Here is a 144,179-nt window from a genome sequence, read left to right on the forward strand (position 1 = left end):
CTCAAAAGGGAGCATAGATAGAAGAAAGCTTTGATTGACATCAAAGAGATTTTATTAGATGCATTTAGTCTATCAACTCCAGATGAAAACAAATCCATCATTGAATAATTAACCAATATAGTGGAAAGGATTAGTGACACAGACTTGGATACTAATGTAAAACTACTAGAATGATCTGTAAGGAAGTTTCAAAATAAGGTGAATGAAAGATATCAAGTGTTATTGCACTAACATAGATTGAGCTAGCAACCAAGATATAGAGTGTGAAGAAGGTACTATTTGCTGAGTGAAACCATTGAAGGCACAATTAGTGCCAAGCACAGGGACTTCAGATCTCGAGTAACACAGTTTCAACATAGTTCTTTATATTGGCACAAATTATCATCTAAACCATTTTAAAGCCGACTTAAGGATTGATTTGAAATCTTTTGTTGATAAGGACAAATCTTAAATACAAATCCATATGTATTTCATGCATCTAATTAGGAAAAGGGAAGATTTAAGTGGAAATATGGATGAATCACACCTGTTGATTTATACCTAATCCTAAGTCACCTAGGTTTTCTTAAGGAGGACAAACCATAAATGTTCTATAGAGTGAGAGAAGAGTAGAGAAGGAGAGTTTGCATGCACAAATGGGACATTCATGGTGATCAAGGTATTATGATTTGAGTTACATTGCAAAATTAGTTAAAGGACAACAAAGGAAAGGAAATAGTAGACAATAGAGAGACATCTTATCAGAAAGGATCAAGTACATATTAGTATAGAGGTGATCTAACACCAAGTAGCAAAGTGCTAATCACAAGATCATTGTTGATACATTCTAATAGGTGAATTAGTTAAATCTGTTAATAGGGTAGTCCTAATAGGCTATATTGAAATCCTCTAACAAGGTGCTTACTTAATTGTGAGGTAAAGTCCTTTAATCAAGCACACTTCTATCAGGGTGTTGAAATCTTTTAATAGGGTAAAACCTAATAGTCTTTGTAATCTTTTAATAGGGTAGACCTTTCATAGGGTAGATCATGTTTCATGATCAAACATTATAACCTTCATTAGATACTCTTTATTACTCTAATAGTAAAGATTTGTGGGTGTCATCCCCACCCCAGTTTTACCTTCTCATTAGAGGGTTTTTAGGTAATCATATGTTGTGTCATACATGTGTGAATGCTTACTTGTTTACATACTTTAAATGTATATGTTTTATATGGTATTTTAGTTTAGTAGTTAAATTGTAAGATGGATGTATGGTGAATGTTTTTATGGGTAAAAGTTTGAAACACCGATTCACTCACCCCCCCTCCTTACCTTTCCTATTGTAATTCCAACATGCTCTACAAGGTGCACACCTCTGAGGGTGTGCACGTGCAAATGTATGCATCCTCACTTAGAGTTAAGTGCACACAATGGACATTCAAGACACATGTGCATATGTGCTAGTGCACAACTACGAAAATTTTGCACTTTGAAGAAAAAATTGCCTTTCCAAACCACTTAAATTTAGTCAAACTTGCCTGATTGGGTATCGAGGATTGACTTACACTTAGAGGAAGTTCCTGATCAATGGAGGCACCTCACTGGGTGCTTTGAGAGGGATCTTTGGCTTGAAAAGAAGGGGGGCTCACTTTGGAGTAAAAATGGGGCATGTCTTGTGAAAACATAATACCATAAACTCCACAAACTTCCTGCCACCTCGAAGACGTGGTTGGAAATTGCAGAGGTTACATGCTCGTTATTAATAATGAAAAGGGGGAGATTGAAAGTAAAAAATGATATGAAGAAAATAATTAGATGAGCAATGAAGAGGGAGATGAAGTGTAAGGGGGGAGACGAACAATGAATAGTGTAAAGGGGGAGATGAACAATGAGGAGGGAGATGAAGGAAATAATGAAAGGAGGAGATGACAAGAAAAAGATGAAGATCAAAGATAGGGGGAGTTGATCACTATAAATAGGAAAAGGGAAGATACATAATCCATAGAGAATACAATGAAAAGGAAACCCGAAATTGAAGTCAAATGGGAAGAAGAAAGAACATCACAAAGGGATCACAACACAATAACTTGCAAAAGAGGCACAAGAAAATGGTTAAGTTAGATCATCGGTAAAAATTCTTTTTGTATCCAACTCACCAAGGTATATGTTTTTTCATTAATGACAAAGGGGGATATTATTAACCAATTGGTCATATTGGCATTGTGAAGTATAGTTGGCATAACTATGTTGTCATTGATTGGAAATCAGTTGAGGAATGTTCACTTCTTAAATACCATAGATATCTTCACCAGTCTCTGTGGGAGAATAAGACTAGGCTAAAGACTAATCCAATCAGGATGAGGAGTCATCATGATGACATGGTAGAACATGTTTGATATAAATTCAAATTAAGTTTTTATCTTGACAAGAACGAATAAACCTAAAAAGGATAGATGAATCAAGATGAGACCCACACTAGACTGATTATGTTACCAGTCTAGATTCTACAACATAGGAGTCACGAGTCACTCGTGAACTACTCAACAATTCAAATTCAAAATTTGAACTCTCTATTTTGAGCAAGATATTATTCATAGGATTTGAAGCCCACAAATAAAACGGTGACTTCACACATTAAAAATGTGTGGTGTGAAGTAGAGTATATGAGACAAAAGAAGTGTGTGTCAAAGTAACTAAGGAAGAAAGGGTTATGTGTAAGTGAGATCTAGAGTTGAGGAGTGAAGACCCATACTTTACCAGAGATAGCTAAGTATATTTTGAAGGAAAACATATGAGAGAAAGGAAAAGTGATACATAGGAGATCAATGAGGATGCTTATCAGACAAAGGGAGATCATGACATCTCAAAGGTATTCATTAGAGATCTACTAAGCAAAAAAAGTGATACATGTTTAGATCACATTTGATTTCTCTTTAAACATTGTAATCAAGTTGTAAACTCCTAATAGAGCATGCTTCATTTGTAAGAATATATTAAATTCTTTAACCAGGCACCTCTCAAAAATAATGTTAAATCCTTTAACAAGGTAACCTTATTGTAAATCTAATAATTTGCAGACATTCTTAATAAGATTTGTTCTCAAAATGAACAAGTTTTAGCTCTTAATCGGGAAACCTTTTATCTACACTAGAAGGCTAGTGGGTATATTATCTCCACTATGGTTTTCATCCTCTCATTGAGGGTTTCCATGTACAAAATTTGGTGTGTTCATTGATGAATGCTTCAGTGTATGAGTTTGTATGCTTTTACTTTGTTACATTCATAATTGTGTTTGCTCTCAAGTGGCTATTAATTAGTATATTTAAAGTGGTGAGGACTTTGACCGCTTTAGGCGATGGTACTAATTCAACCCCCCTCTCAATACCAATAGGGACCAATAGTGACAAATCATCTTTCAAACCCACCTGAATGATTTTTGGAGACCCAATTTCATGTGTGTCCCTATTTTCTTCTATCGATTCAGAAGAATCGATAGAGTCACCATTCATCTTCCTCGCTCTAGCTCCCTACAACACCCCTCAATTGTAATTCAAATATCCACGACCATTGCTCCCACCCAAAATCTCCATTCAAAATCTTCCACTTACTTTCCTTAATAATAGTTGCTTATTAACATTTTCCCTTATATTTAGCTTTATATTTTAAAACATATTAAATATTTCAAAAATAGACAAGCCCAACATTAATCTAATATAAAACTAAATATTTCTGAATTCTACTCCAACACAATTATACGGTGTGTATATAAACCATTTGTTAAACCCATATGATTATTATTTGAAGCCAAGTATCATGATGCAATCAAGTGAAGAGTCCTCCTTATAGAGTAAAGAGAATATTCAAACACCTATATCATACCAATGCGCGCACAAGCAAGGAAATTGCTTTATAAGGATCGATACATTTTTTTTCTACAAGTAGGTTGCCCATCAGATGGCTTTTAAATAGCATGCCAACTCAAACATACAAAAGCTCATTCAGTAAATGAGCCTTTCAAACACAAATGTGGAAATACTCTAAAAAAAGAGAGGCCCTCAATCATTTATAATTATATTATTATCCATATGTACATTTGCTTGGTTTTCAATCACAATCTTTGCATAGAAGTGATGAATCAGCAAAGTAATGATATTCATTATTCACCGAAATTTTGTTATTTTGGTGAACAAAAGTAGGCCATCAACAATATATGAATGAACAACTTCATAACCGAAAGTGAATATAAAGTTATTTGTAGATAAAGATTCCAAAATAAATCAAAGGTTTTATGTCACTGTCAATGAGAAGGGGTAAAATTAGGATTGATCATAAAGCTAAATGAATTATCAAAGGTTTTAGACATCTTGGAAGAATTATCATAATTAGATGAGAACAGATTTCATTGACATCACCATTTAAAACTAAATGTCCAATTGCCTATTTTTAGCTCATACTTCTCTTTTATTGGTCTTTATAAGATTTATTTACAATTTGTAGTTATTCTAATTAAAATTTTCTCTAAAATATATTCAGTACTCATATATAGAATTTTGTAGTAAGTTTTTTTTTTTTTTCATTTATAAAATTATATTTTAAACTATTATTTAATTAGTGTTATAAACATTTAATTTAAGATTAATTTTTTATATCATTTATTAGAATTTACTAATACTTATTATGTTATTAAAAATTTCTTGAAATGCTATTATGTATTATTTTATTTTAATAAGTTGGTTATTGCTTAACAATGAGATTTGTGTATTATAATAAGATTTGATTGGTCATTATAATTTTGGATGCAACTACCATGTTTATCTTGTAATATCTTATGTATGTTGAAAGCTAATTAAATTATTTTTAGCTAGTTTTTAAGTTTCGTATTGTAAATTTTCTTAAATTTTAGTTCAATTTATTCAAGTGTGTGTGGTTGTGTGTTTAAACCTTTTCAATAATTGTGTTTCATTCACTTCTTTCAATCTTTTCTCTTAGCTAAAATAAGGATTTATTTTGAGTTTAAATTATTATTTTTTTAAATATCTTAGTTAGTATGCATGTCACATTTTGCCCTACAAGTATCTTAAATTACAAGCCTTTAATTTTCTATGAGCAAAAACTATCCAAAAAAATATTATAAATATTGTGAACAATAAGTAAATATATAATTTGGTTAGGCTTTTAGGTTTTTGTAATGTGAAGCTACTGTATCTAATTTGTAGAACACATTTTGACCACATATTCTATTATTTATTGAAATAAAATGTGTATAACAAAATTTGAACAATAATGTTTGTCAATAATAGATTAAGAAATAAAAGGTTGCTAGGAAATTTGTGGTATAAATGATATCTTGAATGAATTTGTCAAACTTTGACTTGGATGATGTATTGATAGGTAATCTTTTAATAATAATAATGATCTTCGTTATTAAAGATGACCAAGTGTCCTTTTGTACATGAAGATGACACATTTTTAGGACACCATAACAATAACATCATATAATATCTACTTTAATATCATAAATACCAATGGATTTCCAAAAGCATCATGGAAAGATTTGTTAGCCACCCCCATTCTAAAAGATCAAAAATCAATCTTACAAAGATTCTTTAGTAGAGACCTATTCATTTAAAGGACTCCTTGGATCAACTTATATGTACCTCTTTCTCCCTCAAGGACAAACTTAATTAAAAAGGGTTATCATGTTATTCCAAGAAATAATCTTAGACCTTTCTAAAAGATTTAGACTTAGCTTGGATCTAGGATTTTTCCCCAACATGAGATCATTTTTATGGCTAGCACTTTCTCAAAGAATTTTGACTATTAATAGCTTAGTTTGCCTTGATATAATTGTTTCTTTTGATTGTATTCTATGTGGTACACATGCTAAAATAAGTAATCATATTTTACTCCATTGCCCTTTTGCCACATCCTATTGGGAGTGGCTTAAAGGGAAACTTCACTGGTTTACTCCCCTTGGTAGTGATGTAGGTGAGTTGTGTGATGCATGGCCATGTTTGTTCCAAGATTATGTTGTTTGGGTAGTTTCTCTATCAATATTAGTGTGGAACATTTGGCAGGAGAGAAAGTGAAGAAAGTTTCAGAATGAGTATTATCCCATTGAGGTGGGCATTCAAAAGATTGAAGAATCAATTTCTAAACTAGTTAATGCATATTATCTCAATTCTAAAAGTATTCAGTCATGTTTCAACTATGAGGGCTCTCTCATTCTATCTAAATGGGACCAGATTAAGTTACCGTTCAAAGAAAATATTATTTCAATAATGCAAAAATAAACAATAGAAGGAAAATTAGGTGGAAACTCCCACCTCTCAATACGACCTGATGGTGTATCCAAAGGCATATCGTGTGTTTCACGTTGTGGTGTGGTCCTTAGGGATTCAAGAGACATTATTTTGGTGGCTACAAAATTTATGATTATAGATACCACAAACAATTTTGTTAAGGTTAGGGCTCTCCTCAAGGCTATCAAGCTTGCAATTGCACATAACATCTCATTCATAGTCATTGAGGGTGATACTCAGAATACTACACTACCCTCAAAAAAGTGAAGTCACCTAGTTGGAAAATAGGATATGCCATCAACGAAGTTTGGGGAGTCCTTCCCCTTTTTGAACTGTACCAAGTTCTTCATTGCTTCAGGGAGGCAAATGGTGTTGCGGATTCATTAGCTTACAAAAGTTGTCTCCTACAACGTGTTGATTCAATTTCTTGGATTTCAAAAGTGATGGTGGACCCTCTAATTAATTTGTGTTATCTTGTATTTTTTCCATCTTGAAGTGCTCAACACGAATCACGATTTTTTCCTTTTTTTCCCAGTCTTCTTTAGCAATGTGTAGTCCTTTTCTATTAGTCATAGTTAGATGGTGGAGGTTGAATTTTCTACTCAATTTTTATGACTTGAGTGCCTTTGTTTTTGGACCACTTGTTGTTGGTTTAGTGGTATATTTTGGTTTTTGATGTCTACGAAAGCTCATTGCTATTATTATATTTCTAAGTTCTAATCCTTTTATTAGCTATCATGTGTCCTATTTGATAACTTAATACTTCTAGGTGCATTTATCTCTATTATATTTTTGGGGATCGTGGCTAATGTTTTGTCAGTATGGGGTCCTTGTGCTATATTGATGTGGTTTGTCTTGCTTTGTTTCAGAACAACTGGTGATTCCCTTTTTAGGTACATTCCCTTATGCACTCTTTGTCCTTGGTTGAAGTGTGATTTGACACGTGGTTGTTTTGTGTAGCTCTCATTTGGTTGCCCTTACTAATGAGTTGTTTGAATGACGTGTTTGTATTTTATTTATGATTTTTTAATATGACTATGAATGTATCTATTGTTTCTGCTATTGGATAAACAATATGCTAGACTATTTTAAGTGTTCATGTGGAGTTGAAGCAAACAACTTACTATCTCCTTCAACTCATGCCTCCACTATCTAGTTGTTGTTTTTGTGAGGAGCAACCCTTGATATTGGGGTGGTAGCAACATTTTTGTGATGAGTGGGTTGGTGGTGAACTGGGTGCTAGTTTGTGTTTTGGCACTCTTTGCGCCCATATGATTTGACGACCTGTCTTTGTTTTGTTTTGGACATGTTATTTTTCTTGTTCCTTACATAATTCTTTACATGCTAATGCCCAATTTAGTTTTTGTCTAAATAATTGGATGAAACAACAATTTGTATATTTTTTGATGCTAGGATTTTTTACTCCTTTATGCAATGTTTCTCCTTCATTGCATTTATAGTGATTCGAAGATTATCTCCCACAAACTCAAACTCCTTATATAAGTTTGAAATTAGATTTCTCTTTCTTTTTACTTGAATGAACTATTTTATTTAATTAATATATTACACTATACAAAAACTCCTATAATATGAAGCACCATTTAATCATTAGACAATTCACTAATGGTAATAAATGACCTCTAAAAAGGTACACATTCAAAATAGAAAACAGAAAATATTTGAAAGAAGTATTGATTAGAGATATTACAAGTGCATTCTCAATAGTAGCATTAAGAATATTACTACTATGTTGACGTTATTTTGGCCTCCACTCACCGACGTTTTGACACAAGTTCGAATTGTATTTCCCTTTCAATGACAAGGCTCAAATTTTCCTCTTTTAGAAGCACCACGAGTTTTGGTGGTTAACCACTTGTTTTTCCAATGCAAACTCTTAAAAATGTGGCATTAGTTTTGCTTTTGTTTTTTATTATTCTTCCAAGGAAGGCCGTCATAGAAGACGTCATCCTTCTTCACATTATGTTAAAAATGAGAGGAGGAGCAAGAAATTGACATTTTTGCATCAAAAAATGACATCTATTAGTAAAGAGTGGGAAGGAATTATTGGCTTGGTACATCCAACAATTTTTGAATTATTAGTAAAGATTAGCAATCCATTCTCTTTTTGGGTTTTTTAATGCATTCATCTATAAATAGTAATATAAATTTTCTCAATATAAAATTATTTTTTAATTTTTATATACATGCATGGTAAACAATTGATATTTTAATAATCAGTATTTCAACAGAATTAATTATAATATTATTATCTTTAAAGTTTCCATTTGCTTGTGTAGAATTGATTCAAATTAATAAACATTCTATTACAATTTTAAAAAAAAAATTATCTTCAAAGATCAGTTTTAACATAATATATTTCCACATATTCAAAATCAATATAATTAAATACATATATAATTATTTTTTAAAGAATATTATATACCTTTTAATATTAATTTTAAAAACATATATATGGTTTTATGTATTTAAAATATTTATTTTATTTTTATAATATTTCTAAATATTTTGGAAAAAGAAAGTAATTATATAAATTTAAAATAATTTTTTTAAACGAATTGTCATATTATAAACACGTGAGTTTTGTTAATTTAAAAAATAAATAAAAAATAGAACCCTATTCTTGTAACATTATTAAATCAAGATGCATCTTAAAAATAATCGAAATATTTTTAAAACGGTAGTAAACGTGGGGTCTATGAGGACTCCAAAACTAAATTTATAAACTTTGTTTGCTTGTTTGTTATTTTGTTATTAATTATTTTCATTCGATTTCTTTATAAAGGATTAATAATTCGATTAAATAATATTGATCTATATTATAATTATAATATATGATGAAAAAGTTGTAAAGGATTACATAGATAGGATTGAAATTATTGTTCTATAATAAATATTTATTATTTTCTTTTGTTTTTTAATTTTAGAAACTATAAAGTGATAATATATTAGTAGAAGATAATTTTCTTTTATTAATGAATATTATAAATATTTGATATATTATTTATAATATTATATAGATATAAAGGTATTGTAAAATTATAAATAATTTGTTGGTTTCATGATATTACAAATTATTGTAATGACATTTATTAAAACATTATTTTATAAAATCAAACTTTTTATATCTTTCTCTATTTTTCTAATATTAAAATGTTTCTAAACGTCTTTTTGTGATAATATCTTTCTCTTTATATTATTTCATAGAAATATTATGTATTTTCATTCATTAATCCCATTGTATCGTTTTGATTAAGTAAAAGCAAGTTTTAAAGAACCTGAAACCTATACAACAACAGAGTTCTGGAAACAAGCAAGAGAAAAAAACTACAGAGAAAAGAAACCAAGAGCAAGCATGAAACAGACCTCAGACAACAAAAAGAGGTCATAGAGGACAATGCTGGAAAAAATAGCAAAAGTCTAGCAAAGGAATAGCAACTGACCAGCTAAGGAGTATTGATTAGATTCATAGCTTGGTCCACCAGAGAATGCATGGTTTTAGCAACAGCTTTGACCTCGTCTTTCCTACTGGTTTCCTCAATCTTCTTTAAATGGGCCTAGGTACACATACTTGGTCCATGAGAATCAACCACCAAGGGAGAATCCTGGTCTTTACCTACCTCATTCTTCTTTAGGAAGGTAGCAACATTTTCCACCATCTGCTTAAGCTCTTTGTCCATGTTAACAAGTTTGGATTCAAGTTTTGACACCTTCCCCTGGACACTGCTAATATGCTTGTCCATAACCTTCTGTTAAGCTTCCAACATAGGAATCTTATGCATCAAATTTTTAACTTCTTCAGCATTTCCTATGACCTCTGAGAGCTTGTTAATATACTATCCTAGGGTTCTTTCCCCTCTGGCTATTTCAAAAAATTGTTCCATTTCCTTATTTAGCAAAAGCATTTTATGCTTTAAGATGCCAATGTGTTGGCATAAAGTTATTTGCCATTAGTGACAACACCGAGTAACACAGTTCAAACCGAGCACTGGAGACACAGTTCAAACCGAGCAATAAAGACACAGTTCAAACCGAGCACTAAAGACACAGTTCAAATCGAGCATCAAAGACACAGTATCAACCGAGTAAAGTTGCACTTAGTGTCAACCGAGTAAAGTTGCACTTAGTGTCAACCGAGTAAAGATGCACTCAGTATTAACCGAGTGAAGTTGCACCTAGTGTCAATCGAGTAAAGTTGCACTTAGTATTAACCGAGTGAAGTTGCACTTAGTGTCAACCGAGTAAAGATGCACTCAGTATTAACCGAGTGAGGAAGCACTCAGTATTAACCGAGTGAGGAAGCACTCAGTGATAACCGAGCTCAGGAGGTTATCGAAGAAGTTAGTTTCTACTGAGTGACACTATATCTATCGAGTCACCAATGGTTACCAAGTTCCAGGCAACGTTGTATGACTAGTATGAACCGAGCCCCTACCTCTACCGAGTGCATGACGATGCCGAGTAACGTAGTGGATGCCACGTATCGGAAGGTCATCAAGTCTGTTTGAAGAACCCGAGTTTATTTTACTATTTGGCCGACTCAGTTATATTTTGTTTACTTGTTTTTGGCCGACCTTGCATGAATAATTATTGGAATGGTATATATATAATGTATTATATCATTCAAGAGATATATATACAATTGACACATTCAAGAATAGACAAGAGATAGAATATTGCAAAAAGGAGGGACATAAGATATGATATGCGAATTCATCAGCAGAAAAGAATACTCAGCAAGGTCTACCAGGAGCGAAAATGATTTCATCAATCACAGAAGGTGATCTACAATAAAGAACTTAGTCAAATTGTAAGTTGATCTGTTGGTTCATCCTAACAGGTGAATCATTTTTGTAAATCCTTTAACAGGGTAGACTTAACCGTCTTTATTCAAATCTCCTAATAGAGTGCATACTTGTAAAGTATGTTTGTAAATCCTCTAACCAGGTGGATCTAGCAATTGTATGTGCTCCTAACAGGGTAGATCACCATAAGTGATCATTGTAAGCCTTAACCGACCAACTTCATACTGCAGTAACGAAGCTTTGTGGGTATCATCCCCACCCCAGTTTTACTTTCTATTTTTGGAAGGTTTCTGGGTCACCAAATCTCTGTGCATATATGGTTTAAATGTTTAATAGTTTTTTATGCAGTAGGATAGATGAGTAAATGTTGTGTATAAGTTGACTTAAAAATTTTATTGTTACTGATTCACCCCTCCCCTCTCAGTAACCTATTATATCTCGAATATTTCCAACAATTGGTATCAAAGCTTTTTGGTTCTCAGGACAAAGTTTGACAGCTTGAGCAAAGATCTAAGTTATGGAGATATTCAGACTGGAGAAAGTTATTGAAAATGAAAAGCTAGATCTAGAAATGGCCATGGTTCAACTCAAAGAAGCAAAGGAGCATCTTTCTCAATCCCTAGAAAGAAGAAAGGAACTTGCAAGACAAGTGAATGAACCAGTAGACCCAAAGCAACCAGTCTTTGGAACTTATGATGAAGCTAAAGCCAGAATTGAGCTTTCAATCAAAATCCCTCAGGTCATTAGCAAAGGAAAGAGGAAGATTGCAAAGCTAAAAACAGAACTTGGTCCTCTGATGATTACTGAAGGGAAAGGAGAAGATGATGAAGAAGAAGAGGAAACCGAGTCAGAAAAAGAAGAGGAGCCTCAATGGAAGAAAGGTAAGATGATTATCACCAAACCTAAAAAGCAAGCTACTGCAGTCTTCTCTAGAAGAACAAGATAGGGGAAGAAGGAACCTGTATTTGTCAAGCCTCCACTCACATTTGAGGCAAGGTTGAAGCAATTAGAAGAAGGTACTAGCTTCACAAACTTCAAAGCATTGAAGTTTGAGACAAGAACAGAACAGGAGAAAATGCAAATTGAGGAGTTGGTATTAAATAAAATGGGAAGATGGAAATACTCTCCAAACGAGATTGCCTCTCATATCCCTAAAGAGCTATTGGAGAGGTTGCAACCAAGATGGGAAATTGCAACCAAAACTGTCAAAGATATCTTTGAACAAACCTTGAAAAATCTCCTGCCGAGTCTCACTGATGCAGAAGTAAAGAAATCACTGAAAGATCATGAAGGTAATATGATGATTAGATTTCACACTTGTTTGAGAATTATCAAAGACATTGAGCATGTTGTCAATGATGCAACAAACATGTGGAAACATATCTATCATCTACATAAATCCATTGAGGATATTGTTGAAATCAAAGACAATGACAACAGTGATGATGATGACATTGAAGATATTCCAAGGGATCTGCATTCAATGATGATAAATGTTGAGGAAGAATTCAAGGGAGATGAAATAGAGGAAGACGACAAGGAAATGGAGGAAGAAGAAGCTGATCAAGCTAAGGAGGAAGATGACCCTGTAAAAATTGCAGCCAAAGTCATTACATCTCTTCCTCACTCTCCACCTAAAGCAGCTACATCAACTGTGGAGATAGCCTCTACTAGTGAGATTGTGTGCACAACAACTTCATCAATTGCCCAATCTTCACCTGTCTCCTCTCAGCTCCGGGAACCACCTATGCAAGTGTCTACCACTTCATTAACCGAGCTGCAGCCATCTTCATTGACTGAGGCATCATCAGCTACAGTAGTAAGTTCATCAGGTATATCAACTTCTACTTCAGAGTGTACAGTAAGTGTACCCATTAGTACTTCAATTTTGACAACTACATCTACTCCAATTTTTGCATCTGTTAGTTCTCCCATACCAACCTGTACATCAATCTTGGGAAGAACATCAATTTTTGATATTGTTAGTACTTGTCTCAGTTTTCCTCTAGCTAGTCCTATTCTAGTTTTGTCAGCCAGTCCAACCTCATCAACTATTGTTTCAGATTCAAAAGGAAAAGGTGAAGTCACTACAGGAAAAGAAAAAAGATACATGATTTCTAGCAAGGTAGTAGATGAGGAAATAGACTTGGATAAGGACATTGTCATTCCTAAGATAGATCTGGATAATGCATCAGTTGGTGAAATGAGAATGACCAGTCAGCTATTAGATCAAAAGGCAAGGCAAAAACAACTAAGGCATGAGAGAGACCAGGAATATAGCATTATTGAAAGTGCTAAAAATATTCTAACAGAAGCTATTGGTGTTGAAGTAGATTCTACTCAAAACATTTTGATTCAGTTAGAAGAGGCTATATATAAATTCAATGAGGATACCCCCGACCAAGAAAAATTGATTGAAAAGGCAGAGAAGAAATTTGACAATAAGGTGCTTGAGCACATTGCTCACCATATTGCATTAAAACAGGTAGAACTATCTACAATTTTGAGTAATTTTGAACATTCCTTTAATAATGTAACTTCACTTTTCGGAAAACTATGTGATGTTACCGAGTATACTAAGTAAATCAAAGAAAAGTTGAATAAAATTGATGAGGATATGAAGGTTAGTGCACAAATGTTGCAGCTTGACCACAGTTCAAGTTCATCCCATCATCTCAGAATAAGATTTTTGTCAGAGAAACAAGCATAATTGTTGAGAGAGGAAGCAAGGATCAGGTGTACTCTGATTGACATCCAAAATATGATCCTTCCTATCATGGACACAATGCAGAAGCCTATTGCCCATTCCAAAACATTGATTCATGACAAAAACTTCTCAATTGCAGATCATATGATTGTACTCTCTGCAGAAGTTCAAATAGCACTCTCCACCAACAAACTTTTGCAAGAAAATTGGGATAAGACATTGGCTCTTATTCTCAAGGTACATTCTGAGTTTATCTCTCATTTTGGACTCTCTGTTTAAATATATATTGTTTAATTTGGCATTATTGTCAAAAAGGGGGAGATAGCACCCTCCAGGAGATAAAATATAAAATTGTGAAAATATGTGTAATGACTTGTAAATACTGTGCATATTGTATGGGGGAGATACATGTAAGGAAAATATGTGTAAATAAGACTTGCAAAGAGTAATTTTGAAAATTCAGAACTGTATGTCTATTTTTGCACATAAACTTTGAATCATAATTGTTTTTGTCACTAATGCCAAAGGGGGAGATTGTTGGCATAAAGTTATTTGCCATTAGTGACAACACCGAGTAACACAGTTCAAACCGAGCACTAGAGACACAGTTCAAACCGAGCACTGAAGACGCAGTTCAAACCGAGCATCAAAGACACAGTATCAACTAAGTAAAGTTCCACTTAGTGTCAACCAAGTAAGATGCACTCAGTATTAACCGAGTGAAGTTGCACCTAGTGTCAACCGAGTAAAGTTGCACTCAGTATTAACCGAGTGAAGTTGCACTTAGTGTCAACCGAGTAAAGATGCACTCAGTATTAACCGAGTGAGGAAGCACTCAGTGATAACCGAGCTCAGGAGGTTATCGAAGAAGTTAGTTTCTACCGAGTGACACTATATCTACCGAGTCACCAATGGTTACCGAGTTCCAGGCAATGTTGTATGACTAGTATGAACCGAGCCCCTACCTCTACCGAGTGCATGACGATGCTGAGTAACGTAGTGGATGCTGTGTATCAGAAGGTCATCAAGTCTGTCTGAAGAACTTGAGTTTATTTTACTATTTGGCCGACTCAGTTATATTTTGTTTACTTGTTTTTGGCCGACCTTGCATGAATAATTATTGGAATGGTATATATATAATCTATTATATCATTCAAGAGATATATATACAATTGACACATTCAAGAATACAAAAGAGATAGAATATTGCAAAAAGGAGGGACATAAGATATGATATGCGAATTCATCAGTAGAAAAGAATACTCAGCAAGGTCTACCAGGAGCGAAAATGATTTCATCAATCACAGAAGGTGATCTACAATAAAGAACTCAGTCAAATTGTAAGTTGATCTGTTGGTTCATCCTAACAGGTGAATCATTTTTGTAAATCCTTTAACAGGGTAGACTTAACCATCTTTATTCAAATCTCCTAACAGAGTGCATACTTGTAAAGTATGTTTGTAAATCCTTTAACCAGGTGGATCTAGCAATCGCCTGTGCTCCTAACAGGGCAGATCACTAGAAGTGATCATTGAAAGCCTTAACCGGCCAATCATATTGCAGTAACGAAGCTTTGTGGGTATCATCCCCACCCCGGTTTTACTTTCTATTTTTGGAAGGTTTCTGGGTCACCAAATCTCTGTGCATATATGGTTTAAATGTTTAATAGTTTTTTATGCAGCAGGATAGATGAGTAAATGTTGTGTATAAGTTGACTTAAAAATTTTTATTATTACTGATTCACCCCTCCCCTCTCAGTAACCTATTATATCTTGAATATTTCCAACACAATGTCCATCCAAATAGAGCCTGGGTTGCCAAACATACCTTTAGAAAACCCTAACCTACTATTAGCCCCTTCAGATTTAAATCCCTGCTCATCAATATTAGCATCCAAATCATATTTAACTTTCTTAGCATTTTTATTGACCTGACACTGCACAAGCTTCCTTTTCCTCTCTAGGCGTTGAGCCAAAGGCTCATCATCAAAATGTATAGAGACTCTCTCATCTAGACAACCCTTACCTTTACCTTTACTGCCTCCCCTATTTTTGATGTGCTCGTGAACAATTTCTTCAACAAAATTGCTTTCCCTCTCCCGGTTAGAATCCTCCTTCTTGGTATTCTTCTTCTTTTTCTTATTGCTGCCACCAGAACCAATTTTAGGGCTAGCCAGACCTCCTTCAGCCTCATCTTGTGTATCAGAGTCATAGGCTTTTTCTTGAATACTCCCTTCAGTATCTTGATCTTCCACTTTAAAATTCCTTGGTTTCTAAATTTTTTTAGATTTGAGCACATTCATGATCAAAACCATAAGCCCTTCATGGCATACATGTTCCTTTCCCCAGTTGGGTCATGCTGAATGGCTTGAGTAGAAATGGCAAGAGATTGCAATAGGTAGGAAGGAAAATTCACCCTAATATTATGTCAAAAATGGTTTGCAAGCACAAAGTGATAACCATAAAATTTGGTATATCTAGCATCCAAAGTTAAATATTCCATAATAACAAAGAAAATAAACCGCCATGGATGAGACACAGAAGCTAGGTTAAAGTAAGAAGTACCTATCTTAACCAGACAATTTCTTTCTTGTTCAGTCTCAACAAAATCATAAATTGCCTTGTTTGATATCTTCCTTTCCCTATAGAAATTCATCTTGTCCAAATCCAACCCAGTAGCCTCTGCAATGGTCTCAATTGTAACCTCCATCCTCTAATTTCCGACCAAAATTGAGCCATCCTTCTAAAATTTTACAAACTGGTGCATGATAGCAGGATTATTTCCTTTTAAGTCTCTCCATGTAGTTGGTAAAATTTCCACTCCTGAGGATATCCCAAACCTCTAGTTTATTCTTCCATTCCAAACAACTAGGCAGTTTGACCCATTTTTGCTTTCCTCTCATAATCTCTACAACAAACACCCTAATTTTCTCTGACTAAGAAACCCCAAACTCTCTACAAGAAGAATCTTTGGTTTCCTCACACTGATGAACCCCAATCACCCTGCAATCACCACAACCTAAACATTGATAGAAAGAAGTAACCCATAATCCGTGCGAGCTGCCCACATTTCCAAAAATAATTGCCCACTTCACTACGAAGAGGTAAAAATCATAATTCCCTGACAATGTCATTATTAAAAGATGTTTGTTGGGATTTCCATTTGTCATGCTTGAAAAACTCACAACCATCAGTAGGTAAAGTGGCATATGAATCCCATATGATTTTTTGATCATTATAACATGCCACATTGGAAGCCCAATCAGCTAAGCCATTTGCTTTCATATAATTATGGGAAATAATGCAATTTTGAAAAGAATTAATAATATCCCCAACCTTAGATATAATGTTACTAATGTTCCATGATGGTGGGTATATCTTCTTTAATAAATTTATAATGTTGAGGGAATCACCTTCAATCCAAATATTTACCAGATTCAAGTCTTTGGCATACATAAGACCATAAAGAGCAGTAGAGGCTTCCACAATGTGATTGGTTTGACACCCCAAAGGTATAGCCATACCACCAACAAAATCACCATTAGAATTCCTAATCACTACTCCACAACCAATAGTGCTCGGGTTCCCTTTTGAGGCCCCATCAAAGTTCAACTTAAACCAATTAGTCAGAGGACAATCCCATCTAGCACTTTCCCTTGGGTTAGGATCTTGTGTATCTAGAATTAGGCTCCTTATATTCCAATTATTCATCACCCCCATATCCCAATCATTAGAAGGTTGTTGTCCCTTACCACAAATTTTGATATTTTCATGCAGAAGGACCTTGATTTTATGGAAAACTTGAATAGAGTTGGATTCCACTCCTTTGAAGATCCTATCATTACATTCTTTCTAGACCCCCTAGCAAATATAAGGAAGTATAAAATCCCAAAATTTAATAATTAGAGGGTTCTTAGAAGGAGCTTTCCAAGAAAAAAAGAACATCTGGATAGTAGCATGAGGGACTTAGTCCATATTCATTAAGTCCCAATTTTATACCAGACCTCAGTAGTAAAGGGGCGATGGAGCATTAAATGATTCATCGATTCCTCATCATTCTTACAAAGAACACACCGATTAAAAATGAAGAATCCTCTCTTCTTGAGATTATCAAGGGTTAAAATTTTGTTTTGCAAAAGGATCCAAAAAAAGATATTAATTTTAGGAGTCATACCTTTTAGCCAAGCCATTGCCCAGCAAGGAACCTCATAATCTTTAAAATAATTAGCAAAAGCTGACGAAGTAGAGTACACACCACTAGGATCCTTTTTCCAAATAAGAACATCATCTTCATGGTTTAGACAATAAGCATTCAAGAATTTAGCGAGCTCAACAAGATTCAAATCCATGCTAAGAAGATTCACCCATGAGTCATTCTTCTAGTAATCACTAACCAGAGTGCCAAACTGAGTCTTGCACTGCTCCATAAACCCATTCCATCTTGGATCCTCACAGAGGGGGTAATCCAAAATCCAAATATCTTCCCCAAAAATTATCTTCAAACCATGTCCAACCTTCCATTTGACTCCTTTCCTTAAAATGTGTTTAAATTTCTAAGCATTCTTCCAAATTTGAGATCCTCCTTGATTAGAATCAGAAAGAAGGAAATGCTAAAAATCAAAGTTATTCCAATTATATTTATAATCCCAAATATTCCTCCATTCCCCCTCTTCTTTATGCCATCTCCAAAGAAGTTTAGCCAATAAAAGTTCATTCATAAAAGAAATCCTTCGAAGCCCAAGCCCTCCCTTCCCCTTGGGAATGCAAACATTCTCCTATGCAATAAGAGGAAGTCTCCTTTTAGCCTCCATACCTATCCACAAGAAAGTTTTTTGTATTTTTTCAATAGCAAGTGCAAACTTTCTCGGGATTTTAAAGACACTCAAAGCATAGAGTGACACACTTTGGAGGATAGATTTCAAAACAACAACCTTCCTAGCCTGACTAAGAAGGTATCTCTTCCAGCCAACAAGTTTCAAGTGAATCTTGTCAATCAGAGAGTTCCAAAAATTATCAGGGGAAGATAAACCCAAAGGTAGCCCCAAATAAGTTCTAGGCAAGGATCCATTTTCACACCCAATAATCCTTTTAATCTTTAATAGTCTAGCCTCACTAACATTAATAAAATAAATTACACTTTTATTCCAATTAATAGTTTGGCCAGAAACATCCCCATAGTCAATCAAAGCCTTCTTAATATTTCTAGCATTTCTCATTGAGGCTTCCCCCATGACAATAGAATCATCCACAAATTGCTGATGCGAACACACTAGAGCAGAGGAGGAAGGGCTAAGACCAACAAAGTCTCCTTTAGCAACCGTATTATTAATAAATCTTCCCAAGCATTCAACAAGGATAATAAAAAGAATAGGAGAGATTGGGTTTCCCTGTCTAAGGGCCCTAAAAGCCTTAAAAAAGGAGGAAGGGGAACCATTAAACAGAACAGAAAAGAAAGTTGAAGAGAAAAGCATAAAGATAATATCCCTAAATCTCTTATTAAATCCAAACACTTCCAAACACCTAAGGAGGAAGTTCTAGTCAACTCTATCATATGCTTTAGAGAGATCAAGCTTAAGTAGAAACCCTTCCTTCTTAGACACCACAAGAGAATGAATATTTTCATGAACCATAATTATGGAATCCAAGATCTACCTGCTAGGAACAAAGCCATTTTGCTAACCAAAAATAATAGTTGGAAGAATGGAAAGAATTCTGAGAGTCATAACTTTGGAAATAATCTTATAAAAAGAATTAAATAGACTGATAGGCCTAAATTGATCCAAACTGTTAGCACCCAACTTCTTAGGAATAAGGGCAATGAAGGTCCCATTTAACTCTCTAAGGATGTTTCTTGAACCAAAAAATTCCTTAACACCATTACAAACATTAGGACCAATGATATGCCAATATTTATGAAAGAACAAGAGGGGAAAACCATTAGGACTAGGGGCCTTATCACCCTCAAAAGGAAAAATAGCCTTAGAAATCTCATCCAAAGAGGGAATGGAAGTCAAGATTGAGTTCTAAGCTTCATAAATGTAGGAAGGAATATTGTCCAAGAATATTTGTTGCTTCTCTATATTCAAGTTTGGGTCACACTGTAGCAAGCTACCAAAGAACACCATGGCCTCCCTTTTAATGACATCTTCATTATCAGTCATACCATCAGCCATCATGAGTTTGGATATTCTATTAGCCATCCTATGCTTCAAGGTAGTCATATGAAAGAACTTGGTGTTTCTGTCACCTTCTTTAAGAAAAAATTTTTGAGAACGCTGTCTCCAAAAAGTCTCCTTCTTAGAAATGAGATCATGAAGTTCAACCAATTTATTGGTCTCCTCTTCCCTAGAGACCATCTCGTAACCATAAGCTTGAATCTTATTTTGAATGTCTTTAAGCTCCTCCAATATCTTGGTTTTTTTCTCAAAAAATTACCAAAAGTAGTTTTATTTCAGATTTTAATGTGTTTCTTGACATTTTTCAGTTTGGCCGCTACTTTAAACATTTTTGTACCCTCAACATCAATATTCCAACACTCCTGAAATAGTTTCTCCAAATTAGGATGAAGGGTCCACATTTTTTCAAATCTGAAAGGGAAATTCTTTTTAAAACTAAAAGGGTCAGCAGAAAAGAAAATTGGAAAGTGATTAGAGCCCACCTGAACCTAAGCATTAAGAGAGCATTTAAACTTCAAAATCCATTCATTGCTGATAAGGGCCCAGTCCAATCTAACCTGAATAAGATCCTTACCAGCTCTTCTATTTTTCCATGTGTACTCAACCCCATGTAAATCAAGATCATGAAGCATATGGGAGTCAATAAAGTGCATAAGATCTAATCTATTGTCCAAAATGGACTAATTACCTCCCCTTTTTTTAGATTCCTTTAGGGGGGTATTAAAATCCCCTATCACCAACCACTTATCCTCAGCAAAAAGCTTTCTTTGATTAGAAATTTCTTCCATAGAGCTTTCCTCCCCCATTTAGTATTAGGGGCATGAACATTAGTGAGAACCCAACTAAAATTGTCTTTAGAATTAACAAAACACACATTCATCATATTTCTACTTTGATTAATGAGTTCCCCTTGAATCCATTTGTTAATCTAGAACACTGCTAAGCCACCTAAAGCACCATTAGAGTCACTTCCAAAAATATTTCCTCCCTTAAAGATAGAAAGGTGTTCCACCTTATCTTTGATTATCTTAGTTTCTTGGATAACAAAAATATCAGGTCTATTATCCCTAATCATATTTTTCAAAATATCATGTTTGTGAGGATTATTTAACCCTCAAATATTCCACGATATGATCTTAATAGTTTAACAAAATGTTTTGAATCGAGGATAGTTCTCTGACAACCATCAGTTATGCTCTTAATAGCCTCAGCTGTTCTTTTATGCTGATTAGAAGGTCTACCAGTAGAAGATGGCGAAGATCCAACATCACCATTCTTGATGGCAGCACTACCATTCTTAAATAGACCAGACTTTCCCTTAGAAGGCTTGGGATCAACTTTGGTTCCCTTCTTGTTGTTATTCACTGGGGTAAAGTTATCTCCATCTTTAATCCTTCTGCCTCTATATTTCTTCCCTCCTGCTGTCCCATAGGTCCTAGAGCTATCCTTTTTCATAGCTACTTCCTCAACATGGGATATAGTGAGAATGTCCTCAACCACTCCACTAACAAAGGAATTATCCTTCACAATAGGGGCCTAGGGTAAAGTCACCTTGTGGGAACCATCAGAAACCTTAATCCTATCCTTTGTAAAAGGAATCTCCAAATCTAGAACCTTCAGAGGATCTAGGGAAGGGGTAGCCAAATCAGCCATCATTGTCAAAGGTAAAGTAGAACTAAGATGCTTTAAGGGACTTGACAAAACAATATCCTCCCCATGCTGATTTCTCAAGTCAGATATCTCCCCATTCTCCTTTGAAATATCATGCAATACTAGGGTATCTTGGTGGGAAACAACATCCACACCATCCACATCCACTACAACCTCTAGATTGCTGGAAAATTCCTTATGAGCTTGGTTCTTAGTAGGAGAAGGCACCTCAATATTTGCCACAACAAACTCTATAGGTAGAACATTCTTTTCCCCTACTAAAGCACTTCTTCTATCCATATGAGCAAGGTCCTTTGAAGGAACAGGCCCCACAACTTCCTTGTGACCTCCCTTGGTGGTTTCTAAATGAGCTTGGTTCTTAGTAGGAGAAATCACCTCAACTGTCACCAAAAAAAACTCTTTAGATAGATATTTCTTTTTCCCCACTGAAGAACTACTACTATCCAAATGGACAAGGTCCTTAGGAGGAACAAGCCCCTCGACTTCAGCCATTGTCTCTTTAGGTTGGGCTTTTTTGACCCAGATTTTCTTACTCTTCTTAGCAGTCTTTTTACCTTTTCCTTTCAATAAAGGACATTTCTTAGCCCAGTGACCCACTTTCTTGCAATGGAAGCATGCAAAAGGGATAGATTCATATTCAATCCTCTAGTCCCAAACCCCAAATTTAGATTTTAGAGCAATAGATTCTGAGAGGTCTATCCCATGGGATACTCCAACACAAAACTTGGCAAAGTTCAATCTCCTCCTACAAATTGTTACTGAATCTAAAGAGAGAATTTCCCCAAAGGTGTTGACTATGCCTATGAAAACTTCTTCCATCTAGAACTCAAGAGGGAGACCATGAAGTTTCACCCATACAAGAGCTTGAATAGCTAAATCATCTAGAGAGTAAAGATTGGGGGCCCATTTCTATAAAAGCATGGTATGCTTCCCCATAACCCAAGGACTACTACACAAAATATCTCTCTTATCCTCATCACAAGAGAAATAAAAAGAAAGACAACCTTTAGCCATAGCAAAAATATTCACTTGACCCTTCAAACACCATTTTCTCTGTACATAAGCCCAAACATCTTCAATATTAGGTCGTGCACCAATGAAATTCCCAACCAGAGTAGACTCCATACAAGAGATGTTTCTATCAATAATTAGATCAGGAATCTCAATAGAAAACTTACCTTTCTCCTTCACTGAAATGTCTTTAACTGCCGAAAAAGTAGATTTTCTCGTGGGAAAAATCCCAAACAAGCTAGACCATTTTTTATTCTATTTGTGCCCCCCCCCCCCCCCCCCCAACACCACCACCACCCCCCCTTCCACATCCACCAAGAACCTACCATCATTTGCATCCCCATATTCACCATCATCCCTAGATTAGATCGGGAGATTCCCAAACTGTTCTCTAGGTATAGGAGGATTCAAAATCCTATTCCCACCTGAACTCTCACCACTCCCACTCCCCATTCTTTCAAAATCCCTTTGTATCATTATTATTAATATTGATACTATTATATTTGTAAAATTTATATATATTATAATATTGTTATATATATATGAGAAAATGGTCGGACGAGCAGGGTTTGCAGGGCACACATGGTTTGCAGGGTGAATAGGTGCAATAGGGTGCACAAGGTTTGCAAAGAAAATAGATGGCTGGCATGTAGGGACAAACAAATGAGGTTCATGTTCATCGTTAAATCTAGGGCCTCAATAGGTGAGCATCTAGCAGTCTGCCATACTTAAGAAGAGATGCCTAGATGATGACATTTCCCATCTTTTCTCTTCCACACCTTTTATGCAGCTGGCTGCATAGCAATGCAATGAAAATATTTTTCGATGATGTCCTTTTGTGGAACGATTCCTATAGAAGCCTTTTGATGAGAAAACTAAATCTATCTTTCGAGGCAAGGTCGTGGTCCAACTTGCTAAACCTTTTTTGTTAAACCCTAGATTCCATATCTTGAGTAAATCCAAACCTTGGCCTTCCAATACAAGTCTTATTGCCAACTCGATGCCATACCAAGGGCAAGATTTATTTGAAATAGGAGAATCATTCAATTCTAGAGGTGCAAGATTTAAGCATCATGTGGCAAGGAAAATTCTATAGCATGGTCCAAATTTTGAAAATGGTAATGGGCAGGAAATACAAAACCCAAATCTACCTCCTCTTCAAATGTAGAGAAGGGTAATAAGTGGTAAATAGAGTCAGGGTAAAAGGAAAATGAAGACTGATCTTCAATGCCCACATCATATTAAATAGAAACAACCTATTTTTGACATCTACATGGGCACTCCATCGGGATCCCCGATTATACCCTCCTCACCACTTGCTCCACACATGAAGAAGTCTACATTGATTGATGATAGTGATTTCAGGTTTCATCTGCAAGCAGAAAAGTGTAATGATAGTTCTAAGGCATGTTTGCATCGGACAATTAGAGTCCCGCTAAAGCCAAGGAAAGCCACTCAAATTTGGAAATGTAAGCAGGTCCAGGCCTCAGATACAATGGAGAAAGACATGTCTATAAAACTCCCTGCTCATTTGCTTCAATAACCTATTGGCCTTCTTTGTCTTTTAGCTCTAATTGGTAAGTTTTATAGTTTTACTTTACCCTTTGGTAAGATTAAGGAATGGGTGTTGTTGCATTGGGAAGGAGTAAAAGACATTTTTTTATAGATAATGAAACTAAATATTTCTTTTCCACGTGTTTCGAAAGAGTATAGAGATGCAATTCATAAATTCAAATGATGGTTTTGTCAAGCATTAGGGCTTTTTACTATGATTTGGGTTCCAAACTTTATCCCCCTACTTTTATCAAATGTTCATTTTTTCCCTTTTTGGATTTCTTTCCCTTTCTTGCTGTTGGAATACAGAAATCTAGATATCATCAAAATTCTTGCTAATAAACTAGGGATTTTCCTCAACCATGATCTTATCACTTATGATTCTCTGCATTTGGAAGTTAGAGTTTGCTTACTTTCAGATATGCACAAACAAATCCCAAGGCAGATTACTATTAACTCTCAATGGGGATCCCGGGTTCAGTAGATAAAGGTTCAAGATGTAGATACTGTGCATAAATTTTAGCATAAATTTGGGCATTTCAATGTTTAGTGCCAAGATTCACTCCAAGAGGTAACAAAGATATGTCTGGAACACACCATGGACCCATCTGTATGCTCTCTTAAAACACAAATGAGTATGATAATAAAGGCATCTAATCTATTTGATATTTTTCTGGGAAGACCTAAGGTGGTAAACAATTTTAAGGTTCCACATGTGATGTGCTTCCCTCGTGGAAATCTTGATATTTGCTTCATGATTAGCTCTTCAATGAGACCAAATTTATTTTCTATTCTCCCATTGGTAAATGTTTCTCTCCTCATCTACCCATTATCATCCCTTCCCATTAGTGATGTGCCAAAGTCAAGCATGGTAATTTGTAAATCTAGAGAATCCAAATTGCATTCATTGGGGATGCAAATATTTTAGAAATAGCTTCAAAAATTATCTATGATATTTTTGATGAGGAAGGGGTTGGTGTGGGTTAATATAATTCTTCAAAGGCACTAGATGAACTACTTAAAGACTATCAATTATGACATAGGCTTCTCTCTTTTAATGATCTAGACCAGCTTCAGAATGTGGTTAATTTTGGTCAACATAATCAAGATATCTGTAGTCTCCCATGCTGGGCTCTCCTCAACAATTTGATCATTTTTTCCCATTAGTGGGTCTTGGAATCAATTACAAATGGATGCCTTTAAGAAGGTTAATTTGGATGATGATTCCTTGGGTTTGGATAAATGCATTTTTCAGCAGGCCAAATTGTTGATAGAGGACTTAGACTCAGGTAGTTCAACTTCACAGGGTTAGAATTTTGAGGATAACTCTTCTCAACCTTGGATGGGTGATGATGCTTTTATTTCAATTCAACTATATGATATCTACAACATTCTCTGTATTGCTCAATCACCATCACAATCTCATGTCCCTCCTAAGACTCCCAAGCCTAGAGGTCAACCAAAAGGCTCCAAGAAAAAGTTGGAAATTGCAATAGGCATTAAATATACCTTGGATGATACATTTTTTGTCAAAAAAAGAATGACAAGGAGTACTGTCAACTTCCCAATTAGATCAATAACTTGGTTTAGAAACACAACTCATGGATTGGACATCCAAAATGAGCAGTTATCTTTCTAATAGAGAAGGTTCATTTAAATTATCAACCTAAGGACGTATACTTGAAACAAGTTTGCAAAGTATATGCAATATAAAAATCTCTAAGTTATTCTATCATTTCAAAATGACAATGTTGGGAATAAATCTAATTACACAGTACTTGCTGTAGGAAACTACAAGAAAACTACATAGTAATGGCTGCAAGAATTGTATATTATCTAATATGTATATTATCTAATATGTCTATATCTCTAGGTATGTCTACATCAAATGCTTGATTACAATTTTGAATATATAAGATTATTGACTTTCTAACAATCATCTAACAAGTGTCTCATCATTCCTTTAAACAAGGAAGAGACTTATTACAAAACTAATGACTAAGTGTGTTGATTTTCTGTTCCACATTTAGCATTTCACTCAAGTGCATGGTTCTCTTTTATTATTTTGAATCTTATAAAACCCTTTTACCAGGTTATTCTCCTCCTTTTCATCTTTCCAAATCATTTTGAAGATATAAATTACATTAAGAAACATGGAAGTTATGATCATTTAATTGAAAGTGGTTTTTTGTTGCTTGAAAATGTACCACCTTTTACTCAGTCAACTTATGATCCGTGGTACTCATTAACTATTCTGAACCAACTCAAATGCTCAAAAGGGTTTGTGTACCAATTTTTTCATCTTTTTAAATCTGTAAGCCATTCTTAATTTCATTAAGAATTGAGTAAGATATGCCTATTTTTCTGAAATTGGCTTTTGACTTTTTTCTGCATTTCTTGCAATTGCTAATTATTGACAAGTGTCAACTTTCTTCTCCTTATTACCAACTACATGAATGACTCAAATACCTCACAAACAACATGTTAATCACCTCAAGATAATTATACTTTAATAATAACCACTTATCGTGATAAATCATCACAATCTAGCATTAACTAGCTACACATACAAATGCTAATCAATAAATCATTTATCATAGTTAATGCTTCATAAATAAAGTTCATATACGGAAATGGGTTTGAAATATATCAAAACCATGAGGTAAAGTTTTATAATAAAAGGATAAAAATATGACATTTTATAGGCTCATCAAGAACAACTAGTTCTCCTTGTCAGTAATGAAAATCACATCTTGGATTGTCAGAGGCATAAATGCCTCTAACAAGAGATGTAGAATCAAATATGTTTTTGATTCTATGGTGGTAGATCTTGTTTCTATTTAGGAAACTAAACTATCTCATGAAACTTTTCAAAAAACATTAGCAAAATGGTCAAACTAGGGCTTGGTTCACTCCCCTATAGATGGGGCTTCTGGTGGTTTGGCTATTCTTTAGAACCCAAGAACAATTCAAGGTCAACTTATTCAAGCACATTCTAATTGGTATATGATGAGTGTGTCCCACCTTAATACTATAATTATCTTGATAAATGTCTATGAACTCAATTTAACTTATGAGAAACTCAAGCTTTGGGACAGTCCAACACATATGATCCTAACACAAGACTAGCAAAATGTCATCCTTGGTGGAGATTTCAATGCGATACTAGATAATAAAGAAAATACACGGGTTATCATTCCACCAGTCAAAACAATGCAAGATTTTTCCAATTTTGTTGAAAACAACAATCTCTATGATGCTCAGCTGATTTCTGGGTCATTTACCTTGTCTAATAAAAGAGTTGGTTTTGCACAATTTGTTGTTAGACTGGATCGCTTCTTAATCTTGCAAGAATGTAAACTTTAGAACTTCTAGGTACAATTTGAGATTCTTACTCTACCAGGGCCTAATCATTTGCCAATTTCACTGACCTTGTCTTAGGTAGTCTCTAGTGATAATATTCAGGGTAGATAATCTTTTAAGTTTGAAAGAATGTGGCTTCATCATTCTCACTTTTTTGCAATTGATCAAGCAATGGTGGGTCATCGCACCTTTTGTGGCAGGCACCAAGATGCATCAATTTGCTATGAGATTGAAATATGTTAAGAAGCTTATTAAGAAATGGAATTAGCAAGTCTTTAAGAATGTTTAAAAAAAAAAAGAGGTTGTTTCAAAGTAGCTGAAAGAAGTTCTCAGCAAGAATATTTAGCATGGCATGGATAATGAAATGTATGAATTATAGAAATCCCTTCAACACAAATGGGATGAATTATGCAGTAGAAAAGAGGAATTTTGGAGACAAAAATGTGGTTACATGAAGGTGATAAGAACACAAAGTATTTTCTTGCTTCTGCAAAACAAAAGAGAGTAGCTAAAACAAATTTTTTCATCCAAGAATTAGATACTGGTCGCACTATCAATTCAGCCAACCAAATTTGTGAGGAAGGTGTTAATTTCTTCAAGAATTTACTTGCTCTTGTAGTATTTCCTTCACCTTTTGGCTCTCAAGTTAATGAGATTCTTGATGCAATTCCTCCAATGGTATCTCCCAGGGACAATGACATGCTTATGGCTCCTTTTTCTATTCAAGAAATTAGAAAGGTTGTTTTTTCATTTCCCTCAGAAAAAACTCCTAGGCCGGATGGTTTCACTACTCTTTTTTATCAAAGTTATTGGGATACTATTGGATGAGATATTTTAGTTGTAGTTGAGGAGTCTAGAAAATGTTGTTCCATGCTCAAATATTTCAATACTACTAATGTCACATTAATTCCAAAAATTAAGGAATCACTGACATTTGTAGATTTCCAATCAATTTCGTTATGTAACTTGACATACAAGATTATCACAAAAGTCATTTACTTAAGGGTGCAACATCTTATTCCTAAAATCATTTCTACTAAACAAGGTGGTTTTGTTCCAGGGAGAGAAACCATGGAGGGAGCTTTAGTAGCACATGAAGTTCTCCATTCCATTAATACAAACCAAACTTTGATATTTGTTATTAAATTGGATATGATGAAGGCTTATGATAGAGTTTGTTGGTCTTTCCTCTTCTAAGTTTTGTGAAAGATGGGTTTCTGAAAAAGTTGGTGTAAATGGATCGGAGCTTGCATTTTAGGAGCTTAGTTTTTGGTAATGATCAATTGGCAAGGTGCAAATTTTTTTCTCATCTACACAAGGGGTGAGACAAGGAGATCCTCTATCTCTTGTTTTTTTTATTATCATGGCATAAGCATTCAACCAAACCATCAAACTTAACAGTCTATTCGGTAAATGGAAAGAGGAAAAAGTTACTAGCACCTCTATCTCCATCACACATTCACTTTTTTCTAATGGCATCCTGCGATTTGGTTTTTCACAAGTTAAAGAGGAAAGAAAAAATAAATATATTTTTCAGCTTTACTCAGCTATCTTAGGGCAGATTATCAATGTACAGAAGTCAAAAATTTACCTTTTCAACACAAACATAGTTATCTTAGATAGGATTGTGCAGATTCTGGGATTTTTAGTGGATTTTTTTTACTGTCTATTTACCTGGGAATCCCCCTTTTCATGGGCTCCAATAAAACTTGTTATTGGACTTCAGTCAATGACCACATTAAGACCATAGTGGTGGCCTAGAAAGCTATATGGTTATCTTTGTCAGGGTGAATCCTTCTCATTAAATCAGTTCTTTCAGTCATCCTGAATTATTATCTTGCTATCCTTAAAGCTCCTCCCTCAATTTTAGCACAAATACAAAAGTTGATCAAAGGTTTCCTATGGAAAAGAAATTTGAATGATGAAAAGAAAATTCCTCACATTTTAATTCAAGACTTGGCACATATCTCAGCAGTTGATGGTGTGGGCATTCATGATTTAATGAAAAGAAATGAAGCTTTCGGGGTAAATTAGTTTGGCATATGTATAGCAGACCCCATAAGACCTACTATCAAATCTTTTAGCAAAAATATCTTGACAATAATGAGCCTTCAAGAATATTCTGAATTCTGAATCCACCAAAGGGATCAACAATTTGGGACTTCATGGCAGCGTCCAGATATATTGTCCTTAATTATGTCACATGGAAAGTTAATAGTGGGGATAAGATTAATTTTTGGAGGGATTCTTGGAATGAACAACCTACTTTAATCTCTATAAAAAAAACATAGGATGTTATTTTAGTGTTAGAAAATCTTTGAAGAACATAATTATGTAACTACATTCTTACTATTTGTATTCATTGACAGAAAGCCTATTGGAAGGATCTAGATCATCTTCCTTTACCTCAAAAGGATAGTGATATACTCCATGGAATCTTTAAAAATAAACATGTATATTTATCAAATAGAGAAGATAACTTCATTTGGGATCCAACAAAGGATGGAAATTATTCAATAAAAGAAGGGTATAAGCTCCTCCAATGCATTGGTTCAGATAAAATCTCATCTCGTGCATATTATTTTGGTTGGAACCATATTACTTTACCAAAAGTGGGTTGCTTTACTTGGCTCACAATCAAATATAGGATTTTGACAAGCAATAGATTGGAAAGATTGCACATTTCCCTTGCCTTTAAATGTGTGCTATGTGATGAAGTTAATGGAACAATCAACCACCTACTTGTAAATTGTCAATTTTCACAACAATGTTGGTTATTTTTCCTCAGAAATTTAAATTACAACACCCCTCTTTAGAATAAGATTTAGAACATTTTTCAAGAATGGTCAGTTCTATTTTCTAATTCCATCTCTTCCAATATCTGGAACTGTACTCCAACATTAGTGATTTGGGCCATCTAGTGGAAAAGAAATAAGCAAATCTTTCAAAAAGAATTTCTTATGATTAACAAGGTATTAGATGGTATTGAAAGATAAATTTCTAAGGTGACTAATGCAAGCATCATCAAAGATAGAAGAAATCTTGTTACTACCCCATGGGATAGTATGATTCTTCAAGAATGGAAGTCTTTATTCATACCAATAGGATGGTGTTTAAATAATAAAGTTCTTGATAGAATCGACCGGTCCACTGTTTAGTGGATTCCACCCAAAAAAGGTTATTACAAGCTCAATTTTGATGGAGCTTCTAGGGCAACCTAGGTAAGTCAAGTATTAGTGCATGTGTTAGAGATTGGAAGGGAATAGTTTTGGCTCTCACTACTGCTTCCCTCTTGGAAGGAACAAATAATATGGTAGAGGATCATGCTCTATTTGTAGGGTTAATCCTAGCTAAAAAGGGTGGCTTTCTATGATTGCATATAGAAGAAGATTCCCAGGTAATAATAATGCATGCATTAATTGACAAATTTTCTTGTGGAAGCTCAAGTATATTTTACTTTAGATATGGAAACTTCTTGATTATTTTGAAGATTAATGTTTTTCACACACATTACAAAAGGGTAATAAAGTGGTAGATCTTTTGTTAAATATTGGCTGTAAAGGTACAAAGATCTTAACTTTTAATCTGGAGCCTTTTATCACCCAGAATGAGTTACTTATTGATTTGATCACATATGATCTACAAACTAACCATTAGAATGATGAGTTGTTATGGGATGCAAGGTCATTTTAAGTTGTGTAATTAATGTCATTACAAAGTATAGATTATTCCTCTACTGGCATCAATCTCTTTTCTTAATGTAGTTTGTATGAGTTTGATATTCTTAATGGGACATGTGGTGTTGCTTAACTAATTTTTGGTATCTATGTCACATAGCCTAGCATGCAATTAACTGTGCTTTTCATTGGCTTGTTTATTTCACATCAGGTGGTATCAAAATGCATTAATTTCACTTAAGCTACCATATTTTTTATTATTTTTAAAGTACATGATGTCCCTTTAAATATGATGGCCTTAGCTACATAATACTACCTTGTTTTGAGATGACTTTTTCTATGGATTATTGTGTTAAGTGTGATTCTTGTAACAAATTCCATTGGGTGTTTATCTAAAAACTACAGATTTTGGATTTAGCCAAATCTAGATGAAAATGTATTGCTGCTAGGAGTTGATGATGTTGTCCTTGAGGAGATGTTTATTATCAATCCACCCTCTATATGATGTGCAATTAGGCATGTTTTGGGGGAAGAAATTCTTCTTCCTACTGTTAAGCACTTTTTATTTCTATCAAATTTGGTTTCTATCTTCCCATCTAACTCCATGGACCTCCTTCAATCTACATAGCTTCTTGAAGTTATTGCATTTAAAGTCCTTAAACAACAACTCTAGGCAAACAACAAGTTAAAGACTACAATGCAACATTATGACCTTTGGGTTGGTAATGTGCTTGTAGGGGGATTGTTTGAAAGGTCTCTGTTTCTCAGGTCTAGTTCTCTTGAAGGCCCTATATAAATCCTTCAAGAAATAGAGTTCCTACTACATGAAATCTACATTGCAAGTGTCTTCCCATGCTCTTGGTTTTCAACTAGAAGACAAAATTCGATAAACTAGGTATGCTATATTGGATTTTCTTTTCCTCTCCAACAATTTCCATCTACCTCACCTTGCATGTGGCTTACTGGTTCTGTCAACTTTGGCTCAGTATGTTAGTGGTCATGCTCAACAACATGCTGACTAGCAGGATGAAATCTTCCCTTTGATTCCCCAAATGCAACAGCTTGTGTGTAATGTCTCGCCCAGAGATCCTTGGAAATAAGGATTCAAATCAAGACAAGATATTTTTTATTTTTACAAGTATGAATGCACAAGACAACATTATACAGGGATCACAAAGATCGCAACGGAAGACTTCAACACAATCTCGGCAACCAATGAATCTCCAAACGCCACTACCAAAAGACAAACATGAACAAACACCAACAACCACCACAACAAGATGAGGATTCAAGAACAACCACTCATCAACAAAACACCGAGCTAGGGTAAAATGCAGAATCCTAAAATTTGGCTAAGCCTAAAATCCTGAAGCCCTAAAAATTGGTTAAGTCTGGATTTCTGAAGCCCTGAAATTTCTTAAAATCCATAACTTATCTCCGAGAGGTCTGAAACCTATCTCAAACAATTTTTCGCATATATTAAAATATATCTTAAGTATAAGGAATTAAATATATGTCAACTTATACTTGAACGATATATTTTAAACTCCTAGGAAAACTATTTTGAATCAGGAAGGTGAAAAAACCAAAAGGGTGTCCAATACCAACTTCTGAACTTTCATCTGACAAGCCTAGATAGCCCCTATTTCTTGCGCAAGAAAGAAAACTGGTCTTGAGTTTCGCGTGAGATCTTTCACTGCTTCGTGTGAGAAAGTGCGCACTTCGCGCAAGGACTACTAACCTTCGCGCAAGGATTCACATTCTCGTGCAAGGATTCCCTACGCACCGCATGAAGATTTACGTTCTCGCGGGGGAAGTGTATTCTTTTGCACGAGGAAGAAACAATCTTGTGTGAGGAAAATAAAATTTTGCGCGAGGAAACAAATCAACGCGATACAAAATGCAAAAAAAAAGTTAAACAAACAAGGAAACCTCCACATCGGGGAGTACCAGATCCATGTAAATAGAGGAATGAACACTCGAGAGCACTAACAACAAGGAAAGAGGAAAATCTAACCATCTAAAACATAAAAGAAAAACACATACTAAAATAAACATCTCAAAGAACAAAAACAACATCGCAATGTACATAAATACATCTCAAGAACAAAACAACCAAACTAAGTACGTGGTTCCTCCCAACCGTCAATAGCATCATAAGACCATCGTGGGTCCTAGCCATCCCCCGTGCATAACATCCCAAGCCACCGACTAGATCGTCAGTACTGTCATAATAGGGATGTCACTACTAAAACATGCAACAATATAAGCATAAGGAAATCTAACATGCTAGTAGTAAAGCATAAGATAATGCTACAGTAGATAACATCTCCTATTACATGCTAAACAACAATAAGCAACAGATGTACTACTAAATCAAATAACATCATCTAATCATATGCTAACCATCATGATAAGGGAATGCATCAAATAAACTAACATCATCTAAACATGGTATCCAAGAATTCCAATGAAAGCATAAATCACAAGAAAGCATACTCCAGAACCCGAAGTACCAAGTGAAAACATCCAGCAACGGTTGCACTAGGACAAAATCATCTCTGTACACCAGTCCCTAGCAGTGGCGAAGGTAGCTACGCCTCCCAACCACGTGGCACCCATAGGTCCACACCCATCATGCTGATGGAGATAATGATCCAACCACAAACACACATAAAGCACAACATCCAAGGCTAACACTCACACCAGACAGTATGATGGCTGAACCAAGAACCTAAGACAATGCAAGGAGTACAGGTCCTAGTTAGACACTCAAAAGGCTACTAAGTAGGGGCTGACATCATGGAGAGTCGCTTGGCATTGACAAGCCCAAGCTCGGATCTGTGTAGCTCAACTCCCTCAACGGAAGGCCAATACACCATGTAGCTCAACTCCCTCAACGGAAGGCCAATACACAAAATTACCATTTTATTATCTTAAGTTTTATTACCAGTCACACATTTTATTTAGTTATCACTTATTTAAAACTTCCTCTGCCAACCCTATGGGACTAAGGTCACCAGGCTGCGAGTTAGAAGCCCCCTCCATATGCTACCCTACCCTACCCATGCTCATCCTACGACAAGTGCCTGTGGGCATGCATACTCCCATCCCAACCCCAATGATCATAACTTTCGGAAAATCCATAGAAGATCGGGCCTCGCAAGTCACCCAACAAATGTATGCGTACGTACTTGTGTGTGGCGCACCACCATCACGAAGATCGTAACACAAGGACAGGAATGAGAACAAAATGCAAAGAAAACACCCAACTGAAAGCAACATGAGAAGGACAGATTCTACAGGAATCCCAAAGCCAATAAAATCATACATCATGAAATCACTCAACCGGCCTCAATCCGAGAGGATGGATTCTACACGAATCCCAATGATGTAACAAGACCAAACATCATGAACTCACTCAACTAGCCTCAATCCGAGAGTATGGATTCTACACGAATCCTAGCATTCATGAAACAAAAGCAAAGGTCCAACAAAAACCATAACAAGTGTAAAATCACTCAACCGAACACAACGTCGGGAGTATGGATGCAACACGCATCCCAATGCAACATAAAAGTGCAAAAGTGGTCTGACTGATATCCAAACAGATCATCAAGGTCCACAACCCACATTGTGCCAAGGAAACCCAAAAAAATAAGGCAGCACGCAAAATGAGGTAAAAACTCCAAAAATTTGGAAAACTTCAAAATTAAAACCCATTTGGCCTTTGGGTTCAAAAACCCCAAAAATCCAAAAATCAATGGAATCGGACACCGTATGCAAAAATGGCCAGCATAACGGCGTAAAATTCCAATCTCTCATCTCGAAAAATAAGGAAATGTTCATACCCGCCCAACCAGGTAGAACTAACATACAAAAACGAAGGGGAACACTAGTTCTCAGATCCCAAACAAACGGCTACCAAAAACAGAAGTAGAAACGAAGCAGAAACAATAAAATAGGAAAGCCCTACCTCATAGCCAAAAGGGCAAAATAAGAATCCGAACCATAAAATAAATATCTCGCAGAAGTAGCTGAAAATCGCGACAATCTAAGGTTTCCCTGAGTTGGATCCAACGAGCCCAACCTCGCGATGATCCCACGCCCGTAGCTCCCACAACGAACAAAACAGTAAATCCTCATGAAGAGGATTTTGGGTTTTACTCTCCAACTTTCCAATTTGAAAGTGAGAAGTGAGGGATTAAATTCCTTTTTGGATATTTATTCACTTTTCGAGTGAATAATCAATTAGGGCATTTAACCAGCCAATCTAGGTAAACCCCAAATCGACCCAAACGAAAACAGGCTATTCCTATAAATAGAAATTCATCTATGGCAAAGCTGCTAGAAATTAAAATAAATCAATTAAAAATCCTAAAAACCCAAAAACACATAAATCTCCTAAACAACTTTCGCGACAAAGCGAAACTCTAAATGCACAGACACGCTTACTGGTCTAATCACATAATGCAAATGAGTTCAAATTTAATAATCACTGAAAGGTTTAAATTAAACATTTAATTAAGGATACGTCGACCATACAAAGGTGACATTGGTAAAATATGAACGACTGAATCACTAACTCCATGTGCCACTGCCAGGGATATACATCCTGCACACTAAACAACACGATCAAGCACAATTGCATATAATAACATAGCCGAAGCAATAAATGCATCAAATCACCTAATTTAACCATTTATTTAATTATATTAAAATAATCTATTTACATCACTTATGTTTGCATAAAGCATAACAACGCAGGAATGAAGTAAATAACCATAGCATTAAATCCATCATATAGTGAAATCAGAGGTATGTCCAAATACCAGATAACTAGATAACCATATATCATCATAAAACACACTGTCATCTCAAAATGGCATCATCATGCAATATGATTAACTGAACAACATAGTAGTCTAATATCTATGATACTGGAATCAAAGAGTAACATTTGACCCTCAGGTCATCTCAAATGTAAAACATAACATGAGTCACAAATATCTCTCTAATTAGAAATATAACAAAGTAAATGTCCGCAGCACATAACCAAAGAATCCAACATGAAAAATCCATTCTAATTACTTAAGCATTTAATAATGGTTGATTACTCTACATTAAAATAGAATTTAAAACATATAAACAACCATAGTCATAAACATGACTAACCACTGCTACAGGAACCTAGTCCCATGTAGCATGGTAATAGTACACAGTGCAATCTCTGCACACATCTCAGGGTAATCACGAAACAACCTTATGATACCACATCGATCCTGGTAACCACTAGCACAAACCTCAGTGAACCAAAAATCACATCATAATCTCAAAGATCAGTCAAAAGCATAATCAAAGCAACTGATACAGAAACATAAATCTAAAAACCTCAACGGTGTAGACCACTCAGGGTCAAAATCATGATCCATCTCAACAAAAAATTAGCAAGGTTGCATCCATCAGGACGACTTACAAAAGTCAAATGGGAGAGGCACTACATTGTGGCCCTGCTATCGCCTCCAATTGGGATGTCCCCCACCATGAGAATAACATGTGAAATTGGGATTTGGGGGTGAGTTAAATAGATAGGTCAAAAGTATTCTCTTAGTGGTCGATGAACCCAAATTTGCTAAGATGGAGGAAGGTTAAGAAATATCATAAGAAGTTTTAAAATCTTTTTGACAATGACCATTAAGAGATATATGCTTTGGTCTGCATTGTAATTACGATATCTCTGTATCTCTTTAGAAGACACTTTATGTAAATTTTTATGGTAAAATTTTGTATCGAGCAATGATGTTGGGTTTTCTTGTTAGTTCTTTCTCGGTTGAGCTTTTGAGTCATGCTTATATATATATATATATATATATATATATATAGATATATATATATTAAGTGGCTTGTCCACTTTTACCAAAAAATAAAATAAAATAATTATATGTAATTATATTGATTTTTAAAATATTTTCATACTTATGTATCGTTGCAAATATGTAATTATATATAATAGATTATATTCTACTTTAATGTCATTATGTATTAATTAATTATATATTTTTTGAAATATTAAGTAGCCAAAACAAGGGGTTTGTCCCTTACAAATAGTCAAATTGGCCAAATATCAGTAGATTACCAAACAACCAGGTGGACAAAAAGTAACCCCTAACCCCGCTTAACTTACCAAAAACATAACCTGAATAACCTAAGATAAGCTTTCAAAACAATTGACAAAATATTAGAGTACATTAACCAACACCAGTTCAAACATAACAAGTTTTTAAATGAAGGCATCACTACCTTAAAACTAATCAAGTCAATGAACCACCAAAAAAACCAAGACCACATAAAGAAACTCGAGGAGGGGAGAAGGCACTAGTTATCCTTCCCATCGTCTTTCTCCTTAAGGAGAACATTCGCCTAGTCTTCCACTAGGAACCCGAATAGTAATTTGGAGTCCTCCTAGTTCATGCCATTATCCTGGTTACCTTGAAGAAATTGCAAGGTGGTAGCCACTGCATGGGTCACTTTGATGGTGAATTTGGACATCAGGGAAGTACTATATATACTTCATAATTCATTGGGGCTTAGGGCATCACCTTGAAATTTTTTTTGGCCCTATTTTATCGAGATTTTAGGATGAAATATAATAATTAATTATAACCCTAAAGCGGTAAAAATACTTCTATAAAAGAGCTTAGGGTTAAAGGTTTTCATAATGTGTGATGCAAAAATTACTTCTTGTAGTAAGATTGAGTTGTAAGGGATAACAGATTGTAATTAAATTGTACTCACTAGATCATAATAATATTGGACTTGTTGCTTGGTGGACGTAGCCCAGGGTTTGGGTGAACCACATTAAATCTTGGTGTCTTGTGTTCTCTTTTGTGTGATCTATTATTTTTTGATATTTTTTATATTTGTATGTATTTTTTATTTCTTTCTTAGGTCAATCCTAACACAAAAGGCCAAAGCTTTCCTCCAGGACCATCATTATCTCTCTTAGCCCCTTGACCTCTACATTCATAACTACCACTATTTCCTCCAGAGAGTAGCATGACTTACATTTCTCCACCTCCATGCTATTAACTTGTAGAACCAAGGAGTTAGAAATCATCTTCTTCCCTTTAGAATTTTCTCAAGTTGGGGAGGAGGGTGTCATGGGAGAGGGGACCCTATCATCCACCATTTTTGGGAATTGATCTCGCATGATATCCATCATATTTATTATGAGGGTCTTAGAAAGATGAGTCACATCTTTACTCTCTTTTTCCTCTTCTCCCAAGCCTAATGTCGAGGAATCCAAAATATCCACCTCCAATTCCATATCCTCATCCTTATCTGCTCTATATTTCATCGTCTTTTGTTTCATCCTTTGCTTGTGGGGGGGGGGGTGTACCTTTAGAATCTAACTCATCTTCTTCATGCAAGATAGTTGTTCTCAACCTCCTCTTAACCTTGATTTTTGTGAGTCTCCCATACCTTCTTCTACCACTTCTAAGGGTATGTGCAGGATCATGGTCAACCAAACTATGGCCTTAAGTGGCAATGAAAAACCAACAAATCAGGGTTATGTCAACTTGACACATAATTTTAAAGTGGTTATGGACTTTATATCAAAAAGTTGTAAGAAAATAATCTGTAGGAAACTGAATGTAGTTTCTAAACTACTAGGCCTTATCAGGAGAAAAAAATAATTGATGGATAAAAAGTTTGAATTTTAATGCAGTACTATAAAAAAAAAAGTCTCATGTTTGACCACCTTAACTAATAGAAAATTTTACCAAATTTAATTTAATTTTTTTTTTCTTATACTAGGTGAAGCATAGAATGTGACACAACTTTTAGATTTAAAAAATGTTATACCATTTGAAAGTTATAGCTACTTTTCAATCAGTATGTCAATCAGCACTTTACAATAATCTTCATTGATAATTAACTAATAAATACTTATCGAACTTAGAATTTGATAGAAATTATATCGATGGATTCTCGAGAGCAATATTAAAAAACCATTTTCATTTCAATTTCAATCAAAATAACATTGTCAGACGACTACTTGAAGTCTGAGTATCACTAAAACTCTCTTCAAACACATCTTTTGGGTTGACCCGGTAGGCTTGGTAAATACCAAGCCTAATCGGAGATCGAATTTCAAATTGGATATCAGATTTCAAATCAGATATCCAATTTGAAATCGGATATCTGATATGGCTTGGTGAAATTTGGTGAGAAATTTGAAATCCCAACCCATTTTGGAGGGAAAACCGGATTTAAGAGTTATAGCTTATGATTTATAAATTATTTTTGTTATATTACTATGTAAATATGTATTACAATATATTATATATATAATAACGTAATGTAAAGATATAACATATAATATATTAATATATAATAATATATTATGTTATTCTCATTATAATCTATAAATATAATTTATATTATTATTATTTTTACTAAATATAATAACGTAATATTTTATAGCTTATGATTTATAAATTATTTTTGTTATATTACTATGTATATATGTATTATAATATATATATATATATATATATATATATATATATATATATATATATATATATATATATATATAATAACGTAATGTAAAGATATAACATATAATATATTAGGTTATTCTCATTATAATCTATAAATATAATTTATATTATTTTTATTTTTATTAAATATAATAATGTAATATATATATAGAAGTATGTTATTAATATATATATATAATAACATAATATTTTTATTAAATATAATAACCTTATATGTATATATATATATATATGTTGTTATTAATATATATTATTATATTAATATGTATGTTATTAATATATATATGTATATTATTAATATATATGAGTCAAAGGGGGTCACAGATTGACCTATGACCCTTTTCGACCCATTACATAACAACATATGTCCTTAGGGGTCCTAGGACCCCTAGTGACATTAAAATCGTTCTTATGGGTCGAAGGGGGTCATAGGTCAACCTATGACCCCTTTCGACACATTACATGACGACATATGTCCCTAGGGGTCCTAAGACATATTAGAATCGTTCTTATGGGTCAAAGGGGGTCATAGGTCATTCAACCCATTAAATGATGACATATGTCACTAGGGGTCTACGACCCATGGGGACATATTAGAATCGTTCTTATAAGTCAAAGGGGGTCATAGGTTGATCTATGACCCCCTTTGACCCAATAAATGATGATATATGTCCCTAGGGGTCCTCGAAACCCTAGGGACATATTAGAATCGTTCATATGGGTCAAAGGGGATCATAGGTTGACTTATGACCCCCTTCGACCCATTACATGATGACATATGTCCATAGGGGTCCGAGCACCCCTAAGGACATATTAAAATCATTCATATGGGTCGAAGGGGGTCATAGGTTGACCTATGATCCCCTTCGACCCATTAAATAATAACATATGTCCCTAGAGGTCTTAGGACCCCTAGGGACATATTAGAATCATTCTTATGGGTCGAAGGGGGTGATAGGTTGACCTATGACCCCCTTCGACACATTATATGACAACAGATGTCCCTAGGGGTCCTGGGACCCCTAGGGACATAATAGAATCGTTCATATGGGTCAAAGGGGGTCATAGGTTGACCTATGACACCCTTGAACTATTACATGAAGACATTTGTCTCTAGGGGTCCTAGGACCCTTACGGACATATTAAAATCGTTCATATGAATCAAAGGGGGTCATAGGGTGACGTAAGACTCCCTTCGACCCATTAAATGATGACATATGTCCCTAGGGGTCCTAGGACCTATAGAGACATATTAGAATTGTTCATATGAGTCAAAGGAGATCATAGGTTGACCTATGACCCCTTTCGACCCATTAAATGATGACATATGTCCCTAGGGGTCCTAGGACTCCTAGAGACATATTAGAATTGTTCATATGGATCAAAAAAGGTCATAGGTTGACCTATGACCCCCTTCAACCCATTAAATGATGACATATGTCCTTAGGAGTCCTAAGATGCCTAGGGACATATTAGAATTGTTCATATGGGTCAAAGGGGGTCATAGGTTGACCTATTACCCCCTTTGACCCATTACATGATGACATATGTCTTGAGGACCTCTAGGGACATATGAGAATCATTCTTATGGGTCAAAGGGGGTCATAGGGTGACCTATGACCTCCTTCGACGCATTACATGACAACATATGTCCCTAGGGGTCCTAGGTCCCCAAGGGACATATTAGAATCGTTCACATGGGTCGAAGAGGGTCATAGGTTGACCTATGATCTCCTTCGATTCATTAAATGATGAAATATGTCCCTAGGGGTCTTTATGACTGCTAGGGACATATTAGAATTATTCATATCGGTTAAAGGGGGTCATAAGTTGACTTATGACACCCTTTGACCCATTACATGATGACATATGCCCCTACAACCCTTAGGAACATATGAGAATCATTCTTATGGGTCAAAGGGGGTCATAGGTTGACCTATGACTCCCTTCAATGCATTACATGATGACATATTATGACCTCTAGGAAAATATTAGAATCGTTCTTATGGGTCAAAGGTGGTCATAGGTTGACCTATGACCCGCTTCGACATATTAGATGATGACATATGTCCCTAGGGGTCCTCAAAACCCTAGGGACATATAAGAATCATTCTTATGGATCTAAGGGATTCATAGGTTGAACTATGACCCCCTTTGACCCATTACATGATTACATATGTCTTTAGCGGTCCTAGGACCCCTAGGGACATATTAGAATGCTTCTTATGGGTCAAAATATGTTCAAAGGGGTCAGGAACCCTAGAGACATATTAGGATCGTTCTTATGCGTCAAAGGGGGTCATAGGTTGACCTATGACCCCCTTTGACCCTTTACATGATGACATATGTCCCTAGGGATCCTAGGACCCCTAGGGACATATTAGAATTGTTCTTATGGGTCAAAGGGGGTCATAGGGTGACCTATGACACCCTTTAACCCATTACATGATGACATATGTCCCTAAGGGTCCTAGGACCCCTAGGGACATATTAGAATCATTCTTATGGGTCAAATGGGGTCATAGGTCAACCTATGACCCCCTTTGACCCATTACATGATGATATATGTCTGTACAGGTTGTAGGCCACCTAGGGACATATTAGAATTGTTCATATAGGTCAAAGGGGGTCATAGGCCATTCGACTAATTAAATGATGACCTATGTCCCTAGGGACATATTAGAATCATTCTTATGGCTCAAAGGGGGTCATAGGTTGATAATTGACCCAATTCGACACATTATATGATGACATATGTACCTAGGGGTCTTAGGAACCCTAGAGACATATAAGAATGTATCATATGGATCAAAGGGTGTCATAAGTTTACCTATGACCCCCTTCGACCCATTAAACAATGACATATGTACCTAGGGGTCCTAGGATAGCTAGGGACATATTGAAATTATTCTTATGGGTCAAAGGGGGTCATAGGTTGACCTATGATCCCCTTCAATCCATTAAATGATGACATATGTCCCTAGGGGTCCTAGGACACCTAGGGACATATTAAAATCTTTCTTATGGGTCAAAGGGGGTCATAGGCTGACCTATGACCCCTTTCGACCAATTATATGACCACATATGTACCTAAGGTTCTTAGGACCCTTAAGGACATATTATAATCGTTCTTATGGGTGAAAGGGGGTTATAGGGTGACCTATGACCCCATTTGGCCCATTAAATGATGATATATGTCCCTAGGGTTCCTAGGACCCCTACAAACATATTAGAATCATTCTTATGGGTCAAAGGGGGTCATAGGTTGACCTATGATCCCCTTTGATTCATTACATGACGACATATGTCCCTTGGGGTCTTAGGACCCCTAGGGACATTTTAGAATGCTTTATATGGGTCGACTCGTTAAATGACAACATATATCCCTACGGGTCCTAGGACCCCTAAGGACATATTAGAATCGTTCATATGGGTCAAACAGGATCATAGGTTGACCTATCAGCCCTTTTGACCAATTATATGATGACATATGTCCCTAGGGTTCCTAGGACCCCTAGGGACATATAAGAATCATTCTTATGGATCAAAGGTGGTCATAGGTTGACCTATGACCCGCTTCGAGACATTAAATGATGACATATGTCCCTAGGGATCCTAAGAACCTTAGGGACATATTATAATCATTCTTATGGGTCTAAGGGGGTCATAGGTTGAGCTATGGCCCCCTTTGACCCATTAAATGATGACATATGTCTCTAAGGGGTCCTAGGAACCCTAGAGACATATTAGAATCGTTCTTATGGGTCAAAGGGGTCCATAGGGTGACCTATTATCCCCTTCGACATATTAAATGATGAAATATGTTCATAGGGGTCCTAGGAACCCTAAGTAGATATTAGAATCGTTCTTATAAATGGGGTCATAAGTCAACCTATGAGCCACTTTGACCCATATGAATGATTCTAATATGTTCGTAGGGATCCTAGGACCCCTAGGGACATATATCATCATGTAATGGGTCGAAGGGGGTCATAGGTCAAACTATGACCCCATTTGACCCATATGAACAATTCTAATATGTCCCTAGGGGTCTTAGGACACCTAGGGACATATGCCATCATGTAATCGATCAAAAGGGGTCATAGGGGTCATAGTTCATCCTATGACTCCCTTGAACCCATAAGAATGATTCTAATAGATCTCTAGGGGTCCTAGGATCGCTAGGGACATATTTTGTCATTTAAAGGGTCAAAGGGGGTCATAGGACAACCTATGACCCCCTTTGACTCATAAGAATGATTCTAATATGTCCATAGGGGTCCTAGGATTGCTAGGTACATATGTCATCATTTAATGGGTTGAAAGGGGTCATAGGTCAACCTATGACAACCTTTGACCCATATGAAGCATTCTAATATGTCCCTACAAGTCTTAGGACTCCTAGGGAAATATGTCATCATGTAATGTGTCAAAGTGAGCCATAAGTCAACCTATGACCCTCTTACACCCATAAGAACGATTCTAATATATCCCTAGGCGTCCTAAGACCCCTAGGGACATATGTCATCATGTAATGGGTCAAAAGAGGTCATAGGTCACCCTATTAGCCCCTTTCACCCATAAGAACAATTCTAATATGTCCCTAGAGGTTCTAGGACCCCTAGGAACATATTTTGTCATGGAATGTGTTCAAGGGGTCCATAGATCAAGCTATGACCCCCTTTGACCTATAAGAATGATTCTACTAAGTCCCTAAGACCTCTAGGGACATATGTCATCATGTAATATGTCGAATGGGTTCATAAGTTAACCTATGACCCTTCTTGACTCATAAGAATGATTCTAATATGTTCCTAGGGGTCCTAGGACCCCTGGGGACATATGTTGTAATGTAATGGGTAGAAGAGTGTCATAGCTCAACCTATGATCCCTTTTGACGCATATGAACAATTTTAATATGTCCCTAGGCATCGTAGGACCCTTGGGGACATATGTCATTATGTAATGGATTGAATGATATCATAGGTCAATCTATGATCCCCTTTGACCCATATGAACAATTCTAATATGTCCCTAGGGATCCTAAGACCTCTAGGGACATATGTCATCATGTAGTGGGTCGAAGGGGGTCATAGGTCTTTGAACCCATACAAACGATTGTAATATGTCCCTAGGGGTCCTAGGGACATATGTCATCATGTAATGGCTCGAAGGGGGTCATAGGTCAACCTATGACCGTCTTTGACCTGTAAGAATGATTCTAATATGTCACTAGGGGTCCTAGGACCCTTAGAGACACATATTATCATGTAATGGGTCGAAGGGGGTCATAGGTCAACCTATAACCCCCTTTGACCCATAAGAACAATTCTAATATGTCACTAAGGTTCCTAGGAACTCTAGGGATATATGTCATCATGTAATGGGTTGAAGGGGGTCATGTCAACCTATGTCCCCCTTTGACCCATAAGAATGACTCTAATATGTTCGTAGGGATCTTAGGACCCCTATGAACATATGTCATCATGTAATGGGTCAAAGGGAGTCATAGGTCAAACTATGACCCCCTTAGACCCATAAAAATGATTCTAATGTCCCTAAGGTTCTTAGGACCCATAGGGACATATGTCATCATTTAATGAGTTGAAGCAGGTCATAGGTCAACCTATGACCACCTTTGACCCATATGAACAATTCTAATATGTCCCTAGGGGTCCTAGGACCTCGAGGGACATATGTCCTCATGTTGTTGGTAGAAGGGGGTCATAGGTCAACCTATGACCACCTTTGACCCATAAGAACAATTCTAATATAAGATCTCTAGGGATATATGTCATCATTTAATGGGTCGAAGGGGGCCATAGGTCAAACTATGACCCCCTTTGACCCATAAGAATGATTCTAATATGTCCTTAGGGGTCCTAGGAACCTTAAGGACATATTTCATCATTTAATGGGTCAAATGGGATCATACGTCACCCTATAACCCCCTTTGACCCATAAGAATGATTCTAATATGTCGTTAGGGGTCCTAGGATCCCTAGGGATATATGTTGTCATGTAATTGGTCGAAGAGGCTCATAGGTCAACCTATGACCTCTTTTGACTCATAAGAACAATTCTAATATGTCCCTAGGGGTCTTAGGACCCCAGGGGACATATGTCTTCATTTAATGAGTTGAAGGGGGTCATAGGTCAACCTATGACACCCTTTGACCCATATGAAGCATTCTAATATGTCCTTAGGTATACTAGGACTGCTAGGGACATATGTCATCATGTAATGTGTCAAAGTGAGTCACAAGTCAACCTATGACACCCTTTGCCCCATAAGAATGTTTCTAATATGACATATGTCATTATGTAATGGATCAAAAGGGGTCATACGTCAACCTATGACCCCCTTTGACCCATATGAATGAATCTAATATGTTCCTAGGGGTCCTAGGACCCCTAAGGATATATGTTGTCATGTAATATGTCAAAAGAGGCCATAGGTTAACCTATGACCTCCTTTGAATCATAAGAATGATTCTAATAATTCTCTAATTGTCGTAAGACCCCTAGGGAGATATGTCATCATTTAATGGGTCAAAGGGGGTCATAGGTCAACCTATGACCCCCTTTGACCCAAATGAAGTATTCTAATATGTCCATAGGGGTGCTAGGATCTCTAGGGACATATGTCATCATGTAATGGTTCAAACGGGGTCATAGGTCACCCTTTGACCCTCTTTGACCCATAATAACGATTTTAATATGTCCCCAAGGGTCTTGGGATATATGTCATCATTTAATGGGTCAAAGGGGGCCATAGATCAACCTATGACACCCTTTGACCCATATGAAGCATCCTAATATGTCCCTAGGTGTCTTAGGATAGAACACCTAGGGACATATGTCATCATGTAATGTGTCGAAGTGGGTCATAAGTCAACCTATGATTCTCCTTGACCCATAAGAATGATTCTAATATATCCCTAGAGGTCTTAGGACCCCTAGGGACATATGTCATCATGTAATAGGTCAAAGGGGGTAATAGGTCAACCTATGACCCCCTTTGACCTATATGAATGAATCTAATATGTTCCTAAGTGCCCTAGGACCCTTAGGGACATATGTTGTCATGTAATATGTTGAAGAAGGCCATAGGTTAACCTATGACCCCCTTTGAGTCATAAAAATGATTCTAATATGTCCCTAGGGGGAGATATGTCATCATTTAATGGGTCGAAGGAGGTCATAGATCGACCTATGACCCTCTTTGACCCATATGAAGCATTCTAATATGTCCCTTGGGGTCCTAGGACCCCTATGGACATATGTTGTTATGTAATGGGTCGAAGGAGGTCATAGGTCACCCTATGATCCCCTTTGACCCATTAGAATGATTCTAATATGTCCTTAGGGGTCTTAGGACCACTAAGAACATATGACATCATGTAATGGGTCAAAGGGGATTATAGGTCAACCTATGACCCCATTTGACCCATAAGAATGATTCTAATATGTCCCTATGGGTCCTAGGACCCCTAGAGATATATGTTATCACTTAATGGGTCGAAGGGGGTTATAGGTGAACTTATGACCCCTTTGACACATAAGAACGATTTTAATATGTCTCTACAAGGCCTATGACCCCCTTTGACGCATAAGAACGATTCTAATATATCCCTAAGTCTCCTAAGACCCCTAGTGACATATGTCATCATTTAATGAGTCATATGGGGTCATACGTCACCTTATGACCCCCTTTGACCAATAAAAATGATTCTAATATGTCCTTAGGGGTCCTAGGACCCCTAAGGACATATGTCATCATGTAATAGGTCGAAGGGGGTCATAGGTCAACCTATGACCCCCTTTGACCCATAAGAATGATTCTAATATGTCCTTAGGGGTCCTAGCACCCCTAGAGTCAAATGTCATTATTTAATAGGTTAAAGGGGGTCATAGGTCAACTTATGATCTCCGTTGATCCATAAGAATGATTCTAATGTGCTCCTAGGGGTCCTAGGACCTGTAAGGACATATGTTGTCATTTAATGGGTCAAAGGGGGTAATTAGTAAAACTATGACTCCCTTTGACCCATATGCATGATTCTAATATGTCTCTAGGGAGCCTATGACCCCCCGGGACATATGTCATCATGTAATGGGTCGAACGGGGTCAGAGGTCAACCTAAGACCCCCTTTAACCCATATGAATGATTCTAATATGTCCCTAGGGATCCTAGGACCCCTGGGGACATATGTTGTCATGTAATGGGTCAAAGATTCTAATATGTTCCTAGGGGTCCTAGGACCTTTCGGGATATATGTTGTCATTTCAATGGGTTGAACGTGGTCATAGGTCAACCTATGACCCCCTTGGACCTATATGAAGCATTCTAATATTTGCCTAGGGGTCCTAGGACCCCTAGGGACATATGTCATCATGTAATGGGTCAGAGGGGGTTATAGGTCAACTTATGACCCCCTTTGACCCATAAGGACGATTGTAATATGTCCCTAGGGTTCATAGGACCCCTAGCTATATATGTCATCATTTAATGGGTCAAAGGGGGTCATAGGTCAACCTATGACACCCTTTTACCCATATGAAGCATTCTAATATGTCCTTAGGTGTCCTAAGACTCCTAGGGACATATGTCGTCATGTAATGTGTTGAAGTGGGTCATAAGTCAACCTATGACCCCCTTTGATCCATAAGAATGATTCTAATATGTCTCTAGGGGTCCTAGGACCCCTAAGGACATATGTCATCATGTAATGGGTCGAAGGGGGTCATAAGTCAACCTATGACCCCTTTTGACCCATATGAATGAATCTAATATGTTCCTAGGGACATATGTCTTCATGTAATATGTCAAAGGGTGTCATAGGTTAACTTATGATCCCCTTTGAGCCGTAAAAATGATTCTAGTATGTCCCTAGGGGTCCTAGGACCTCTAGGGAGATATGTCATCATTTAATGGGTCGAAAGAGGTCATAGATCAACCTATGACCCCCTTTGACCCATATGAAGCATTCTAATATGTCCCTAGGGGTCTTAGATCCCCTATGGACATATGTCATTATGTAATGGGTCAAAGGGGGTCATAGGTCACCCTATAGAAGGATTATAATATGTCTCTAGTGGTCTTAGGATCTCTAGGGACATATGTCATCATGTAATGGGTTGAAGGGGATCATAGGTCAACCTATGACCCCCTTTGACCCATAATAATGATTCTAATATGTCCCTAGGGGTTCTAGGACCCCTAGGGATATATGTCATCATTGAATGGGTCGAAGAGGGTTATAGGTCAACCTATGACCCCCTTTGACCCATGAGAATGATTTTAATATGTCCCTAGGGGTCCTACGACCCCTAAGGACATATGTCATCATTTAATGGGTCAAATGTGGTCATACGTCACCTTACTACCCCCTTTGACCCATAAGAATGATTCTAATATGTCCCTAGGGGTCGTAGGACCCCTATTGACATATTTCATCATGTAATAGGTCAAGGGGGTCATAGGTCAACCTATGACCCCCTTTGACCCATAAGAATGATTCTAATATGTCCCTATGGTTCTTAGGACCCTTAGGGATATATGTCATCATTTAATGGGTCAAAGGGGGTCATAGGTCAACCTATGACACCCCTTGACTTATATGAAGCATTCTAATATGTCCTTAGGTGTTCTAGGGCCCCTAGGGACATATGTCATCATTTAATGGGTCGATGGAGGTCATACGTCACCCTATGACCCCCTTTGACCTATAAGAATGATTCTAATATCCCCCTAAGAATCTTAAGACCCCTAGGGACATATGTTGTCATGTAATTGGTCGAAGGGGGTCATAAGTGAACCTATGACCCCCTTTGACCCTTAAGAATGATTCTAATATGTCTTTAGGGGTCCTAGGACCCCTAGAGACATATGTCATCATTTAATATTTTGAAGGGGATCATAGGTCAAGCTATGATCCCCTTTGACCCATATGAAGCATTCTAATATGTCTGTAGGGGTCCTAAGATCCCTAGGGACATATGTTGTCATGTAATGGTTCGAAGGGGGTCATAGGTCGCCCTATGACCCCCTTTGACTTATAAGAATGATTCTAATATGTCCCTAGGGGTCCTAGGACCCCTAGGGACATATGTTGTCATTTAATGGGTAAAAGGGGGTCATAGGTCATCCTATGACCCCCTTTGACCCATATGAAGCATTCTAATATGTCCCTAGGGATCGTAGGACCCCTAGGGACATATGTCATCATGTAATTCATCGAAAGTTGTCATAGGTCAACTTATGACTTCCTTTGACCCATACGAACGATTCTAATATGTCCCTAGGGGTTCTAAGACCTCTAAGAACATATGTCATCATTTAATGGGTTGAATGGGGTCATAGGTCAACCTATGACCCCTTTTGATCCATATGAGCGATTCTAATATGTCCCTACGGGTCCTAGGACCCCTACAGACATATGTCGTCATGTAATGGGTCGAAAGAGGTCATAGGTCAAGCTATGACCTCCTTTGACCCATATGAATAATTCTAATACATCCCTAGGGGTCCTAGGACCCCTAGGGACATATGTCATCATGTAATGGGTCATGAATGATTCTAAGATGTCCTTAAGGGTCCTATGACCGCTAGAGACATATGTTGTCATGTAATTGGTCGAAGGGGGTCATAGGTCAACCTATGACCCCCTTTGACCCATAAGAATGATTCTAAGATGTCCCTAGGGGTCGTAGGACCCCTAGGGAGATATGCCATCATTTAATGGGTCGAAGGGGGTCATAGGTCAACCTATGACCCCCTTTGACCCATATAAATGAATCTAATATGTTCCTAGGGGTCCTAGGACCCCTAGCGACATATGTCATCATTTAATATGTCAAAGAGGGTCATAGGTTAACCTGTGACCCCCTTTGAGCCATAAAAATGATTCTAATATGTCCCTAGGGGTCCTAGGGAGATATGTCGTCATTTGATGGGTTGAAGGGGGTCATATGTCAACCTATGACCCCTTTTGATCCATATGGAGCATTCTAATATGTCACTAGGGGTCCTAGGACCTCTATAGACATATGTCGTCAAGAAATGGGTCGAAAGGAGTCATAGGTCACCTTATGACCCCCTTTGACCCATTAGAATGATTCTAATATGTCCCTAGGGGTCTTAGGACCCTTAGGGACATATGTCATCATGTAATGGGTCGAAGGGGGTCACAAGTCAACCTATTACCCCCTTTGACCCATAAGAAAAATTCTAATATGTCCTTAGGGGTCCTAGCACCCCTAGGGACAAATGTCATCATTTAATGGGTTGAAGGGGGTCATAGGTCAAACTATGACCCCTGTTGATCCATAAGAACTATTCTAATATGTCCTTAGGGGTCCTAGGACCTATAAGGACATATGTCATCATTTAATAGGTCAAAAGGGGTCATTGGTAAACCTATGATGCCCTTTGACCCATATGAACAATTCTAATATGTCCCTAGGGATCCTAAGACCCCTAAGGACATATGTCATCATATATTTGGTCGAACGAGGTCATAGGTCAACCTATGACCCCTTTAACCCATATGAATGATTCTAATATGTCCCTAGGGATCTTAGGACCCCTGGGCACATATGTCGTCATGTAATGGGTTGAAGATTCTAATATGTCCCTACCCCTAGGGATATATGTTATCATTTAATGGGTCGAAGGGGGTCATAGGTTGACCTATGACCCCCTTTGACCCATATGAAACATTCTAATATGTCCCTAGGGGTCCTAAGACCCCTAGGGACATATATCATCATTTAATGGGTCAGAGGGGGTTATAGGTCAACATATGACCTGTTTTGACCCATAAGAACGATTGTAATATGTCCCTAGGGGTCCTAGGACCCCTAGCTATATATGTCATCATTTAATGGGTCGAAGGGGGTCATAGGTCAACTAATGAAACCCTTTGACCCATATGAAGCATTCTAATATGTCGCTAGGTGTCCTAGGACCCCTAGAGACATATGTCATCATGTAATGTGTCGAAAAGGGTCATAAGTCAACCTATGACCCCCTTTGACTCATAAGAACGATTCTAATATTTCTCTAAGGCTCCTAGGACCCCTAGGAACATATGTCGTCATCTAATGGGTTGAAGGGGGTCATAGGTTACGCTATGAGGCCCTTTGACCCATAATAATGATTCTAATATGTCCCTAGGGGTCCTAGGATTGCTAGAGACATATGTCATCATTTAATGGGTCAAAGGGGGTCATAGGTTAACCTATGACCCCCTTCAGACCATATGAAAGATTCTACTATGTCCCTACGGGTCTTAGGACCCTTAGGGACATATGTCATCGTGGAATGTGTCGAAGGGGGTCATATGTCACCCTATGATCCCTTTCGACCTATATGAATTATTCTAATATGTTCCTAGGGGTCTTAGGACCCCTAAGGACATATGTCATTGTGGAATGTGTTGAAGGTGGTCATAGGTCACCCTATGAACCCCTTCGACCCATATGAATGATTCTAATATGTCCCTAAGGGTCCTAGGACCCCTAGGAACAAATGTCATCTTGTAATATGTCGAAAGGGTTCATAGGTTATCCTGTGACCCCCTTCGACCCATATAAACTATTCTAATATGTCCCTAGGGGTCCTAGGATCTCTTAGGGACATATGTCATCATAGAATGTGTTGAAAGGGGTCATAGGTCATCCTGTGAGCCCTTTCGACCCATATAAATGACTCCACTAGAAATAATATAGTAATAATAATAATAATATAGTATAACAATCATATATATATATATAATTTATAGATTATAATAATAATAACATAATATATTATTATATATTAATAATATAAGTCATAATATTAATAATATATTATAGATTGTAATTTACATATGATAATAATAATAATAATAATAATATATTATAGATTATAATTTATATATGATAATAATAATAATACATATTAATAGCATATATATAATATATTACATTATTATATTTAATAAAAATATAGTAAAAATAATGATAATAATATATTATAATAATATATATTATATTTATAGATAATAATAATAATAACATTATATATTATTATATATTAATAGATTATATATTATATCTTTACGTTACGTTATTATATATATATATATAATATAATATAATATTATTGTATAATATATAGATTATATATTATTTTATATATAATAGTTATGTTATTATATAATATATTTATAGATTATATATTATATCTTTGTATATTTCATAACTCAAATTAGTTATATCACTTACAAATTTGTTTTTCCCTCTAATTTTTGTGCTTTTCCCCTCCAATTTTTATGTCACTGATATCAAATATCGGATCTTATATCGGATATCTGATATGAGATCCGATATCCGATATGAGATTCGATATCCAATCTCATATCGGATATCCGATCTCAAATCGGATATTCGATAAGGCTTGGGCCTTACTTTCCAAGTTTGGTACCTGGATAGGTGAAAAAAATTCAGAGCAGATTTTGAATCGCTTTTAGACGTGTTCAAACTCTATTTTTTTCACATTGCCACTTTTTGGCACACCATGATCCTGCACATACCCCTAACATCCTCCTTAGAATCAACAGGGTCTATTTCCTTCCCTTTCTCCATTTTCACCCTTTTCCCAATGGACATCAGGATGGCTCTCTTAAGCTCAGTAGGGGAAACACCAAGAGAGGGTTGGGGGGAGGGAGCCTTAGGGCCTATAATTCTTAGAGGGATATGAAGAGGGTGAGGGTCATGAAAATTAGGGATATTACCAACCTCAATAATTCTAAGAGGTAATAGGGCTAAATAAAAAATGTTAGATGTGGAACATTAATCCCTAGTGCACAATAGTGAAATTATCATCCTTCTTCATTTTTTCCTTCACATCTGTAATAGTGTTCACGAACTCATGCAATAAAAATAAAGGAATAGAAAGGCTATAATGGTTCCTAAAATGGTGAAGGAGGGGAAAATGGTAATAATAAAAAAACTCCATACCTCCCTTCAAGATTGAGATATTTCATTAGCACTAAACATTGTTCAGAGGCTCAAGAAGCTTTTCCCTTAGAAACCCACCACGGTGGCAAACAACTTCTTCTCTCTCCCAAAAGAAATAGTTCAAACTAGCTTCATCCATGACTCTAGTAATGTTTTTCCATTTCCTACCTTTTAGAGCAAGGTCCATATCCAAACTACCTCAAACACCTGAAAGGTGATACCATTCACCATCACTCTCTTATCATCCCAAGAATTTACAAATCGATGTGAACAAATCTCATCATAGCCATTTGTCACCCCCATAAATGAGACCAAATTCCCTTCCTTTAGCATGTACTAGGTGAAATGATTCTAGGCACTATCATCAATCACTGAGGGTTCAATACAAAATAGGCTGCCCCCATTATAATATCCTTCACAACACTACTCACACCCTCTTTAGTCTTGGACTAGAAACACTTAGGAAAAAATAGAAGTTTTGTTAAGTAAAGCTCAAATTCATAAATGTCTTTAATGTTATAAAACCATGTGTCTTTACTTGAGTCCATTGTCATGTGCCATATGACACATCCCCCATTCTACTCTATGTCATCATCATCAAGAACCCAATGCCTTTTCAAATTTGAATCATTACTTTAAGGCAAGTACAAATTCATTAATATAAAAATCATAAAGAAAACACTCAAATCATACTTCAATTTTATTTCCCTTTATAATCTCACATCTTTATTATTGGGAGTACTCTTTTCAGAATTTCTTGCCATCTGTTTGAAGTGTAGTTATCACCATTATCAACAAATCCACTCTACATAGAGCCAATCATGAGTGGTTTTATTTATTCGTCAAAAGGTATTACCAATTTTGTTAACACCTTAACATCCATCCAACAACATAAGTTATGAAACTTCATGTCCATCGCAACTATCATGTCAGCCACCACATTCCCCTTCTGGTAAATATGTTGTAAGTCAGACCACTTTAGAGTTGCTAATAAATGCCACACTTATTCAATCACCCTCCTAAATGACCAACCCACATTCATATGACCCTTCACAGTATCCATGATAACATTCAAGTATCCTTCAATAACCACATTCTCCCACCCAACACTAATGACCAATTTTAGGCCCCATAAGAGAGCCATAGCTTCCACCACATTATTAGAAGCCTTTCCCAAATTACCAACAAATGCCAAAAACACTTTACAAGTACTATCTCTTACCATACCACCCCCTGCAACCACATGCCCCCTCACAACTTCGTCGAAGTTGAGCTTAACCTAGTTTTCCCTAGGAGGGAACCATTTCTTCCTTTCTTTGGTGAGCTATTTTGAATTACCATTTCTAATTCCTGGCAACTCTTTGTTCACTTAGCACAGGGAGGGACAATGATTTCCTCCACTTACTATTCTACATGTTCTCCACTAACAACTTAACAATCAATCCTATCACAACCTCCTAATTCCTGAAGACCCTATTATTACTTTCCTTCCAAATACCCTAGCAGACATGGGGGTGACCACATTCCACAGTTAGATAAGGAGAGGGTGGTGGTAAGGGCTCAGCCAATTCACATCAAATTGTTCGATCCCGATATGAAAGACCCATTCCACTTCTAGCATCTAGAGAATCCTTCCCCAAATATTTTTGGTCAAGCTAAGTCTTGGAAGAGGTGGGGAATGATTTCTTCCTTCTCTTTACAAAGATAACATCTATTGGGTATTTGGAAGCCTCTTTTTCTGAGGTTGTCAATCATTAGAAGCTTCCCATGCATGGTAACCCACTAGAAGATAGACTTTCAGAATCAAATGACTAAACCATACCTTCTACTAACCTTTAGGAGCCATATCCTTCTCAAAGATCATCTTATAAGAAAATCCAATAGAGAATTCACTTAACATGGTGTATCTCCATATGAAATTGTCCTCTTGAACCACCCTTGGGATTTTGTACCCCTTAAGAAACTCACCAAGGTCCCCCAACAAGCTCCCCTCATTATAATTCCTCTGAATCAAGTATAAATTCCTCCACCTCCTACTAGCCACAATATAATCTATCACTTTACTTTCCATCATCGGCTAAAGATCCCTGAGAACTCCAATTTTGAACAAACTAGAGGTTTAACATCTAGCCAAGAATCTTCCCGGGATCTCATTTTACTACCTAAGCCCACTAACCATCTCAAAACTATCCCTAAGGAGACCTCTGTTCTTGAAATACACAAAACTCATATTCCCAAGGTACTTAACTTTGAGGATCTTACACCAAATAGCTTCATCTTTTGCCAACTTCCAACCTACTTTAGTAAGAAGAGCTTTATTCAAATCAGAAATCTTTTTGATACCTAACCTTCCTTTACATTTAGGCTTACACATAATATCCTGACCAACCAAGTTTAACTAGTTCTTCTCCTTCCCACCCACCCACAGGAAGTTTCTATGTATTCTCTCTAGTTTCTCCACCATAGCTTGAGAGATTTTGAAAAGGGAAAGAAAGTAAATAAGAATACCTTAGAGGGAGGTCACAAGTAATTGTACCTTCCCCGCACTACTCAAAAGTTTACTCTTCCACCCAATCATTTTATTTTTCATTTTCTCAAGGATAGTATTCCAAAACTAATTAGAAACTATTGTAGGAGTAGACTAGATATATTATGCTACATGAACTAAAATGGTGAAATATGTCATAGGAACAAACAAAGATGAAACAATACTTTAGAATTGTGTGATAGGAAGATATAAAAAAGATGATGCTATAGTAAGTTGCAAAAATTATGAAGGAAGTTGATGTCATGTTTTAGTATGTTTTTTAGAAGGATTAAAATTTTGGTGTTTGTAATATAGTCCTATGGTATGGTGGCATATTGGAGTAGTGATTCTATAAGCTCTCTAATTATAGCTACTTAGGAAAAAGTTAATTTCCATTTTCAGTTGAGTCAGTTTTATTTTAGAGTGTTTGCATGTGCTTGAAATAATTAAGCTAGCTAAGTAAATTGATGGCTTGATGAAACTACAAAATAGCTGAAAGGGTTGGCGTAAGATTCTAATTTCTAACTGATCCTTTAGGATTTGAAAAAATGGTTTTTTTTTTCTTGTTTTGTTGTTGGTACTTCATCTTCTCAATCTCAAAGATGGGAAATTATGAAAAGGAAGATATTGTAACAGAAAAGGCAATTAAACACAATAGAAGAGAATAGAAAGAATTAATAGTTTAAAAAATAAAATTGTTGTGGGTTTTCAATTTGGATATTTTTTCTTGTTTCTTTCCTAAGATTGAAACTCTAAAATCTTGATGGTATGCTAATGATCTAATTGTAGAAGAACAAGATATACGACTGATCTTGAATCCAAAATAAGTTTTTTGTTTGAAGTTTGTTAGAGGAAACTGTTGTCACAAAAGTTTGCACCCTTGTCCAAAGTTTTTACCTAAGGACAACTTTGTGAAACATGGAAACAACCTCCAAGCTATGGGACTTGAACTATGAGGTTGAGTCTCTAAAGAAGGCCAACTTACTTTGCTATCATGATGCACCTAACTACTCTTGAGAGGAAAAGGGAGAAGGAGATGCAAGAAAGAAAATCTATCTAATCTATTCTAAGGAGGTGATGCACCAAAATAGAATGTTCACACCAATCTCTGCCCATATATGCACTTTTGAATGATCATGACACCAAAAGATATACACATCTAGATTTGTTTTAATCCAACGCTCACATGTAGATCAGAAAACCAAAATAAATGACACAAAAAAAAAGAGATTCACTTATATATCATTCACAGGTCAAGGAGATATAGTCATGCAAAATTGTAGATATTCACAATACAATAATGAGAGGAAAATAGGTCTTTCACAATACATTACTAGCTAAAGGAGATATGATAGAATGTCATACAGTTTAGAGGCAAAGGGGATTTATAGTCACAAGCCAGAGCAATTCTAGAGACACAAAGAGGGTCTGATGCTTCAAAATTTATAAAATTTTCCTTTATAGCTTAGACATAGCTGAGATATTTTTTCCCTAAACCAAACTCAACCACTACACCTAGCAGTTATTACAAATCCAAAAGAAATCTGATCATGGAATAACTCCAGATGTAATAGTGACCAAAACCAATGCATCTAGCTATAAGAAATCAAATCCAAAAGATCTGATCACTACATGTAATAAAGAGTAATCGAGATGCATTAATGCCATGGAACAAGGCCAAAAATGTTGGTTAGAATTGGAGAAACAATCCTTGTAACATGTTATGGACATAATAAATACATCTGCATCACTGTCAAAAAATGCAAGATGGGATAACATGCAAGTTAACTCACTAAAAAAATTATAGAACTGACTTGCATGGAATAAATTTGATCTACCTAGAAAATGCATGAACTATTGATGTAGATCTTCATTTGAATATGGATGGCTCAAATGCTGTAAAAATATCCCCAATCGATGAATAAAACCCAACTGTAGATGCATATCTTATTCATTCTCTAATCGATAGCTATGATGCAATAAAAATATCCAAAGAAGCCCCAAGATCTAATGACTATCATATCTTCACAAGAGAAAAGGGAAACAAGGCAATAATATGACTACCATCCAATTAAAAGAAACCCAATATAAGAAGGATGCACCATGTGGCATGCAACAGTTGGTTGGTACATTTCTTGAATATTCAATTGAAGAAGTAGTAGCAATTTTATGATTTTGGAAAGAGCAGAAAAGTCTCTCCCAAAAATGAGAAAAATGGTTAACACAAAATGTTAACGTCGATAGAAAATGTACATTAACTTACAACTCAACACATGAAGAAAAAATGAGCTAATTTGACACATGAATAAGATGAACTAGCTTGGCACATGAAGAAATCATGTTAACACGAGATGTTAACCCAACCAAAAAGTGTGTTAACCCACATCAAAGAATCTAGCCCATTGAAGATCTCTTAGATTGGTTATCAATGATGGGTTGAATGGGGAGCAAAATTGGCCAACATTCTTGGCAACCCAAAGGGGATGCTTTCCTACTAAGCATAGACCAATGGCCTTAAGCAATCCATTGGGCATAAAGTCATTGCCAGAATTGACATGTTATCCCACTTGCAAGTTCAAAAAATTCTACAACCAACAAAAAAAAGAGTTTGGGGAACTCTGGAAAGCTTAGAACAACTCCAAAAAAAGGAGGAAATGTGCTAGTGCACTTCTTGGAAAGTAGAAAAATCCTACTCTACTATGTATAAGAAACCCTTAACCTCCTTTAAAAGAAAGGTTTAATGTGAATCCCATTTACTGGGATCGGGAGAACTTCACCATTAGGCTTGGATAGCTGAATAGCATTGGCCTCTTTGTAGTTGGTGATAATATATGGGCCACTCCACATAGCATCAAATTTGGAGTGCCTACCTAGCTTGGCTCTATCAAAATCCCATTTGAGGGAAAGTTCTCCTCCCTTGAAGATTGTAATTTTAGCCTTCTTGTGAAAGCTTCTTTTGACCTACTTCTGATGTACCTCAAGTGTATGCATAGCTTGCTGTCTTTATTCCTCTAGTTCCATTATTTCAGCCAGCCTAACTATCATAGAATCATCCTTAGTTAGCTCCAATTAATGAGCTAGTTCAAGAGAGGGAAACTCAAGTAAAATAGGAAGCCTTTCTTCCCTTCCATATACTATTATGAAAGGTGAGTTCCCAATTGCTCTCTTTGGTGGATTCTATCAACCCAAAGGGTGGCCTTCAATTTAGCATGCCAACACCTCTGATTGTCTTCAATTGTCCTCTTCATTATTGTGATGAGGTTCTTATTAGAGGATTCTTCCAAGCCATTCCCTTAGGGATAATAATTTGAGGAAGTGCTCAAATATATCCAATGTTCTAGAGCCTAAGAGCATATATGAGTTCCAACAAAAGATTTGGCATTATTTGATATGATGATTGAAGGAATGCCAAATCTGTTCACTATTCCATCAAGGAACTCAACCACTAAAGCCTCTGTTGCACATTTCAAAGCCACTACCTCTATCCATATTATAAAATAATTGGTGGCTATCAAGATCCACTTGTGACTAGCACTAGAGGGTGGGTTTATTGGACCAGTAAAATCTAAACCCCATTGAGCAAAGGGTTGGTCAGCTTTGATGGGATGGAGAGGGAGGGCGACCAATCTTTGCTTTCCTAAGAAGAAGCGCATTTCTCCATTTCCTCACTCACTTGTGGTAGTCATTAAAAAAATTTGGCCAATAATAACCATCCCTCATTATCTTCATTGTTGTAACCCTAGCTAAAAAATGACCACCAACAAGCTTATCGTGGAACTCTTTTAATAACCTGCCGATCTAATCCATTTTGATACATCTCAATAGGACTCCATTATAATCCTTTTTGAATAGTATTCCATCGATTGAGACATAAGGGATAGACTAAAATATAAGCTGTCTTCTCTTAGCTCTATTCAGACCTTGTGGATATCTTCCCTCTACCAAGAAAGTAGTCATGTTGTCCAACCAATCATTCTGATTTTCATTCTTTGTTGGTTGCTCATCCTATATAAAGAGGGCAACCTCCTTTGGTGTCTCAAAAGAGGAGACCATTTTCTCATACAGTCCTTTTAACCTCATGAGCTAGATAATCTTACTATCAATGTCATATTCCATGACTTTTTTGATATATCTAGCTCTTTTTTCATTGATATCTTTGTTCAACAGGAACTCCTTTACACTTGCATGTGGAACCAAGAGCTAAACCTTGTTACGAGACAAAAGATGTATAAATTTTTTGAGGGCCCTTATGATAGCAAGGACTTGTTTCTCTACATAGTTGTACCTTCCTCCATAATACTTAAGACCCTCATAAAAGGAAGTAATGAGCTATTCTAAATTCTTATCATTTAGATATGTTAGAATAGCTAATATACTAAATCCTCCTCCAAGGGAGTAAAGGATAAAGTCTGTGTCAAACTTGGGATTCACAAGAGTGGGAGCTGATGCAATTGATTTCTTAATCTCTTCAAAGCTAGTCTTACCTTCTTTGGTCCAAGTGAACACTAGGTTCTTTTTCAACATAGCTGTGAGAGGCTTCACCATGGAGGCGAGATTAGGAATGAACCTTCTTAAAAAGTTGATCCTACCAAGAAATCTTTGCAATCATTTCCTATGATAGGGAAGTGGGAGAGAGAGAATTTCTTCTACTCTCTCTAGATCTATTGTTAGCCCATTTCTTGACACAATATGTCCTAGGAGCTTTCCTTGGTCAGTAGTAAATACACACTTCTTGGGATTTATGGACACACCATACTCTCTGTATCTTTCAAATACCTGTCTCAAATGGCCAAAATGATCTGCTACATGTTTTGAGAAGATAGTTATATCATCAAGATATATTAGCATAAAATTTTCCAGCACACCCTTGAAGGCCATCTGAATTGCCCTCTAAAATGTGGCCTATATTGGTTAGTTCAAATGGCATCTTACAATAAGCATAGGTACCCCATTTGGTAGTGAATGTTGTCTTATATCTATTTGAATCTTGGACTAGCACCTAATTATAGCCTAAAAAACCATCTAAGAAAGAAAACCTTTCTAAGCCACTTACTTTGGATAGAATTTGTTCTATAGAAGGAAGATGATGGTGCTCTTTAAGAGAACCCTTATTAAGGTCCCTAAAATCTACACACTGTTTGATTTCTCCATTCTTCTTTGTAATAGGAACAAGATTGACTACCGATGAGGAGTTCTTAATAGGAAAAAATGATATTGGCTTCTATAAGTTTGGATAGCTCTTTTCTCATTAAGGGTTCAATCTTTGGGTTGACTAGCCTTTGTTTATACCTGACAGGCTTTACATTATGCTTTAAATACATGATATGCTAAAATAAACTTAGGTCAAAACCCTTAAAGTATTCATATGTCCAAGCAATAATATCATTGAATTCTTGACATAAATTAATAAAAACTTCTTTTTCAACATCAGTGCATACCTTTCCCAAGTTAAGAGTCTTTCCATCAACAATAGTGACAAGCATGTAGTCATCCCTCTTTGTGGTTAGGTTTGAACCTTTACCTCTTGATTGATCATTAGAGTTGAAAATGACTTCTAAGGTGACTAGATCTTTAGGCAATTTGTTGGAGTTTAGGTTAATAATCTAGTCCCCATATTGACTTTGTAGCTTGGACTAATTTCTAGCAGAGAACTCTGTTCATTTTGCAAGAAATTAACAATTTGTAAATCATAATCAAATACTTGCCAATTTGTGCAATTGTTTGGGACAATAGGTCTTATAAAAAGTTTTATGTTCTGCTTCTTTTCATTAGCAACATGCTCTGGTAATCATAATGAGCACCATTGGATGCAATCCTATCAGCATGTTTGTTTTTGTCTTGAGACACTCTGAATACTAAAAGCCTGGAAGCCTTCAAGTAGATCCCAAACTCTATGTTTGTATGATTTGAGAAGGCTATTCTTTGTGACATTCTAATTTTTTATTTTATTAACAACCAACTCACTATCCACAAATACCTTTAAAATCTTTATGCCTCTTCTTTGTGCTAGTTGGAGACCTTGGATCAATGGTTCATATTCTACCACATTACTCGTGCACTTTAATTGGAGTCTATATGAAAAGTAGTATTTCTCCAAATTAGGTGAAACTAACATTACACCAACACCTAAACCATTTTTTTCTCGAGCCATCAAAGAACATACTCAACAATCCATTTGTACCTCCCTCTACTTTCATGAGATTGGGAATAGGAGCATTCTCCTCAAATAAGAAATATGTTCCAAGACCTATTTCCACAACCTTTTGCATTGGATCAGGTTGATAAGTAGCAATCCACCCATCCAAAAGGTAATTAGGCACCTCTTCTAACAAAGTATTATGTTTATAAGTTATGCATTTCTCATCTTCCTCTTGGATTGTGTAATTCATGTTTATGGGGATGTGAGTATAAGTTTCTATATGATTAAGGGCTAAAGGCTCTACTCTTAGGGAGGCCTTTATCCCATATCTTATTTTGAAGAACATATAGGACCAATATGAGGCAATATAACCACCTATTTGTGTAGTGTGAAGTCCTTAGAAAGGTAGATGGCAAAACATGGATCAACCACAGCTACTAATATGTCCAATGTGATAGTACAACTAGGGCATGCATGTAATGCCATTTCTACATGCTTTAAGATTCCTACTGTCTTAATAGAGCTACCATCCAAGTGAAGTACATCCCTAACCATTGGCTCATACTTAATGTTAAGGAGGTCAGCTATACATTTAGGCATCACAAAACTACTAGCTCCTGAAACAATCATGCAATTATGAACTAGTTTTTACCCTATAATCAAAGAGATATAAAAGGGATGAAGTTTTATTTCCTAATTTGTTTCTCCTTCCTTTATTTTCTATACCAAAATTGTTGCATCATCCATGGTAGCTGATTTGGTTTTTACTTTGACAATTTTTAATTCTTGTTGTAGAAATTCTAATTGAGATGACATTGCAAGAACATCCCACATAGGAACACTGATATTGGTCCTTTTCATTTGATCTACAATGTTGAGAGAACCCTGGTGACCATAGGGTTTGGTATATGAGTGGAAGCAAGATGTGGATCTTTAGTCTTCTTGTTGTTTTGATTTTCTAATGAAGCATCAACATTGTGTTGTACATATGCACTTATGGCATGTGGGATAGCCTTTGTAGCCTGATTTGATGAAGAGGATGGAGCTATAGGACCAAAAAATGGGTTAAATGCACAACATACTATGAGAAATCACAAACTCAATCAACATACATTAGCACCCACTAGTCTACCATGAAAGCCAAACTAATAAAGAAAGCAAACAAAGTTAAAAATCCATCTTTCATTTGTAGCTCCTATGTCCTTCTTTCTTCTCCAAATGATATAGTTCCAAAGTTGCCTATAGTGCACACAAAATTGAAGAAAAGTCTATGATAATGGTAATAATTCTATGAGAATACTAGAATTTGTGTTTTGAATGCAAGAGATGGAGTAAAAAATCTAAAATAAATTAGGACTCAAAGACTCAAGAAATATGACTAGAAATGAGAGGAAGAATGCTCATTTTATAAGTGGCATGGAGGATGAGAGCATTGGATTTTTCACCCTTAGATATGTGATGTGGCAAGAGATTCCTTTGAGAATCCATGACGCATATGAAAAAAGATACCAAATGTAGGATTCTATGATGCATGGAAGTCAAACTCGACAAAATGTGGAAGAGAATCTATGACGTGTCATAAGACACCTCAAGCCCACTTAAAGCCAAGAATCTATGACAAATAAGCCAAATATGGACATGCGTAAGGGAATAAGAATATTAGATTATGAAATATCCTAGCCAAATGTCAAAGAAGAATCCACAAGGTGTCATACCCGAGTGTCATGATGATGTCAATATTTTGTAGAATATTTGAATTAAAAATCATTTATTCCACAAAATAGAAATTAATAGAAAATGGAATTAATGAAGGAAAATGTGACTTAGGAAATTAATAATTTCTATGGTTTGTGAATGATGAATCAATTAATTAATATAATTAATTAATTGAGAAGGATAATTAGGAAGAATAATTAGTAAGAAGAATAGGATTAAATTATGGGTTATTTAATCCTACAGGGAAAATTAGTAGATGATTGGCCAAAATTGATTAAATAAATGTGACAATACCATTTGATGAAAATGTGATGATAATATAGATCAAATAAGATGATGACAAGTAGACCAAAGCCATGGTAAGATTGACTGATTGAAACTGACATGCAAAGGACACATGACATGAATTGATTGATATGTAACATTTAACTAACATTATAAATGCTATAGGATTGAAATTGATTGAAAAGGTTTGATCATAATAACATCGACGGACACTATCAATATTATTAAAATGGTTGATAATGCCATGATCTGACATTGAAAGCCTCAATAATTTCAAAGATTGGATGACATGAATGATAGTTTGACCTAGCACTGAGAGCCATGACAGTACTAAGGTTAGATTGATAAGATTGATAGGCTGATAGGTTTCCAAGGCCCTAAAAGCCACAACAGTGCCTAGGATTGGATAGATGATGATTAATTTCTAATATTTGATATGTTTTGTGATGATTAGGACTGATTTTAGGTGATTCTGGGTTGATTTGGGGTGATTTTGAGTTGATTTGATATGATTTCAAAATGACATGAAATTGGTGTGAAAGAGGATACAAATGATAAAGTATGATCAATTTGGCCAAAATATTGGAGTTATTAAAATGAGAAAATGGGATGAATTAGTATGAAGAAGTGATGAAACCATAGTTGTGAACCATTTTTGAGCTTCTACATTTTTCCTCTCTTTGATACAATGTGATTTAGAGCATTGTGTCAAATAATGCTAACGAAAAAGCCATAAAAGCATGCCCTAACAATGTGGTATATATTTATGCCCCTTGAGAAATTGACCAAAATAGGAATATGATAGGTTAATTTCATCGAAAATAAGAAAAAAAAACCATAGCAACTGACGGATCAAAGATTAGAGTTAAAATGTGAAAGTTATGAGGTCCAAAGACCAGAACGGGGTCAATCAAGAGCCCAAGAGTAATTGCATGGGTTATCATTGAAAAATGTAACAAAATGATGAAAATTATAGTTCAGTTTATTCAAAATGAAGATAAAAATCCAATACAACTGGTGGATTGCAAATCTGAGTTAAAACACAAAAGTTATGGGCTCCGAAGTGCAACATAGGGGCTCTAGGAGCAGTTCTAGGCAACCTATTGCCCCAAGTGCACCCAAAATGCAAAAAAGTGAACCCAATACACACTTGGTAAGACCAAGTGCACTGTGACAGTACCAAGTGCTCCCTAGGTACACTTGGGAAGCTTGAGTGTACTGAGAAAGTGTGAAATGTGCCCTAGAAGTCTTCAGGGCCCAAAATTAGCCCGACAGGGGTCAATCAAGAGCCCCAGAGTAGTTTCAAGGATTACCATTCAATATGGTGACCAAATAATGAAAATTACAGCTCATTATATTCATAAGAAAGATATGAATCCAACGCAACTGATGGTTCACAAATCATAGTTGAACTGCAAAAGTTATGGCCTTTGGAGTGCAACATAGGGGCCCCAGGAGCAGTTCTGGACATCCTACTGCCCCAAGTGCACCCAGTGTACACTTGGTAAGCCCAAGTTCATCATGAAAATACTAAGTGTGCCCAAGATGCACTTGGGAAGCCCAACTATGCTCTAAAAGTGCAGACTGTGCCCTAGAAGGCTCTGGGGGCCAAAATTAGCTTGATTGGACTCAGAATGACTCGAAACTATGCATGCATGCCCAAAATGATGGAAAGATGTTAGAACATGAGTGAAATAATTAACATGGTTAGATTTGGTCAAAAATGGTTAGAAAAATGTTATATTGAGGTTGGACTAGGTGGAAAGTCACAAAAAGGTGATAGACAGAGTAGGATGATACAGGAATGGATGAATGCAAGATGAAGATGATTTGGTGTATCAGGATACATGATCATGGCGATGGATCAAGAGGTGAATGATAGAAGAATGAGGAGATGAGATGAGGACCAATTAGATTGAGGTAAAGACTTTTGCTTCTAGAAAGTGCACTATATGTCAAATGGATCTTTATTTTGATATGGCAAATGGAATGCAATGCATCATGGCATAAAGGGCTAGAGCACAAATGCAAGCCTTTTGCGTAAACAAGCATGATGCAGAAAAAAAATGACCTTGTCCTTCTTGAGGCATATGTACATCCCCCAGTCTCTCAAAGGTACATTTTAATAGACAAAAATAGAAAAGGATGACCATGAACCATCCTGGCCACTATCATAGATTAGTTTATATCATCGGTGGCATAGGAACATGATCCAAGAAAAAAAAAGCAAAAATAAATCACTCACTAAATAGCATGAGCCAACAACTATTCTTGTCCATTATTACTTGCTTTTGAGTGCTTTTAGGTGTTCAGATGGTGTTTGACATGTTGATAATGTGATAGCTCTATTTGTGGAGTCAATTGATAGGTTCATAGTGATATGTTGGATTGATTGTTGGTTGACATTGCTCAAATAGCGTGATCATCTTGAAAGTGTAGTGCTTTGAGTTTTGGTCTGCAAAGTGCAAGTGTGTATGCAAAAGGGGTGGTTATCCACAATGAATATGTACAAGATTTATTGCAAATTTTTTATGGGTTTTGTGAATTTTAGGGTTTTTTTGGGATATTTGATGTTTTTGCATGACTGGTTTTTTTAGGACATTTTATGATTTTTAGGGTTTATTTCAGGACATTTTATGATTTTTTTAGTGATTTTTTTAGGATCGTATTTGAATGTTTAGGGATTTTTTTAGGACAATATATGATTTTTAGTGCTTTTTCTAAGATGTTTTATTATTTTTTAGTGCTTTTATCAGGACATTTTAAAAATTTAAGGATTTTTTTTCAGGATCATAAAAGCATATACAAGTGTTACCTCCAATCTGTTATGTGATAAGTCTAATGGATAAAAAGTTCTTAGGGATATGCCCCCAGTTCAAGTTCAAACTCATGCACCATGTAGGTAATATGCCCCCAGACAAGACACAAACTATGTACAAAGGCCAATGACAGAGTGTGTAGAGACTGGTAATGCTTGGTAAGATAACAAAGGACATTAATTAGTTCATGATCCATGATAGGGGATAAGGAATATCTCACAATATGAAAGATATGCAGGGAATGACCAAGGGGGAAAAACTAGATGGAATCTTGATAGATGGAGGAGCAATAATTGATTACAAATGGCGCCTATTTGCTAGGTTTTCACCATGATACTTGACTAAAGTGCCTATTTGCTAGGTTTTCACTTGTGGATGGAATTTTTCTCTTGACTCAAATTTTCATGCCAAGACACTTGTTTGCCAAGTTTTCATCAAGGCATCCATTTTTTCATGACTTTTTTCACTTTTTTATTTTCTTTTTTTAGAACTTTTTGCTAATTTTTGATATTTTTTCTGGACTTTTTGCTTCTTCTTTTTTTGATATTTTTTAAGGACTTTTAGATGGAATCAAGAATGTTGCTAAAAAATGATGATAAGATATCTATTGTTGGTGCTGCTATTTGATAGTCTCTAGATCCATTATTTACTATAACTACACAAGATACATTCCAAGTCTGTAGCTAAGATCAAACCACTGGAAAGGCCTCAAGACATACCATTGTGTACCATAGGTAAGACAGTGTCTGCCTCTTGCAAATCAAGGCATTTGAGGATAAATGGGTCAATGGATATGTTGTGTGGGATGTGACTAATGATGACATATGCAAAGGGTTGTTGGATAGAGGTTTGATTTTGGTTATTGGACAAATTAGGTAGCTAGATTTAGGGATAAACAATTAGATATAAGGGAGGGTTGGGAGGGTTGAGACCAATGACCTTCCTCATGAATGCTGATTGAGAGAGCTCCAAAAGACTTTGTGGCATGTTGAATATTAGAACACTGATATTCATGGCATCATATTTTTCATCTTCTATCCTTGGGAGCTTCTTAGCTTTTGATTTTTTACGGTTTAATGGCACCTTTTAGTTTTCACCAAGAGACCTATTCTTGCTATCTTTTTCTCTTTTTGCTTTGTAACTAGAAGGTGGAGTTGGCTCCCCAAAATATGCCAATGTGTTCTCTTTAAAATAAATTGCTTCTTTATGATTGTCAATCATAATGCCTTCATAGATTTCAAAGTCTATTTTAAGAGTGTCCTCATTTTTGAATTGATAAAAAATTGGTGGTCCATGTTGGTCCCAATCCAATAGTTCAGGATAACTTGAGGGGATGTTGTCATTAGTGCTGAATGGGCTTTGGTGAAAGGTATGGATATGGGCATTAGATTCTATTGTATCATTAGGGTTATGCTTAGAAGTGAGAGGATTGTTGTTTTTAGATGAGATATCCTCAGATGCCTTTTCATCATTCAAAACATCCATAGTCTTACACGTAGGTACTATAGTACTAGGAGGACCTATTCATAATGGTTCAAATCCAAGCCCCAAACTAGGAGGTCATCCTTTTGTAGTGATAGGTTCAATTATACCTTGTTTCTGAGATCCAAGACCACTACATCCATCATAGCTTTGTTTTTGTATGATAGTAAACCCAAGTCCATACTTTCTAGGAGATATCAAAGTAGGTTTTGGTTTTTCTTGTGCTTTCTCCATACAAATGAATGTATTCTCATTGATAGGAGTGGCATCTTGTGTACTAATAGGAGAAAGTGGTGACTCCTTGATGTAGGATATGTGAGACATAAAGTATTCTCCACTACCCATTGTCTTCAATTTTCATCTTTTCCTTGGCCTTACTAAGGAGTATATTAGCATCCACATACTTAGAGGAATCTGTGGGTTGCGCTTCATTATTTTTCAGGACTTGGTATGCAATAACATCTCTTAGATTGGCACAAAATTAGAAAGGGTTTGGATTGCTAGGGATGGAAACTTCCATATTGTTGTATGAAAAATTTAGACATTGATGGTATGTAGAGGGTACTACCTTCATTGCACAAAGCCAAGGACATCCTAGTATCATGTTGCAATTCATTTCTATATCTAGGACATGGAATAATGTGTCTTTAGTAGCTGGGCCAACTCTAATGGGCAATATGATGACACCCATAGAGAAGCATTCACCATCATCATAGGCTTTGTTTTTGATCCTTTAAGAGGGATCCAAATCATGTTTAGAATAACCCAAACCTTTGACTACTTTAAGTGTACATATATTCAGCCCTACTCCTCCATCTATCAAGACATGTCTAACTTTAACATTGTGGATAGAGACTTCAAGGTGAAGAGGGTCATTGTGGTTGGGTTTGTCTTTAGGAATATCTTGAGGGGAAAAAATGATATGCTATGATGCAGATAGGTTCCCAACATGGCTTGGAACTGGGCAACATCAATGTTGTCTTGGACTATAGACTCTTTAAGGGCTTGATCCAAGATATTCTAATTTTGGGGAGACACACATAGGAGGTCCAAGATGGATATTTGTGTAGGGGTCTTGCTAAGCTGTTCAACAAGGCTATAATCAGATGGAGTAGGAGCATTAGGTTTACTAGGGGGTACAAGTCTAGTAGAAGTAGTAGGTCTAGATGGGGCTCCAGGTAGGGTGATCTTGGTGCAGTGTGTAGTGACAACACAATGAGGGTCTTCAACCTTTAATGTGAATGTGGATATGCAAGAATCAGACTCATTAAATCAATTGATGGTGTAGTCATATCTAGTGCATGTGTAATTCACATTACCCTGTGAGCTTGAGTTTGAACTTGAGGGTTTCTCTTTGACATGATTACCCAAAGGATCTTTGAAAATAGTGTGGTCAGGGTTGGATACTAGTGATGGATCAACTATGATTACACCATCATCAATAAGGTCTTGTATTGCATGTTTCAATTGGAAGCATGATGAAGTCTTATGTCCTTTAGTGTGATGTAATCATAGTACTTTTTGTCATCCCACCAATCGGCTTTAGTCAATAGTTCATCTTTGATTGGGGGTAAATGTAGGAAGTTATTGCATAGTAACTGTTGTAGTGTGATCTCAAGAGGTATCACCAATGGTGTGAATTTCTTGTCCTTGGTTCTAGGATGTCTTTGACATTTGTCTTGTGTGGAAGTCTTAGTTTTCTGTTGTTGAGGTGTTGTTTGATTAGGAGTTTGTGAATTTGTAGGGTTTGCACCTTTCAAAATCAATTGAGGTTGTGCTCTGCTAATTGTTTGTGCATCCACAATGCCATCATTAGTAACATTCTTATTTTTGGAGAAAAAATTTGCCTTGTCATTGGATGAGTTGGCGTTTGTGTTGTCCTTGTTCATCTTGAGGATTCCCTTATAGATGAGAGCATCTTCAATACTAGCTTCTTTTTTCATTAGTTTAGAAATAGTGCTCAGACTTTTGATTTTGAGTTCATACATTAAGTCTAGGACTAAGTTTTCAATGCACAAGTTTACTTGTTCTTTAGGAATATCTAGTGAGCATTGACTGACTAAGCTTCTCTAGCATAGTAAGAATGTGATAAATGGTTCTCCTATCTTCTATTTAGTTGAGCACAAATTAGAAAGTATCACTTCATTCGCAATGTTAAAGGCAAAGTGGGAGATGAACTTGTCTGTGAGTTTCAACCAAGATTTGATATTACTGGTAAGTTTGGAGTACTATTCAAGTGTGGGCCCACCTAGAGAATGAGGGAAAAATCTCATGAGGTAAGTGGGCTCATCACTAAGTTTGGTACAAGAGGCACAAAATTCTCAGATGTGATCAAAAGGGTTGCCTTTTCCTCATTATTTTTTGAACCTTGGAGCCTCAAAGTGTTTTGGGAATGGAGGCATAAATAGACTTTTATTTAATGGATTAGGACATAGGTCCCTCTTTGTATATAGATACCATTTCTTTTGGACTTCCAATGCCTTGATTTGTTTGGAAAGTTGTTTGAATTTTTGTAATAGCTCTTCATTGGGATTTTGTGTGATAGTTTTTCCTTTAAATCTCTTGTGCTTGTGAGTAGATCATTTCCTATGGCGAGAACTATGTTTACTCGGCTCTAATATTTCTATGTCTGATGAGTTTGGTGATGTGTCACTAGGTGGTAGAGGTATGTTGGCACCTCAAAGAAAAAAGGGTCCTTATTGCGACACATGTTGTGGTATTTGATGTGGCACTTGTTGCAGTATCAACTACGATTGATGTAAAATGTGTTGTTGTTGTGCCATTTTTTGTGGTTGTTTTTGGGATACCTCTGTTGGTTGTACGTGAGACCATGTATGTGATTGTTGTTGCAGAGGTATCTATTGAGATTGTTATGGCACATGTTGTTGTTGTAACAAATGTTGTTGGTATGCAATTTTTTGCTCAAGTCATCTTTGATATTCTAGTTATTGTTTGAGTTGCTCTTGTGGTTTAGCAAACATGAGTTATTGTTGTTGGAATTTTTTTTGATACATTGCATGGAAGTCAAGTGGGTTTACATTGGGTTGTGTATTAGGGATGTTGGATGTTTGCACCACTTGAGGTTGTTGTTGTTGTGGTTGATGTTGCTATTGATATGTGGAATGCGTGTTAAGTGCATGTAGACTTGGTTGTGGGTTGGAAGTATTAAGTCATTGTACCATTATAGGTTGATGTTGTTGTGGGAGTTGACTAAGTCATTGCAAATTGACCATCATGTTGGTATTGTTGCTTTGGCACCTTTGTGTTTTGGAGGTTTCTCCATGGGACATCATATTGACTTGAAAATGAGGTGGATTCCTTTTAGGAATAGGTGTAATGTCAATAAGACTTTTCCTTTGCACATCAATAGGGATTATTGTAGTTGATGTTTCACATAGTGTACTCATGGGAGGCTCCATAACATTTGATGTCATAACACTTGGTAGAGTTAGGAGCAATGGTGCACTTTGTTGATTTGTCTCCAAAGGAGGTATGTTTGGCATCCCTAGAGAACAAGACCCTTTAGGTGCATCTTATGGTTGCATCATGTGACTAAAATCAAGTCTTAATGTCCTTTTGGGGTGTTTAGGAATTGGTGGTATTTCATTGAACAAGGGATTAACATAGATTTGTTCAAATGTACTTTGGAGGATTTTAATGGCTGATTCTTGATGGGACCTTATAGGTGCCATTATCACATTTTAAAACTCCAAAGGTTGTTTTCCCTTACCTAAGTCCAAATTGATCATGGGTTGTATGTTTTCAATTGTTGAGTTGGTTTGATTTTTGGACTTAGGACCTTCCAAGTTTGGATTGAACTTGACAATTTCTTGGGCTGCCAAACATTTGAAGTTTTTGTGGAAATTTTTGTCTTGACATGCCCTAGCCTTTTCTTGTTAGTGATGCCATAATCAATGTCAGAGTCATCTCTAAGGTGTACAATACCTTGTTGTATGTTTGATGTGTTAGGGTTGAAGGTACTTGTATTAGGTTGGCTAAATTTGAAGGAGTGTGATTGTTCATCTTCGGGTGTGGTTGGCACACTTCCTCCCTAGGTGGTATCGACACAAATATAGGTTCAAAGTTAGGACTCCATTGAACCATACCATGTGTGGGGGAAGTGTTTGAAGGAAACTACATAATAGGTGCATTTTTAAGGTTTGTTGTGTCATAGCTTGATTATGGTGCTCTTGCGGATACATGTTCAAGGGGCCAACAAGCAATGGTTGTGATACCTCAATTTGGTCTTCATAAAATTTTTGTTGGATTTTATTTCTCTCCTTATATCTTGGATGAGGTTTTGGTTGTGTTGATGCCTCATAAAACAAAGGTTGATAGAGTTCTTCAGGTCTTTGAGTTGATTGTGTCCTAGTAAGTGCTGACATGATATCTAAGGATGTAGATGCAATGGAGGGAAACCTAAATGGGTTTTCTACCTCCCAAGTGTGCACCTAAAATACCAACTAAACCTAGATAGTACCAAGTGTGCCCTTGGTGCACTTGGGGGCCTAAAGGTAAGTAGTTGGTAAGTAAGAGGTATGCAATGGGTAAATAGAGTTGTTAGGGTGAATGTTTTGAGTGGTTTAGAGTGATTTGCAAGGTTCACGGATGAAATGCAAGGTGTGAAAGTGTAGATTAGGGTTTTGAAACCTAGAATGAAACACATAGTTACCAAGTGTGCCCTAAAACTACCAAGTGCACTCTGAAACTACCAACTATGCACTTGAAGTGTGCAGTTGGTAAAATAGGGTTGCAGTTGGTAAAATAGGTTAAAACTTGATAATTAGGATGTGGGTATGCAAGATATGAGTGTTTTTTTGATTTTTAAGTGTTTAGTGATGTTATGAAATGTGAGGAGATGCTATATTAATTAGGGTTTTAACATGCAAAGTGAAAATGTGCTAGGGATATTATGCAAATGCAAATGCAAGGTGCCATTTTGAAGTCTGACTAGAGGGGATGAAAATTACTCTAAGGTATGCAAAAGGACAATTAGGGTTATGTTTTGGACTTGGTAAGGATGCTAAAGGTTGGTGTATGCAAGGTGGACTATGTAACGGATGGTGTTATAAGGTTGATAATGATGTTTGGGATATGCAAAATGAGGATAAATGATCAAGAAGACAATTTGGTTGAAAGAGAAGTTGATAAGGTTTGATAGTGGAAATGATGCTAAAGATTTGGAACAATGCAAGATGAAAGGGATATGCCACTAGGGTAAGTCAAAATGATGTTTAGGGATACTAGGAATATTATAATGCAATGACAAGGGTATATGGAAAGTTTTGAACTTAGGTGAAACATTTAGAAAATATTTTGTCTAGGAGTTTAACCTTGTGATAAGAAACTTTGGATCTTGACCAAAAAGTGATAAAAGATGAAAAGGTCAAATATATGGATACATAGATATATTTTGATCAAATAAAATTATAGGAAAAGATAAAAAGGCTAGTCAAGATCCATCATCCATTAACACTAGGAGATACTCTAAGACTCATACTTTGTTCAGATTTTTGACTAAGTTCATAAGTTTTGGGGTTGAAAATGATGTTTATGGGACTTGAAATTGTGGTTATTCTGATTAGATATGCAATATGAAAAGGTCCTAAGGTTTAAAATGAGATTTTGGATGCAAGATGCAATTTTGGGTCAAGTGCAGAATGAGGAGGTATGGAGGCTCCTAAATGTAGTTTTAGGGTTCCAAAGTGTAGTTTGGAGGCCCAAAATGGTCATGTAGTTTCCCAAGTGCACCTAGATAGTGCCAAGTGCACTCCAATAGTACCAACTATGCCTATGGTGTAGTTGGGGATAGTTTGGGTGCAGTTGGTAGTTTCTGGGTGTAGTTGGGAAGCTAAGATGAATGTTTGTCAATTCTGAGTGATGTGGTTGCCAAATTGATATGCCAAGAAGCTAAGATGCTAGGGTTGATGTTAGGATGTGTTAGGAGGTGAAAAAAATGGCTATGACCTAAGGAGTGATTTCCTAAGTGAAGGCAATGAAGACTAGTAGATACAGAATGCAAATCAGGGCATGCTGAGATAGGGGGAGCTACCCAAGTACCTAAGGACATTGTAGAAGCCTTAAAATGTTGTTTGGAGTCTTATGGTGTAGTTAGGGCTAGTTTTGGCGTAGTTGGTAGTTTTAGGGTGTAGTTGGTAAATTGGGCTAAAACTAAGGCAATTCTAGGAGCTATGATTTCTAGATTGATCTCACAGAGAGCTAAACAGTAGAGGACAATGTTAAGACTAGAATGGAGGTTCAAAATGATGCTTATGACACCCAAAATAATGGTTAAAGTGGTCAAGATGAAGGTTGGGTATGCAAAGATGCAAGATTGGAGATGCAAAGTGCCAATTTTGAGGTTGAAATGCAAAGGATGCAAGCTAAATGCTAATGATTGCAATGTGAAAATGAGGGATACTAAATAAGTGCTAAAAGATGTAAGATGAACCCCATATGGTGCAAGTATGAGGCCTAGACTAGGGTGAATGCAAGTGGAGTCTATGCAAGGATGGCATCTACATTTTGCCAAGCACGTTTAGGATCACAAGTTGCCATGTTTTCCAAGATTTGAATGTATTTGAGCAAAGTTTGTAAAGATGTGACAAAGGTTATATTGTTTTGACAATGTGTAATGTTTTGAAAAGGCTCAAGGTGTAAATTTTAATTTTGGATATTATCTTGATTAATGTTTCACACACATGCAAGACACATTAAGAGAAGAATAACTATTGTTAAAAGTGAACAAACACACCACAGCCTAGGCTTTTAGGACTGTATCCTTTGAATTCCTACTTGAACCAAAGTTTAGAAATGCTTATCTAGATTAGACAACCTAGGATCTTGGCACCATAGGCTCCCCCTTACAATGCACTCACTTCTCGAGGCTACCAAGATCCGCTTCCCAAGGGGCATGACTTCCCAAGGGATTGTTGCATCTACTAAGGACCATGAGAATGTAGGATGTCTTCACGGGCATGGGTGACCCCTTGAGCCAGTGGATAGAAAGGATTTTGGCCACTAAAACATGGTTTTTAGTAAGGGCATTCCATTCGGCAAGTGAATGATAAGTTTTAGAGAAGGTCTCCCAACCTTGAGAACCAGGGTTTGATGCACCACAAGGGTACTAGAGGAGAGCTATCATGCAACAATATTGCCGACACAAATTTCACAATAATGAAATTTTATATAGCACCTAGAATGTTGACCTATCTCTTGGCCCATTACTACTCTCAGGTCATTCCCTAGCATACCCAATATCGAGTATCTTGGTCCAAGGTAGGCCTCCTATAGAAGTTACATAGATTTCTCTTACACCCAAGATCCACGAATGGTGAGGGGAGAGAATATGTCCAATGTAACCCCTAGGGATTAAAAACTATAGATATGCCAGGAAGAAAAGAAAAATTTCATTTTAAGCACCAAATGAAGTGTTATCTAATCTAGGAAATCCACACACATGGTTTTGACAAACACACAAGGTCTTTGACAACGTCTTACAAACAAGCATTAATAGTTTTTAATGATCATGTCTTCATGAATCAATTTCCACATGATAAAAATAGACCATTAGTAAAAAAAAATCATCTAACATATGTTCTGGAAGCAAATGAAAACCTTAGATGTAGATTTTGTGTTATGTGTGTGTTTCTTGTGAACTAGGAGTGCTCTGACAAAGTAGGTTGCACCCTAGAAGGCCAAAATGGCTTAGAACACCCCCAAGTGTGCTCAAATAGTATATAATACATCCATGAAATAATTGGGGCCTATTAGGGTACACTTGGTAGTTTTTGGGTGCAGTTGGGAAGTTAAGGGCAAGTTGTTAGGAAAGGGTGCCTGAATAAGACCTAGAAACTGCAAATTTTGAAACCTATACTCCCAAGTGCCCCCAAATAGTGTAGAATAAACCCATGACATAGTTGGAGCCTAGAAGGGTGAATTTGGTAGTTTCTAGACAAATTTGGTAAGTCAAAAACAATAGAAAGGGGTTTTGGTGACTTCTATGCTCCTAAAATTGCTCCTAGGGGTCCCAAGTGCACCCTGCCAGAGAAAAGTGCATGCTAGGATAGAAAGATAAAAAAATGCATGAAAAAAGAGCATACAAGCATGTTACTAGACCCCCTAATTAATCTATGTGTGATATGGAAGTGTAGATAACCTTTATACCCTTCCAAGTGAGCTCCTTCCTTGCACCTACAAGCACAAAACAAGAAAACCCAAGTTAGATATGCATGTTCATGTTGGGTTCACCAATTGTAAGACCAGAAAATGGGTTAAATGCATAACATACTATGAGAAATCACAAACTCAATCAACATAAATTATCACCCACTAGTATACCATGAAAACCAAACTAATAAAGAAAGCGAACAAAGTTAAAACTCCCTCTTTCATTTGTAGCTCCCATGTCCTTCTTTCTTCTCCAAATGATGTAGCTCCAAAGTTTCCTATAGTGCACACAAAATTGAAGAAAAGTCTATGATAATGGTGATAATTCTATAATAACCCTAGAATTTGTGATTTTAATATGAGAGATGGAGTGAAAAATTAAAAAAAAATTAGGACTCAAAGACTCAAGAATTAGGACCGGAAATGAGAGGAAGAATGCTCATTTTATAAGTGGCATGGAGGATGAGAGCATTGGATTTGTCACCCTTAGATATGAAATGTGGCAAGAGATTCTACACCTTGATTTTAGTTGGTAGGCCTATATGTAGGATTTTGATAATGAGTTTGAGGAGGCCTACTACCCTAAGTTTGTTGTCTCTCCAAAGTCACCAATTTGTTGTTCATTTTTTTTACCACTATAGTATGATCATCAAACCTTTTATCTATATTTTGCATCATATCCTACATCATGGCCTTAATTTCATCAATTCCATTTGAAGATGTGGAAGTCAAAGGAGCAATAACAAAAGGATGACATGTAGTCATAGTTGGGATGGGAACCATTACAGGCTGATGTATAGGTACATTAGGAAATATTGGAATCAAAGGCCTTGGAGCTAGCTCTGCACTTTAGATCAAAGTATTTTATGCCATTATGGAAAATTCATACAAAACTAGTAGAGTATGTCCTCCCAAGGTCTACAATTTGGTAGCAATTTTGTGGTTGAAAGCTTTAAGATAATGCAAGAAAGCATCACCAGGGAGAGGTTTTGCTATAGTAGGAATTATATCCCATGTTTTCTAAATCTATAGTTAAAATCAGTCATGCACTCATGGGGTGCTCTTTTAATCATAGCTAGTTGCTCCAAAAGTTATAGATAATCACTTTTATCTTCAAAATGGTTACACATTCTTTCTCCTAGCTCATCCTGATTATTAATGGAATTATGTGGCAACCCTCTATACCATTGTAAGGCTTTTTATTTTAATGATGAGGCTAAGAGCCTAAAAATAACATCATCCTTAGTGATACCATGAATATTACAAACATTTGAAACTTTTTGAATGTGCTCTAAGGGAGAAATGGAAGTTTCACTAGTAAACTCTGGTATATTTTTAAGAGCTGATACTAGTATATCATGTCTTTGAGCCAGTAGGAGATGGCTTCCACCATTAAAGGTGGCAAAAGCATGAGCTCTAGGTTGTGCCATATGGAACAATGGTCTATTTATATGAGCAAATGACAAGCTAGGTTGAGATCTAGTAACAGAAGGAGTAGAGATGGATCTTATAGGTGTATGTGTTTCCTCTATACTCCTAACTGGTGATAAAGATATTCTAGTCTTTCTTCTTGTAGGATTCAAAAATGAAAGTTCTTGATAATGAAATTCACTTGTAGAAGATGCCCTTGTTTTGGGTTTGGGCATGAATTACTACAACTTGGTTTGAAACCATTTATGAAGGCGTGGAATCACTAGGTACTTTTATGAATAAGCCTCCTGAAGGCCTACAACACCAAGAGAAACACTATTTGCTTAGCATTAATCTTGTGACTCCAATGAACTTGAAATCTTCTGATGTGACTATCCCATTGGGCATGCCAAAAATTGTTTTCACAAAAGTTTTCACCCTTATCCAAAGTTTTTACCTAAGGAAAACCTTGTGAAACATGGAAACAACCTCCAAGCTATGGTACTTGAACTATGAGGTTGATTTTTAAAAGAAGGCTAGCTTACTTTGCTATTAGGATACACCTAACTACTTTTGAGAGGAAAAGGGAAAAGGAGATGCATGAAACAAAATCTACCCAATCTATTCTAAGGAGGTGATGCACCAAAATAGAATGTTCAAACCAATCTCTACCCATAGATGCACTTTTGAACCATCATGCCACCAAAATATATACACACCCAGACTTTTTTAATCCAACACTCACATGTAGATTAGAAAACCATAATAAATGATGCAAGGAAAATGAGATTCACTTATATATTATTCATAGGTTAGAGAGATACACTCATACAAAATTGTAGATATTTATAATACACTAATGAGAGGCAAATAGGTCTTGCACAATACATCAATGGCTGAAGGAGATATGACAGAATGCCATATAGTTCAAAGGCAAAGGGGATTTATAGTAGTAAGCCAGAGCAATGCCAGAGAAACAAAGATGGTCTGATGCTTTCAAAAATTTACAAAATCTATCTTTATAACTTAGGCATAACTAAGATATTTTCTACCCTAAACCAAACTCAACCACTACACCTAGTAGTTATTGCAAATCTAGAAGAAATCAAATCCTGGAATAACTCCAGATGCAATAGTGACCAAAATCACTTCATCCAACTGTAAGAAATCAAATCCAAAAGATCTGATCACTACATGTAATAAAGAGGCATGGAGATGCATTAACACCATAGAACAAGGCCTAAGATGTTGGTTAGCATTGGAGAAACAATCCTTGTAATATGTCATGGCCACAACAAATAAATCCTCACCACTACCAACAAAAAGTGTGGGATGGGATAACATGCAAGTTAACCCATTGTAAAAGCTAGAGAAGTAACCTACGTGGAATACATCTAATCCACCCAAAAAATCCATGAACTATTGATGTAGATCTTCATTTGAATATGGATAGCTCAGATGTTGCAAAAATATCGCCAACCAATACATAAAACCCAACTGTAGATGCATATCTTATTCATTCTCCAATGGACAACTAAGATGCATTCAAAATATCTAAAGAAGCCCCAAGATGTAACAACCATCGTATCTTCACAAGAGAAAAGGAAAGCAAAGCAAAAATATGACTACTATTTGATTAAAAGAAACCCAACATAAGAAGGATCCACCATGTGGCATGCAATAGTTGGTTGGCACATTTCTTGAATATTTGGTTGAAGAAGCAATAGTGATTTTTCAATTTCAAAAAGAGCAAAAAAGTCACTCTCCAAAATGATGAAAATGGTTAACGTGAAATGTTAACCCTAGTAGAAAATGCGCATTAACCCACAACTCAGCACATGAAAAATGAGCCAACTCGACACATGAACAAGCTAAACTAGTTTGGCACATGAAGTAACCATATTAACATGAGATGTTAACTTGACTAAAAAGCATGTTAACCACATCAAAGAATCCACCCTATTGAAGATCTCTTAGATCGATTATCAATAATGGGCTAAATGGGGGGAAAATTGGCCAATATAAACCCAATGTTCTAAATTGTCGTATATAAATACTTGCTATTTTGAGGGTTGCGATAGTATATGGGAGTCTTTTAAACTCTCCATGATCTATTTCCTAGGATCCTAAAGATGCATGAACCCCTTGATGTAGACTTAGTTGAATGATTTATTTCCTCCTAAGTCTTCCAAGGTGAGGCTCTGCATCAATTTTGGTATTAGAGAAAGAGACCTTAGATTGTGTGAAGTTACATGTTGTATATACCTAATCAAGAGTCCTTAGTAGGGTCAAGCAAGATGGAAGCCAATGTATAACTAGCTAAAAAGGTTGAGGAATAAGAGGATTTCTATTAGAAAGAGAATGGATAAGTGAAGGGGATGTTAGCATAATTAGAAAATAAGTTAGAACATATAAAAGATGTGGTTGAGAAGAAAGAAATAAAAGAAAAAGAAGAGGAGGAAGTAATCCCTACTGATGAAGGGGAAGAATTATCTGAACATGAGAGGCTATTCATTAAAGCTTTGAAGGATTTGGGAGGAAAATTCATTGAGTTACCTATGTTTTAGGAAAGATGGATGCTGAAATAGTTTTGGAATGGATTGAAGCTTTAGAGAATTTCTTTGAATGTGAGAAGACTTTAGAATCATAGCAAGTCAAGGTAGCTAAGTCTAGGATGAAGGGAGAAACCCTTACATGGTGTAATTTTCTACAAGAAGAAAGAGTAAAGGAAGACTGTTAGTTTGTGGTGATTGATCAGGGAAGTACTACACATGTAATTATTAATTATAACCCTAAAGTAGTAAAATTAATTGTATAAAGGAGCTTAGGGTTAGGTTTTTTCATAATTTCTAATGAGTATTAGTCCACTAATGGTATTTGTAGGCAAAAAATTGTTCCAAGGACTCCATAGGAAAATGGAGTGGCTAAATGCATGAATAGGACTATAATGGAGCATGCAAGAAGCATGAGGTTGCATGAAAGGTTGATCAAATATATAGTAGTATTGACAACCTCCACCCACATGTTTAAAGGAAACCTTGCATGCAACCTCATGCTTCTTTCACGCTCCATGATAGTCCTATTCATGCATTCAACCACTCTATTTTTTTGTGGAGTCCTTGGAACAATTTTCTATATATGAATACCATTAGTGGAACAATAATCTTCAAATTCATGACTACAATACTCACTACAATTATCAGATCTGAGACATTTTAATTTCATACCAGTCTTATTTTCAACCTAGCATATCCATTTCTTAAAAGTTTGAAATACATCAAATTTTTGTCTAAGGAAATAAACCCATACTTTTCAAGTTGAATCATCAATAAATGTACCATAATAATGAGAGTCACCAAGGGAAGATAATTGAGCCAGTTTCCATACATCTGTATGCACAAGCTCTAATCTCTCATTTTTCTTTTCCTTCCTAGTCTTTACAAAACTCACTCTCTTCTATTTTCCATCAACACAACTTTCATAGAAATTTATATTAACACATTTTAGACCTAGTAAAAATTCCTTTGAATGAATTACTTTCATACCTTTCTCACTCATGTGCCCAAGTCTATTGTGCCATAGTGCTATATCAAAATCTACAATAGCTATTTGTTCTCCCTGCTCAATTGCAACAATTGTTCCTAAACATTCATTTTTCTTTGAAACAATCAAAGTAGAATGAACACTATGACCCATAAAAAGATATAAGGCACCTACTTTCACACCTTTTTCTACTACAAGGGAACCTTTTGAAACTTTCCAATTTTTATCATCAAAAGTAACTACATCAAAAGTAACTACACAACCCTCATCACTAAGTTTCCCTACTAAAATTAAATTCATAATCAACCTTGAAACATTTCTTACCTCATGTAGTAGCCAATGATTCCTATTCTACAACTTAATCTTAACTTTTCCCTTTCCAACAATCTAATAGGGTTCATTGTCCCCCAAATAAACAAGCCAAAAATCCCCTTGGAAATAATCAATGAAATAACCTCTATGAGGTGTAGCATGAAATGAAGCACTAGAATCTAAAACACATGAATCATCAATACTTTCTAAAGATAGAAGCTAAGCATCCTCTTTAGATTTATTACTTACCTCATTTGCCTCCTTGTTCCCTTCTTGTTTATCTCCTTCATTTCTCTTTCAAGTCAAAAAATCTTTCTTTTTATGCCCTGGTTTCCCATAGTACTAGCAATCTCTCAGTCCTCTGGATTGAGACCTCTTCCACTTTGACTTTCCTCTTGATTTTCCACAATTTCAGGAATTATTTCCTCTCTCACTCATTCTACCTTTTCTCTCCACCTGAGGTTTTCCTACGAGTTTCCTAACTCAAAATAACATTGATCACATCATCATATTTTAGGGTATTAGATCTAGAAACATAATTATTCACAACCATTACCAAGCCATTCCAACTTTTAGGCAAAGAACACAAAATCAAGAGAGCCCTAATTTCTTCGTCAAAATTATTTCCCACAGATGATAACTGACTAGTAACAATATTAAATTCATTTAAATGATCTACAATAGATCTACCTTCTACCATCTTCATATTAAATAAATTATTCGTGAGAAATACCTTATTTGAAGTGGAGAGCTTTTCATACAATTTTTCTAGGGTTTCCATTAGCTCTTCTATCATCTTCTCTTTTGTAATGTTAAATGTCATCGATGGTGCCCAACATAAATGAATGCTTCCAAGTGCCATTCTATCTAAAATCTCCCAATCCTCATTTGTCATAGTTCCCTAGTTCTTAGTTTTTCCTTCCATTGGCTTCCATAAATCCTTCTAATAAAGGTAGTCCTCCATTTGCATCTTCCATAACAGAAAGTTTTGCCCATTAAATTTGTCAACCCATGGCTTACCCTCATCTTCCATCACTCCCACACCATGAGACTTTCCTACAGAGAATCACTGAAAAAAAATCTTGATCTGCTATCATTATAAGAAGAAATTTTTGCATCACTGATTATGAAAAATCCTAACCCTAAGCTCTTTTATAAAATTATTTTTATTGCTTTAGGGTTATAGTTAATAATTATATGTTGGCCCAAAATTACAATAAAATAGGGTCCAATTTTTTTAAATTTTTTTGAGCTGATACCCTAAGCCCCAAAGAATTATAAGGTATATACAGTATTTTCTTGATTAGTCACCACAAACTAATAATCTCCCTCTTAGGGATTGATCAAGCTCTAGAGTAGACAACAAAGACAAGAAGAAAATTTGTTCATGGAAGAAGATGGTGTCTATGGTGAAAGAGACTTATCTTCCTAAAGAATATGAAGTATAGTTACACAAGAAGAGGTAGAATCTCAAATAAAGAGAGATGAATTATTGCACTTATATAGAGGAATTCAAAAAAATGAGTCTAAGATCAAAATTTTTAGAACCTAAGAGTGTAAAGGTAGCAAGATATCTAAATTTTCTAAGAATGAACATACAAGAGGATTTGTAGCTATTGAGTCCCAACACAATAGCTAAATGTTGCCAACTGGCTTTGAAAGTGGAAGAGAAGATTAAGAGAAGACAAGAGAATAACAACAAAAGTAGAGGAAGATGGTCTTTCATAGGAACATGCACAATTCAAGGAAGAAGCTCAAATTTTTAGCCACAACTAGAGACACAATAAAATAACAAGGTTTGATAATTTTATAAGAAGTTTTAGAGGTAGAAGACTGAATTTCATGGGAAGATCACTGGGAAGAATGAATGGAATAATAAGATGTTATAATTGTAATCAAGGTCATATGGCACACAAACGTTTAGAAAAACCAATCTCTAATACTCATGAAGAAAGGATAATAAACCTTACATAAGAGGTTGAATCACAAAATGATTTAGAAACTTATGGTTATCTAGAAAGAGGAGAAGCCCTTATAATGAGAAGAATACTTTTGAAGATGCCTATAAAATCACAACCACCATAGAGAAAGTATATTTTTAGAACTACTTGTAAGTTCAGAGGAAAACTTTACAAGGTACTGGTATACTAGTTCCACAAAAAAAATTGTAGCTCTTGAAATGGAGGAGAAGTTAAAATTACCAAGAATACCTCATCTCTATCCTTATAAAGTGTCTCGGGTAAACAAAGGACAACAAACTATAGTGGGAGAAGAATCTTGGGTTGAATTTCAGATTGGAGAATACAAAGACAAATTTTTGTTTGACATTATCAATATGGATGCATGTCACTTGCTTTTTGGTAGACCATGGCAATACGATCTCAAGGCACAACATGATGGAGTAAAGAACACATACACCATTACAAAGAATGGAAAGGTCATTGAACTAATACCTCTAATCAAACCAAGCCAAGAAGAAGAAAAATCTATAGAAGCTAAGATCATGGTAATGGGTAAGAAAGAATTTCTAAAGGAAGCTAAAGGAAAGAAGTGTCCACTCTTTGCATTGATTCCCATACTAGAAGATAATTTTTTGAAGAATGCTGAAAATTAGATTGAGGAAGCAAATTTAGAAATGGGAAGTTCACACTTGAAGAACAAAAGGAAGTGGAAGAAGCTAAACCAATTCTAGACAAGTAAAATGAAATCATAGCTGATGGAATGCGAAGAAGTCTCCCACCTATGCAAGAAATCGGTCATTGCATAGATCTCATACTAGGTTCAACATTATCCAACAAGGCCACATACAAGCTAACACCATAATAGAATGAAGAAATGACAAGGAAAATTAAAGAATGACTTGAAGCTAGGCTAATTGGAAAGAGTCTAAGACCATGTGTAGTACCTACAGTCCTAGCACCTAAGAAAGAGGGAACATAGAGGCTTTGCACATGTTAGGATTAAAACACAAACAAAAATAATAATTACATACAAATATAACTAATAATAAAAAATAATATGTCACACAGAAAAGAACACAAGGCACCAAGATTTAATGTGGTTCACCCAATCCTTGGGCTACGTCCACCAAACAACAAGTCCAATATTTTTATGATCCAATGATTACAACCTGATTACAATCTGTAATCCCTTATAGCTCAACACTGCCACAAGAACCAATTTTGCATCACACCTTATGAAACAATCCCTAACCCTAAGCCCTTTTATAGAAGTATTTTAACTTCTTTAGGGTTATAATTAATAATTACATGTCGGCCCAAAATATTGATAAAATAGGGCCCAATTTTTTTTTTTTTCCGGGGTGATGCCCTAAAACCTAAAAAATTATGAAGTATGTACAGTACTTTCTTGATTAGTCACCACAATCTAACAATCTCTCACTTGGGGACTGATCAAACTCCACACTAAACAACAATCTCCCACTTGGAGACTAATCCTATAGCAATACTACTACCACATGGGGCTCCCACTGGATCAAACCACCCTAGACTCTACTATTCTTTTATTCATATTCAATCTAGAAGACCAACCAAAGCTGAAGAGGAGTTCAAATTCTTCCTTGATACTATCTTTGTCAACACATCTACTAGATTGTCATTGGTATATATCTTCTTTAGGTTTAATTGTCCATCCTCCAAAACTGACTGAATGAAATGGTACCACAATTGTATGTGTTTGGTCTTTGAATGCAGAGCTAAATTCTTTGCAAGTTGAATGGCACTCTGACTATCTGTGAAAAAATAATTATCCTTCTAAGGATGTCCCAATTCTTGCAAGAAAAACTAAAGCCATATCATCTCCTTGGCTACCTCTTTAGTAGATACATACTCTTCCTTTGTAGTGGATAAAGCATTAACCTTTTGTAACCTAGAAACCCAACTCACGACTGCCCCACCAATAGTAAAGATGTAACTTGTAGTACTCTACTTGGTATCAATATCCCCTACCAAATCTAAGTCAACATAGCCTTGTAAATTGCTAGTAGAGCCCCCAAAGTGTAAACACTTATTGGATTTTCCTCTCAAATATCTAAGAATCCATTTGACTACATTCCAATGCTCAATTCCTGGATAACTCATATACCTGCTAACAACTCCCACTAATGTGCAATATCTGGCTAAGTACATACCATAGCGTACATCAATTTTCCTATAGCTGAAGCATAGGGTACCTTAGAACTCTTTTCCTCCTCTTCTTGTGTCTTGTGACACATCTCCTTAGTCAACTTCAAATGACCGGGTAAAGGTATGCTGATAGCTTTAGCATTCTCCACAGAGAAATGTTGCAACACCTTCTCCACATAATCATCTTGAGATAATGTCAATGTTCTATTTTTCCTATCTCTACAAATCTTCATACCAAGGATTTGTTTTTCTACCCCCAAATCCTTCATAGAAAATGCATGTGCTAATTGGCTTTTTAGCCCCTTAATGTGATCCATGTTTGACCCAGCTACAAGCATATCATCAACATATAAACATAAAATAATGTAGCTATCATCATCCAACCTCTTAAAGTAGACACAATGATCTGAATGACACCTACTATAACCATGCTCATGCATAAAACTGTCAAATTTTAGATACCATTGCTGAGGCACTTGCTTCAAGCCATATAAACTTTTCTTCAATTTGCACACTAAGTTCTCCTTGCCTTTGACCACAAATCCCTGTGGCTGAGGCATATACATCTCTTCATCTAAATCACCATGAAGGAAGGCTATTTTAACATCCAGCTACTCTAAATGCAAATCTTCAGTAGCCACTAGACTTAAAACAGTACGAATAAAAGTCATTTTAACATAGGAGAAAATATCTCATCAAAATCAATTCCCTTTTGATGTGCAAATTCTTTCACAACTAACGTAGCTTTAAATATTTTCTTACCTCCATTCTCTTCTTTTAACCTGTAAACCCATTTATTCTGTAAAGCCTTTTACTTACAGGTAACTTGCACAAATCCCATGTCTTATTCTTCAGTGAAGAGTCTATTTCATCTTTCATTGCAAACTCCTACTGAATTTTAGTATCCACCTACATAGCTTCATCATAACTTTTAGGTACACCATCATCAGTAAGTAAAATAGAATACAAAGAGGGAGAAAATCTTTGTGGAGGTCTAATTTGCCTTGTTGACCGTCTAACATTCATCGGTGTGTGTGGTATTTGTTGTTGTGGTTGTTGCACATCATGAGGAATGGATGCAACATCAACTTTTAGAGTATCATCTAGCACTACATAATCATCTTCTTTCTTCTCATGTTGCTGCAATACATCTTTGTACAACACTTTCTCATTGAATATGACATCCTTGCTTCTTATAATTTTATGATTTTCAAAATTTGAAAGACTATAACCAAACTCATTAATTCCATATCCAAAAAATACACATTTCTTTGACTTAGCTTCTAGCTTGGTTCTATTTTCAGAATCTATTTGAACAAATGCTTCACAACCGATGGTTTTGAGAAAAGAATAACTCACCTTCTTACTAGTCCATGCTTCCTCTATAAATACCACAACCCAAAGGAGTAGAGGGACCTCTATTAATCAAATATACAACAATATTGACAACCTCCACCCACATGTGTAAGGGAAATCCAACATGCAACCTCATGCTCATTGCACACTCCATTATAGTCTTGTTCATGTGTTCAGCTACTCCATTTTCTTGTGGAGTCCTTGGAACAATTTTTTGTCTATGAATACCATTAGTGGAGCAATAATCTTCAAATTCATGACTACAATACTCAACCAAGCATTTCCATTTCTTAAAAGTTTGAAATACATTAGATTTTTGTGTAAGAAAATAAACCCATAATTTTCTAGTTGTGTCATCAATAAATGTAACATAGTAATGAGAGCCACCAAGGGAAGATACCTAAGCTAGTCCCCATACATCAGTATGCACAAGCTCTAATTTCTCTCTTTTATTTTCCTTCCTAGTCTTTGTAAAACTCACTCTCTTTTGTTTTCCATACACACAACTTTCACAAAAATCCATATTAACACATTTTAGACTTGGTAAAACTTTCTTTGAATGAATTACTTTCATACCTTTCTCACTCATGTGTCCAAGTCTATTGTGCCATAACGTTGTATTAGAATCTACAATAGCTATTTGTTCTCCATGCTCAACTGAAACAATTGTTCCTGAACATTCATTTTCTCTAAAACAATTAAAGTAGAAGGAACAATATGACCTATACAAAGATATAAGGTGCCTACTTGCACACCTTTTGCTACTACAAGGGAACCTTTTTAAACCTTCTAATTTTTATCACTAAAAGTAACTACACAACCCTCATCATTGAGTTGCTTTGCTAAAATTAAATTTCTACTTAGCCTTGGAACATGTCTTACCTCATGTAGTAGCCAATGATTCTCATTTTGTAACTTAATCTTAATTTTTCCCTTTCCAATAATCTGACAGGGTTCATTATCCCCCAAATAAACAAGTCCAAAATCCCCTTGGACATAATCAATGAAATAACCTCTATGAAGTGTAGCATGAAATGAAGCACCATAATCTAAAACCCATGAATCATCAACACTTTCTAAAGACAGAAGCAAAGCATCCTCTTTGGATTTGTTACTTACCACATTTGCCTCTTTGTCTCCATTTATTTTATCTCCTTCATTTTTCTTTCGATTCCAACAATCTTTCTTTTTGTGCCCTAGTTTCCCATAGTACCAACAGTTGTTTGATCCTCTCAATTGAGACCTCCTCCCCTTTTCCTTTCCTCTTGATTTCCCAAGATTTTCATAATTACTTCCTCTCTTAGTCATTTTTCCCCTACTTTGTGCATTCAAAGCACTTCTTGATGTAGATCCACCTCAGTTTTTCGTATGAGTTTCCCACTCAAAATAACACGGATCACATCATCATATTTTAGGGTACTAGATCTAGGATCAGAATTACTCATAGCCATTACCAAGCCATTCCAGCTTTCAGGCAAAGAACAAAAAATCAAGAGAGCCCTAATTTCTTCTTCAAAATTGATACCCACAAAAGATAACTGACTAGTAATAGTATTAAAGTCATTTAAATGATTTGTAACAGATCCACCTTCTACCATTTTCATATTAAATAAATACTTCATGAGAAATACCTTGTTTAAAGCGAAGGGCTTTTCATATAGTTTCACTGGGGTTTTCATCAATTCTTCTGTCATCTTTGCTTTTGTAATATTAAATGCCACCAATGGTGCCAGGCATAATCGAATGCTTCCAAGTTCTTTTCTGTCCAAAAGATCCCATTCATCATTTGACATAGATCCCTAATTCTTAGCTTTGCCTTCCAATGGCTTCCATAAATTCTTTTAATACAGATAGTCTTCCATTTGCATCTTCCATAACTGGAAGTTCTACCCATTAAACCTATCAACCCTCAGCTTACCCTCATCTGCCATTGCTCCCACTCAACCGTGAGACTCCTACTCAACTGTGAAATGTTCCTATAGAAGATAACTGAAAAAGCAACTAGGCTTTGATACCACCTATTAGGATTAAACCACAGACAAAAATAACAATTACATGTAAATATGACCAATAACATAAAATAATAGATCACACAGATGTTGAGATAATGGGTGTTGCACACATTGCATAATATTGTTATTTCATTATTTTATTTTATTATGTAATGTTGTACCTAGATGGGCGTGCAACATGTAAAGATTCCCATGGAATATTCTTGATGAGTTGTATTGTAACATTGTGATAATATTTGATGTAATTATTTAATATTGGGAAAAAGAATTAAATGCCCAATATTAAATGTGGGGTCAGTGGGTTAGGTAGCACATGGTTTTAGCACATGGTTTATGTAATACCACTTGGTGGTTTTGTGGGACTTGCTACTATATAAGCAGCCACAAGGGTAGTTGTTGTAGTGTGATAGAGAGTGACAAGGAGAAGACAAAAGGCAAGAGTCGAGCAGGACAAGGCTTGACATGTTAGCCAAGGGAGCATTTGTGAAGGTTGAAAGCATGGCATGGGATGTGTGGATTCATGCTTGTTCACATAGTTTGCTCAGTTGTGGTTATGGCCATGAAGGCTTCCATGGTTGTATGGCAATGGTATTTTTTGCTGAATAATACATGATGATGGATGCTTTTGGAGGCTGGGTTTTTCCCTCAATGAGGGTTTCCCAGGGTATATCTTGTGTCACAATTTTGTGGGTATGTTGTCTATTCTCTTGCATGTGGATTTTAATTCCGTGTTTATTTCAAATCTATTATAGGTTATGTGGAAATGGTTATATTATTTATTGCCAAGTTTCCTTACAAGTGGTATTAGAGCAATGGTTTTATTATTGTAACCCTAGATTGAATCCATGGGAATGCATGAGAGGATAATAGAAAGGGCAAGATATATGAATAATTTATTGCAGATCTAAGGGTTTTGGGTTTGCTATTATGATGAGATGTTAAAAGATTTGGGCATGTGAAATTGTTGGAGAAAAAGATTTTTTTTCGGATGTTTCATTTAAAATGAGGGTTTTGGGGGGTAGCTTGCAGAAATGACCTCCTGGGTAAAAATAGACCTCACCATTGGATCCGGGTCAACATTTCCATAAATTTTGATATATAATATGTCCTAGTTTGGCCATGTTCAGAGAAAATGAAAGAGTTTTTTAGTTTCAGCCCATGATGGCCGTCAAATTTAATCCCGTCGGAATTTTCGTCACTGGAAAAATAAAAAATGAAAAATCGTACTGAAAACGGTAAAAAAAACTGTCTTAGTAAAACGGCCATAACTTTCTCTCAAAATATCAGATTTTAGAGTTCTTATAGGCATTGGAAAGATAATTTAGAGTACTACAACATGGTGTAGGTTTGGTTCTATGATTTTGATATTTTTTCAGGTTTTGAGAGCCCTAAAGTCAGATGTTCTTTATTTTAAGCACGGATTAGGGTATAACTTGGGCATACGGAGTCGAATTTTGGACTTTGAGTAGTCAACGAAAAGCTCTTGGAGAGCTCTACACATTGGTTCAGATTTGGTGTAGGTTTGGCATGATTTATTTTTTGATATATTGATCTGAACAGTTTATAGGTATATTTTAACTATGGTAACATTGTGAGTTTATGGCATTGGAGATTTAAGATTTGATGTCATTGTATACTCAGTTCATATTGGTCTCATGATGATATGGTTATCATTTTTTTGGATATGCATGATGACTTGTTGGATCTACAAGTTGTGTAGTGTTATAAGCGGTCTATACTTACAGGTTGCATTTATAGCTTGGTTATGGGTTGTCTTTGCCCATTGATCTTTCATTATTGGTGCATATTCAGATTGGTGGCTTGGATTTGGGTTGTCTATGCCCTAATTCACATGATTTTATCTTCATGTAGAAGGGATGAGATGTTGTTACTAGGTACAGTCATGGCAGAGGATTGTGGTTGACTATGCTGACAGGTTGGACATATTGAGAGCCAGATGCTCGGTTCATGGATGTGATCATGGTGTCATAGATTTTGGCATGACATGATTGGATATACAGGTACATCCTTGATGTTCATTAGCTTGTATTTTCTGATTTAGTTATGGTGGTATATCTTCTTGGTTGAGGATCATGGTTATTCGATTTTCTTTTGAGGAGCTCATGATGTGCACTTTGAGTTCTTTGATAGTTTGATGCCTTGGTTGATTCTCATGGTTAGAGGATGGTTTTTCATCATGATGTCATGGATAGCTTGGATACATGGTTTAGTGGGAGCTTGTGACAGTGATGAGGTGACAGTGCAGGATTAGTTTGGATCTTCATAGAGGAGATAGATTTATGATGCCATACGTGACTTGGTACCACGGTTGAGTGGGAGTTGTTGGCATTGATATATTTATTGAGTGTTTGTAGATGTTGGAGGTTTGTCTTAGATCCTGTTGCTGCAGAAGCATCTTTGACATTTGCATGGTGCACTTGTTATCTTCATGGTGTGTGAAGATGGTTAGATCATGAGGACTCATGGAGTTCTTGGTTATCTTCATGGTGTATGGTGATGGTTCTTCCTGGTATGTGGAGATGGTTTTTTCTTCATGGTGTGTGGAGATGGTTGCATCTTGAGGACTCACAGGGTTCTTGGTAAAGGTGTGGTTTATGCTTTTATTTGGCATATTATCCTTGGTATGAGGATGGTTTCATTATTATGTCATGGTATACTCTTGATACGCGTTTAGAGTTGTGACATGTTATAGTGTGTTCATGTGGAGCATGTTATCTCTTTAGTTGAGATGGTTTAGATCATGTTGTCATGTTTATGTTCCTGAGGCCATGGTTGGAACTTTGACATTGATCTTGGTTTAGTTTCTTGGTATTGAGTACACTGATCATAAGCTGGATACTTCATGATATTGCTATGTTGCATTTGGAGTTGACATGGATTGATTGGTTACAGGTGCTCATGGATAATTAGAGACAGTGGTGACGTTGATTTCTCTTGAATTAGAGATGTATTTGTTGGGATGGTTGATGGTTTTAGCAGGAAGTTCGAGAGGCAGTCACCTAATATGGACTTGAGAGGAGATTGTTCTTAGATGAATCTTGGTTGGAGACTTGGGTATCTTGATGAGCATTCTCATTCCCCACTCTTGGTCTACTCGGCGGTTTGCTACTTGAGAGGTATAGCCCATTGTTTCTCTTAGTTGCATTATATTTATGCTTGTCTTTCATGGATATGGATCTTGAGCTATGGTACATGAGTTAGTTCTGGAGGGTTCATTTGAGAGATGGTTTAGCATTGGTTATCTCCATGTGCATATGTTGTTATGCTGGTTGAATTTGGGAGATGGTTTTATATTGGGCATTTTCCTTGGATTAGGAATGGTTATTCCTTGGTTTAGGAATGGGTTTATTGAGTTTGATCTTCTTGTGAGAGGCTTACATCCATGATGAGTTATATGGTATGGTTTGGGTGTTGATGAGGCTTCTTGTTGGGGTTTTATGGAGGAGATCATACTTGCACAGTTTACATCTAGAGGTGTGTGTAGAAGGACATGATACAGGTTATGATTTGCATGGTTTCTCTTGGTCTTGGTTATCTTCCTGGATGTTCAGTTTTGCTTACATTGGATTTGAGATTGGTTAGAGATTGTGATCACTAGTTTGTGCTCATGTATGTCATGTGAGAGATGACATGGTTATTACTTTATCTCTTTCCTCTGTTGGTTGTGGAGAACTTGGGAGAGCATTGGAGACTTGTTATAAGAGTTGTTCTTGCAGGATATTAGTTTATGTATTGTGGATGTCATTGATACTACATGGATTCACTTCTTTGAGATGTGTTGAGTGGATTCGTTATAGATTTGACATTATCTTTTGCAGTGGGAGCTTCTTGGTATATATGTGGCAGGTATTGCTCTTGAGGCTTGTGATTGCAGGTTGTAGATTGGATATGTCGGTAATATGAGATTCACTTGTTATACCTTTGAGGTATGGATAGTTGGATGGGTTTGGCACTTTGTTGTGGGTGCTATTTCAGTTATGGATATTTTGACAACTACGGATACATGTGATTACCTTTGGATCAGGTTATTTGTGCTTGGAATTTTAGTTGGTACAGGATTTTATGATCTTCTAATGCGACAGGTTGGGTGGTTTTCTCTTTGGATGGCTTCTATGTATGTCTAGTGGGAGTGGCATAATAGGAGGTGAGATCATTCATGTTTGAGATGCTAGATACTTTGATTTTGTTGTGGGTACCAGGATGGAGCACTTGGTGTATTTTGATCCATGATGGTGGATGTGCTGGGAGGGATTGTTCCCTTGTTCATTTATGTGGCTACAGATTGACCCTATGCAATGTATACAACAAGTGGGAGATTGTTGAGATAATGGGTGTTGCACACATTGCATAATATTGTTATTTTATTATTTTATTTTATTATGTAATGTTGTACCTAGATGGGCGTGCAACATGTAAAGATTCCCATGGAATATTCTTGATGAGTTGTATTGTAACATTGTGATAATATTTGATGTAATTATTTAATATTGGGGAAAAGAATTAAATGCCCAATATTAAATGTGGGGTCAGTGGGTTAGGTAGCACATGATTTTAGCACATGGTTTATGTAATACCACTTGGTGGTTTTGTGGGACTTGCTACTATATAAGCAGCCACAAGGGTAGTTGTTGTAGTGTGATAGAGAGTGACAAGGAGAAGACAAAAGGAAAGAGTCGAGCGGGACAAGGCTTGATAGGTTAGCCAAGGGAGCATTTGTGAAAGTTGAAAGCATGGCATGGGATGTGTGGATTCATGCTTGTTCACATAGTTTGCTCAGTTGTGGCTATGGCCATGAAGGCTTCCATGGTTGTATGGAAATGGTATTTTTTGCTGAATAATACATGATGATGGATGCTTTTGGAGGCTGGGTTTTTCTCTCAATGAGGGTTTCCCAGGGTATATCTTGTGTCACAATTTTGTGGGTATGTTGTCTATTCTCTTGCATGTGGATTTTAATTCCGTGTTTATTTCAGATCTATTATGGGTTATGTGGAAATGGTTATATTCTTTATTGCCAAGTTTCCTTACAACAGAAAAGAACACAAGGCACCAAGATTTAATGTGGTTCACCCAATCCCTAGGCTACGTCCACCAAACATCAAGTCCAATATTTTTATGATCCAATGATTATAACTTGATTACAATCTATAATCCCTTATAGCTCAACACCGCTTTAGGGTTATAATTAATAATTACATGTTGGCCCAAAATCCTGATAAAATAGGGCCCAATTTTTTTTTCAACCCCAAAGAATTATGAAGTATGTATAGTACTTTCTTGATCAGTCACCACAATCTAACAACACATATTTGAGAGCATTGAACAAAATCACCATAAGGTACATATTTCCAATGCCTAGAATAGAAGATTTACTTGATTGTTTGGGTAAAGAAAGATATTTTTAAAAAAAATTATTTAAAATGTGGATACCATCAAATAAGAATTAGGCCAGGAGATGAATGGAAAATAATGTTAAAAAAAAAGAGGGATTATACTAGTGGAAGCTAATGCCATTTGGATTGTCTAACACTCCTAATACGTCTATGAGACTCATGAATGATGTTCTCAATGATTTTGCAAGAAATTTTGTGATAGTATATTTAGATGATATTTAAGTTTTTAGCAACATAAAGGAGGAGAATTTGAAACATCTAGACTTAGTCTTAAGGTAGCTACAAGAAGAAAAGTTGATGATTAATTTTGAGAAATGCACTTTCATTCAAGAAGAGCTTATGTACCTTGAATTTTTAATATTAAAAGGAACAATCAAGATGGATCAGGATAAGGTAAGTGCAATTCTTTCTTGGCCAATTCCTAAGACTATTGCAATGGTTAGAAGCTTTCATGGTTCAACCACTTTCTATAGAAAGTTTATTAGGAATTTCAGCTTGATTTTTGCACCAATTTTGAATACTATAAAGGGAGGAAAAAAATGTAAATTTATTTGGACAATAAAAGGTAATGAATCCTTTGAGCTTCTTAAGAAGAAAGTAGCTCAACAACTAGTCCTCACATTTTCTAATTTTAGTAAAGTCTTTCAAATAGAATGTGATGCAAGAAATATAGAAATAGGAGGTGTACTTAGTCAAGAGGGTAGACCTAAAACCTTCTTTAGTGAGAAACTAAATAAATCTACATAGAATTATTCTTCATATGATCTAGAGATGTATGCCATTTTCCAATCTCTTAAGAAATGGAGACACTATTTGCTGCCAAAAGAATTAACTATATACATAGATAACCATGCCCTTAGTTTCATAAATAGTCAAGAGAAACTAAATCATAGACAAATGAAATGGGTGGAGACATTACAAGCTTTTACTTTTTGTATAAATCATAAAAAGGGAATTGAAAATAAGGTTGTTGATGCTTTAAGTAGAAGAGCTTTGACTACATCACAAATTTAGTTGGAAACTAAAGGAGTTTTGAATTTGGAAGATATGTATAATAATGATGCTGATTTCAAAGAGATTTATCAAGCATGCACTAACCTAGATGATAGGTACAATCATGAGTATGCAGATTTTCTGATACAAAAAGGGTTACTATTCAAAGGAGGACAAATTTGCATACCAAAATGCTCAATGAGAGATAACATCATACAAGAGAATTATAGAAGAGCATTACCTGGTCACTTCGGACTAGATAAGACTTTAGAGTTGGTTTGTAGGCATTACTTTTGACCAAATTTATAGAAAGATGTGAGAAAATTTGTAGAAGAATGCACCATTTGTCAGAAAAGAAAAGGGAAAAATACTAATACTAGATTATATCAGCCCTACTGATTCCTTCAATACCATGGGAAAGGATCAATATAAATTTTGTTATAGGATTAAAAACAACCCAAAAAGGATATGATAGTGTTTTTGTTTTGGTAGACAGGTTTAGTAAAATGATAGATTTCCTACCATGCAAATCTACTAAATATGCTTCATACATAGAAATTTTTTTCTTCAAGGAGATAGTTCAAACTCATGGATTACCATTGAATATTGTATTAGATAGAGATGGTATATTTCTAGGTAATTTTTGGAGGATCCTTTGGAAGAAACTTGGAACAAACCTATCTTTTTCATCTGCATATTATCCACAAATTGATGGCCAAAAAAAAGTTGTTAATAAATCTTTGGAAAACTTGTTAAGATACCTTGAAAGATAACATGGAGAAAAATGGGATTCTATACTTGCTCAAGTTGAATTCTCATACAATGACATAGTGAATAGAAGTATAGGAAAATATCCATTTTGGATTGTGTATGGCACACACCCAAGAGAAATTCTTGAGCTTAGAGAACTTCCAAACACTTTCCCTAGTAGTTCACATGGTGAAGAATTTTTTGAAGCTATTAAGGAGGTCCAAGATCAAGTAAAGTTGCAACTACAAAATTCAAATCAAAAGTATAAAGAATTTTTTTATTAGAAAAGAAGAGAAGTGCAATTCAATGTTTGCAATTTAGTATAGGCATATTTGAAGAAAGAGAGACTACCTCAAACCAAGCATACTGAATTATTACCTAAGAAGGTTGGTCCTTGTCAAATCTTAGCAAAATATGGACACAATGCATACAAGATTTAGTAGCCTCTAGAAATTGGCATCTCACCCATATTTAATGATTGTGATCTCACACCATACAAATGTTCAACAACACAACAAGCACATGATGATTTTGTAGATTTACAAAAAATACCCAAACAAACACCACCCCAACTAGAGAAGATACTAGATATAAAAATAAAAAAGACTCAAAGGAGACAATATACTCAGTATTTAGTCAAATAGAAGAATAAACCTACAACAAAAGCTATTTAGATATATGAGACACAAATCAAACTACATGGTTCATCACTACAACACCTCATCTCAAGTGAACTTGAGATTCATTCCATAGGGGAGTATGTTGCATGAGCAGATCCGATAGATTATGTTATAGGAAATAACATGATGAAATATGCTACAAGAACAAACAAAGATGAAACAATACTTTAGAATTGTCTAATAGGAAGATATAAAAAAGATGATGCTATAGGAAGTTACAAAAACTATAAAGGAAGTTGATGTCATATTTTAGTGTGTTTGTTAGTAGGATTAAATTTTGGTTTTTGTAATAAAGTCCTATGGTGTGGTGGCATAAATGGACTACTTATTCTATAAGCTCTTCAATTAGCCACTTAGGACAACGTTAATTTCCATTTTTCAGTTGAGTCAATTTTCTTTTAGAGTGTTTGCGTGTGTTTGAAATAATTAAGCCAACAAAGTAAATCGATGGCTACATGAAGCTCTAAATAGCTAGAAGAGTTGGTGGTAGATTCTAATTTGTGACTAATCCTTCATGATTTGAAAAAATGGTTTTCATTTTTTTTTTGGTGTTTCATCTTCCCAATCTCAGAGATGGAAAAGTATGAAAAGATAGATTTTGTAACAGAAAAGGGGATTGAACACAACAAAAGAGAATAGAAAGAATTTAGATTTTTCTTAAAAAATATTCTGTGGGTCTTTTATTTGCATATATATATATATATATATATATATATATATATATATATTTCCTAAGATCAAAACTCTAAAATCATGAGGGTATTCTAATGATCTAATTGCATAAGAACAAGATAGAATCTAAAGTAATTTTTTTGTTTGAAGTTTGTTAGAGGAAACCTGATCTTCTAAATTGTTGAATCTAAATACCTACTTTTTTAGAGTCACAACATCATATGGGAGTCTTTTAGACTCTCTGTGATCTATTTCCTAGGATCCTACGAGCTTATGTATTTTATTTTCATGCTTTCATTTGTGTTTATGGTTTTGGTCAGACTGTGTCCATGCAAAAGAAATTTTAGGATTACAGTGAATATATTCATGTATTCATCGATGTGTTAGAATCACATAACTAATATGTGATAGTGGTAAAAGTTGATCTATGTAAGGGATTTGAAAGTGTTGTTAATAACTAAGAATTTCACGATCGATGGTCAACCTATTATCGAGTTCTAAGACCACACGTGTAACAAGGTGGTGTAGGTTCAAAAATGAATTAATATTGTTTGGTAGTTAGTTTGCGATCAGTTTGATTTCCAATGTTAGATTTGAAGATGACTAAAGTTACCAATGTATTTCAATTGTAATAAAGAAGAGTCTAATCGAGTTATATTAAGCCTATGTAGGAAAGCTACTATTTCTATAGGAGGATGAAGAGGCTCCTATCACATGTCTACACTTTGGTTGGTATTAAGAGAGTCAGATATATCCAATTTGGGTTAAGTAGAATTATCAATCCTGAAGCTGCATGAACCCCTTGACGCAAACTTAGTTGAGTTATATATTTCCTCCTAAGTTTTTGAAGGTGAGGCTCTTCATTAGAAACCTCTTTAACAATCAGTGGGAGATCTAAATAGTTATCTAGAAGGAAGACCATAATGCACCCCAGAATATTAATTACCCTCCTCTAAATATCAAGCTCTATATTGAAGAAAAATACCTTACTTTTATCTAGATTGATTTTTTGACCAGCATTAACCACATAGATCTCCAAGATATGTTTCTAAGCTTTGGCTTCAGACACTAACAAATCCCCACTCAAAAAGGTATCATCAACAAATTGTTGTATAACCTCCTCCAAGAGGGAGGTGGCTGGTTTGATACCTTTGATATCCCCCATGTTCATCTTTCTCAAGAAATCTCTACTCAAGACTTCATCAACCATGATAAATAGGTATGGTGAAATAGGATCCCCTAGCCTAAGATCCATTTCCACATCAAAATTTTCCCAGGGCAAACCATTCACCAACACTAAGTGGTTCATAGTCTCGATCATAGTCCTAATGATCTTAATAACTCCTTGGTTGAAACCAATTTTCTCCAAGACTTCATATAGAAAATACTAGTTGACCCTATCATAGGCTTTCAAAATATCCAGCTAAAGATCCATTCTCAGATTACCACTCTTACCCATTGAGTGTACCACCTCATGGGTAGTAATAGCATTATAGATTATTCTAATATATTGATATTATTTTATGTATAAAAGTGGTAATCTTTAATTATATATTTTAATTTATAATATATTTGATCATCACTATTATTTATTCATATTTTATATTGTTATTAAGTTTTATTTGAAAATGAGGACATGACTATCCACACTTCTCCAAATTGCTTGTCCTCAAGAAATCAATTAATGACCTCTCTTGCAAAATCTTGATAGTGATCAACAAATATCTGCACATGGAACACATAGAAATAAAATTCATGAAAACATAATATATATGATAAACATATTTATGGACCCATGAAGAAACAAGGCATACATGAAGTAGACACATCAATGCATAAAGACACAAGGTAGACATGGAGCAAACACATGAATGCATTTAAAAACAAAGAAGACACAAAGTAGACATAAGAATGCATGAAAACATGAAGTAGATACAACATAGACAAATAATACATGCTTTTTTTATTAATGTCTTGATTTTGAGAAATTCCATTCTTTCCTCTAGTACTAAATTCATTCTTAGATGATAGAATTATTGTGCAAAGGTCATGCAAAATAGACCATATGCATCATCCCTCAAGGCCTAACCCTAGTATTCAAATAATCTTCCATGTGCCTAAAATTGCTTTGCCTTTCCCTTTCACAAACTCCCTATCTTAAGATACCTTAGTATGGAGACAAAAAAGGATTCTTCATGTTTAAATAAATATAGTTTAATTTCAATAGTAAGATAGACCTTATAATGATACCATTTGTAATAGTCCCTTATAGGAACTTACTTGATTTATTCTATAATTCCCCTTTCAGGGTTTGAGTTGTACTCTAGAATGTTTCAAGAGACCTTCATTATATGGAATTCATGCTTATAATTATCCCTTCTTATAGGTCATAATAATTTCCAATAAGGGATATTTGTATTATGGGATCATTAAACATATTATCAAATTTGAATTATAATCAATTGAATTAATTTAATTTTTTATTTGAAAATCCCATTACTTTCTCTAATTACTAAGGTTATTTTAGATGGTATATTTACTGTGAAAAGGTCACATGAAATAATTTATACGTAGTGTCCCTCAAGGCCTAACCCTAGTATTGGGATAATCTGCCATGTGCCTAAAATTACTTCACTTTAACTTTCCACAAACTCCCTATCTAGAATACCTCAGTACAGAGAAAGAGATGGAATTTTCCATACTTTAATAATATGATTTTTAATATTATAATAATATCTATGCCTGCTTTGGTCACATTATATGCTTCCCATCATAATTCCAATAAGATCATTTCTATCATTAGTAATAATATCAAAGAGATCTCTAATCATAATATGAACTTGAATGTAAGCATATATTAGAAATAATTAACAATTATTTATAATATTCTTGAGAGATACACTTTAATAGTTATGCATACTGATACTGTATATATATATATATATTGATGAATATTAAATATTAATCAAATTATTTTTTATTTAATACACACACACACACACACACACACACACACACACATGCACGCACGCACACACACACATTTTTGGAATTACAAGTGGGCAGAGAGTAAACTTTTGAGAGGGGGGTGGATCAGGTGTTTATAATTGGACCCACAAAAATTTAATCATTCATATATCACATACATTAATATACTGAAATAACATGTAAGGCATATGCATTAATCATGTAAACATGTAATCAAACACACATATAACACTAGATATGATTACCCAAAAACCCTCCAAGTGAGAAGGTAAAACTAGGGTGGGGATGATAACCACAAATCTTCACTATTGCAGCAATAAAGTGTATCCAATTAAGGTTATAATGGTTTGACCATGAATCATGGTCTACCCTGTGAAAGGCCTAGCTTGGTAAAGGCTTACAAAGACTATTAAGTCCCACCTTGTTAGAGGATTTCAACACCCTATTAGAAGTGTGCCTAGTTAGAGGACTTCAACTTACAATTAAGTAAGCACCCTATTAAAGGATTTTATACAACCTATTAGGACTACTCTATTAAGAGATTTAACTGAAATAACCTATTAAAATGTCTCAACATAGATCTCACATTTGGCACTAGCTTGCCTGATAATAGATCACCTCTACTCAATCTCTAATTGATCCTTCATGATCTGATGTATCAATGTTGTATCCTTCTCTATCCTATGTTCTTCACTTAACTAATTTTACAATTTTCTCTTAATGTTAAGTCACCTTGAATGCTCTACAAATTTTCTTGTTCACTCTTCCAATTTGATCATTCACTCCTTGTACACTGTTCTCATCATCATTAAAAATTTAGGGCTTTGTCCTCCTTAAGAAGACTCTGGTGGCTTGGGGTTAGGTATGAATCTACAACTAAGATTCATCCATTTTGCTACTTAAACCTTTCCATTTTTTGATTGGCTGCACACAATTGCATAAGGAATTTGCATATAGATTCATCCTTATCTCTAAGAGATTGAAATCTATCCTTAAGTCAGCTAAAAAATGGTTTACATAGTTATTTGTTCCATTTCAAACAAATATGTCAAAATTGTTTCACTCAGCATATGAAGTCTCTAATGCTCGACATACATTGTATTTCTACTTCTAATTCAACACCTAAACTACTCGACATCCACTATTTAGTTGGCATTTGAATTCACTTGGCATGGTCTATCTGCTCGCCACTTGAGTGACATGACACTGCTTACAACTTAGCATGGTCTAATATTAACATGTTGTGCTCGACATGTATTACTAGTTTCACATGAACTAAGTAAATGGTTTAAGTGTGTTGACACTCACTTGTCAAAATCAATCTGAGATCAACAATCTCCCCTATTGACATGAGTGTCAAAAACACGTAAATATACAATATTCTACTTAAATTCTTGAGCATAACATATCCATGACTCAACTTATATATAAAAAACTTCAAAAATTTCAAAATTCTACAATAACCTATTTACCTTAAAATTCATAACTCCCCCTAAGTTAATGTGTCTATTTTGTATCCATAATCTGTGGTTCTCTTTGAATTCAATGCGATATATCTGATACTCTTTCATCTAATCTACTCTATGATAGCTAATATCTAAATCTATTTACTATTTTCCTAAAAAATGAATCTCAAAATATATAAAAAATCTATATCACCCCAATGATATAACTTTATTTTATTGTCTTCCTTTCTTTTATTTTGCTTCCCCCCCTTTGGTCATACTCCCTTTCTTTAATTCTCTCTTTCTGGTTCCCCCTTTTCTTTATTCTCTCCTTGTTTCTTTATCTCTCCCCATTGTTTATCTCTACTTTAATTCTCCCTAATGGTTTATCTCTCCCCCTTTTTTGACACTAATGACAAATGGACTATACACGTATAGTGTGTTTGTCCAAAAATAATTTATGGACTTCCATTATGATTTGGACAGCTACATCCCAGTTGTTACATGCAACATCCAATGACTTGATTTAGATAGCAAGCTTGGCAAAAGGGTGTACTAGGCCATCTAGAGTAGAAAGATTGGGGTCTTTCATTAGTAGAGTTTCTGCATAACCTAGTTCCTTGTGTAGTATTTCCACATGTGGGGTGAGGGATGCTTGTATACATGCCAATTTAGCTCTTATGCTTGCCTCTTCTATTGTTAACATAGCTAATTGACTTTGTGTTTGAAGCAATGAATGAAAATGCTTCTCACTTTGAGTAGGGTTTTGAGGTAACCTTGTACTTGATATGTTAAGATTTCTCTCCTAGCTCAGAATATGATGTCTAGTCTTTTGGATGAAGAGTGTAGGGTCACACAATTTGGTGTACAATGAGAATATATTCTCAAGTACCTTCTTCACATCCTCAACCTTTGTTGCCAATGCAACTTGAGTGAGTGCTATATCACTAGATATCTTTTCATTTACCTTGCTTTAGAATTTGTTTTCAAACCATTCTAAGAGTTTAGCATTAGTATCAGTGTCTTCATTATTGACCTTTTCCACTATATTTGATAGTTGTTCTAGTAGTGGCTTGGTCTCTTTAGGAGTTGGCAAACTAAATGCATCCAAAAAGATGTCTTTAATGTATTAAAGTGCTTGCCTCTACCTATGTTCTCTTTAGCATTTCTTTATTCTTTTTCTTCTCTAAATCTTGTTGCAAAATGCTTTGGTCTAATGTCATTATATCATAATCAAGCTTAGGAATAACAATCTCTTCATCAAGAGTGATATCTCCATAGTGAATTACATTTTCAACTTTTGAAGAGATAGATCTTGGAACTAAGATTTGCAATGGTATAGCTTCTATACTTGGCTTTTGAGAACTTTTGTAGGAGAAGTGTCAGATGTTGGTAGAGTTACCAATGCCTTGATAGCTTCCTGCTCCTTTACCTTAGGTGTTTGCCCACTTTCTTCAGATTTTCTCTTGTCTAACACAATGACATGAACAACACCTTATCCTTGTGCTTTAGGAATAGAAGAATCTATCTATCCTACATCCTACTATTCAGTAGTAATGTCTTTTTCTTCTTCTGTAGTCTGCCTCTACTCAACTATGTAAACTTTAACAAATGTATCAACTTTAGTAGATAAATCTACTATTGTTTGATTCAAAGGTTGTACCTGAGTAAATGAAGGGATGAATGAACGTGGTTCTTGTGGATTCACCTTGTCCATTGTGGCATCAATTACTACCTTTTGGAGCCCATCTATACTAACCAAAACTAGATTATCACATAACTTGGCTTGCAGTGTAGATTGGTCCAATATCTTCTTTAGGTCTTCTTCAATCAAGGGATTGATGTTCTAAGCTAAAATATTAGAGACATACTTAACAATCATGGTTTTAGTAGACTTAATTGTGTCATGTGGGGGACTAACACTCGACGCTTGTGTGTCTTGCACACTTTGTTCATCTTGCTGCTATTCAACCATTGCCTTGTCATCAATTTTTTTTTCAATTTTTTTCCACACTATATCATTTTTCTTATCATCCTTTTCTTTGTCATCATAATCATCACTATCATCCTCTTTGTCAACAAGTTTTCCTTTAGAGGGATTAACTTCTCCTTGTTTAACAGTGGTCAACCCATAGATAAGTTTCCATATTTGGGTAGATTTCTTGACCACATCTTCAATATTGTTTTAAAGTATGTTGAAGGCTATATATTTAGGTGTAAACCTAACTCCATATTTCTTAGTAGCCTTAGCAATCTACCCTTTTGTCACTTCTAGCATTACTTAGGCTAAAGTTGTTTCCCTTATTTATTTTTCTAAATTTAAACAATAATTCCATTTTTGCTCAACTATGTCATATAGTTTCTTGGGTACTGAGTTGGAAAATTCTAATGGAATTGTCTTAAATTTAGACATCATTTCATATGGGCTTCTTCTACTAAATTCTTCTCTTCTTTGCCCAAATCATCAAAATTTGCATGTCTAAAATAAGATAGATATTCATTATTCTTGACATTTTTACACAAATTTTCAATATCAGAGAGTGGTTTGTGACTTACCACTTTGAATTGGCTTATATCATTTGATTCAGTCCTTTCTTCATCTAAATCCATTTGTGCAACATATTTTCTTCTTTTTTTCTTTTGCACTTGGTCACCTTGCTTTGTTTGCTTGGATTTGTCCTTGGCCTTTTGTGTAGTGAATCATGTGTTGGCTCTAGTGGTAGGTGTTTTTGGCTTGGCTAGGCTTGGTTTGACAATTTTCTTTGCCTTAGCCATTGGGTATGTCTTAGCCTTTCTTTTCTTTGGATCAGCATGTGTGGGTTCTTCCTTGGCTTCTTCTTCCTTGGAACCTTTTATTTATTCCTCTTCCTTATCCTCTCCCATGCCTTGAGTCAATGCAAGAGGTTCTTGTGTTTGTGCTTGTTCTTCCTCTTCATCCTCTTCATCTTTTCCCTCATCTTCCTCATCTGCACCTTCATCAAATTTGGCCTTTAGCTTCTTGACCAACTTATCTTTCTTCTTTAGTGTAGAGGCATTTTTCAACTCTATGGTAATCTTTGATTTTACCATTTCATAATTGCCAAATATCTTTGTACTTTTGTCAATTTCCTTTGCTATAAGTGTAGTTATTATTGTTGATGCTTCACCAACATTGATTTCATATCTAAGTGGCCTTAACCATCTAACCCTTGGTGTGGTAGCCTATACAAAGGTGTAATTGGCATAAATTAGAAAGCATATATAATTTTAATATTGCTCAACCAATGAAATAGGTATCCTTATTCTTTCCTTTATTGATTTCTTAAAATCTTCAAAATAACTTGTCATCAATGATTCAAAATTTTCTCCCATCTGTTCAATAAATTCATTGATCTGCACTGCTATTGACCTATTGGTTTTCCAACTTACTGTACCAAAGGATGGAAATGTATTTTGCACATAAAAGAATATAAAGACAAGTATTCAACCAAATTTACATTGAGCACTCTTGGTTTTTTTAATTGCTTCAAGATTTTCCATTAGTTGTTGGAGTTAAAGCTCAACTAGATCATATGTATGATCTTTCTTCACAATATTATAGCCAACATCCGCTATGATATAGGATACAATATTCAATTTTCTAGATTGATAGAATTTATGAGAGATTACTCTAATAGAAAAGTTCAATAATGGATCAGTAACAGTATCTATTCTCATGCCTCTTTTATTCCATTTTGCTCCTATTTTTTTCTGTATTACTTCCTTGGAGTCACTCCTCTGAGTCTTGGGCTGATCTAGGGTTGGGTATCCAATAAACCCATGAATTATTCTCTTGGTAATATTAATTGGTCCACCCTCCAACCATAAGAATCCATCATGTATTTAAATCAACAAAAATCTAATCTATTCAATTTTAAATACACTGGGAAAATCTAGGGTACATGTCAAACCCTTCTTTTCAATGATTTTATACTCCTCCTTTAGAATACCATTTTCACATAACCTATTTTATGCTTCTCTAATTTCTAAGTCCCTAATGCTACCAATTTTGCAGTTATAACATCTTCTACATCTTGCACCATTATGACATTCGGTGGGATCGTAGATAAAGTGCTAGAAGGATCTTGTTTGTAGACTATGTCAGGAATGAACTTAAATATAGGTTGTTTAACTTAGTTACTGACAAGATAAAAATTCAAACCCTCTTTTCCTTCTACATTCTTTGAACTAGACACCATTTGTCAAACTAGGGTTTATGTAAAGTAAAGCTGTTTAGCTCATCTTGTGATAAATACCTTGTAAAATCCTTAGAATTGATATGAGATCACTATCAAATTCTCTACAAATTTTGTGAACAAGTTTCTAAATTTCCTTTCACTCTGCTCACTCTTTTCTCGAGTTCAAAATGATGAATAATGGTTGAAATTGATCATATATCCTTTGAAAAACCCGTGCATTTAATACTTAGTGCTTCTATAGCTGTAAACTCAGCATCAACTCAATTTTAGAATCACTCAGCATCCATAGATAATTCCATCACTTAGCAACTACCCTAGACTCAACATCAACTAGATAGTCTGGCAGTTTGACGTCTACTAGCATTCCACTCGACATACACAGAAAAAATTTCATGCTTGGAAATCATCATGAAAACTTTGAAGATTAAACTTGAATTTACAACAACATCTTGTATCTTTTTTCAATGCTAATGTAGTCCTTTGAATACCATCTCTCTTTGAAACTAGTGTATGGTATTACACTTGAATATTAGTCCCACATACCTCTTGATTGTTTAGTTTGATGGGGTGTGATCACTTGACCCATTGGGTGAAGTGATCCCTTTTGCATTTGATGTGCTACAATCATTCTTATTTTTCCATTTCTTGTTCATTTCATCTCTGATGTGTTCAACATTTACCTTTCCCTACCTTTATCAAATTCACAACTTGGTGCTTTTGACCTAGTTGGACAATGCTTACTAATGTGACTAGTCTTCAAACAACTAAAACATATAGTTTGACTCAACCATATTTTGTATTTACCACTAAAGTGTGTTCTAATATAATTCTTAGGAATATGTCCATATTCTTGACAATAGTGACAACTATATCTTGTATTGTAATCCCAAATATAAAGGTTTCCATAGCTTCTTACCTTGCTAATTTGTTTGATGACCACATAGATTTGGATCTATATTCAAAGGCTCTATGTCCATACTTTTGACAGTTGTAGCAATATCCTTCAAATCTTTGTTTATGCATAGTCCTGGTACTGCATTCATGTGCCTGATGACCTTGCTTATTGCACTTATGACAATGGATCATGTTCCTAGGCTTGACATTCTGATTAGTATTTTTGCTCCTACACATATTAGTAGTATGTCCTTTCTTAACACAATTATGACAAGTAGGTTTGGAGTTCTTACCTTTAATGTTCCTTTCTTCAAAAACTTTGGATGATTCTCCTTCTTTAGTGCTTATGTAGCCCAATCTTGGTGTGTCTTTGTTGGATCTAGGAGATCTTAGTAATTTCTCAAAGTATTTGATGTCTTCATTTGGCTTGTTGAAACTTTCAGCAAATTCCTTTTCTCTTTTGAGATCATTCTGCAATTGTTCATTTTGCAACTTCAATGTGATTATCTCAACATCCTTAACATTTAGTTAATAGTTGGCATTCATCATTTGACTTAGAGTATCTAATTGCATTTTGGAGATCTTGATTAACTCTATTGACTTTTCTTCCAATATATTTTCTAGAGTTCTTTTGTCTTCTTCAATCATGGCTTTGTCTTCCATGAATTTCTTCTTTTGTTCAGTCACCTCACATAGTAGTATAGCTTGTGATTCTTTCTCCAATTTGAGATTTATAATTTCCTTAGCTTGGATTTTGTTCTTTTCCATTAGATTTGCAAATGCTAAATCAAATTCATTGGAGTTACCATCTATAAATAGATTGGTGGTGTGTATCTCTTTATATAGTGTGTCATTCTTTGTAATAGAAATCTCTTTCCTTCTCTTCAAGGATTTCTTTAGTTCCTCTCTTGCCTCATTAAGTTGATGTAGTATGAGATGTATTTCAATCTCTTAGTTCTCAATAGTCTTTCCCAACTTGTACACTTCCATTTCAAGACCTTTCCTCTAAGTTTCAAAGCTTCTCTTTTAGAGAACTAGGCTTTGGTACCAATTGTTGGAATTACAAGTGGGAAGAGAGTAAACTTCTGGGGTGGGTGGGGGGCGAGGGTGAATCAGGAGTTTAAACTTGGACCCATAAAACTTTCATCATTGATATATCAAATGCAATAATATACTAAAATAACATGTAAAGCATATGCATCAATCATGTAAACATGTAATCAAACACACAAAACACCAAATATGATTAATCAGAAACCCTCCAAGTGAGAAGGTAAAACTGGGGTGTGGATGACACATAAATCTTCACTATTATAGCAATAAAGTGTATAGAATTAAGGTCACAATGGTTTGATCACGAATCATGGTCTGCCCTGTGAAAGGCCTGCCTTGTTAAAGGCTTACAAAGACTGTTAAGTTCCACTTAGTTAGAGCATTTCAACACCCTATTAGAAGTGTGCTTGGTTAGAGGACTTCAACTTACAATTAAGTAAGCACCCTGTTAAAAGATTTCATACAACCTGTTAGGACTACTTTGTTAAGAGATTTAACTAAAATCACCTGTTAACATGTCTCATCATAGATCCTATGGTTGGCACTACCTTTCCTGACAATAGATCACTTCTACTCAATCTTTGATTGATCCTTTACAATCTGATGTATCAATGTTGTATCCTTCTCTATCCTATATTCTTCACTAAACTAATTTTGTAATTCACTCTTACTACTAAGTCACCTTGAATTCTTTGCAAGTTTTCTTATTCGCTCTTCTAATTTGATCATTCACCCCTTGTACATTGTTCTCATCATCATTAAAAATTTAGGGCTTTGTCCTCTTTAAGAAGACTCTAGTGGCTTAGTGTTAGATGTGAATCTACGATTTAGATTCTTCCATTTTTCTACTTAAACCTTCCCATTTTCAATTGGTTGCATATAATTGCATTGGGAATCTACATATAGATTTGTTCTTATCTCTAAAAGATTGAAATCTATCTTTAAGTCAGCTCAAAAATGGCATATATAGTTGTTTGTGACATTTCAAACAAATATATCCAAACTATTTCACTCGACATATGAAATCTTTGATGCTCGACATACATTGTAGTTTTTCTTTTGGCTCTGCACTTGAACTACTTGGTATCCACTATTTACTCAGCACTTGAATTCACTTGACATGGTCTATCTGCTTGACACTTGAGTGACTCGAAACTCGAGTGACTCGACACATGTGTGACTTGACACTCATTGCAACTTAGCATGGTCTAATATTTATATGTTGTGCTTAGCATGTAGTACTAGTTTGGCATGCACTAAGTAAATGGTTTAGGTGTGTTGACACTCACTTGTCAAAACCAATCCGAGATCAACACACATATATGTATATATATACGCATATATGTGTATATATACATATATATCTATATCTATATCTACATATATACATATAAATATATGTATACATATATGTATGTATATGTGTGTGTGTGTGTGTGTGTGTGTGTGTGTGTGTGTGTGTGTGTGTGTATAAAATCTATTTAGTAGGTGCATGCATAGGGAAATGTAATTTCCTTATTATCAACTCACCATTTTAATCTCTACTTTGTATAATATATTTATGTTATATCTATGGGTCCATAAAATATATCTCTTCACCCTTCAAATATAATTGTTTCATTTTTCTAGTATTGGGTGGTTTCATATCACAAATTTTTGGGTTTACTATTTATTATGTCATGATTGCAAAATTGAGAAATTTATTTCCTATTTATTATACTTGATTAGTGGGAATAGTTTTATATCTATTTTATTCAATATATTGTGTTTACCTCCTTATCACTCCATGCTTAGTGTTGGCTTTTGAATTAACAACTTTTGAATAACCCAATGATAGGAACAAATACATCTAGGGGTACTTGATTCCCATGTTTGACATACCTATTTTGACACTAGGGCTAGCTATAAGGCTATACTCATTCTTCTACTTTAGGCTCTACAAGACCTAGGTAGGTGAACTTTAGATTCATTCATATGGTACCAATTCCAAAAGCATACAACTAAATCTAGATGGAGTAGATTGGAAACCCCTAAATCTTCTATGCTTATGAAAACAACATAGACATGAAATAACCAATAACATGACCTATGAACTTGATAAATTAAGTGAGGGTAAATCCTTTCAACTCTTCAACATAAAAGGGAAATATATTGATTAATGTGTTGATTATCAGAAAAACCAAGCTATGAACAACAAAACATATAGATCCTATAACTGATCAGTGCCTTATCTATTGGGAAATTTTACAAATTACTAACACACATCCTTGAAAATCATTGATATATCTTATATATCAAGACTCCAAATCTATCCTATCACTTTGTGAATCAGATATTTGCATCAAGAATGAACCTCATACTCAACCTATCCTTCTATAAAATTTGCAACCCTACCAAATATATCAAGCATTTACTTGGCTCTTTGTTCCAACAAAAAAAAATATTAAGACGTACAACTTTAAGGAGTTTCAACTAGGTTTAATCCTTTTGTTCAGAAATTGAAAAACATTGCAAATAACATAGAAAGGAGACAAGAATCAAACTAAAGATAGAATTGAATTTTTTAATTTTATTTATTTCTTTGAAACAAATACATGAAGGATGTATGAAATAACACATAAAACAATTGAATAGATCAAAACTATCTATAAAAATTCATTAATATTGTTCAAATACAAAAAGAAATGTTGGGCATGAATGGTGGGATCACAACTCAAGCTCTACTTAATAGTCTGGAAATAGCCAACCATCAACCACCCTAGAGAAAGAGAAGAGAAGAGATTATAAAGAATGAAGGAAATCCTAGATCTACTATGATGCATCCATTTTTCCACTTGAAAAATCTCCATCTACTAATGAAAAACTTATCTTTACTCTGTTCCTATAACTAAAAATTAAATCCCATCATTCTATTTGAAAAATATCCTCAAGAATGTTATCAAAATGATAGAAGTGCATAAATGATTTGCAGGGGGAAACAAAAGAGCTGGTAAAACTCATGCCAAAACTAGTTTTTTCTATCACCTCAGTCAAACCTCCAATTGACCACCCAGTGAGAGCCATGTGTCATCATCTGATAGGTTGGATTCATCATCTTGTCACCCTATTAGTAGGCCCTCACCACATGTCACACTTTTTCACCTTTGGGTCCTTGAAACCAACCTTATGATGTTATGCCTATGAAGCTATGCATCCTTTTATTTACCTACTCAAAACTGTATTTCCTTCACTACTACATTTGGGCCCAAATTGTGATGATATACCATCTCCATTATGAAGGCATGCCATCACAATTACAATGGTAACCTATCACCCAACTGACATGAGTTGGAATTGGCTCCCGTCAGATGGGCGTTAGACTTTTGCTATCACAAGTTGTGATGACAAGGGTGACTTTCACAATTGTGATGGCCATAGGTGTTATAAATTGAGTTGTCATTCTGGCAAATTGTTCATTTTTGCTGTACCAATTATGAATTTTTGTTTGAAGACATTGTCAAAATTGGGGCATCTATATGGCATAAATGCTATGGGCCCCACGGGAAGCCATCTAAAACATCTGTTGCAACTGGGATGGACATATGGTAGGAATGTTGCAAGATTGATGGCTAGCCATCACAATTGTGTTTACATGCTATATTAATAAAAAAATATTGGCAACAAACATTGAATAGCTATGATGTAGTCATAGGTTAATATTGAGCTTCACTTGGTTTTGAGAATAGTTTAATATTCTCTACTAATCAAGGCCAACAACATGAAGGTGGAAGCTCATTTAGCTCTACCCCCCTCCCCCCAACATCTAAATTCCTTGTTAAAATCTAAAATATTTAAGAAAGGATCAATATTTAAAGTATAAAAAAAAGTTCCAGACCTACAAAAGTGACATCATTTTCCCATCTTTAGGTGCATGTCATTTTTTCAACACATCTAAAAGAAGATTTTTCCACTCTAAATCAAGAATGCATGTGCATGCACACTCTGTATTCATGGACAATAGAAGGAGCTAAAGAAACCCAAAACCTTTACATTTATTTAATAGGTCTATGCAAACCTCTAAAAAAAAATGCAAAATTGTTGGGATTTTTTAGCTCCACTTGATGTTGCATGCATATGAATTGAGATTGCATATTGAACTATGGCATCCTTCTACATTGCTTGAAGCCAATTGATTCACATAGTTAGCTATCATACAATCATAAGTTAATGTTAAACTTCACTTGGTTTCAAGAATAGTTTAATATTCTCTACCAAGGAGGGCCAACCACGTAAAGGTGGAAGTTCATTTTCCCCCACACCCTACCAACATCTAAATTCCCCATTAAGATCTAAAATATTTAAGAAAGGATCAATCTTTAAAGTACAAAAAAAGGTTCTAGACCTATAAAAGTGACATCGCTTTCCCATCTAGTGCATGTCATTTTTCCATCACTTCCAAAATAAGATTTTGCCACTTTGAATCAAGAATGCACATGTAGCTACATTCAAATGCATGGACAATAGGCAAAGCTAATTGTTGTTTAGTGTGGATCCTGATTAGTCAGATTGTGGTGGTTGATCAAGAAAGTACTGTACATACTTCATAAATTCTTTGGGGTTCTGGGCATCACCCCAAAAATATAATAATTTGGGCCCTATTTTATCGAGATTTTGGGTTGACATGTAATTATTAATTATAACCCTAAAGCAATTAAAATACTTGTATAAAAGGGCTTAGGGTTAGGGATTGTTTCATAAGGTGTGATGTGAAATTGGTTCTTGTGGTGGTATTGAGCTATAAGGGATTATAGATCATAATCAGGTTGTAATCACTAGATCATAAAAATATTGGACTTGTTGTTTGGTGGATGTAGCCTAGGGATTGGGTGAACCACGTTAAATCTTGGTGCCTTGTGTTCTTTTCTGTGTGATCTATTATTTTATTTTATTGGTTATATTTGCATGTAATTATTATTTTTGTTTGTGGTTTAATCGTAACACTAATAAAATACAACATGATTACATTTCTTGAATAGGTCTATTAAGTTTTTAAAATTATAGACCATCATCATGAACAATGTTTGTGATGATCTATAACTTAAAATACCTAATTAAAGACCTCTAACAAAAATACAAACTTGTTGTATTTTTCAACTTCACTTGATGTGTATGCATATGAATTGACATTGCATATTGAACTATGGTGTCCATTTACATTTCTTGAAACCAAGAGATTTACATAATTAGTTGTCATAAAATCATAGGTTATTGTTGAGCTTCACTTGGTTTCAAGAATAGTTTAATATTATCTACTAATAAGGGCTAACCATGTGAAGGGTGAAGCTCATTCCCTTTCCCCCCACCAACATCTAAATTCCATGTTAATACTTAAAATATTTAAGAAAGGATCAATCTTTAAAGTACCTAGAATGTCTTCATTGTCTCTTGCTACTCTCAAGGGAAGTCCATCTTCATTGCTCAAGAGAAATTCATCAGATGAGTATATCCAAGAATGCCCTCATCACCTCCTACATAAATGAATCCAATATTAGAAAATTCCCCCCTAAGAAATAATATTTCAAGTAAAATAAACACATAAAAAATGAGAGAAAAAAAGAGGAATCTACTTACCAATAGACGTTGCCATTGCACTTTTGTCCATGCTATCTGTTGAGTGAGTTTTATTATTTTTATGTTGTGCCAAGATCTCTCTATTTATATACATACATACATATATATAGAGATCACAAGGGAATGTCAATGAGATGCAAAGATAATAAAGGCATGACAATGCAATGTAGAGATTACAAGGGGACATATATACATACATACATACATAATACATACATACATACATACATACATATCTATACATACATATATGTATATATATAGAGAGAGATCTTTTTTAAGGTGCTACATGACTTACCTCAAGATCCACAAAAATAATGTAGACTAAGAAAAATGGGTAGAGTTCACAAGAAATTTTACAAAAACATATCATGGTAGATATTTTTAGAAAGAAACAAGCCATAACCTAGTTAAATGGGTCTAGTTGTTGATTAGTTGGGTTGATATATATATGTATATTTAACTAGGTTATGAATTTTGCAAGGGAATGAGCCTTGTGATTATGAAATTTACAAAGAAATAGAACATGCTTCTTCAACTCCTTATACTCAACTCTCCACTAAAGTTATTCTTCAAATAGTGAGAATAGCTACTACAAATTCCTGGGAGCTAAGGGACCCTGAACCTATGCTAATTTTTTGGAGACATGGGAGAAGTTACTATTGGCTTCAGTACTTCATAACATTCTAGATCATATAGTGATGCCAAAATTAATAGTACTAGTAGATACTTGGGATGAAAAGATCATAAGGGAATGACAACAAATTCATATAGAATTGTCATCATATAATGTACAATAAAAAAAATGAGATACAGAGATCACAAGGGTATGAAAATGAAATGCAATAATCATAAGGGCATGATAATAAAATCCTAGATCACCACATGATACATACATACATCCATACATGCATACATACATACATATACATATACATATACATATACATGTACATGTACATCTATGTATGTATGTAGAGAGATCTTTTTTAAGGTACTTTTTACATCTTAGCACAACAAAAAAATTGATCCAGCTCCATACATATTCCATAATCCAAATAATTAAACAATAAAACCCACTCAACCCATGCTAACTGATTTATCTCAAGATCCTACACAAAACTAATGTTGATTGTTCCTTTTATTATACCTAATTTGATTACAATTCCATAGGAATTTGTAATCAACCTAGCTAATCAACAACTAGACCCATTTAACTAGGTTATGGCATGTATACATACTTATATTTAACTAGGCTATGGCTTCTAGAAGGTAATTAGCTTTGTAATTATGGCATTTACATAGAAGCAAAAATTCCTTCTTGAACTCCTTAAACTCAACTCTTAACTAAAGTTATTCTTCTAGCAGTGAGAATAGCTACTACAAATTCCTGGGAGCCAAGGGACCCAAAACCTATGCTACATTTTTTTTGACATGGGAGAAGTTACTACTAGCTTTAGTACTTCATTACATTTTGAATCATATAGTGATGCCCAAATTAACAACGACAATAGATACTTGGGATCCTTGTAGGGAGAGCATGCCAATATATACATTATTACATGCTTGGCTTCTATTGTTGTGCCATCATATGGAGCCGTTATATCCAACCATTTATTATAAATTGGGGAATGCTCTTCATGCCTGGCATTCAAGTGATGCATCTGCATATGCAATTTTATCACCTTCAAAAACTATATTTGATCTTGCTAATTGGGAACAACTTATTGTTCATTTTATTGTACCTAATCTGATGACAATTCTATAGGAATTTGTAATCAACAACTAGACCAATAAAACCAGGTTATGGTTGGGGCATGTGTTATACCCATTTATCATATGGTTGCAATGTTGGAGGCAATACTTTTTATTTGTGCAAGATATGGAGGAAGAGAAGTGGTGTTAGAAAAAATGCAAATTTAATAATGTGAAGTCACCTTAAGGAAACTGTGTATGCTCTTGGTAAACATGTAATAAAAAATATTCATCATGACCCTTTTTTCTTTTACATGTTTTTTCATGGATCCTTCACACACCCAATGCTCACAAATGTCTACTTAAGAATGTATGTGAATCTGCAATATAGTGCTATGTGGTGAAATATGTAGAAAATAATATAATCCTTCATCACACAAGGTCTTTCACTTGGTGTTCTCATTCATTAAGTTAAGCACCTAAGTTTTCATTTCAAATCATGATTTATCTATTTTGGGCTTAAGAACAAGTACAATAGCCTAGAAAGAGTACCTAAGAAGAGATAGATCTCAAGTTCATCCATTAATAAAATATAGCATTCATTCATTATGGCATGAAGTAAAAAATAATTATTAGGATCCATAAAATAATCTCATAATGTCCAAATCTAACATCTAACATTAGTTCATCCTTTAACAATTATTAATAGTAGCATATAAACACATAACACTCAATAACATGTGAAATAAAGTATTTAAACATGCCTTAACTAATTATGATTTAATTTTGGATCACCTACCTGATTAGTTTGGAATTTTTTTCTCACGAAAAATCATAAAATGTAAGAACTATGCCAAAAAGAGCATAAAAAGATGATTATAAAATGCACCAATCATGTTTTTAAGTTCTTTTGGCACAATCATTCTTAAATTTTTTGGCTCAATCTCCAATTGGTCAGTATGTGTTTTGAGAAATTATTGTTGGACTATGAGTTAGGAAAAAGAGAAATATCAATCTTGAAAAAAATGTACATAAATGAAATATATTTTTAAACTTCAATTTTAGAAACTTACAAAGAAAACTACAAAATTATAAAAAACTATTGTGGTTTGTACTATTTGAAAATTATAGTTACAAGTGATAAAGTTATATACCTTTGATTCAAAGAGAGAAAATAATGGAAATGAAGTATTGCAGAAGGTGCAAGCTCAACTGCCCCCTCATGTGGATGGAAATATTAAGTAGAGAATATTTATATCCATCCATCCATACATACATACATACATGGTTAAGTGCTACCTAACTATGTCTAAGACATTTTCACACTAGAGGCATACTTAGCCTACAAGGTGACCTACATACTCATATCCATGGGATCAAGACCTTTGAACTACTCACTTTAACAACTATGTAGTTCTAGTTTTTAATTGTTTTGAGGTAGTTGTATTCCTATAACCACTAGTGAGCTTTACTCACCTAATACAACTCTTCACCATCATACAACCACTTGGGTGAATCAGGTGGTTTTCTATAATTACAATACTACAATATCTTGGTGCAACAATTGTGTTTTAGTTTATAGTTAATGTAAGGTTAACCTATATACGTACTAACTCACTCCTTATATAGTTATGTTTAAAAGATTGTGACAATAATCAATGGGTCTAAATAGACCAATCAAGTTAATGTTGAAACACAAAGTTTAGCCTTCTATTTTCAAAAGCCAGGTATAGTAGGTACATATAGTGTCTTAAAATATAAGCCTCATGAGTTAACATATAATGTCTTAAAATAGTTAAGTGCTACCTAACTATGTCCAAGGCATCTACACATTGAGGCATACTTCACCTACCAGGCTACCTACATACCCATATCCATGGGATCAAGACCCCTGAACTACTCACTCTAATGAATATGTAGTTCTAGTTTCTAATTATTTTGATGTAGTTGTATTCCTATAACCATTGGTGAGCTTTACTCACCTAATATAGCTCTTCACCATCATACACCCACTCGGGCGAATCATGTGGTTTTCTATAATTACAATACTATAATACCCTGGTACAACCTTTGTGTTGTAGCTTATAGTTAATGTGAGGTTAACCTATATACATCCTAACTCACTCGTTATATAGTTATGTTTAAAGCTTGTGATAATACCCGTGGGCATGCGATCTATTGAGTGAGTTTTATTGGCTTTGTTGTGCCAAGATCTCTTTGTTTATATGCATACATACATATGCAAAGATCACAAGGGCATGACAATGAAATAAAGCGATCACAGGGGCACAACAAAAAAATCCTAGATATCCACTGATCTCCATAATCTACAAAATCTCTCTATATATACACACATACATATACATACATACATACATACATATTTTTAGGATTAACCTTAGACAAAAATAATAGTTACATGCAAATATAACCAATACCAGAAAATAGTAGATAAGATAAAAGAAAACATAAGATGCCAAGATTTAACATGGTTCACCCAATCCTTGGGATATGTGCACCAAAAACAAGTCCAATATTCTCATTATCTGATGATTAAAATCCACAATCCCTTACAACTCAATGTTGTCACAAGAATCTACAATATTACCATTACATTATGAAATTCCTAACCCTAAGCCTTTTTATACAAGATTTTTGTCGCTTACAAAATTAAGGCTAGAATAAGTTGTCCAATAGGAAAAATAGTGGCTAACATATTTTACATTATAAGGGTATTTTTGGCTTCAAGGGTGTTGCCCCCCAAAACCCCCATGGGTTCATTGCCCCTGGACCCCACCCTATATTGCAATAGTGAGTGCACCTGGGGCACTACCCCTTGACCCAATTTTGGGGACACTACCCCCAAACCCATATAGAAATAATATGGAGAGAAAACCATGCCAAATAAACTTTTGAGTCTGATTAGGCTCCACATCACAATACATATACATACATACATACATACATACATATATATATGTATGCATACACACTTACATACATACATCTACATATGCAATTTTATCACCTTGGAAAATTGTATTTGATTCTACTAGCCTAAGCTTGGAACAACTAATTGTTCATTTTATTGTACCTAATCTGATGATAGTTCTACATGAATTTGTAATCAACCTAGATAATAAAAAACTAGACTAATTAAAGTAGGTTATGGCTTGTTTCTTTCTAAAAATACCTACTATGATATGTTTTTCTAAATTTTCTTGCCCATTTTTCCTAGTTTGTATTATTTTTGTGTAGGATCTTGAGATAAATCACTTAGCATGGGTTGAGTGAATTTTATTGTTTTATTATTTGGATTTTGAAATATGGGCTTTGTTTTATCATTGGCTTTGTTCAAGTCCTAATTTTAATAAAGTAACAAAGTGGTTTTATGGTGGAAATGACTATATAGTGAAGAGAAAACTTGAAAACTTGAATGTTTAAATATTGAAATGAAAGCTATCGAGGATCAAACACCTATGGTAGAGTTACAACACAATGTGAAGTTGATTTTAGATATGATATATATATATCCCCATTTCTTTTGATTGTGGAGAGCTGCATGGGAAAGAGGGTGGAGAGCTATGAATGTTGGTGGAAATTTTATTGCTGCACCCTTGTGATCATTGCATTTCATTTGTGTGCCCTTATGATCTCTATATTTTGTTTTTGTGCTCTTGGTGGAGATCAGTGGAGATTTAGGATTTTGTTGTTGTGCCCTATTGATCTCTGGATTTCATTGTCATGCCCTTGTGATATCCATGCCCTTTCTCTATGATTTCATTGTTGTTTCATGACCTTATGATATTTTTTCCCTTTGTAGCTACACTATAACATTTGGGGTCTAATTGTGATTACAATTTGCAATGGTGGTGTAATTTGTGGTGTTCGGGACCAAATGTAGTAGTGCTCGCTCTGCAATTTTCTTCAAGAGGAGAAGAGGTACCTATGTAAATATTTTTTTCTTTTCCTTCTAAACATGTATCTCTTTATATTCTCCCCAATAGGTGATTAGAGAAGCTTCTCTTTATGTATATGTATTTGTATATACACACATATATGTGTGTCTATGTATATATGTATATATACAGAGATCTCTTTGTTTATATACATACATACATTGACATAGACATACATACATATACATACATACATATATACATATATACATACATATATACATATATACTTACATACATACATACATACATACATATATACATACATACATACATACATCTGCATATACAATTTTATCACCTTGAAAAACTATATTTGATCTATATTTAATCACCAAGAGATAATATAATTTGTAAGTATAGATTTATACATACTTAGTTTAGTATGATTAGTTTTGATTGAATTTGTCCGAAGAGAGTGAGTCTACTCATGATGATAATGGCTCCATGTATTAGTTCTTTGGAAGAGAGAGATGTACAAAATATTAGATGTTGTTTATGAATATGGGATGATTCATTCGTGATGCCAATATATCCTTTATTTTTTAGTTTCTATCGAAACTATTTAGGCCAAAAAAAAATTTGTTTGGTTAGTTTTGATCGAAACTACCTTAAAAAGTAGTTTCGATTGAAATTATGTGAGGAGTTTCTATCAAAAGTTTTAGGGCCAAAAATTTGTCTTGTGCATTTTTGGACGAATTTCTTCCTCCAAAAAAGTGTAACCCACTATTTTGGGTTCATCCCTCCTCCATATTGAATTTATATATCATAAATTTTCTAGATACAAATCAGTTGACTTGGTCTTCTAAAATGGTGGGACTAAGATATAAACCTCAAACAAGGACTACATGCTATGGTGGGGTAGGTGGAAGATTTTTGTATGAGTGGATGATTGGGAAAGTTCCAAGTAGTTTCATTAATTTGATAAGGGAGTCAACTTTGACAGTGGGATGATCAAAATTGGTATGGCCATCCTTATGATTGATGTCTCTATCTCATAAAATAAAATTAACTCAAATGACAAGCAACAAATTATTAAATATATAGAAAATTAGAAGAAAATTAACGTATAATATTTTTAAAGGACAAAGATATAATAAAAATATAATTTGGTGGAAAATTCCATGAACTACATGGCTCCACATTGTGGCTATTCCATTGTCCAGTAGTGGAAACTCTTCACGTTAAATATGAAGATCTTGAAATTAAAAAAGATAACTATCAGAGATCTATATTTTTTTTTTAGTGATAAAAAAATATACAATCTAATTTTAAGAAAAATAATAGTCTTAAATGTATATGATAAAATAAAATAAACAGGAGTAGTAGTTGTAGCTATATAATTCTAGTATTACTGATTATGTTAAACAAAATGTTCAATAAAACAAGTATGAAGTAACATAAATGGATCATCTTCTTGATCCTATTATGACTTAATGCGAATGCATATGATCATTACCTAGATGATATTATGCATGCAATCTTTACTTAATCACCAAGAGATAATATAATCTAGAAGTATAGATTTTTGCATACCTAATTTGACATGAATAAATTTGATTGAATGCAAGGATAATTGCTTGTGTGAATTCACATAGTGAACTAATTTACATACATATATGCACATATGCATACAATCATCATAACCAATTATCCTTGAATCTAACCAAAGCTATTATATATGAACAAGAGATATGTACATGTTTAGAAGGAAAAGGAAAGAACATTCACATAGGTACCTCTTCTCCCCTTGAAGAAAATTGTAGAGCAAGGGCATGGAGATCACAAGGGAATGACAAAAAATCCTAGATCTCCATGATCTCCACCAAAATTTAGAGCTCTCTACCCTCATTTGGAGCTTTCCACCCTCTTTCACTCACATATCTCCACACTAAATAAAAACAAATGGGGAATGATTAATGTCATTTTTTCTTTTCTTTTTTGTTTACAATTCATAATCCACAATCCACAAGATCTCTCTATATATTTACACACACACACACACACACACACACACACACACACACACACACACACACACACACACATGCATACATAAATATATACATACATACTTGAAAAAAATAATGTACTTTCTAAGATTTTAAAATTGATCAACAAAATTAATATTTTACAAGAAAATGCATCTAAAGAACTTTTAGCTCATAAGCAAGAACATGTTGTTGAAATAGTAAAAAAAATGCTTGACATGAGAGGTTCACAAGTTAGGGTGTTGACCAATCTTGAAAACTTGAATGCAAAAATGAAAACTATTGATGATGAAACACCTATTCTAGAGTTACAACACAATGTGAAGTTGATTTCAGATAAGGTAGAGGTACATATTTAAAAGTTTAATAAACAAAATTGAAGGCACGAGAGTGAAGGAGAAGGAGCAACATTAGAAAGAGAAGGATAAGGATAAAATTTAGAAAGAGAATGAGGAGTGACTTTAGAAAGAGACTACATGGAAGAAAAAATAACTAGACAACATAGAGGATATTATGGGAGCCATTGGATAGAATTTGGGAAAGTGTTGTGATAGGTACTATGACATTGGAAACAATAATTAAATTGGTGTACTTGCTAATTAACTAGGTTGATTAATTCAATGATCCAAAGTTAATGTTAGTTATTATGTTGACATACATGAAAAAATTATTATCATTCATTATTTTATATACATACTTACATGAAAACAACAATGCACTTTCTAAGAGTTTACAATTGTTCAACAAAATTAAAGTTTTACAAGAAAATACACTTGAAGAACTGTTAGCTTAGAAGCAAGAACATCTTGTTGAAATAGTACAAAAAGTGCTTGACACAAGAGGTCCAAAAGGGAGGGTTTTGACCAATCTTGAAAACTTGAATGCTGAAATGAAAGCTATCTGATGGGACTCAAAATTGCATTCCCATTTTGAGTACCATTCCAAAATTTTGAGTCATTTTCAAGCTTATATGCACATTATCCTGTATATAACCTAGCTATCCTTTTGAGGCTTAAGAGATGTTCATTATTTCTAACATCTTACATTAAACATATCCATGGGTCTTGTGATGATAAATTATCATTCTATGTTATTCAGTGAAGTTTTGTTTTGAGCAATGTTCAAATCTGCATTTTTGCCTAAGTGTCAAACAATGATAGGAAGACTAGATTGCATTTTAATATCTTGTACCTAGTAATGTTTCATGACTCACCACTTTAGGAGTGTTTAGTACACATATAAAATAACCTATGTTTCAATTTTCAAGTAATTTTGATATGTTTTGAGTAGGTTTTGAATCCATTAAAGTTGGTTACTTACTATTGTCATGTTGATGTAAATTATTGAGAATTTTGGGAGGCCCTATTTGACTGATTATACCTTTGACACAGTTGACCTTAATGAGAAATTTCCTTTTTTCATTTTATTCTAGAGGTCATATACTTTCTATTTTTTTAGTTTTTGAGCCTATGATGAATCCGTTTGATCAGTTTGCAAATGTGATTCCAAATGCAATTTGTGAAGTTTTACTGGTGTCAAGAAATACATATGGATTAGTACCCCTGTTTGGGATGCAATAACTCTAAATCTATGATTGTCTAAACCAAATGGATTGTACCATAGTTTTCTACTCTAAAAATTATTTAAGTATAATATGAGATCAGATCCACTAAAACTATGGATAGAATGTATAGGCTAATTTAGGTATGATTGTGTTTTTAATTGAAGGAGAATTTGAAGAGGGTATGACAAGGCATGCATCTTCATCTTTTGCATAGTGAAATAATTTATTTTTCTTGAGGAGTGGTTTAGACATAGTGAATTCTCTTCATGTAGAATGAGAATATGTAAAAAGCATTGATACAGACATCTACATGGAAAATTCTTCAAGACATTTTAGTTTCAAGTGCTACATCTAGCATTGAAACATTCAAATCCTGTTTGCTTCTAACATTTTTTTTACATGAGGTAAGTGAGGATATTTTCATTGGAGAGAATGTGAAATACATGGAAGTCACATTGAAGGATGAGTATCAATTCATCATATGTAATGAAGGAAGACTACATATGCAAGGAAGAGGGATGTTATTTATCCTACATTGGTCATGTGAGGACACACTTAGTTTTTTAAATACTACACCACTTACATGGTAAGTGTTTGAAAAGACATGGGTTTTTTGAAAGTTGTAGGCTCATGTTGAGGGCCCCACTATGGACAACCATCTTAGCTAGTAGAGACTAAAGAAAAAAATTGAATGCTCACACGTAATGAGAAATGATGATGTCAAAGATGAATATAGTAACTAATCAGCAGTTGAGTTTCAAGATGGGCCCAGATCACGTAGTTACAATGGTCAAGCTACAACATAACTATGGTGACATAGTGAATGGAGTTAGTTGGTTGTTGGTCACTGGGTTGTGATGTAAAATGCTAGGGTCAAAAAGATGTCATGACTATGTGAAATACCTTATTTTTACTAGGCAATTGCCTTAGCCATGGTTAAGGAGTTGGAGGTGTGACATTGTGGATTGCCTTGTTTTACTTGGTTGCCAATGTTTGGCAGAGTCAAGGGTTAAGCTTGTGAACTTGTGAGGTGGTGATACATGGTGGAGCTTACTAATAGGGCAATGTTAAAATGGAAAAATTTGGCCAATGGGAAGCTGCCACATTGTGCCTAGTTGGTGGTCAACAAAGGGTTGACTTAGATTCTAGAAAGGGGCAAAAAGATGAAATAATAAAAAAAAAGTTTTTTATTATTTTTTTCCTTTCATTTTAAATGATGAATATGAAAAATTTAAATTAAGATTTTCTTCTATAGTACATACTATAGGATTTTAAAATTTTTCATTTAATCTTTGAGCATGAAATGGGGAACGAATTTTTGAATGAGCACTAGGGGGAAATTTTAGCTAAAATGTGCAACATAATATATCATTAGAAGTAGGAGAAGTTAAACATTTCATTTTTGTAGTTAGATTTTGCACAAGTCTTCAATGAAATAAGCTATAGGTAGTTTGTGTTTCTGGGGCACCCTCAGTATTCATGTAGATTAGCAACTTTAGAATGAATAATATCATAATTTAATTAGTTTGAGATGAGATCAAATCCACTAAAATGACAACCAAGAAGAATTGAATTTTTTTAGGGTAGTTTCAAGTGATAATGTTTTGTCAGTAGATGCAATTAAATATTCATGGCAAGGGAAAATGAATAGAAATAAGATTAGATTGAAATCTCGTGTACCTTTTGATGTATATCAAATTTTGCATTAGAGGGGGTTTTTTCCTAATTATTCTAAGGGGATAGTTATGCAAGTTAGTTGTCCATAACATTGATGAGATTTGATTCATGGTTGATGAGAGAAGAGACAATTCTATAGCAGCTAAAGGAAGAGTTTCAACTATACACTTAGTAGTAGCGAATCTAATCTAGGAGCCTCTTCCTTATATATATTTCTCTCTTCTTTCCTCATTGTAAGGGTTCTAGTTCTAGAGAATTTTTCTCATGACCGTGATACCATAGTTGGTTCCAATTTTATGACTATGATACCATATTTTTAGTTTTTCTCTGTTTATGAAAAAAAACAACAAAGTTTTATGTATAGTCCTAGTATGTTGAGTTTTTTGTCATTTCTTTACATGCATCTTAAGTGTATTGTTTCAAAGAGATGAATACAATGAACAACCAATTTCTTAGTTTCATTCTAATTCTCATCTCCTTCCTTTGTTATCTATAATATTTTGTGGTTTAGGAACAAAGAGTTTAAACCCGTTTGCATCCCCTTAAAGTTGTATGTCTTGTTAGGGTTTACTAGTGGAACAAAGAACCAAGTAAATGCTTACTTACCTTGATAGGGTTGTGGGTTTCATCAAAAGGATATTGCATAAGTATGAGAGTTTTCATAAATGTCAATGTCTAATTCACAAGATGATATAGAACTAGGGTCTTAATACATGATATGTGTCAATGATTTCCAGTGATGTGTGTTTTTAAGTTGTGGAATTGACCAATAGATAAGGCACTAATTAGTTTTAAGATCAACATGTTCTTGTTATTGCATATTCGAATTTTGCTAATATCAATCTTTAAAAGAATTTATTTTCCCTCACTTAGTTTATTAGATTCACGTGTCCTGTTATTAGCTATTTCATGTCCATGAATGTTTGTATAAACATAGAAGATTTAGGGGTTTTACCTATTATATAGATTTAGTTATATGCCTTTACACTGGTACCATATAAAGAATTTGAGGTTCACCTGCCTAGGTCTTGCAAAGCCTAAAGAAGAAGGAGAGTATATAGCCTTATAGTTGGCCCTAGTGTCTAAATAGGTGTACTGAACATGGGAATTAGCTTCCCTTAGGTGTATTTGTTCTTATCAGTAGGTTATTAAAAAGTTGTTAATTCTGGAGTGAACAAAATGGTGACTTTGTTGGGGATGTATTGAATCTGAAAGGTGATTCAATATGGTTAAAACAAAAGGCATGCACAAAGTTTGTTATCAACAACAAGGTCATGCTAAAGTTTTATGTCCCCCTAGTAATGTTTTATCTAGGAAAATAATAGCTTTGAAGGTTGAATGAAGATTGTACTGTTATTAAGTGATTCATCATCAATCGATTCAGCATGGAATTATTTTCAATGTACTATAGTGTTCACAGTCAAGAATGAACAATAGTATTTGTTCTCTGTTTCAAGTTTGTAAATCTGTAAGAGTGGTTTGATGATTTGCATGTTTTCTTCAATTGAAAGTATGGTTCATATTTCATCATGTGACAAATTTCATTTTTATTCTCATTTTTTTGAGTGGTGACTCTACATCTCTATACTAGTGTATCCTAGTTGATTTCATGTTGTAAATTTTGAAGGACTTTTAGTTTGTATGAGCTGATCTGAAGCTCTTTGTTGGAATGTTTTAGAATAACTAAGAGGGGGGAGTGAATTAGTTATCCAAGGTCTAGATGTATAAATAAAACTTTTCACAGCTCTAGTGAACCCATAAAACATTCATACTCATGCATGTATCCATAAGATTATGCAATCCCTAAAAACTTGTAGGTTACTATCAAATCAACTTGCAAAAACATAAATCATGAAACATAACAAATTCATCAACACACTGACACAATGATTTACATGGAAACCCAATTTGGGAAAAACCACCAATAACATGCTACTCCTTTTCACTCTTTTGAAGTGATGCCTTGTGAAAGGCCAACCTTGTTAAAGGTCACAATACACACTTTAAATTTGATCTAGTTATGAGATTTCAATCACCCTATTAGAATTGAGCCTTTTTAAAGGACTTTAGGCTATCTAGTTGGAATGCCATCTAGTTGAAGGATTTACAAATGACTATTAGTTCAACCTTAATCCAAATAATTTACCTTAGATTGATACAACTGTTAGACAATAACAGTAGAGCTTTGATTTGATACAACTTATAACTTCTCTTGCAGATTATAGATCTATGTTCATTCCTCAATTATATTTGGCCTTTATCCTTTGTAGCTCTAATAGCTTGTTCACCCTTCAAGCATTCATCTCCTTAAGCCTTCTTGGTTAACATGCTATTGCAAACTCTTCTCTTAGGTCACTTGATAACCCTTAAATCATTCTCTTCCTTAGGTTCTCGTACATGACAACTTTGCTTCATGACTAGACATTTGTATAAATAGGAAATTAGGATATTTTCCCACTCATTTTCCATCATTTAAATTAGGGTTCAGATGAATTAGGTAGGATACAATATATCTACCCCATATCTCATATCTCTTCTAGAAACTTCTCCTAGAATCCATTTGAATTTTCCTAAACATAGTTTATCTCAAATTTTGTGCCACCAGCTCATCAATCTTATCTTCCTCCTAGTTCACAAATTTCAAGAAAATAAACTTGTCAACTTAGATTTAGCAAATCTTTGATCTTTTAAATAATGCACTAGCTCAACATTATCAACCTTCTGGTGCTTGGCACATATTGCATTGTTCAACATCCGTTGTGAATTTACTTAGCACGAACTAAAGTTTACTTGTGCTTGACATCAACTAAAATTTACTTAGCATGAACTAGTTTTCTCGACATACACTAGAATTTTCTTTTACTTAGCTCTAATTGATTTTTTGCTTGGCTTGTACTGACTTTTCTCGACACCTACTATCCACTCAGTCAAGCTTGATAGACAAACTTTGTGTCACTTGTTCTTTTAACCTTTCTTTTAAACTCTTCTCTTAGGTCACTTGATAACCCTTAAATCATTCTCTTCCTTAGGTTCTCGCACATGACAACTTTGCTTCATGACTAGACATTCATATAAATAGGAAATTAGGATATTTTCCCACTCATTTTGCATCATTTAAATTAGGGTTCAGATGAATTAGGTAGGATACAATATATCTACCCCATATCTCACATCTCTTCTAGAAACTTCTCCTAGAATCCATTTGAATTTTTCTAAACACAGTTTACCTCAAATTTTGCACCACTAGCTCATCAATCTTATCTTACTCCTAGTTCAAAAATTTCAAGAAAATAAACTTGTCAACTTAGATTTAGCAAATCTTTGATCTTTTAAATAATGCACCAGCTCAAAATTATCAACCTGCTGATGCTTGGCACATATTGCATTGCTCAACATCCCTTGTGAATTTACCTAGCATGAACTAAAGTTTACTGGTGCTTGACATCAACTAAACTTTACTTAGCATGAACTATTTTTCTTGACATACACTAGAATTTTCTTTTACTCAGCTCTAATTGATTTTTTTCTTGCTTGTATTGACTTTTCTCAACACCTACTATCCACTCAGTCAAGCTTGACAGACAAATATTGTGTCACTTGTTCTTTTAACCTTTCTTAATGTAGCCAACATTTGTAACCTTAAGTAGATTATCATTACATCATGTTATCATTTTCTTAACTGATTCTTGTACTTCATTACATAATCATAACTCAACATTTCCTCTAGGTGCTATTGTTACCTCTTATTGATCAAATCCTCTTCATCAATCAACTAAGTTATAGTACTTGAATCTTATAAGTAATTGTATTACTGGAAAATAGTAGGTTTGACATCAGTGACAACAAAATGATTGAAACACATAGTCTTCTTTAACAATCTCCTTCTTTCAATGATCTCTCTTAGAAATAATCTTTTCAATTAGATCTCAATAATCCCCCTCTTTGGCATTAATGGTAAACCAAACTAATCAACTAAGTCAATCAAATGATGAACGTCTTGTTCAACCAAACTGACTAGGTTAAAATAGTAAGACAATACCAACAAGAAAACTTGTATCAAAATTTCTCCCTCTATTAGCAACTTCCACCTTTTGATTAGGTTACAAAACTCCTTCTTATAACTCCCTCTAAGTTCCTTCTTGTATCTCCCTTTTACTAGGTAGATTAGGATTTCTCCCTCTTTCTTATATTCTTCTCTATCTTTTTCATCATACATGTGTTTTCTTCTAATCAACAACATCAACAGTTATCTCCCTCTAAGATCAATAGCACTCTCCAACTTACTTTCTCTGATAATGATTAGTTTAATTTTCTTTTCTCTTTTCTAATTAGTATTATATCTCCCTATCTATTATGGCTCTTGATCAATATCTCCCTATTTTTTTTGGCTCTTGATTAGTAGAATATTTACCTCTTCGACAACAATGCCAAAAACATATACCAAAAAATTGTCATCTTAAACATGCAAATATAAGCTTTTGTAGTTTCTTTAGTTTCTCCCTCTTTCACCTTGCTTGTGACTGATTTGAAGTTTTAGCTCTATGATTACTTTCCTCTGCATCAATGTGTAACATATGAATATCAGCTTGTTTGATGCAGGGCACTACTGTTGTTATTTAGATAGCCTTTGATAGGGGTATCACCCCTAGTTTACCTCTTAGATACTTATGAGCATCCTTAGGTAATGGTTTTGTGAAGATATCAACAATTTGCTCCTTTTTGTTCACATATTCCATCTTCACCTCTTTATCTTGAACTAACTCCCTCAAGTAATGATACTTGATTTCAATGTGCTTTGTCTTTGTGTGTGTCACTATATTCTTTAATCTATTGATGACACTTGTATTATCACAATAAAGTATCACCGGTCCTGTGATTTCCTCCTTCATTCCTTTGAATAGTTGTTTGATCCATACAATGTTTGTGCAATTTACAACAACAACAACATATTGAGCTTGAGTAGTAGATTGTGAAGTACAACTTTTCTTTTTACTAGTCCAAGTAACTAGTCTCTTGCCTAAGAAAAATGCTCCTCCATTGACACTCTTTCTATCATCAATATTTCCAACCTAATTAACATCAGTGTAAGCTCTCAATTCAATTTTTTCATTCTTCTTTTAGTATAGACCAAACTCTTTTATTCCTTTCAAATATCTTATTATTCTCTTTACAACCATTAAATGATTCTCCTTGGGATTAGCAAAGAATCTTGTAACTATTCCTACAAATAATGCAATATCAAGTTTTCTATGTACTACATATTGCAATTTTCCAATCATAGACCTATACATTGTTTGGTTCACCTCAATAGAATCATCATTCTTTGACAATTTTTGTCCTATCACCATAGGTGTACTTACTAGTTTGGAATCCTCTAATGCAAAATTTTTCAATATTTCCTCGATATACTTTGAGGAAGTGATGTATATACCATATTTCATCTGATATACTTGCAAACCCACAAAAAATTTGATCTCTCCAAACATAGACATTTCAAATTCTCGCTTTATTAGATTTGCAAAATTCTTACATAAAGCATCTCAACCTCCAAATATGATATCATCAACAAATATTTTAGATAAAAAAATACCTTTTCTTTTTTTTTGTCTTTATGTATAGATTGTTGTTATCATTAGCCCTTTTAAATCCAATCTTCACAAGATAATTATAAAGTCTCTCATACCATTCTCTTAGTGCTTGTTTCAAACCATATAGAGCTTTGTGCAATCTACATACCATGTACTTATTGTTAACATCAACAAAACCTTATGGCCATTATATGTAAACTTCTTCCTCTAATACACCATTTAGAAATGCAAATTTAACATCCATCTAATAAACTTTGAAACCTTTGTACGTAGCATAAGCAAGTAGAGTTCTTACTCCTTCCAATCTAGCAACAGGGGAAAATGTATCTCCATAGTCAATTCCTTCTTCTTGTGCATATCCCTTGCAAACTAATCTTTCTTTATTTCTTATAACTTCACCATTTTCATCTAGCTTGTTTCTAAATACCCACTTGGTACTAATCATATTTTTGTCTTCTCATCTAGGAGCTAGGCTCCATGTTTTGTTCTTCTCAATTTGTTCAATCTCTTCTTCCATGACTTTGTACCAATCAATATCTTCTAGTGCATCTTTTACTATTTTTGGTTCCTTCAAGCTCAACAAACATGTTTCACTTCTGAATCTATTTCTTGTCATTGTTCTAGCATCTTTATCTCCAATGATTTGAACAACAAGATGATGTCTTTTCACATATTTGGACAATCTTGGCACAGTTCTTGTTTATTCATTTTGTCTTTAAATTTCAAAATCACTATGTATCTTTTTCAGGTATCACAACATCTCTTTCATGTGTACTAATCTCAAAATTAGAATGTACATCCACTTTATTTTGTAACTCAACATCTGAATGCAACTTGGAATTGAAAGGGTGTGACTCAATAGTTATTGTACTTTTTGTTGATTTGTAACTTGATTTGCAACATCTTCTTCAGCAAGCATCTCTTCATAGAAGTATACAGATTATTTTTATTCTCTTGGTTCTTTCATAGGTTCAGCCTCATATACTTTTGTATATTCATCAAAGTTCACATTTTCACTTTCCACAATTTTTTTAGTATTAGTATTCAAACACTTATAAGCTTTACTTCTTGTGGAGTATCTTAGGAATATACCTTCTTCACTTTTTGTATCAAGCTTACCATTCCTAACATCTGTAAGAATCTAACATTTTCTTCCAAATACCTTAAAGTATTTTACATTGGGTGGATATTCATACCATAGTTCAAAAGCCATTAAATGAGGACCTTTCTTGACTTGCACATGGTTCAAGGTAGAGACAGCTATACTTACAACTTCTCTCTAGTATTTTAGAGCAACATTCTTCTCCATCATGAGTATTCTACATAGTCCACTATATATCTATTCCTCCTTTCAGCTATTCCATTTTGTGGAGGGGTTCTAGGGGCAGATGTTTTTCTTTTGATTCCCCTATCATTATAGAACATCTAAAATTCATTTGATGTAAATTCTCCTCCATTGTTAGATCTCAAACATTTCAAAATTTTACCTGTTTCTTTTTCCACTCTTTCTAAGTACCACTTAAATATTTGAAAAGCATTAGATTTCTATTTCAAAAACATAACTGTCATCATCCTAGAATAGTCATCCATAAATAGAATTATGTACTTTTCTCCCTTGTAGCTTTGTACCTCAACTGGTCCACACAATTCAGTATGAAAAATCTCTAGTATACCTTTAGAGGTATAATTTTTACTCTTAAAACTTGACTTTGTCATTTTGCCTAATTGACATTGTTTGCACATTATATTGTCAAGTTTCTTCAACTTAGGAAAACCTCTAACTTTCTTCATGTTACTAATACTAACCAGTTGTCAAAATTAACATCACATAACATTTTGTTCCAAAGCCATACATCATCAAATTTTACAAAAATACAAGTAGCATCCTCTATATCAAGATAGTTTGATCACCTTTACCAATTAGTTTCCCATTTGTGTCATATATCTTAGCAATCTTGTTTTCAAATTCATCCTTACATCCCAAATTTTTCAATTGTGACACACTCAAAAAATTATAGTTTAGTCCGTCAACATAGTAAACATTGTCACATGAAATCTTATCTATGAATTTGATATAACCTTTTCCTTTTATCAAACATGGTGCATCATTACCAAATCTTACACTATTTCCTTCATAACAATTTAAGGTAATGATCTTACTTTTGTCTCCAGTCATATGATGCAAGCATCCACTTTCAATAATCCATTTGTCATTTTTATTCACACAAGTAACAAGTGTAGTTGCCTCATCTTCATTAGATTCATCCTTCATTGCAACATACACCACTTCATCATAATGTTCACCATAATCATCCCTTTTTTTCTCTTCAGCAATGTAACATGACTTTTTTCCTTTATCTTTGTAATCTTTTCTATCATCTTCTCTTCTAATCTTGTACTCGTGACCACCTCTATAGTTCTTCTATGTACATCTTGCAAAAATATGACCAACCTCATTACAATTGAAACAAATGATGGGTAACTTACCTTTGAACTTGCCTTTACCTCTATGGAATCCTTTTGCTATTAGTGCTTCTAGTTGTTCAACATCTTCCTCATCTATATCACTATCATTAGACACATATTTTATCTTTCTCTTCTTCTTCTTCTACTTTACCTCATTAGAATCTTTCAATAAAAACTTAGCTTTGAAAGCAGATTCAAGACTCTTAGGTTTGTAATTATCAAAGTTAGATAGCTCAAAAGTAGTGAGTCTACCTACCAGAACTTGAAGGTTAGATTATTTCCTAGAATACATCTTAGTTCTTGAATTATAAAAAATCTGATAGCATAAATAGGTAGTAGTGTTCTCAAGACTTTTCTTAACATAGTACCATCATCTATCTGACTAGTAGCTCCTTTTATTGCACTAATAACTTCTTTTATTCTAGCAACATATTGTGCAATATTCTCACCTCCTTCCATTATTAGATCATCAAACTTACCTCCGAGACTCTCTGATTTGGCTCTTTGAACATTTTTGTCTCCTCCATTAATGATGGCTAGGGTATCCCACATTTTCTTTGCACTATCAAAACCTTTGATATCATCAAATTTAGCATAGCTTAGGGTAGAGGCAATCTCCAATATCACCTGATTGTGTTCTTTCTTCTTCTTCATATCTTCAGAAGTTAGAACTCTAGCTGGATCAACATGTTCAATTAAAATGGTAGATTTTACATGATCTCCAAATCCTCCAAGGTGTAGCTTCATCAAAATTTTCCATGCAGTAAAGTTATCTCTATTAAGCTTGGGTACATATTTTTTCAACATCTTGATCTTTGTGCTTATAGTACCTTCAAATTAGTCCTCTTAAGTAGATGGCTCTGATACCAATTGTTGGAATACTTTATAATAATTGAGAGATGGGGTGAATTATTTATCCAAGGTGTAGATGTATAAATAAAAATTTTCATAGCTCTAGTGAACTCATAAAACATTCATACTCATACATGTATTGATAAGATTATGCAATCACTAAAACTTTAAGGTTATTGTCAAATCAACTTGTAGAAATGTAAAGCATGAAACATAATAGATTCATCAACACACTTGACACAATGATTTATGTGGAAACTTAATTTGGGAAAAACCATCAGTAACATGCTACTCCTTTTCACTCTTTTGAAGTGATGCCCTATGAAAGGCCAACCTTGTTAAAGGTTAAAATACACACTGTTAAATATGACCCAGTTAAGGGATGTTAGTCACTCTACTAGAAGTGAGCCTTGTTAGAGGAATTTAGGCCATTCACTTGGAAGGAAACCCAATTAAAGGATTTACAAATGATTGTTAGGTCAACCTTAATCCAAAGGATTTACTCTAGACTAATACAATTGTTAGAGTAATAGTAGAGATTTGATCTAATACAACTTACAACTTCTCTTGCAGATTACAGATCTCTATTCAATCCTCAATTCTACTCAGCCTTCATACTTAGTAGTTCAAATAGCTTGTTCAACCTTCAAGCATTCATCTCCTTAAGCCTTCTTGCTTAACATGCTATTGTAGACTCTTCTCTTAGGTCACTTGATGAAGCAAAACCCTTAAATCATTCTCTTCCTTAGGTTCTCACACATGACAACTTTGTTTCATGACCATATGTTCCTATAAATGGGAAATTAGGATATTTTCTTGCTCATTTTCCATTGTCCAAAATAAGGTATAGACATGGATTAGGTAAGATACAATGTATCTAACCCATATCTCATATCTCTTCTAGAAACTTCTCCTAGAATCCATTTGAATTTTCCTAAAAATCGTTTGCCTCAAATTTTGTGTCACTAGCTCATGAACCTTATCTTCCTCCTAGTTCACAAATTTGAAGAAAAAAAACTTGTTAGCTTAGATTCAGTGAATCTTTGATCTTTTAAATAATGTAGTAGCTTAGCATTATCAACCTTCTAATGCTCAACACATATTGCATTGCTTGACATCCATTGTGAATTTACTCAACATGAACAAAAGTTTACTAGTGTTCGACATCAACTAAACTTTACTTGGCATCAACTGTTTTGCATAGAATATACTAGAATTTTTTTTACTTAGCTCCAACTAATTTTTTGCTAAACTTATACTGACTTTTCTTTTCAGCTACTATCCACTTAGTCAAGCTTGGAAGGAAAACTTTGTGTCACTTGTTCTTCTAACCTTTCTTGGTGTAGCCAACATTTGTAAACTTAGGTAGATTATCAATACATCATGTTATCATTGTCTTAACTGATTATTGTACTTCATTACATGATCATAACTTAACCTTTGCTCTAGGTGCTATTATTACCTCTTATTGATCAAATTATCTTCATCAATCAACTAAGTGATAGTTCTTGAATCTTATAAGCAATTGTTTTACCAGCAAATAGCAGGTTTGACATCAGTGATAAAACAATGATTGAAACACATAGTCTTCTTTAACAATCTCCCTCTCTTGATGATCTCTCTAAACAATGATCTTTTCAATTAGATCTCAACACTCTTGGCAGTCATTCTTGGAAAGAAGTTTTAATTCTTGATATATAGTTTGAGTGTTGTTGCATCTACTATTACAAGAAATTTGAATATTTGAAAGTGAATTACAACTATGGTTTAATTTTTCCTCTTCAAGAAGGTGGTAGTTCTAGAAGGTTTTGATCAATGGTGTGAAAGGGTTTTACTTTACACCCATGCTGAATTAGTAAAGGAAAGTTTTGCATTAGCACTAAAAGCTATTTTAATTTTCATGAGTTTCCTTTTCATGAAAGTTAAATGAAAAGAAATGGTTGTCTCTATTTAGTGAATTTCAGCACTAGGTGAAAGAGGTAGAAGTTATTTTAAGATGGAATTAGATATTAAGTTTGAAGTTAGTCTACCATGTTCTTATAGTTTGGAAACTATGGTTAACAACATTGCTATGTCGAACAAGAAAATCCATAGTAGGGTGGTCAAATTTGTAAGAATTGCAATAGGAAGTACTTATGGTATAAATGTTGAATAATGTTATCTAAAGTTTAAATTAGTAATCACCATGATGCTTTTTCATTCTAGACATGAGGAATCTTCCCTACCTAGTGTTTTTCTAGATATTCTTGTGCCTAATTCAATTAAATGGCCAACATGTGTAAGATTACAAGAGCTTTTGCAAGCTAAAGAATTCATTAAGAATATGGAAAGTGATAACAATAGAGTTTATGTTATATCTTCTAATGATGTTAGTGAATATGATGAAGATAATAGTGAATATAATGAATCCATAAATAGTGACAATCTATCTTCTGAGTGTGAAGAGATGGATTCAACTTTTAGTGAATCACATGATTGCAACCAACATGAGGAAGAAAAATATATAACTAAAAATGATTCTTGCGAAAATGAATATGAAAGTGAAGAGGTGTATAACAATAGTAGAGGTAATTCTTCTTATGATAAAAAAGAGTGTAGTGATGATTTTGATTTTTTAGATTGTCTTGTTAATGGTTCTATTGTTATAAGTTCTTCATATCATCTGGATAATAATCATAGCAAAGAGGAGAAGATTTGTGAGGAAGTCTTCTTGAGCCTTGATGAAATTTAAGCTTTGTTAGCTTGTGATTTTGAAAAATATGTAAGTTCTTCTAAGGATGCTCATATTTTCCCTTATGATGTTTCCTCATTTAGTCAAGTCACTTCCCCAAATTTTGATGTGGAAAAAGATATGGAATCCAAATATCTTTCTCAAACTTTGGAGGTGCATATGAAAAACCTCAAATGTTTGTGAACATGATGACTTGTTAGATGCAAGGGATGTGAGTGAAGGGAAATTTGGTACTATTTCAAATTTTTCTCACATTGGTGCTAGTGTTGCAATACATTTTTATGTTTCAAGTGATGAAGAGGAAAATTGTGAAATTTGTCAATCTTATTTTGGATTTTCTTTATATGCTGATAAATCTTGTAATGAGTTTAAGGTTCCATCTAATATTTTGTTAGATAAAGACTATGATTATGACCAACATATTTTGGATCAACATTTTTAGAACAACTTTTCAAGCTTGGTGACTAATCAATTGTTTGAGTGTGAAGGATTTGAAGTGAATGAAAAATCTGATTTGATGAGTATCAAGACTACAAGGTTAGAGATATTAGATTTTATCTATGCCTCACATCCAATGACACAAGGTGAGTTACAATTTCTTGATATATGCAACTTTGTGAACAAAGTGGAATATGAAGCCTTTGTGTTTCTAGTTGATAGCATGCATCTTTCATATGTTCATAATGGTTTTCATTTTGCTGTTGGTTTGTGTGAGTATGCTAATATGCATTTTCATAGTGAGCAAGATAAAGAGAGTGATTCAAGTTTTCATATGCACTATGAGAATGATTTTGTTTCACCTAATCCACTAATGAGAAATTATAACATGTGTGGTGAAACTAATGGAAATGATACTTACAACTTGCCTCAAAGAGATGTAAATGAGAATCATTTTTTTGATAGAGGTAAGAAATTTTGAGAAGTTTCAGTGGCTTGAGGCCATCATCTTGTATAGCTAGAATAGGACTTCCTATTTTCAATAAACTATTCGAGAAAGTTTTGTTGGATTGGTCCAATTCTTCCAAAAATTATAAATACTTGCCATGCCCACAAGGGGCATTCATCCCTAGATAGAGCCACTAATGGGACTCAAAATTACATTCCCATTTTGAGTACCATTCCAAAATTTTGAGTCATTTTGAGCCCTATATTTGCATTTTCTTGCATATGTACTTGACTGTCCTTTTGAGGCCTAAGAGGTGTTTAATGTTTCTAACACCTTAAATTCAAAATATCCATGTATCCCATGATAATAAATTATCATTATGAGTTATTCTATGAAATTTCATTTTGAGCAATGTTCAAATCTGCATTTTTGCTTAAGTGTCAAATAGTGACAAGAAGCCTAGTTTGCATTTAAATATATTGCATCTAGTAATGTTTAATGAGTCACCACTTTGGGAGTGTTTATTACACATATCAAAGAACCTATGTTTCAATTTTCAAGTCATTTTGATTTTTTTTGAGTAGGTTTTGAATCCCTCAAAGTTGGTTTTTTACTATTGTCATACTAATGTAAATTGTTAAAAATTTTGGGAGGCCCTATCCAACTGATTATAACTTTGACCGAGTTGACTTTAATAAGAAAATTAATTTTGCATTGAATTCTAGAGGCTAGGGAATTTCTATGTTTTAGTTTGATGAATCTATTTGATCAGTTTTGCAAATGTGATCTCAAATGCAATTTGTGAAGTTTTATTGGTGTCTAGAAATATAGATGGATTATTACCCCTTTTCAGGATGCCATAACTCAAATTCATGATTATCTAAACCAAATGTATTGCACCATAGTGTTCTACTCTAAAAATTCTTAAAGTGTGCTAGTTTGTAAGTCTTGACAAATTCGTCTGCACACTTCCCCAAGTCCATTCCATTTGCAAAAAATGCTTTTCTGCCATAGTTTCCAATCTTGCAAATCCAAGTACCCAAATTTGCATGCTTACCAAATGCACCATGTTATTCATCATAAGCCCAAATCAAATAATTATAATCTCCTTATAAAAATGAACCAATGCCCCAGTTTTTGTGCCCCCAAGTATCTGTTTGCCCTATTTTTGAAGCAAAGGACAAATGAATTTTATGGTTTCCTAACATGTTTGCTTGTAGGCAGGTTTGATTGGACAACTTTGATAGTCAATATATTTTGACCTTGAAGTCATCATGAGACAAGATCTAACAGGATGCAAGAATGTAGAAAAAAGTATCAACATGTCAGATTTCAATATATGAGGTGAGCTCAGTGGATTGATTTGATACATCAAATATTTAAAAATTAAAAAAAAATTAGCTAGACCCACTTTGGGGCATTACTGATTTTATCAGATTGATAAGGTATATGAGAAGTGAAGGTGTTAAAAGGAGACTGTAATGGTTTTAATAATTATATAATTTTGTGAGTGCACATATATTGCCTTCGAGTCAAATGGTAGAATGGAAATAACATAGATACATAGTGAATAGTAAAAGAGAGGAAATTAACTTTATCATGTAATTTCATTCTAAAAATCATTTGTTAACTTCTCTTAGCAATATTTGTAGTTTGTGTAAGGTGTGTTTCCAAGTGTGGAAAATCAAGGATACAATCTATAAAGAGTTTACTCTCAAGTTTGTTTCTAGTTAGAGGTCATTATGCAAATCATTTTTCCCTACTTCTAGTGCATATATCTATTAACCAACTTGCAGAGGTTTGAGAAAACTATTACATTGGAAAACATTTGTAGTAGGGGCCATTGGGAGTATGACTTGCACGTGGGGAAAGGGCAAGGGAATCCCATGATATATCATGTGTGTATCAAAATCTCATCCAATTTCAATTTGTCTTTGATTAAATGTTTGGAAAAATAAGAAACATGTACTCACAAAGTGTAAGACCTCCAAAATAGCCCCATAAAATCCTTTCTCAAATCTGCCAATCAATGGATGAGAAGATAATGTGTATTGAGTTTGATTATGATTTTGAGTAGGATTGTGTTGTGAATCCAGCTATAGATAGAATGTATGGGTTAATTCAAGTATGATTGTGTTTTTAGTTAAAGGAGAATTGGAAGAGGGTACGATAAGGAAAGCAACTTCATCTATTGCATAGTGAAACTCATTAATTTTCTTAACGATTGGTTCAGACATGATGGATTCTCTTTTCTTAGAGAGGAGAATATGTAAAAAATGTAGAAATAGAGATCTGCGTGGCATGTTCTTCAAGATATTTTAGTTTCAAGTGCTACTTAAAACATTCAAATCCCATCGTCTTCTAACATTTTTTTTACATGAGTTAAGTGAGGAGTTTTCTATATATTGGAGAGAATGTGAAATACATGGAAGTCACATTGAAGGATGAGTATTAGTTCATCATATGCAATGAAGGAGGATTGCATATGCAAGGAAGAGGGATGTCATTTATCCCACATTGGTCATGTGATGATACACTTAGTTTTTTGAACAATACACCACTCACATGGTAAGTGTCTAAAAAGACATGGGCTTTTTAAAAGCCACAATGTCATGTTGAGGGCCCCATAATGGATGGCCATGCCAACTAGTAGAGACTAAAGAAAAAATTTGAATGCCCACACGTAATGAGAAATGATGATGTTAGCAACAAATTCAGTGACCAATTAGTAGACACCATGTGGCATGAGTTTTGAGACAGGCCTAGATCACACGGTCACAATAGTCAAGTCATGATTAGGCCTAACTGTGATGACAGAGTGAATGTAGTTAGTTGGCTATCAATCAATGAGTTGTGATGTAAAATGCAAGGGTCAAAAGATGTCAAGACCATGCAAAATTCCTTATTTCACCTGGTTGCATGCCTTAATCATGGTTAAGGAGTTGGAAATGTGATGTTGCAAATTGCCTTTTTTTGGTCGGTCACCAAGGTTAAGATGAAGTTAAGGGATAAGCTCAAAAGATCATGAGGGGCCGACACATGGCAAAGCCTACTAATAAGGCAGTCTTGAAATGGAAAAATTTGACCAATGGGAAGCTACCACATGGTGCCTAGTTTGTGGTCAATAAAGGGTTGACTCAAAATCTAGAAAAGGCCCAAAAAGATGAAATAATAAAAAAATATTTTTTTTAAAAATTTTTTTCTCTCATTTTAAACAATGAACATGAAAATTTTGAATTTAAAGTTTTTTTCTATAGTAAAAACTATAGGATTTTAAAAAAATTTCATTTAATCTCTAAGCATGAAATGGGGAATAAGTTTTTGAACGAGCACGAAGGGGGAAAATTTTATTGAAAATTTGTAATGCAATATATCGTAGGAATCAGGAGAAGCTAAAATTTTCATTTCTATAGTCAAATTTTGCACAGGTTTTTAATTATAGAAGCTATAGGTATTTTTTTGTTTCTGGGGCATCCTCAGTATTTATATAGATTTTCTTTTTTAGAAGGAATACTTTATCATATTGTAATCAGTTTAAGATGATATCAGATATACTAAAATGATTACTAAAAGAATTGAATGTTTTTGAGAGATGTTGCAAGTGATAATGTTCTGTCAATAGATATAGCCAAAGATTCATGGCAAGGGAAAATGAAGACATGAGATCAAATTGAAGGCTCCTGTACCTTTTGATGTATATCTAATTTTCCATCAGAGGAGATTTTTTTGATTATTCTAAGGGGATATTTTTGCAAATCAGTTGTCCATAACATTGATGAGATTTGATTCATGGTTGATGAGAGAATACATAGTTCTACAGTAGCGGAAGGAAGAGTTTTAGTTGTACACTTAGCAGTAGCAGATCCAATCTAGGAGCCTCTTCCTTGTATATATGTCTCTCTTCTTTCCTCATTGTAAGGGTTCTAGTTTTGGAGAATTTTTCTCATGATTGTAATACCATATTTGGTTCCACTTTTATGATTGTGATACCAAATTTTTAGTTTTTCTTTTTATATAAACAACAGTAACAAATTTTTATGTATAGTCCTAGTATATTTAGTTGTTTCTCAATTTTTTACATGCATCTTAAGTTTATTGTTTCAAAGAGATGATAGGCCTTTCACATGATACATGCATCTTATATTTTTAAGAGGGTGTAAAGTCTTTAATAGGATAGGTCTTATATAGGGTAGACCTTTGGAAGTAGTCAAACTTTGTAACCTTAAATAGTTGCATATTATTGTAGTGATACTTTGTGAGTGTCATCCCCACCCCAATTTTACCTTCTCATTTTGGAGGGTTTCTGGGTTACCAAAATAGCAATGTTTTTTGGTTTAGGAACAAAGAGTTTAAACCCATTTTTAGCCTCTTAAAGTTATATTCCTTGTTATGTTTTTCTATTGTAACAAAGAGCGAAGTAAATGCTTACTTATCTTGACAGGGTTGTAGGTTTCATCAGAAGGATATTGCATAAGTATGTGTTTCATGAACATTAATGTGTAATTCACAAGGTGATAACATAGATCTGGGGTCTTGATACATGATATGCATCAATTATTTCTAGGGATGTGCATTTGTAAGTTGCAAAATTTCCTAATAGATAAGGCACTGATCAGTTGTAAAATCAAAATGTTCTTGTTGTTGCATATTCAGATTCTGATGATATCAATCTTAAAGTGAATATCTTTTCCCTTTTAGTTTAAGATTTTAAAAGAAGTTTCCCTCACTTATTTTATTAGATTCATGTATCCTATTATTAGCTATTTCATGTCCATGAATGTTTTCATAAACATAGAAGATTCAGGGGTTTTATCTATTATATAGATTTAGTTATATGCCTTTACACTGGTACCATAAATGGAATTTGAGGTCCACCCACCTAGGTCTTGCAAAGCCTAAAGAAGAAGAAAGAGAGTAAATAGCCTTATAGTTTTCTCTGGTGTTTGAATAAGTGCATTGAAGATAGGAATTAGTTGCCCCTAGGTGTATGTATTGTTATCACTAAGTTATTAAAAAGTTGTTAATTTAGGAGCCAACACTATGAATGATAAAACACCTATGCCAAAGTTAAAACACAATGTAAAGTTGATTTTAGATAAGGTATAGGTTGATATCCAAAAGTTTGATAATCAAAATTTAAGGCACAAGATCAAAGGAGAAGAAGCAACTTTAGAAAGAGAAGGAGAAGGACTGGCTTTAGAAAGAGACTACATGATGAAAACAATAGCTAGATAACATAAAGGATATTATAGGAGCTACTAGATAAAATCCAAGAAAATGTTGTGGTAGGTACTATGACACTGGAATCACTTGCAAGTGTCTTTGAGAATTACAGTCCAAATATCAAATGCTTATAAGAGTATTTCAAGTATTGGTATGGTCTCCTTACAATGATCCCACGTATCAAATTCTTATAAGGGTGTTTCAAGGTTGGGAACCACTTCAACATCCTTTGCATGGTTTAGAGGTAATATCATTGTGGTAGAGGATTCTGCAAGTGAATGATCCTTATGATTATGATATTTATACAGAAGCAGAACTTGCTTCTTCAACTCCTTATACTCAATTCCTTGCATATGCAATTTTATCACCTTGGAAAATTGTATTTGATCCTCCTAGCTGGGAAGAACTAATTTTTTCATTTTATTTTACCTAATATGATGACAGTTCTATAGGGATCTGTAATCAACCTAGGTAATCAATAGCTAGATCCATTTAACTGGTTATGGCTAGTTTCTTTCTAAAAATATCTAATATGATATGTTTTTGTAAAATTTCTTGTGAACTTTGCCCATTTTTCTTAGTTTGCATTATTTTTGTGGAATATCTTGAGGTAAGTCACTTAGCATGGGTTGAATGAATTTTATTTTATTATTATTTGGATTCTTGAATATGTGTGCAGTCAGATCAATTTTTTTGTTGTGTAATTAAGATGTAATAAGCACCTTAAAAAAATCTCTAAATATACATGTTTTGAAGGAGATATAAAGAGATACCTATTTAGAAGGAAAAGAAACTAACATTTACATACCCTTAAAGAAAATTTCAAAGCTGGGGCATGGAAATGAAATTGTAGAGCAAGGGCACAACATGAAAATGAAATCATAGAGCAAGGTTGCAGAGTAAGGGCATGACACAAAAATTTAAAATCAAAGGCATGACAACAAAACTTAAAGATGACAAGGGCACAAAAACCAAATCATAGAGCAATGGCATGACAAACAAAACACAAAGATCACAAGGAAATGTCAACCAAATTGTAGAGAAAAGACATGACAATGAAATGCAAAGATCACAGT

This window comes from Cupressus sempervirens, chromosome 8, assembly GCF_028749045.1.
Source record: "Cupressus sempervirens isolate cs-2001-9-10 chromosome 8, ASM2874904v1, whole genome shotgun sequence".
Classification (NCBI taxonomy): Eukaryota; Viridiplantae; Streptophyta; class Pinopsida; order Cupressales; family Cupressaceae; genus Cupressus; species Cupressus sempervirens.